This window comes from Equus asinus, chromosome 10, assembly GCF_041296235.1.
Source record: "Equus asinus isolate D_3611 breed Donkey chromosome 10, EquAss-T2T_v2, whole genome shotgun sequence".
NCBI classification, from domain to species: Eukaryota; Metazoa; Chordata; class Mammalia; order Perissodactyla; family Equidae; genus Equus; species Equus asinus.
In genome coordinates this window covers 43,676,519-43,798,414 of record NC_091799.1, presented here as the reverse complement: position 1 = coordinate 43,798,414, position 121,896 = coordinate 43,676,519, and the positions used below count along the sequence as shown (strand labels likewise).

Sequence of the window (121,896 nt, the reverse complement as noted above, 5' to 3'; positions counted from 1 at the left end):
GTAAAACCACAGGAAGTGCTCACTGGGTTTGAAGGGAGACCTGAGAAGCGTGGGTGGGTCTCAATTCTACTTTAACCGTCGTGTTACCTGGGTGGGCCGTTTTGCTCACTGGAGCCTGTCCCTCCCTTCATGTAAGAGGTGACCGCATTGCGGTGCTCCTGTGGATGTCATGCATGATGAGACTGACGCACGGAAGGTACGTTAGAGAGCACCTTCTTTCACACTGCAAGGCACACGCATGCCCTGGGGACCGTGTGAAGATGCAGACTCTGCTCAGGAATGGCGGGGCGTGCCTGCATCTCTTACAAGCGTCCAGGGGATGCTGAAGCTGCTGGTCCGTGGGTCACACCTTGAGTGCCAAGGCTGTAGCTAGGACAGCACCATTCAGTGCTTTTGATGATCAGCCATGCAGAGCGCCATGCCCACAGGCCTCCAGTTACGAACTCCGTCAGAAGCTCAAGAAGCTTGGAGAGCCCACTGGGAAGGTCAGCAGGAGCTCAAGTGGAGGGTTTTTCCAGGTAGGGAATTTCTGTCGGGAGAAGGGCTCCTCAGGCCCCCAGCCCCAGGCTCTGTGCATCCTGGGACCCTCAGGGGGCTCTGGTGAAAGCTTTACCTGAACTTGGGGCTGTCAATAGAGGATGTCAAAATGTTGACATGCGTTATGCTTGCACATCAAAATATACTCATTGCTAATGACTTGTGCAATTCTTTAAAAATAAAAATAAACTTTTTAAGTAAAAAAAAGTCAGTGTGACCCAGGAGTGCTAAGCAATCTGTGTTCAAGCGTGAGACAGAAAGTGGACCAAGTAGAGCTATTCCACTGGGCTGACAAACACAGAAGCACCTTCAGCTTTTTTGTCCAACTCTTTGCTCTGTATTCTTCCTGTATGATCGCAGGTTGTAAACGGAATTACGCACATTAAGTTCCCTGCTATGCAATAAATAAATAATTTCCATTCATTCTTGCAACTCATGCATCCCTGGTCCTTGTCACAGGTCCATGTCCCAGCTCCTCTGACTGCTCCCAACTCAGGGGTCATTGACGCAGCTGCATTGAGTGGTGGCCCCAGCAGAGCCCCTCTGTGACTGGGGATGAAGAGCTCATGTGGCCCCGACCCCCAACGACCGAGGAGAGAAAAGGAGCCACTGAAAGCGGCTGATGCCCCGTGAGCACATACCCTGTGCCAAGCAGTGTGCTGAGCACGTGACTTGCATTACGTCAGTTAATGCTCACACTCCCTGTCAGCCAGGATTTTATCACCCTGGTGGACAAACTCCGGAAGGCAGGGGCGTTGCTCTGCGCCCTGTGCGTCCCAGTGCCTACGAGGGTGCTCCAGTAGCATCTGCTGAGCAAGCCTGCCAGCATTCCTTCCCACACGAGGGAACACAGGTTCGCTTACGTGAGGAAGCCTGTCACCACCCACAGGCGAGCCTCCTGGTGGCCGGATGGACATTCCCGCAGAGCATTGTGTCCGACTCAGGCTCTCGAGCACTGTGCCTGCTGAGGAGTCAGCATAGTCCCTTTGCCCTGAGGCCACCTCACCGACGAAACCAAACTGCAGAAGCTGCAGCGACACTGGGGTACAGCCTCCAGTTCTAGATCCTTCCTTAGCTGAAGTTCCTCTGCACGTGCACAGCTTCAGGTTTATGACGCCCTGCTCACAGGCCGGGTTCCCGGAGCAGGCTGAGGGGAGACCAGCCTGTAGCACGTGGTTCGGGCCCTGGTCCTGGGATGGACACCTGTGGCAGGGCGGAGGGAGGCTGGGCCGTCTGGCAGAGGCGCAGGGGCTGGGAGTGGAGGTGGGGTGAGTGGGAGTCGATGGCGCAAGGGCCCCTTGGAGGCATCAACAGCTGAAGAAGTCCGAGAGCGGGTGTCTACGCCAACACAGAAGTGCTTCTCAAAACACGCATCTGCCGCTCAAGGGGAGCGTTATTCGATTGCAACGAAGGTGGAGACAATTATTACACTAAAGAGCCTTGAGCGAGGAAGGTGACCAGGGAAGCGCAGGAGGCCGGGCACCTGAGGTTACCCGGTGCCTTGACAAAGTTCCCAGCTTCCGAAGGGGCTTCCCCTCCCCAGAGCCAGGATGAGGGTGGCCAACCTCCCTCATGAAGCATTTTCTGTGTGGGCTCAGGAGCCCCCGGCTTGAGACACGCCATTCTTCCAGACCCCTCTCAGGAAGGGAACAGAAAGGTGTGTGGGAAGGAAGGGAGGACCCTAGGATGGTCACCGATCTTTCACACTGAAGGACAAGGTCAAGAAGATGAACAGACCGACAGAAGTAGGGTGGAAGACCAGTCTTCTTTTCCTTTTTTTAAAATTATGGTAAAATACATGACATAAAACTTATATTTTAACCATTTTAACTCGCACCATTCAGTGGCATTAAGTACCTCCAGTGCTGTAGAACCATTACCATCACCTAGTTCTAGAACTTTTCATCAACCCAAAAGGTAATCTCCTACCCATTAGGCAGTGGCTCCTCATTTCCCCGATCCCTGACTCTGTCTCTATGTATTTGCCTACTCTGGATATTTCACATAAGTGGAATCATATAATACGTGGTCTTTCGTGTCTGGCTTCTTTTGCATAATGTCTCCATGGCTCATTCATGTGGTCACATGGACAGGTACTTCACTCCTTTTTATGGCTGACTAATATTCCATTGTGTGAATGTATCACATTTTGTTTATCCACAGTCCACCGGTGGCCGTCTGGATTGTTTCCACCTTTCAGCTATTGCGAACAGTGCTGCTGTGAAGATTCACATACGAGTTTTTGTTTGAACACCTATTTTCAATTCTTTTGGGTATATACCTAGGAGGGGAATTGCTGAGCTTGATGATAATAATTCTATGTTTAACTTATTGAGGAAGTACTCCTCGTTTTTGTAGGTTTTCGTAGACTCACAGGGCTGGAAACGACCTCAAAAATGACCGGGAATGGTTTTTCTTGGACTTTTGGATTTCATACATCAGTAAAACTACAACTGCCATCCCCACCGCTCCTTCCCCAAAAGGAGGGACTTGCGTCAGGATCAAGGCCAACCCTGGGAAATGAATACATTAGTGTCAGGCAAACTCACTGCCTTGAACTTGTTTTTCTCACATCGCCTCCATCACTGGGTCATTTGGGAACCAAGTGCCTGGTCCGATCCTCATCGTAAGTCTGAATCCCCCTCCCGCTGCCCTGGCACAGGCTGCCAGCCTCTGGGGGCCCACCCGCGGATGCTCCCCCTCCCAGGTAGCCGTGGATCCTGGAATGCTCTCTCCCAGAGAGCTGGCCCTACTCCTATGGCCTCCCCAGTATCTTCACTCCACCTTCTGGAGCCCCACAGACCTTGGCTTCACCCCACCTGCCTCCACTGGGACCCACGCCACTTTCCGCTTCCCCAACGCTCTATGGGGCTGAGCCGGCCAAGGGGAGATACTGATGCTGGGAGAGGGGGAGACAGGCAGCCTTCTGACTTGCAAGAATTCTTAGAGGAAACAAAGAGAACCTCCAAGCTATTTATAGTGTGTTGTAAGCACCTCCTCCCCAAAATTGTGAACAAGCTGAACAGACTAAATAACAAGGTTTTATTTGTTTTCTTGTTGGCTGGGCTTCCACCAATTGCACGTTTCTCTCTGTGCTGACACGCAACAGGACAGCAGGCGAGAAGGGGCACTCCTCGTGAGGCTGAGGCGAGACCTGCTTTCAAACCGACTGTCCCGGGTCAACTGGGGGACCCTGGCAAGATCAGTTACCATCCATGTGCCACGGTCACCGCATTGGCAGGAAGGGAACTGTAAGGCTGACTCTCAGGGTTATGATGAAGGAGACGAGGCAACTCACAGGAGCGGCCGGCACCCCCGGCGCTCGGTCTGTAACGATCACCAGAAGAAAACTGAGCAGTGTTTTATGCCAACAAGCAAAATCCAAGCGAGAAGAAAATTCACCATTATTTAATATATGTTTGGCAAACAAAAATCCTCCAAAGAATCAAGTGCCTGCTTGGAAATAACCATCAAATAATAATAAAAAGAAGAATCTGATGGTGAGGAACAGGGAAATCCGCTCTTGCAGGGCTGCAACGGTGGCACCTGGTCTCCCACCGAAGGATAGAGGGCCCCTGCAAAGGATGGGGGCACGGCGGCACTCTGCCCCAGCAGCCTGGAGGGTGGACAAGGTCTCCCTAAAGAGGACAATGGCCATGCCCGGGTCTGTGAGCCCTAGTGAGGCGGCTCCAATAGAAGCTGGAGGCCTGGGCGGACCTGACACGGACAGGTGCTGGCTCACCCCTGGGGCGGGGCCCTGGAGAGGGCACCCTGGGTGGCAGGAGGATGTGGTCTCTGCCTCAGGAGGGAGACTGAAGACAAGCGAACCGGGCTTTCTGCTCTCTCCCACCACCGGCGATGCTGTTGATTTCCCGCTGTCGTCCCCCAGCTGTGGCGAATCACTGTCTGTCTACAGGGACTGGTTTCTCAGCCAAGGGGCGGGACTTTCAGGCCGGGTCTGACCCCCTCCTAGGCTGCATGTTATGGAGGAGCAGGGGCCCCTCAGGCCAGCGGGCAGCCTGGCAAGTCCCCCAGAAATATCCAGGGAGCACTCCCCCAGGGGAGGTGACTCTGTGCATCTCCCTGAGGGAGGAGATTCACATGCCTGGCCGACCCTGCAGAAGAATTTGGTACCGACTCTATCAGGCAAAGCGCCGGGTCTCCCTCCACGCTGAACAGGGACTGGCTAATAAGACGTGGTTATCTCGCTGGGAACGACACGGACAGAGGGCGTGGACAGGGCTGCCACCTTCAGTCTGGGCTGCAGATCTTCCCAGGAAGGCTCCCAGGCCTCTACGAGGCGCTGACTTGGTGGCAGAGGTCAGCAGAGATGTCCAGCGTCTGGCCCAGGCTGGTCCCGCAGGCAGTGTCTTCGGGCAGCTTCAAGGCAAGAGCAGACTGGAGGGGTTCCTGCCTCCTGGATCAGCTCCTGTGGTTCGGCTGCAAGGCCTTTCTCTTCTCTCTGCCCACCTTGCTGGGATCCCGTCCCAGTGACAAGCACCCAGAGGCCACACGCAGCTGGAGGGTGGGGATCCCCACCCACCCTTGCTTCCTCAGGGCTCCCACGCCAACAGGGCCGTCGAAGCTGCTGCTCCCTCTGGCTGGAGGCTGTTCTGGCCTGGCTCCCCTAGCCGCAGCTACACTGGGGCAAGTGGGAGGCGGGAACAGATGGGGAGCCCAGGGGACAATGACAGAGAGAGGATTTCAAACGGGCAACTGGAGGTTCCTCACATCTCCCCAGCTCCACACCGTGTGAAAGGGGATTTCTCACCTCCACTGATCCTCAGCTCCTTGGTTAGTGCTATTCCCTTGCAACCAAAAAGGAAACTGAGGCTCAAGGAGAGGAAGAAATGGGCCCCCGTTGCCCGTTAAGAAGTGGCTGAGCCAAAGCCCAGCGCTGGGGCTGACTCCAGACTCAGTGCTCTTTCCAGGGAGCAGACTCTTTCCACACATTCAAAGGCAAGGAATAAAAATTGAAAAAGCAGGTGTCTGACCCCCGCTGGTGATATTCAGTTGACAAATGTTACATGTCCCCTGCCTTCACCCAGGCTGCCCCACCTGGGGTGCCCTTTCTCATCACCCCTGCGAGCTGTGCCAACCCCCTTTCAGACCCGGTTCAAGCTCTGGTCTCTCCTACGGGCCTGTCCAGGCCAAACCAGAGCCGACGTGGGCGACGTCCTCGGAGCCATGCCCCCAGCACGCCCTCACTACAAGCCTCCCCACAGCGCCAGTGTGTTTATCCACATGCTTGTCTCCTCTGAGATGCTGTGGGTTCCCTGAGGCTGACATGGCGCTTCTTCCTCTCGACCCATGGCCCAGGCGGGGCAGGCACAGGGCAGATGCTCAGCCACCGCTCAGAGAAACGGAAGAAGGAAAAGCAAACACTCTCCCTGTAAACAGGCCGGCCTGGCGCTGGAGCCCTGAGGCAGGAGCCTCCCCTGGCCGTGCGGGCCGGGTCCAACACCAGCACACGCCAGGCAGGCAACGCCCACGACCCTGCAGGAGACCCCAGGATGGAGAGACCTCTGAGGGACCCCCTTACCTCCATGTCCCACCATCCAGCAGGCCACCTCTGCAGAGAGCCACTGGGGAGACCCCTGCCCCAGCTGAAGCCCTTGGGCGCCCCTCACCCCACTCCCAGGGGCCATGAGGCCTCATGGCTGCCGCTGTCCCAGTCAAAGCAGGGTTCTCCTGACAGTGTCCCGGGATGCCCCGTCTGGCGAGAGTGCCGTGCAGCAGCGTTCTACGATGAGACGTGTGGGAAGGCTCCAGCCACACAGCCCCTCTGAAGTGGCCGCACACTGGCACACTAAAGGCTCTGAGATGTCCTGCTGCAGACAGTCACGTACCTGGCCTTAACCCAGTGTCTGCCAAACCCGTTAGACCACAGAGCCTCACCCCACTTTCACACACACCCCCCCTTTATTTTTCCATTTGAAAACCTACTAACATCCTGCGGAAGTGGGGTTCCAAAGAACACACCTTGGGAAACACTGGTGAAGGTCACTGGGCAAGGGACACACTGTGGAGGGGAACTGCCTCCTGGTGGCAGGCTGCAGCCACACGTGGGGTGAGAAGGGTCACCAGGAATGGGGTGATCATGGCCCAGAAAGGGAGCCAGGGCTCTCGCCAGCCAGCACATGAACTGCCCGGGAGAAAAAGCCTAGAACGATCTGAGTCCAGTGAAAAGACGAGAGGCACCGTCCTGAGCCTGCTTTCCCATCTGCAAGATGGACCAAGGAGCCCTGCTCCACTGCGGCCTCAGACCAGATCGCAGGGGGGCCTGCGTTTATGGGGAGCTGAGCCCCAGCACAGCCCCTGTGGATCGTGGGTGCTCCCTCAGACCTACCCGAGTGGATGAACACAGGGTTTATGAAAAGAACAGGACGACAGCCCACAGCAGGCACAAAACCTCAAGCACAGAACTCGGGGGCTGTGTATTTCAGGGCAAACAACTCTAGGCCGATCAATAACCCTGGAGACATGGGTACGTTAAAACAGCGAGAATGCCTGGGGCTCCGGGCTCCAGGAGCCCACGGGAGTCAGAGGAAAAGGGACGGGCTCTGGAGGCCCCAGATGCGTCCTGGGCCAGCTCCACTCCTCTCGGGCTGTGCAACTGGCACACGGCTTCACTCCTCCACGTCCGTCCCCCGACCCGCAGGGTGAGGCTAAGCTGTGCCAGCCTCCAGGGTGGGGGGCAGGACGGCTGACACTGAGGTCAAGCTGCCGCACACAGCAGGTGCCCAACGACCCTCCCGAGAGAAGCCCAGGACACGAGGAACGCTTATCAAGACGTCTATCAGTGACGGCTAAAATAAAACCTCTGCTCTCCAGTCATGAGGAGAGACCTTCTACAGGTGGGACGGCGGGGATGAAGAGAGAATAGCACCCCTTGGATGGACAGGTGGAGGGAGACCACGACGGGGCTCTGGGCAACGCGGCTGCCCCGCCTCACAGCCGGCGGCCGGGGCTGGGTGTGAACTCTGAGCTGAGTCCAGAGCGCACGCTCTTTCCACTGCACACCTGCCCCTCGAGGCTGGCTGTCCACTCAGGCTTCTCTTGCCTGCAGACGTCTCAAGGGCGGGAACCAGCTCTGGCTCGTCTCTGAACCCCAGCACACGGCGGAAATGCAGCAAATGTGGGCCGGATGAACCGCTTGCTTGAAAACATTGCAGAAAGCCTCTGGATTTTAAAAGTCAGAGCTCATCCAATATAATATGACACAGTAGAAAACTACACAGGCCGATTCCCTTCTGAGGAACACAGCATTAACGGGGCCTAGGAGAAACTCCAAATCCTCTGCTTCTTTGCCTTGAAAATGTGAGCACTGAAGTCCTTCCACAACGTAATAGATTAGGTCTTCTGCTCTCCCTTAAAGAGCAGAAAGCCCTACAGTGATATGGGGGGGGGCAGCGTGGGGTTATCAGAGCATCATCCAGCCTGAACCCCCATCTGGCAGATGACGAAACTGACGGCCAGAAAGATCACACAGTGGGCCTCATCTTTTTTCCTATATAAAAGGCTGCCTTTGCAATAAAGAAAAACGCACTTGACATACACATCCTGACACCTGCCGTATGTTGTGCACGGCAGGGGCAGTGACATGTTAGAGCAGAGTGATACACAGAGCAGTGAGGGCCTCCGGCGGCTGGAAGGGTCAGCTCTGTGTAGCGAGTCCAGAAAGGCTTCATCTGACAGGTGACTTGCACCGTGACGGACAAGGTAGCAGTTTGAAGGGAAGATGTGACAGGGAAGGCCAGTCTTCCACCGAAATATGTGCTACCCCATGGAAGTTTAGAGTGGCTGCTGGGAAGCCTACCTGAACAGAGACTACACTTCCCAGACTCCTTTGCATCCAGGTGAGGCCATGTGACTACCAGTGGCCAATGGACTGTGTGCACGCGGAGAAAATGAAATGTGAGCAGTTAAGAGCAGGCAGTTAAGGAGTGGCTGGGCCTTCTCCGCCATCCCTTTCCCCTCCTGCCAGCCAGAAGCAAAGCCTGAGGACTCCGGGACGGCAGGGCCACAAGATGAAAGGAGCTGGGTCCCCGGATCCCTGTTGAAACCACCCACCAAGCGGGAGCAGCCTGACTGGGCCTCAGGTGAGACTGTCTTGCTTGTTGGAGTTTGTCACAGCAACAAGCACCACCGACTCCAGCAGGGGAGGGAGGGCCGGGCGTCCCAGGCAGAGGGAACAACGTGACAAGGCACGGTGGTGTGACAGAGCAAGGTGTGTCTCAGGCACCTGGGAGAGCTGGCGGTGGCTGGAGCACGGGTTGTGCACGGCAGCACTGGGGTCCAGAGACCACAGGAAGGAGGATCAAGCACAGGGATTGTTTCCAGGGGCCCTGGTGTTGCTGGCGCTGCTCTCAAAGGAAGAATGGAAGTTGTGGATAGTTTCCTGCAAAATCTGTCTCTCGCGTCCCTGTGGAGGAAAGTGAAAACAGACCCAGAAAGTCTTGTTAAATCGTTTAACCATTAATGCAATTGACACAGTGTTGGTAATGCTCAACTCATACTTGAAAAACCCAAAGGTGTCTGGGGGAAAATAAATTACTTAATTGAAAGAGTACCGAGTTTAATAAAAGCACACTGAGTCAGAATCTCCCCCAGCACCCACATCGCAGCATCTCAGGGCTGGGGAGGCCCCCAAGATGCAGAGGGACGAGAACAGACACAGGGCCCAGGGAACGGGACTGACTTGTCCTGGGTTGCATGGCCTGGAGGGAGGTCCCCATCCCTGCCTTGCTCTGTTTCGTTCCAGCTCTTGGATTTCCAGGGAATTCAGTGGGAGCTGAACTTTCCGCTACAGAGCGTGAGTCTGAAGAGTTTTTACTCCCCCTTGCCCCAAAGATGGCAGGTTCCTCTTTTCAGTGATTCACTTCTCACTCCATCCCAGCAACGTCCCCCCAGCAGCCCCTACACACAAGTTTTGAGATGGGAAAAGAGGAAGAATGTGGATACTTCTTTAGGCTCAGAGAACATTTCACTGAATACCTGGCCGAGAGTCAGCAAAGTAGGTTAAGAACAGAGATTGGAGTCAAACGGCCCGGGTTCAAAACCCATCTCTCCCATTTACTAGCTGGGTGACCGTGAGCAAGATACTTCACCTCTCTGGATCTCGGTTTCCTCATCTGTGAAGTGGCGATAATAACAGTAGCTCAGATGGTTGCTGCTGACATCAGACCCCGTGTGGACAGCGGGAGGCCGGCAGGCCCTGCCCTCAGTGGGGAGCCGTGTGTATTAAACATATAGTTTAAAAACCAACAAGTAAATGTGGTCAAAACGTTAAGCAAATTAAGATGAATAATCTCTGGCAGATTGTTCTCTGCTACAACTGAAAAGAAAAAAAAGACTCCACTGAATGAGCCTAGACTTCAAGATTTTTCTTATTCCATGGACTCCCCACATCCCTGAGGGGCCCTTTCCAGACCCCCAAGCAGACACCTAACGCTTTTGAGGCCTCCTAGACACCTGACAGGGCAGGAGTCGTCTCCCTTCACATCAATCCTTCCAGGTCATTTTAAATAAGCTGGAAAAATGCCATCAGGATTCCATCAACACAAACCTAAAGGCTGCAGGGCAGAGCACACAGCATTGGCTGTGGGGTCAGAGGACCCCGCGGCCCTACGCTACCACTCGCTCTACCCAGGCACGACCCCCTGCTGCCGAGTTTCCCCATCTGTAAAATGGGGATAATGTCCCCTGCCGGGCCTGGGACGAGGCTCAGCCTGAGATAATGAACGGGGTGACACTGTGCCCACTGCAGAGGGCTGCAACACAAACAGAAGGGACGACAGCCGTGTCTTTATTAAACAGCACCTTGGTCTTAACTGCCTGAGCAATGAGGTCAGGGCGAGACAGGGCTCCAGCACCCTCTCCTCCTCACCCTCAGAGGGAGCCAGGGGTGATGAAATCCATGACGGCCCCCTCCATCCACCACGCACTGACGATCACGATGGCAACTGCCCTTCAAAGATCCCGAATTTCAAAGGACCTGCCTGATCGCTCACAAAACGAAAAAGCAAATGGCCATTAAATACAGAAAAAAAGTGTTCCGTCTATCTAGTAGTTAAAGGAATGCAAATTAAAATAAGGCATTTTTGGCCTACCAAATTAATAAAAATTAAAAACCACACTGACAGTGCTCAGTGCTGGCCAGAGTGGAGTGACACTGGAACCCACACACCCACAGCTGGTGGGGACGGCCACCGACTCTTTTTGGAAAGTAATTCAGGAAGAAGTACCATATATCCTGATTTAGCATCTTTGACTCCATAATTCCACTTTTAGACATCTATTCTGAGGATATGATTAGAAAGCCCTATACACAAAGCTACCCACAACAGCACTATCTATAGAAAGTATAGATAGCTACAAATCCAATAAGAAGGGATTAAAAAAAATAATTTTGGTACATCCATGCAAATTTATTAAAAAGTTCTTAATGACATGGGTAACTGCATATATTTAATGTTAAACAAAGACAGCAGGATGTAAAATTATAGATGCAAATTTATGTCAGCCACATAAAACAACCTTTGGCACAAAACACGGCAGAGTGATCTTCCCAAATGTGAACAGCGTTGGCCTCTGGCGGTTGGGTCGTGATTTCTTTAAAAATCCTTTTCACCTTTTTGGTACTGCGCCAATTTAGTAAAACAAATATGCACTGCTTTGATAATCACAAAAAGTGGGAATGAAAGAAGCAATGGCTTTGGACCAACTGCAGGTGAAACTCAGATCATCATTTCTGGTTAAGCTTCTCCAGTACATAACCTGTTTGAAACTAGCCAACGGACAAGCAGACCTGAGTACGGATCACAGCTCGAATACTGGGGTTGCAGGGCTGGCAGGCTGCAGGTCCACAGTGCTTTGCTGATTTTTTTCTGGCTGAGCCAGGTGTTCGGTTAATATTCATCTAAAAAGGAAATTTTAGGCTAAAATGTTCAAACTTTCTTCGATTGTGTAAGAAATACATTTTACATCACAACCCTGTTACATGTAAACACATAACGACTGAAACAAATTTTACCTTCCTACCTGCAAGGAATGTTCATATTTTCTACTCTACTCTTTTTTTTGTTAAATGCTGCTCATGACCCACTGAATTGATTCCAGAACCCTCCAGCTAGACCACAGCTAGAAAGACACTGGGGGGAGGAGCGCCAGCCCCGCTCTCACGCATCCTGGTCCGGGTTCTCAAACACGCACGGAGCATTGGAGCAGTGCCGGCCGTGGGTCCTCTCCTGGCCCAGGCCGGGTTGAGAAAGAAGCAGGAGGAACGCCATAAGAGGAAGCTGGGGCCCTGCAGCAATCAAGAAAGAGGCAGAAGGCTCTGAAGTCGGGTCAGGCAGGTCCAGTTCAGAACAGCTGAGGCCCCGGGTATCCCAAGGCCATCGTAAGGGCTCGTGGATGCCACGCTCAGTCTGAGGACTCCTATGTTTTTTTTTGAGGGGGATTAGCCCTGAGCTAACTACTGCCAGTCCTCCTCTTTTTGCTGAGGAAGACTGGCCCTGAGCTACCATCCGTGCCCATCTTCTTCTACTTTATATGTGGGACGCCTACCACAGCATAGCTTGCCAAGCGGTGCCATGTCCGCATACAGGATCCGAACTGGCGAACCCCAGGCTGCCGAAGCGGAACGTTTGCACTTAACCGCTGTGCCACTGGGCCAGCCCCCTGAGGACGACCCTGCTCTTCCCAAGAACCAGCATGCAGTTGCAATGGTGACATCGGGGAGTTAAGACAAACTTGCTTTTGTAACAGTAAACTTCTCCCAGTCACCTCTTGGCTCTAAGACGCTCTGACACCCAGTCCTCGCTTGTCTGGCACTGTGCAGAGTAACAGGGCCTCTCTCCAGCGATGAGCTCAGGGGGTTCCTTCCCCCTGCACCTACTTCCACGTGGAATCGGCTGACTTTGCAGAGTGGATACTGCCCATGGGAAGGACACGGCCGGGATCAAGCGGTCCCCTCGCTCTGGCATGTCAGAAGCCCCTGGGTCTTCTGGCTGGGAGCTGGTCAGCTGGGGCCCCCGAGGAAGGCCACAGTTATGGACTGAACGTTTGTGTCTCCCCAAAGCTCGTATGTTGAAACCCTACCCCACAACATGACGGTGCGGGGAGGTGAACAGCCTCAGGTGAGGTCATGAGGGCAGGGCTCCCACGACGGGGTCAGTGCCCCTATAAGAGGAGAGAGGAGAGAGCTCGCCTCTCTGTGCTCTGCCGCGTGAGGGTGCAGCGAGAAGCTGGCCGTCCGCCACTCGGAAGAGGACCCGCACCAGAACCGAGCACGCCGGCACCTGCCCTCGGACGCCCAGCCTCCAGACTGTGAGGAATGAACGTCCGCTGTTTCCAGGCCACCCAGTCTTCGGTGCTTCGTATGCGGCCTGAACCAGGACCCCCACCAACAGCCGTCGCTCCAGCTGACCTCAGTGGGGCCCTGTCTAGCAGAGGATGCAAAGTGTTCCAGAAACAGGGAGGAGGGGGTCAACGAATTTGAGAGAAAACTAAAGGAAGTTCCAGTCTGCACAGACTTTAACAAAAATGTCCTCCTTCAGAGTGGGCTCGAGATGTCACATCGTCCACTCTGATGACGACAGTTAAGTCTCCTAAGATTTGCAAGCCAGCCCCACTCTAAGTCAGGAGCTCTCACAACACACACACCTCTCCTTCATGTCTGCTTATGGGCTACGCTGAGGCAGGACAGCAGAGTGGTCAGGACACAGACTGTGGGTTCCACCCTGGGCTCCACACTTACTGGCTGTCTGATCTTAGGCAAATTCCTCAATGTCTCTGTGCCTGTTTCTCACCTACAAACTGGAGCTGACTCAGCGGCCTCTGTGACGGTTTGATGAATGACTAGATGTGACATGCTCAGGGCAGTGCTGGCACAGGGGGATTCTCAGTGCTCCCACCCACACAGCGCCTGGGGCCCAGCACAGAGGCAAGTGCTGTTTCTCATGAATAAATCAGTGCTCCACACTCTGGTGCTTGCCGCAGGTGATCCCACCCCACCCCTGAGCCCCCTTGGGCTTCAGTTTCCTGGGTGAGCCCTTCCTCCCAAGCCGAGACCTCCAGCAGCCTCCATGCCGGCCGCACCCACCTCCCTGCCTCACGGCAAAGGGTGGAGCAGAAACGGGCTGGCCTGGGGTCAGGGGTCGCTGCCCAGTTCTGGGCTCAGCTTCTCTCTCTCCACAGGGAGGCAGCCCAGGGCCCTGGAAGGGGCGCCATGATTAGGAACAGGCCATCGACAGAGGGCAAGGAACAAACAACAAATGTAAAGACTTGAGGGAGATGCCCAGCCCTGCCAACACCTGAAGGATGCTAACTAAGCCACTGAAGGGCCAGCTCGCAGCCTCCAGACAGGGAAATAACGATGCCAGCAACAAACCACCACCCTGTCCCGGCAGGCTGGGAGGGGCCGGGTGCAGCCAGGGGCCCCCAACTCTGCTCCCGCTCCAGCTGCACAGGGCAGCACGGGGACCAGGCCCCGGATTAACAGGAAATGTACATGAAGGGGTCTGTGAAGGATAAAGCGCCACATGAATACTTGTCTGCCTCTGGCGCAACAGGTCTGTGCGGCATTTCTGTGCCTACTCGGCCGCGTATGGAAAGAACCATCAACCCGGCCACACTCTCTGACGGGACCCCGTATGGTGGGACACAGCAACTACAGAGAAGGAGGCCGAGCTGTCCGTGTCGGCACCATTTACAACAGCAAAACCCCAGAGCCAGCGCCGTGGTCCACGAAGCGGGGGCTGTCAGGCAAGGCATGGAAAGCAACAGGCAGGCAGGGGGTCTACGCTGCTGTGGAACGAGGCACAGAAAAGCCCGCCCACATTAGGGAGGAAAGCAGAAGGCAAAGGAGGGTGAGCAGCCCAGTGGCAACTACCAACCACTGTCTGCAGAGGGAGGGGCGACCGGCTCCTCGTGTTTGGTCTGCTTGTTTGCTTCTGCAAACGTGTGCCTTTGTGGGAGTGGGGGGCACTGCTAACCTTTAGCCTTAAAGCTGATGAAACAGAAATTTAACACTCGACAGAAATGCAGATGCCAACAACAACAGTGACTGACGGACGTGTGTGTGCCAGGCGCTCTGCGAAGCATTTTAGTCTGCAACAACCCCATCACCCACACTCTGCAGACGAGGAAAGAGAGGCTCAGAGAGGTATGTGACTTGCTCGGGGTTACGCAGCAAGTAAGTGGAGGAGCTGGGATTCAAACCCAGGTCAGCCTGACGCCAGGGCTCGTCTTAACCAAAGGCCCTGCTTCCACCGTGCTCCAGAGGGCAATACCCAGCCCTGTGGGTTAAAGTTACTGGAAGGAATATTTTAGCCGAATCTAAGGAGAAACAGCCTTATACAAAGAGAGGTCTGGAAAATGAACAAGCCACAGTGGGAGGTAGTGAGCGCCTGGTTATGAGAAGTGTGCAAGTGGGGCCAGACTCTGCCAGATATGCTGGAGGTGAACTTGCAGCATGAAGGTCCTTGGGAACACTGAGGGCCTAAGATCCTATTGAAGCTCTCAGTCGTTTGAAACAGGGGGAAAAAAAAGGAGAACAATACCTTGCCCGCATTCAGTTCAGAAATGGCTGCCAGAATCTGCTGCCTGGATCCATCTGTCTTAATACCCAGCTCCTTCAGGTCGCCATCGGTGAGCGTCAGGAACGCCTCCATGTCCACCTGGGAAGAGAGGGGACTTGCCACCATCTGCTCGACGCCACACCTCTCTCTTCCCAACCACAATAAAAACATCATGCTTATGAGCTATTAGCGCTTATTAGTAAGGAATTAATTATGATTTACTACTTTCAATCCCTGACTTTAGGCTGAAAGTTTAGTCGAAAATATCATTAAGAACTAACTCTCCGCAGCCCTAGCCCTGGGATTTTCAGGACACGTGCATTTCAGAAGGACCCTGACAGTGAAACAAGGGACAGTCTCCAAGACAGGGATCCGGGAGGCTGGGGTCCTGCTGTTACAAAGTCAATGCCAATGCGGCTGCACTTTCAACATCAGCTCCTGCCCAGAACATGTGGGTATACAGCGGTACTCACCATGCTTCCCCCCAGAGGACAAGAGAGATGCAGACTGTGGGAAGATAGAGTGAGAAAATAAACAAGCAGAAGCAGCAAGGAAAGAAGGGCCACAGAGAACCGAGGCAGAAAGGGGCTGAGAACAAGGGTGTCACAAAGCCCCGCAATCCTGGAACTCTTCGGGGAAAATCCTAATGTTTCTGCATTCCTGCCTGTGCAGGATGAAACTTCCCCCATCTTTCCTTCTCTCTTGTAATAGTCACTTTACTTTCCTGGATTAAAAAAACATCTTGAGCCAGGTTTGAGTGAGCGGGGAAGGAAGGCTCTGCTCCCTAACCCAACGCCAGGCTCCCTCTGTGGGGCAGGCATCTCTGACAACAAGCTGCTGGCATCCCTCTGGGATGCTGAGGGCTGAACGAACTGGGGATGTGCTTCTTGATGGAAACCACCGGCCCCGCCGGACACTCCCCTGTCCCCAGTATCCCAGACCCTCAGCGCAGACCCACACCCGGCTCCCTAGAGGGCACAGAACACATAACAAAGCAGGCAGCCATCAGCAAACAGGAAAGATTTTTCGATGACGAGAAAACTCACTGCTGAAGTTTAAAAGGCTGAGGAGGCAGGCAGGGCTGACCGGGCAGGGCAGAAAAGCGAACCGAGGGGAAGCCACTGCACCCCCGTCTGGCTCCTGAACCCACAGCCCACTCCTCAATGGCATCTCAAGCTTTTTGGGGACAACAAGTGCTTCTCGTGATTGCTGCTGTAATTACGACAGCCGTCCTGGACCAGACTGGGTACCAGAACGTCCTACACGAGCGATCACACCTGGTGCTCGGGGACCACAGAGGAGTTTTATCTGGCCCAAACGGTAAATGTTTTAACAGCTTATTGAGATATGTCACCTACCACAAAATTCACCCATTTAAAGTGTGAAATTCAATGATTTTTAGTACTTTCAGAGTTGTGCAACTGTCACCACACTCGATTTTAGAATATTTTCATTGCCCTAAAAAGCAAACTCACACCCATTGGCGATCAATCCCATTCTCTCCTCCTCGCCTGCCTGGCAGCCACTCGTCTCCTCCTGTCTCTGGGTCTGCCTCTCCTGGACACTGCACGTCAAGGCATCATACCACATGTGGCCTTTGTGACCGGCTTCTTTCACCTGGCATAATGTTCTCGAGGTCCATCCCTGTCGTAGTGCGGATCGGTGCTTCACCCCTTTTCATGGCCACATTATATCCCGTCGTACAGAGAGAACATGTTTCATTTACCCATCATCAGCTGATGGACATGTGTGTTGCTTCTACTATGAATAACGCTGCTATGAACATCTGCCTACAGCTTTTGTCTGGACACGTTCTTGTTTCTCTGGGTTGACACCCAGGAGCGGGACTGCTGGGTCCCATGGTGACTCTATGTTTAAAATTTTGAGAAACTGCCTAACTGCAGAACACTAATTTTTTAAACGTGGTTGTGAGTGCTCTTAAGAAAACAGGAACTCTCTCAGACGAACACACTCTATATCCAGACACAACGCAGACTCATTAGGGTTTGCTTTTGACCCGATCTAAACCTAAAAAGGCTGCCAGTCAACGTCCTTCAACTAAAGCGAGCGCAGGACAGACAACAAACCTCACTAGAGAGAGCAGTGCTCAAGCTCACACAGTGCGCGGCCACAAACAAGCCAGCAAGGCCCCAGGATTTCACTGGTGCAAACCGACCCAGATGTGCCGAACACGGGTTCTCTTTGCTCAGCCGCCTCAGTGAGAAAGAGCCATCCAGGCTTCAGAGGGAAAACCGACATATTTAGGCAATTTTTTTTACAGTAAGATTTAAGTTGACAGCCAGAAAGAACATCCTTACCTCTTGCTCCTCAAAAATGGGCTGGTATTTCTCAAGTGATAATTTCTTAAGGATTCCAGTCAGTTCATCTTCAGGAGGGAAAGATGGGAAGAAACACATATTAGAGTTTGGTAAAACGTATCAAGAGTGGTCTTCAGACATTCATCAAGTAGTGGTAATCTTATTTCCAATGAAATTCTACGAAGAACCCCAACACGGCAGCAGCTCGACGCTGTGCTCCCGAGATGAAGCTGGAGGTGGACCCCGCGCCCCCTGTGGGGCAGGCCCTCAGCACCTCCCAAAACCCCAGATCAGGCTGTGAAGACAGACACGGGAGGTTCATGCCAGGCTGACTCCGCAGCAGCTGCGACCCCCCACTTCTCAGGGTTCTGGATGCTGGGACCCAAGCTCCGCCTTCTGCGCAAGAAGAGTTCTTAATTACGATTCCTGAGTGCTGACAGCCGCTCCCACAGTCAAGGCTAATGAGGACGCTAGAACTGACGAGAACAGGCAGGCGGCTTCAGCCCAGAGCTGGGGTTTGGCTCAGGCGTGCAGAGGCTGTAGGCTTCCCGAAGGAAGGACGCGTCCGAGTGGAAGAGCAGAGCCAGAGGAGCACAGGGCAGGGAAAACAGAAGATTTGGGGCTTCACGGTAACAGAGCAGGGAGGATAAAGAAAAGAGACAAGAGCAGCATCTGGGGGCTTGAAGAGATACTCATTCACACATTCAACAGGGATCTGCCAGACTAGGCACAGGGCACTCAAGAGGGACCAAAACAGACAACAGCAGGCTGACAGGCCCAAGGCAGTGAGGAAGAACAGAGTGGGGGCAGATGACAGGAAATGCGAAAATGCTGTTTTACAGAAAGCAGTCAAGGAAGGCCTCTCCTATAAGGTGACATTCGAAGAGCAAATGAAGGAGTGAGCTGTGCAGATATCAAGGCAAAGAGCACCAGGTGGCATCCATACCGAGGAAACAGCAAGTGCAAAGGTCCTGGGGCAGTGAGTACAGTTCACAGAAGAGTCAACTGAAACTTAGGAGGCCTGAGTATTTTCTTTTGCTGAGGAAGATTAACCCTGAGCTAACATCTGTGCCAATCTTCCTCCACTTTATATGTGGGATGCCGCCACAGCATGGCTGAAGAGTGGTGTAGGTCCATGCCTGGGATCCGAACCTATGAACCCAGTCCACTGAAGCGGAGCACACCACTCAGTTCCTTTTTCTTATTCATTCATTCAACAGTGGCTACCAATGTGCCTACTGCATGCTGGGAATGCAAGACGGAAAGCTCTGGCCGTGAAGGAGCTCAGCAGATGGGAAGATATAAAGAAGGCGACCGCTGATGCACAGTGCTCACCATCAGGCACCCTGCACATGATGATCCCTTTGCTCTTCACAACCCCATGAGACAGGCCCCATCACTGTCCCCATTTACAGATGAGGAAGCGAGGCACAGAAAGGCTGGGCACCATATCTCGGGTGAGGTCACACCGCCAGTCCACGCGGAGCAGGGATTCAAACCCAGCAGCCGAGCCGCCAGGCCTGCGCTGTGTACCCTGTTCTGCCACTTCCCCCACTGGTGATTAGCGCTGCAGGGAAGGGCGTCAACAGGGGCTCTGGGGACACAGAGGGCAGTTGACCAGCCCAAGGGACTGGAGGAGCCTCCAGAGAAGAGCTGCTGCTGAGCTGGGACGTCTGAGATGCACCCTGCGCCAGCGCAAACGTAATCCGTGGTAGCTTCAGGACACCAGACCTCTGCTCCCGCTGTTCCCACCACGGGTCTCTGCACTGCGGTGTGCTGGTAAATGTCTAACAACCGGCTCTCGGGGGGAAGTGCAGGCATGTGTATGGGTACATAGCTTCCTGCAGATTTTACTGACATAAAGGATGTGTGGCACACAATCTACAGGTAATAACAAATTATATACTACTTTTTATTATAAATTCCACATGCCAATACTTTCATTGCATTTCAGGCATCTTGCCCCATGCTTTCACTGATCTCTGCCCTACTCTTGTTCCCACAGTCAGTGAGCAGAGTTCCACCACGACTGCTGGCTGATCGTTCCGTTTATGTGAACACGTAGGATGAGATGAAACAACGAAGACGCACGCTGGCACTTCACGGGAGCCACTGCAGAGCGAGATCATGGTTTTCAAACCCCGAAAGAACACCCTCTCAATTTTTTGTGCTATTCACAATATAGAAGAGATGATACTTTTAAGTTCCATCTGCATAATTAACATCGTCTCCATCACTTTATAGATTACGTCTAGACAATCTATAAGACAAGAGATCAAGCCCTGACTGGTGGTGATTGCTGATTTCCACGTAAGTATCCTCATCAGGGCTGACTTCAAGCTACCAATGTGACCTTCCTGAAGGTGGAGCTGGGGAGAGATGCGCAGTAGTAACGTCATTGTATAGTATCCCACGGTATCGATCAGAGTGTAAACAACCTCAAGAGCACAGATACTAGTAAAATGCACGCAAAAATGAGTCAATAATACATTTTGTTTTAAATACCATAAACTTTTATACTTAATATAATTATGATAAGTTCACGTAATTTGAAGTGTTTTTTTTTCTTTTTTCATACATATTTTTTGTCATTGTTGTATTCTGGCTTTTAATAGCTGTGTTTAATCACCAGCTCCTACGTTTCCTGTGAATTTAACAATTGCCCCTGGCCCACCACAGCCCCATCTCTGCTCAGCCCTTGTGGCCCAGCCTGAACGCCTGCTCCTCCACGGAGGCTGCCACAGCACTCCGCGCATTGCTGCGAACACGGGTCTGATCCCATCTTGCATCACAATCATTTAACATTACAATGTTGGATGTGTCTGACCCCCCGGCCTGAGTGAGGCACCCTAACGCCCAGCACAGGTCGTGGCTCCCAGCACCTGCCCGAGAAGCCTTCATGGGCAGACGTGAGGCTGAGAAGGTGACTGTCACAGGCCTCATCACTTCCAGTGGAGAAGTCCAGAGAGGGACGGGGGCAGGATGATGGGCAGGGCATGGGGTCCCTGACTGGGGCCACACGTCTCCCACAATAGCATCATAAAGAACAGCCACTGGGGTGGATCGTAGGCCCTGTCCTGTGAAAATCTAGTCCCACGGGACAGAGGCTCGTGGCCCCAGGCCCCAGGCCCCCAGAGGGGAAAACTAGGCTTTCCAAGCCAGAGAAATTAACCTAAAATCACTGTTGGGTCCTCCTGTTATCCCAACTGGGGCCCTGAAAATCTTTTTCGGTAACGAGTGAGAGGGAAGCAGAGTGGGCGTAGCCCGTGCGTGCAGATATCCACTCTCTCAACTCTTCTTTGGGAAAAGGTGGGGTACAAAGCCCTGACTGAGCCTCCAGGGTCTGGATTCCTGAAAGCCCCGAGCCGGGAGAATCGTGAGTGGGGAGCTGAGGACCCACAGGGAGGCTGGGAGGACCGGGCTGCCGGCGACCCTCTAAAGCTTCATAAAGGATTGCACTACACATCCCAGAATAAATAAAGAGGACGCCAATGGTAGCCCAACCCGGAGTTTCCGGGGCACCTGGGCAGAGCCTGCTCGGCGCCTTCCTCTCGGCAGCTGCGGCGAGATGCCCGCGAGATGCCTGCACACGCGTCCGTGAGGCCCGCACACCCAAGGAGATGTCCTTCCCTCTCTGATCCACACTCCTTAACCCGCACCTGCCTGGGCCCAGCTCGCCCCACAGCTCCGCTCCCCGCTGCGCCCCTGCCCCAGTGCCACCAGAGGGCAGTTTTAAAGGACGGTATTCTTCTCTGCATCTCCCTTTATCTTTTGAATCTTAAGGTCTTTGTCTGGGGCCTCACTGCAAGGCCTCCACTCCTGCCTGCCATCCACTCCATCATCCTCTCCTCCTCATGCCCAGGGGAAGGACTTTCAACTCATGCACGCAGGTTCCAGTGCTCTCCTGGCTGCAGTGGGCATCCACTGCTTTTGCTTGCCCAGCATCCAGCCCCTCCTCCTTCTGGAAACAGGACTTTAATCTTCCTTTCAGGGGCCTCTTCTCTCCTGCTCTCAGTCCACACAGCGTCAGCAGGGCAGACTGCGACCCCAGCTCCAAAGGCAGACACACAACCTGGGGCCTGGCTAATAAGCACATCCTACCCCCGTGGACACAGAAACAGCCAAGGATGGGCAAATGATTCAAGTCGTTATAAATACGGCCAAGGTGGGCCAATGACCTTTACCCCTGGGATTTTGCTGGACCTACTAAAAAGTATCACTCTTTCTGCTGCAGTGGCTCAGTTAGCATGAAGAAGAAGTAAGCCTGAAGCTGCTGGGAGACGTCCTTGTTACCACTTGGAGAGAGCCTACCTGAGGTATAAAAAGCACCTGGATCCAGACATGCCTGAAGCACACATAGATACTTCCATTATATGCGCCAACTAATTACCAGTTTCTTAATTTTTGTTTTTGCTTAAACCAGTTTGAGAGGAGATTCTATCACTTGCATCAGAAAGAATTCCGATTTCTACAAGGTTCAGGGTCCCCATCGTGAAGAGGAGGGGCTGGGGTCTCAGGAGTGCGGGGGACTCACCCTCGTCTGTGATGGTGCCGCTGCTGGAGCCCCCGCTGCTCTTGGACTGCCGGTGGGACGAGGAGGAGGACACCGAGGACTCGGCCGCGTGCCCTTTGGGTGACGGGGAGGGCGTGAGGGTGGGCGAGGTGCTTTTGGAGGTAGTCGAAGTTCCAGACGGAGGCCTTTTGCTCGTCTCCAGTTTCTGCACGAAAGAGTAAGACAAATTCATAAGCCATCACCTGGAGGGTGGAAATGATTAAAAGGGACACCCCCAACAAGGAACACGGGTGATATCCGCTCAACAGAATCTAGCCGGGACTGCGGAATCTACTTAGACAAACACACGGAGCAGAAAGAGCGTTACCAGAACAGTTACAGGCACACCCTCCCCTGGAGCAGAGGGCCGGCGTGGGATGGAGAACGCGGCCCCTGAAGCCAGGAACCCCGAGGACCAGCCCTGCACCCACTGCCCGGGGTCCGTGGCGAGGCCCCCACGTCTCAGTGAGCCCGGCTCTGAACTGGCAGTGGGGCTCATGCACATACCGAGCCCCTTTCTGCTCTTATGTCCCTTCATCGAAACCAGTCACTTCAGCCTTTCACCAAAGGACACGTTATTTTTCCCACTTTGTGTGTGTGTGTGTCACTCAGCTTTAAAAAAAAAAAGTTTATTTGGAAATAATTTTAGACTTACAAAAGAGTCACAAAGATAGAGCAGAGCGCTCCTGCATCTCCCTCAGCCAGCTTCCCTGATGTTAACATCTTACGAAACCAGAGTGCGACTATCGAAGCGAAGAAATTAAACCTGGGACAACACTATTAGCCAAACTACAGACTCCACTCAGGGGCCATGGCGGTCCCACTAATGCCCTCTTCTGATCCGGGACCGGCCCAGGAGCCCATGTCACACTGACTTGTCACATCCCCTCGGTCTCCTCTGGTCTCTGACAGTTCCTCAGTCTTGCCTTGTCTTTCATGACCTTGACACTTCTGCAGAGTCCTGCAGCCTGTATTTGCAGCCTGTCCCTCAGTTTGGGTTTCTCTAATGTCTTCTCATCATTAGATTTCTGGATGGATTTTGGGCTGAGGACCACAGAGGCGATGTGCCATTCCCAGTGCATCTTGCGGGAGGCTCAGAGCATCACATCTTACCATCACTTCGTTCAGGTGCTGTCTGTCAGGTCTCTCCATGGTGAAGTTACTGTTTTTCCCCTTATAATTAATAAATATTTGAAAGAGATATTTTGAGCTAACTATCTTGTTTTTCCTTAAAGTCCTGCCCACTGACGGAGGATTCTTTGGTGGATCTCGTCTGGAGCAGTTACCACTGTGACGTTCTAATGGGGAGTTGCTATTTCCCTAATTCCCCCCACATTTATTCTCCGGAATTCTTCTGTAAGGAAGAGGGCTTCCTTCCCTCCCTTTGTTCAGCGCTTTACTCACCTCAGTGGGGGCTCGTGGATGTTTATCTTATTCTTTGGGCTATAATCCAATGCTGCTGTTATTTATTTTACAGCTGCTCAAAGGGTCGCAGCTTTGGCCATTGAGACTGGTTCCTGTGTCCTTTGACATGCCCGTCTTTTTTCTCTCTTTCTTTTTAAAAGCATTTCCTGATTTTCTGACACCACAGAATGTGTCAGGCTCACCTTGTGATTTCACTGACCGAGCATGGGAATAAACCACTTCCCCAAGGCCCTGGTCCCTTTACTTGGAGAATGGTACTTAGAAACCAAAATCTGGGGACTAGATTGCTCATTGCTACTGGGATGTCACTGCTTCCTGACCCTCTAGTGGACAGAGCAAGGAAAGAGAAGACGTATCCTGACCCATGTGGACACACACGGCCACAGTTACTTTTCTATCTATCAATCCGTATGTGTACATTTACAAATTCACAGATTTATACTGACACCTCCGACTTCAATCAACATCCAGAGGATTGTTCTAGCAGTTCCCTTTTGATTCAATCTCTGACAGTAAAAAACTAAGTTCATCACAATTACTTATTTGTTAAACCCTAGAATATACGTAAAGTGTATATACACACAAAAAGTATATATATCTGTAAGGTGGTTTCAGAATTTAACACACATCGCTGCAAGAAAAAGACTTCTCAATCAGAGGACAGTGCTTGTGTCTGGTTCCTTCAGCCTTCAGACTTCCCATATCCACGTGACATCCAGCTCCCCGACCACCTACGGCATGGTTACGTCATCCATTCGTAAGAGAGTTAGATCTGGGGTCATGTCTGCATCATCTTTGGTTCCTGCTTGGTTCTGTTTTTGAATTTGCATACAGTAGAAATAACTCTGTTGTGCACCATTCTGTGGGTTTCGACAAATGCATAGTTGTGTACTCACTGACAGAGTACCACACAAAACAGCTCCATCATCGCCCAAATTCTCTTATGCTGTCCCTGTCTAGTCAATCCCTGCCCCCATCCCAACCCATGGAAATAACTGATCTATTTTCCATCCCTGCAGTTTTGTCTTTTCCAGAACGTCATAAAAAATGGAATCACATAATATGTAGACTTTTGGGTCTGGCTCAGCAGAATGCCTTTAAGGTCCATTCAAGTTACTGCATGAATCAACAGTGTGCTCCTTTCCACTGCTGAGTAGTATCCCACTGCGTGGACGTACCACAGTTACTTTATCCACGTGTTAATGAGATCTTTCTGGTTTTGGGTGATTATGGGAAAAAAAACTGCTATAGACATTCACAAACAGATTTTTGTATGAATAGAAGTTTTTAAAAATTCACTTGAGTAAACACCCAGGAGTGAGAGAGCCAGCTCATATGGTACGCATGTGTTTAATTTTACAAGAAACTGCCAAACTTTTCTGAGGCGGCTGTACCATTTTGCACTCCCACCAGCACTGAACGAGACTTCCAGTAGCTCCACATTCTCACCAGCACTTGTACCCTTTAAAAAAATTTTTAAGTTTTAGCCAGTCTAATTGGTGTATAGAGCTATCTCACCATGGTTTTAACGTGCGTTTCCCTAATAATTAACAATGTTACACGTCTTTTCCTATGTTGATTTGCCATTTGTGTATCTTTGATGAAGTCTATTCAGATATTTTGCCCATTTTTAAATTTGTTGGTTGTTTTCTTATTGTTGAGTTTTAAGAGTTCTTTATTCAGTAGTTTAAACATGATGTGGCTAGATGTGCTCTTTTTGCTATTTATCCTATTTAGTGCCTTCTGAACTTCCTGGATTTGTGGTTTAGTATCTATCATTAGCTTGGGGAAATTCTCAGTCATTATTTTTAAATATTCCTTCTGCCTGCCATTCTGTCTGTCTCTCTCTGTCCCTTCAGGGATCCTGATCACCTGTACGCGAGAGCATCTGCGATCAGCCCACGACTTTTGGGCGCTCTGTGTCTTGTGTTCCTGTTTTCGTTTTAACTCCCTCCCCCCGTTGTGTTCAGTCAGGGTAATTTCTTGGGCCCTATCTTCAAGTTCACCAATTCTTTCCTTGGCTGTGTCAAGTCTCCTGAGGAGCCCATGGAAGGCATTCCTCCTCTAGGTTCCTGCGTTTTCCTTTCCAGCGTTTCCATTCGACTCTTCCTTACACCTTCCATCTCTCTGCTGAAGCAGTCAGTCATGCGACCTTGCATGTTGTTCCAATTTTCCAGTAAAGCCTTTAACACAGTAACTGTAGTTCTTTTAAATTCCCCGTCAGATCATTCCAACACCTGTGTCATATCTAAGTGGGATTCTGATAACTGCTTTGTTTCTTGTTTCTTGGGAGTGTAGTTTTTCTTTCTTTTTTGTATGTACTTTTTACTAAAAATTGATTATCTTGAGTATAATAAGGGAGACTAAGGTAAATAGTTTTTATGCCTGAAAATAGGTACACCTTTCCTTCTGCTGAGCCTTTAATGCTCCTTCTAGCTAACTATTTCCCAGAGTGGAAATAGAAGGCCCCCTCTCAGGTTTTGAAAGATTTTGTCAATAAGCTGCCTATATTATTAATATTCTTCCCTCTGCTTTTTCTACAAAGACATTCCCAGATAGAGCTTCCGATTGAGCAGGAGATAATTAGTATAATCCTACAAGACAGATCTATCTCAGCCAAAAGCAAAGAAACACGGTGTGTGGCTGCATTATTGGGGAGGGGGCAGGCAAATATCTGAAGGACTCCCTGCGCCCCCAGTGTGGCCACCTGCACTGACAGCGTCACCCCCACCCCACCCTGGGCCACAGCTCTTGCCCTGTAACTCTCTGTTCTCCTGCAGTGGCCACGCTGACCTGCTTCAACAACTTCACTGGTTTTCAACTCACGCCTTTGGCCACTGCCATGAGAACATGCCCAAGCTTGCTGTATCCTGGTCACCCCAGCTGACGGCCAGCCACGTAAGTGGTCCCCCCAGACCACAAGAACTGCCTAGCTAAGTACAGACTAAGCTGCCAACCTACAGATTTGCAAGCTAAAGAAATGCTTTCTGTTTTAACCCACGGGGCTTTAGGGTAGAACGGAAAGCTGACATCCACGGCGGGCCTCTGGGCTCCTGGGGATCTGGGAAATGCTGGCGCCCGCCCTCCTCCCTGACTGGGCCTCCTCAGACACCCGCATGTGGGCAGCCCAGCCTGGCAAATGCCCCACCACTACAGGGCTGCTGTTCCAAGCAAAGTACAAGAACCAGATTCAAGAGGCTTGTATTCTGAATACTCATTTCTAACTCTTCCTAAGGGAGTCTTTGAAAAGCACTTCGTGTCTCCATCTGGCTGTGGCGTCTCTGACAGAAAGGCTGCCCTGCGTCCTGTGACTGGGGGCAGTGGTTTCCAGGAGGCCTGGGCTGGGCTGGCGGCAACACTCTCTGGGGGTCAGGCGGACTCCCCATTTTCTGTCCTGGGAGACCCATTCAGTTACACTGGGTGGAGCCCAGAAACCTGAATATTTAAACAGCTCCCCCAGGTTACAGCAGATGATTATGTGAAGAGTGTCAGGTGATCGTTGAACTGGGTCGTTTCCCCAGCTGATTGTTTCCCGAATGCATCTTTTAAGAAAGTCAATTTCTTTTCATCAGAATTTACTTGTCTATAGTCTAGCTATGATAGACGCATCCAAGTAAGGTAAGGGGTAATATAATTTATAACTTAGATGCCTATTTCCAACACTGGTTAAAGGAAGTTAATAATAGCTAACACACCTAATAAGATCAAAATAGAAATAGAAAATACATGACAACAGAGAAGAGCACAATGCATCAAAGCTCCAGACTAGCTGACTTACTTTAATGAGTAGCTCTGAGTTTCCCAGTAGCCAAAGCAAAAAGAGAAACATAATAATTATATCATTCTTACCATCTGATGTATCAGTGTCAATAGAGACAGCTTTTCTAGAGCTGAATTCTAAAAGGAACTTAATTATACAGATCCTACTACACAAGTAATTTTAAACAAAATGCATAATATGCTAATGTATAAAGTGAGAGAAACTTTTTCTGGAGCTATATTGTAAAAGGAACCAGTTACACAGGTCCAACTGCATAAGAGACTTTGAATGACAGAGGTGGGAAGCCAACAGTAGTTGGCTGGAAATAAAGACCCTTCCTCACACACCCACGGAAACAACCACCCCTGGAGGCTCCTCTGGGCAAAGGGCAAAGGGCGGGGGCCTGCAGGAGATCTGACTTTTCTCAGGGAAAAAGCTTAACTCACCTAGGAAGCCTGATGAAGATGGGGTCATGCCCGGAGGCAGGGTCCTCAGAGGAGGAAAAGGGCTCCACTGCTCCACTGGGGCACCAGGAACCCAGAGCCTAGGGGCTCCCTCCATTCACCAGCCCAGACGCAAGGGCCAATTCTGTTCCCGCAGAGGCGCTGTGGGGTTCCCGCCGCTGCGACTCCCAGAGGCTGACAGCGGCTCGGACCACCCCGGGGCTGCGCAGAGTAGGACCCCCAGAGCAGGGGCCCACCCACCCTGCGCCCCGGTATGCAGCCCTGGCAGGAACACGCACCTTGCCCCCGGGGCTACTGCCTGCAGGGGAGAGCGGGAGCTCGGGCGGGTTGGGGCCCGGCGCCGGCCCCACGGGACTTGACCGATGGCTGGCCTTCTGCTCCGACAGTCCAGCTGCCTTCTTCCTCTGGGCAGCGATTTGGGACAGGACACTGTCTACGCTGCCACCTGAGGGAACAGGAAGAGGCATGAGGCCAGGGGTCCGGAGCAGAGCGACGTGGGCATGGGGGACTTCGTGCCGACTTGGCTGAGCTGGACAGTGGTTTCCCAGACCCCCTCCCTGTGTGGCTCAGCATCAGGGGTGACCACGAGGGGACGATGCATGCGAACCGTGAGGCGGCCGGGACCAGCGGGTGTCACACTCCCAAGGCATCAGGGTAGAAGGCGGTGGAGGATGCGAGTGGCAGGGTCTTCCCCACCCACGGCCAGCCCTCCGCCCCCAGCAGGCACAGACCCACGCTGGCTGGCTGTCTTCCCACAGCAGCCCCTCTGCCGTGCGGCCCACCGCCTCCCCCTGCACCTCCCCGGCTTCACCCACAGCCTGTCACTAACTTCCTCCCTCCATATGCTCAGGGGCTGCTTCCCCACGGACCCCAATGCATCCCTCCCTGCGACTCCCCCAGTCTCCTGCAACCCTGCATTCTTATGAGAGAAAGGGGGGAAGCGGTAAGGTGCGGGGCTGGGGCGGGGCTGGAGGGGACCACAGACCACCGACACTCACGGAGTGTGTACCAGGCACGGCTGCCAACATTTTACACGGATAAACTGAGCCTTTCTAGAGGGCAAATTATCAAAAGCCTCAAAAACTGGCAAATTCCAGAGAACTAACGTTAAGCAAATCACTGACGAGGTGCCAAGCACAGAGGTGGGACGGCGTTACTTTAGGGGGCTGTCCACAAGGGCAAACTCGAGAACATGCCCAGTGCTCAGCAAGACGGAACCGGCAAATGAAGCCGTGACACCTCACAGGAACGGACTGCTGCTTGGTTATTAAGAGACGCTGCAGATAACTGTCGGACATGACAGGCGTTCACAGCACGATGGTGGCTCAGAGAGGAGAAAGGCCACAGCGTCTGCACGTCGGCGATGTGTGTGGCCGAGGCGGGCTCGGAAGTCAGACTGCTCGCCTTCAGGTCCCGGCTCTGCCCCTTCACAGCCCTGTGACCTTGGCCAGTCACCTCACTTTCCCAAGCCCCGGCTCCCCATCTAAAATGGAGAGGACACCCTTGCAGGCTGCTGGGGGACTGAGGGAGGGCACCCACTGAACGGGCCTGGCCTGTGCCTGACACACACCATGTGCTCAACAAGTTATTAGCCTACCTTCAGGAAATACCTAGTCCTCATGCACAAAATACTTAGCAAAGATATGTACCAAAGTGTTAACGACGAGCCCTATACCTTTTTTCAGTCTTTGCTTTTATCTGGTGTTAAAGCTTTCCCCACAAGAAGCATACAGTCCTTATGTAATGGCATAAGGCAGAGGTGTCCTTCCTGAAAAGCTAGTTTTGGTTAATCCTGGATGCCTTCGGGGAGGACTAGAAAGGATGCTGTAAGTCCAAAATAACTGTGGGGCACTCCAGTTGGAGTCCTAATTGTCACCAACTTGCTGTGTGTCCCTGGGCAAATCTCTTGCCCACTCTGAGCTTCAGTTTCCTCATCTGTTCAGTGAAGGGGCAGGATGGGAAGCTGTCTAATGTTTAACCTTCAAGGATTTCAGACACCGTGAAAACACCATGCATTTCTCCTAATCTTTTATAAAATTTCCCAAAAATAAAGCATTATAGATTTTATTTTCTCCCTCTCCAATCCCCCTTTCACCAAGAAAATGCATAAAAGACACTGTGAATTGTGAATCCACTGAAAAATCCCTTAGCCACATGAAGGAGAAAGACAGCGTGTGCCATTGTTTCTGGAACTGTCTGCAGAGCGAGCCCAGGGGGCAGTGCACACCCTGGGCCCCTAGAGATTTTCCCACCTCCCCCAAGTGCCTGCCCAGGTACCCACCGGAGCGGCTGTGCAGCTCCCCGCCGTGCCTGCTCACGCCCCCGACCCCACTGGAGCCGCCTGAGGAATGAGGCGAGTGGTTGAAGTTTCCAGAGTTGGTGGGAGAGGCGGGGCTTCTGGAGAGAGACGGAAATTTAACTGCTCTGACGGGAGCCTGCAAGAACAAGGCGGGCATCTGGGTTAGGGTTTGCTGTTCCTTCCTCTGGACACACAGAATCCCCGTGGGGAGGGACCTGGAGTGCGGCTTCCCCACCCCCAGCCGAGGCTTGCATCCACCCACACGTCCCTGCTGCCAGTGCCCAGCCTGCTAGGGGCCTCCTAAAAGCTGGGAGTTCACTTCCACCTGCAGACAGCCCGACCGTCAGCACAGGCTGAGCCCCGTGACACGGACCCCAGGGGCCACCCTGCCTTCAGCATCACCCAGCTCCTCCCATGCTGCAGACCAAGCACAGCCCCGCCCGGCCCGCTCCGAGCTCTCCAGGGCCGGGCCCTCGGTCTCCCACTGGTGATTACTCTCAAGACAGCCTGGGAGGCAGCAGCCAGCACAGGGGCCCAGCCCCACTTTATAGAGATGGACGCCCCGCGCTTCTCCAGTCACTTGGCACACGGGGGCAGGGCCGGGTCCTGAACCCCCGTCTTCACTCTGCCCATGTACTGTACCCATGGGACAGAGACAGTCGACACAGACGGAGACAGTCTCCCACAGTGAGGGATCACTTCAGTCATTACACAGACACGCAAGGGCCCCAAAATCAGAGACCACTGTGGTCGAAAGGACAGAAGTCATGCTCCTTCTGGGTGCAAGACAACACCAGTAGTACACACAGTTGCCTCCTAGTGTTTGCTCTTGGTCATGGACCTGAGGAATAATATAATGTGGAGCTTGCTTAGAAACCAAGAACCTGCTTTCTGGGCCCACCCCACCCTGCCGGGTGACCTGCAGCAAACACTCCCCCTCTCTGGGTCCCAGTTCCCTCACCTACTGCATGGAAGGTGGATTAGATGGGGTCTCCAAACTGTGTTCCGTGGAGCTCCAGGGCTCCAGAGAGAGAACGGAGAAGAGGAGTCCCCACTTTCCTTTCCTTTGTCTGTTTACTTACTAAGTTCCTCTAGGATTTCCTCAGACAAAAGGATATCACATTTAAAAGTAAATAAAAACTTCAACCCCTCTGGATTAGTGGGTGAGGCCCCCTCTGACTGCGACACCCCACGGTTTCAGTGAGCGGAGAGTGATGCGTCAGCCCGTGCCAGCCTGGCGACTTACACTGTCTGTGCTCCCGCCGCCCACGCCCACTGCGTGGCCCCTGCTGGCTCTCTGGGGCAGCATGGTCTTCATGGGGTCTGCTTTCCCGGTGTGACACGTCCGGGACCGGTCGGAGCTCCACAGCTCAAAACTGGAAGGGGGTAAGAAAGGGGGGATGACAGCCTTCAGCTTGTCGCTCGGCGGTCTGGTGAAGGGCGCTCCGTTTCGAAGCTGGAAAAGACGGGCCGTGGGTTAGACGAGCCCAGGAGGGCGCCTGGCTCGGAAGAAGACTCCAGGTTCCCTGCCTCTTGGACAACGGCACCCCACCGGGTCCCTGCCCGAGCCAGAAACCTGCGTGGAGCCCTCAGCGCGCCCCCAGGGCCGGGCCGTGCCCACGTCTGCTCTGCTCCCACTGCCAGCTGCTCCTGGCTCTCTCTGCAGCAGCACGATGAGAACGCGACGCGGCTGGAGAGAGGGCGGAGCCAGGTGGGGCCAGCATGCTGTGAGGGTGAGCATGGGAGCTGGCTGTGCAGGGGACGGCACCTGTCCCTGCAGTCAGAGGGGGCGTCGTGGAGGAGGGAGCCTGAAGGCCACTGCAAGCTGGCCCAGTGAGAACGAGGGAATGGGCAATGCAGACCAAGGGGACAGGATGGGGAAAGGCCTGGGGACCAGAGGAGCGGGACGAGTGTGCAGGACTGCAAGGAGACAGAGCTGAGGGCCTCTGGGGGGAGGGGTGCAGGGGACGGGGGGACTGGGGGGCCCAGGGGGCCCAGGCGAGCACCCTGTGAACCCGGCCAACGCTCCCTTCCCCATGCCATCACACCCTTCCTGCTCCAGCCACACCTCCCACCGCTGACATTTCTAACTGTAATTGAAATCTAAATTTTGAAAATGTGATCTGGGGTCAGTACAGAATCCACACGATGAGGACTGGAGGTTGTCAAGGAAAAGCATTCACACAGTCCACACTCACTTTAATTAAGAAAAGACAGTGAGCCCGCTGCCAGATGGCGCTCTGCGGGGAAGGGCTTCCCACGGCTAAACCCGCCTCGGGAGCCAGGCGGGCATCTCGCAAGGATGCCGCAAACGCCCACCGGCAGGCAGACTGGCTATCCTCCACCTGCCGAGGGGCGGGCGGGCGCGTTGGCGCCCCTGACAGGGCACGCGGAGGAGCGACAGGGGAGCCAAGACGGAGGGGGGCACCCAGGGCTCGCAGCGGCCTGATCTGAGCTCTCCTGAGCCCTGAACCGGCGCTGCCCTGCTGGACCTGGGCAACCTCACCCAGCCCACGGGAGGGGGCAGGGAAGGGGACCGACCCGCAATGCAGACACCACAGGGACGCCCCTCCCGGGAGAGACTGGGAACTGCTGTAAACTCTCTCTCATCAACCCAGGAATCCCGTTTCTAGGTACTTATCCCCAGGCATAAGGACATTCACCAGAGCTGTTAAAACAACAACTAGAAACCCCAAAGTCCAAACGGTCAGCGCCCCTGGCCGGTCAGACACATCTCATGACAGCATGGGGCATCACGCGGCCACGAGACGTGGTGTGGCTGCAAAGCGTTTAGGACACGGAACAGGTGGTCATGCCACACGCTCAGCACCCACGGGAAGACGGCGCCTCCCTCGCGGGCCGTCGGGAGGTCAAATGAGCGGATGCGGGCAAAGCGCTGGGAAGAGCGGCTGGTGCTTCCTGAGTGCTGCATGAGGGGCTGGCTGTTCCTACACGTAAATGGCATCATAGTCACGGACGCTGGAAGGCAGGGGGCTCCAAAGAACACGCGGCAAAGGCCAACCGTGACCGCCAGCGTGATGGGCGGTGACTCTACGTTGCTTCTTTACACTTTACTGCCTCTTCCGAAATTTCAACCACAGCACTTCTGTCTTCACACTGAAAGTCACTGTTGCTGCTTAACGACGTGATCAAACGTTGGGCGGGACAAGCACCCGCAGTCGCAGTCGGGGTACAGAGACGCCGGCCAGTCCCACCTGGGCCCGGCAGGGCGGGGGCAGAGAGGGCGGAGCCGGCTCGGCACACTCGGCTCCACGTGTCCTGTGGCACCTGAGGCCCCTCCAGAAGCGCCTCTGCCCCTTCTCCTCTCCAATGCTGCCCTCTCCTGGCCAGCCTCCAGATCAGGGTCTTAGAGCTAAACGGACTGGAGTCCAGCCCCAACCAGGAGGCTCAGTTCAGAGAAGAGCAGAGGAAGCCCAGAGACGTGAGGTAAGATGTCCAAAGTCACACAGCAGATAACCGAGAGCTCATTCTGGGCTGGGCAATACGCTAACAACTTCCTTGGGAAGTTCTTATTTAAAATCGTTCCTGGGGATGATTTTATTAACGAACCACAGCTGTGAGGGAGAGCGTCCCCGACGTCAGAGATTGCTAGCTGTTCCCAGTATCCACCTTCCACATCTTCCTTGGCAGACACCCCTGATGTTTAGATGGGCACGAAACCACCTTGAACAAAGACTTCATTTCCCAGCCTCCTTTGCAGCGTGACAGGCTCACGTGACTAAACTCTGGCTGATTTGATGCAAGCAGGAGTGCCGTGTGAATTCTCAGAAAACTTCTTTAAAGACATGTGGCACATGCCCACAGCCACCTTTTCTCCCCTCATTTTTCCTGCTGGCTAGAATGAGGCAGTAATGGCCAGAGCTCTAGCAGCCATCTTGTACCAAGAGGTGACCTTGGTAATAAAAGCCATGCATTGGAGACCAACAGGTAGAAGGGACCTTGGTCCCTAGTTCCATGAAACGACATACCAATCCCGAACTCTACTTGAGAGAAATAAGCCACTGTCTTATTTATGCCACTGTTATTTGGGAACTTCTGGTACCCATAGATGAACCTAATCCTGATACACCTATAGTTTATAGATGAGGAAACTGAGGCCTCTCAGGCTGGAAAGAGAACCCTCCCCCGTGAGTCCTCTCCCCCGGCTCTCCATAACCCAAACGAAGGGTCCAGTGTCACCCATCAAGTCCTGCTCCTCCAACGCCCCGTCGTCAGTGCTGACTCCCTGCCAGCACTGAGCACCTGCGCAGCCTCCCCCGTGGGTTAGGGCGGGATCGTCCCGCTCCTCGGTGCCGGAGCTGTACCCTGTTACAGCGTCGACATCACCCCACCTGTGAGCACCACAGAGAGAGACGAACGTCCACCCTCCTCGTAAACCCATCGCCTACCGACCGGCGGGGACTGAGGCGCTTTCCAAAGGGCCCTCACTCACCATGGTTGTCAGCAGCACATCCTCCTTCTCTCCTCTCGTGCTCCCGGGACCTGAGGGACAAATGAAGTTTCCTGAAACGACCCCCACCATGAGCTCCTGGCAGGGGGATGAGAGATGAGGCGGCCTCCATCCTGGAGAACCAACTCCCCCGGGTGATTAAATATTTAACAATAACTGGTAGTCAATATCTGAAGAGAAGGAAAGCATCTAAAAGGAATCTCAGAGCGCGTGCTCAGCTTTCCCATAAACCACTGTCATGCCGGGTCAGACCGCAGTGACCCGGCTCGACAGTCTGTCTCGGACAGCGGTGCTGAGGTGCCAGTCTGGGTGCACGCAGTCTGCCTGTCAGAAGGACCTGATCTAATTAATCCCAGTCAGTGTGGCGACCTCCTTCAGCGCCCTGGCAAAATCATCCAACTGTTGAATACCTCCAACGGTGGGGAGCTCACCACCCTTTCTCCCAGGTAACTCATTCTATTTCGAACACTGTCAGAGCCAGAGACCAGCCACCCTTGACAGCAAAGGCAAGAGGGAGGAGGTCCCTCAGCAGGGCCAATGGGACAGGAACCTGGGGCCTTAGACACTAGCTTCCCTGTTCATCATGCTGACAGAATTTGTGTCCCTGTCAGACCAGCCACCCTGCTCAAGTGTCACATTCCAACATCACTTTGCCTCTGTCATCAGCCCAGGAGGGAGGACAGAGGGCAGAGGACTTGCGTTTGACCATTCTGGAAATTCTACCACACATGCAGCTTTTTCTTACCATTGTCTTTCATTGTGGGGGCCACATCGGGGAGCCCAGAGCGGCTTGTCTTGTCCTGGGGGGCCGCCCTCATTGTGGAGTCCAGCGCTGGCTCCGGCTCGTCACAGAAGGGCAACGGCTGGTTGCTGGACAGCCCACGAGGCAGGGTCTGCATGAGTTTGAGCTTCCGGAATCGATTGGACATCCGGTTCCACCAGGACTGCAAGAGAATGCAGAGCAGAGGTCACGCCCTGGGAACACCTAGCCCCAGATAGTGACTGCACTTCACACGTGCTTCCCCACCCCCTTCTGGGCCCATAGCAGGCATTACCAATCGACCATAGCACATCTTCCCAAAAAGCCACGGTTCTCTCTAGGTCCTTCCCAACCGGCCCTTAGGGGCCATTTCCAACAGGCTGGAGGTGGCAGAGAGCCCTGTTTGCCACTTCTCGTCTAATCAACAGCCTCACTGTACACACTGCGAAACCGAGACCGAGATAGGGTGCCAACTCACTCCAGGTCCTACAGTGAGTCAGGGACAGACAGGTGGACACAGAAGCAATGCCAAACACCTTAACATCCGTCACTGCATGACCTCTTTCCCCCTGTGCCAGTGATGTGAGGGGTGTCAGGGTGTCCACGCCAGGGCCTGGGCCCTCTGCTCCTGTAGCTGACGCCTCCTTGCCTGGGGCGAGGACAGGGGCCACCCAGGGTGTCCTCATAACCCCAGTCAGCTCGGAGGGAGGCTGGGAGGGTCCGGCCCATGGAGACGGCAGGGCAGAGAGGGTGAAGGGACCTATGCAAACATGGCGAGGAAGACCCGGGGGCTCAAGGGGGATACAAACACGAAAGGAACGCCAAGCCCACAGGTGGGAGAAGGTGCTGGAACCCCACACTGGATGGGGGAAAAATAAGTTTGATTTCAACCAAGTAGAGCAGGATGGGAGGGTGAAAAATTAAAATACTTGGCTTGAGTTAGAAATGAGCACCTGGAGCTGGGTTTGGGGGTTTGGGGAAGAGGCCGACGGGGGCCTGTGGGCCACACAGAGATCCCAGAATGGCACCATCAGCAGACATTCCACATACTAAAGCAGAGGCTGCAGACGGCCTGAGGAGAGGTATTTGATTTGGCCAGCTCAGTACTACATCATGCAGAACTTTACAAAATTCCCTACATTTATAAATTGAGTTTCCACATCAAAATCTGGATTTCCAGTTTCTTCTGGAAAAAAATGGGAAGATCTGGGCAACGCAGACCCGTATTCTGGCAAAGCAGCCACTGCTGCCACCAAGTGGTTACGATCACCCCGGTTTTCCCTGGTCCTCACCACTCCCTACTGCCCACCTCCAGCCTACCTCTCACCCCTGCTGGGCCCCCTACCCCAGCCGAAACCAGCCCTGGGTTAACAGGCCATGGTGGGCATCCCTGCCCCACTGATCCAGCTCTCCGACGCCCTTCAAGACAGGAAAAGGCAAACCTTGAGCCCGCCTTTGTCATCGGGTAGCACAGGGACAGTCCAGGGCTGCCGCACCCTCAAGTGGGGTGGGGGTGGTGGGTGGCCCGGCCGGCCTTTGTCTTTATTCACCTGCATGCAGACAGACGCCAGCAGTCGAACAAGTTCCGTGTCTACGGGTACAAAAGGCAGCGTTTTACCCACAAATATGTCTGTCGAGCCAAGGGGCGGGGGCCCAAGATGACCCCCATCAGCCTTAGAATGTGGCCTGCAGCCCCACGTCCATGTTCCTCCAGGGTCAGGCGCCTGCCTCTCCACCTGATCTTTGGAAGGTGGCAAACAGGCCAGCACGGCTTGAGCCGCTTCACCGGAGAGAAAAGCCAGAGGGCCTCGCCCCAAAGGAAGGCAGGGGCTGGTGTGCTTAAAAAGCACAGGCTCTGCGGCCAGACAGCAGAGGTTCAAACACTGCCTCCGCCCCTCCAGGGCTGCGCAACTGCGGGTGAATTAAGCAACTTCTCTGTGCCTCTGTAAAATGGGGGGGACATTAGCACACACTACATAAAGGTCTCGGGAGGATCAAGAAAATTCCTGGCATTCGATAAGTGCTTAAGAAAGGTTAAGTATTATTAATTATTATCAAACTATTTTTAAAAGGCTATAAAAAAAGATTGAGAAGAAACTACTACAACCTATTAAGAGCGCTTTTCTCTAAACAACTGTTTCTTTTTTTCTCTCCCAGCGTTCCATAATAAGCATGTTTCTTCAAAAATTTCTGGCAAAATCTTCATTTAAAAGCCCACTAGGAAAAAAAAAATCCACTGTGGGTAGATGGTTCTACTGGGAAAAGGAAGGGAGGACATGGGCGGGGAGTGAGAGAGAAGAGACATATGGAAAGAGACAAGTGTGTCAGAGAAAAGCGTGTGCGACGCAGCCCGGGGCCGTGGGGGACTCTGATTCTGGACACCATGACCTCTTGACACGCGAGCACAGCCCCCATAGGCAGAGTGAGAGCACTGGACCTGGGCGGAGGCCCCCACTCTCCAGCTGGGGCCAGTCGTGTCCCTGGTCTCGGTCACCCCGCCCCCGGCATGAGAGGATGTAAAGCTGCTTCCCCCGGCACACACTGCAAGGATGGGGTGGAACCAAGCGTGTGTCTGTGGCATCTGTGACGTGTGGGCCTGCAGTGGGGAGGGGTGGCGAGGGTGACACTGCCGGCAACAAAGGGCGCCCGGCCTGCCACCCGCCCTAGCTACAGGCGGCAGCAGCAGTAACCCTACTTGGATCGCGGAGGTGGGGGTTCTCTCCCCAGGCAGCAGGCTGGTATGCGGCTCAGGGCTCAAAGCTTGGGGCTCAGGAGGGCCTCCCAGCTTCTCCCTCTCTGGGCTGAAACTCTGGGGTAGTAGGAGAGACGAGAGACAGAGAGGCTCTGCCCCTTGAGTTGGCTATTTGGAAGCCCCAGGTCCCAGATGAGGGCCTGTCACAGTCGGGGCAGGTCTGAGGGGGGCAGCAGGTGCCAGCTGGGGACCAAGAGAGGTAGGCCAGTAACAGCGACAGTCCCGGCACGGTGCCCTCGAGCCAGTGACCTCCACCCACACAATGAAGCCGAGGGGCATGCTCCACCTCTGATTCTGCTCGTCGGATGGCCCCTGCAGTTTCCTTTGGAGCCACCCGGAGTTCCTGGCTGCAAAGCGCAGCCACCGTTCTAGGATTTGCATGGACTGCCAAGGCAGACCCACGCCCTGCTGCCCTTCCCCCTGGGAGGCCCAGCAGGCTGGCACTGGGAGAGGCCGCAGGGACTACCTGGTCTCAGCTCAGCCCCCTAGGAAGGGAGCGACTTGCCTAAGGCCACACGGCGAGCTCGTGGGGCTTGAGAGCGGCCTCCCCCAGGAATGAGGAAGTGCTTAAGACGCAGGTGAGCATCTCAATCCCAGCCAGAGAAAGGCTGGAGGGCTTAAAACTCTTTTCCTGAAACAACCCACCAGGATCACTCAGCAGCATCACTAGGTCAAAGGCCGTGTACCCGTTTTTTGCACGAAGAGTGACATCAGCTCCCTGGTTTAGCAGGTATTTGACAATTTCCTTATTCCTGGGGAAGAAAGAAAAAGCCAGAGTTAAACCCACTGGAAGTGAAGGCGTGGCTTTGCTTCTGGGCAACAAGCCTGTGACTACATGCAGCGCCTGTCTCCAAGCGTGGGACTGCAGACCTCTCAGCTCCTCGTTCCCCACCCCTTGGGCAGGCCAGCTGCTCATGATGGAAATCAAAGCCTCGTGGAACCTTCTAGAACAGATGAAAACCAAAGGCTCTGCCCAAAAACTACTGTCCGCCACGACCACACACAGACCCCACTCCCCCGCACCCAAATCAGGACCCCTGCATGTCAAACAGGAAGCCTTGAGAGGGCCAAGCTGGCTGACGCAGAAGTCTGAGGCCCGTCAGACAAGAACACAAAGTGCTCGCGGTGACGCAGGCAGGTGCTAGGATCAGCTGAAACAGGGCAGGGGAGGAGCCCCCAGCCCGGAACCAGACCACTCAGCAGCCCCAAGACTGCGCACAGACCCTGCCTCACAGCCAGCTGACCCAGGAGGCCTCCAGGAGGATGACGGGGTGACAAGGGGTTCAGACGCACCAGTCAACACCGACGCCTATTCAAGAGGAGAGGCTCGGGCCAGTCAGCCCCGGACGTCTCCAGGGAGCCAACGGGATGAATGGCCAACGTGCATTCCCAATAGGGGCACCTTAGGGCGGCCACTCAACATCAGCGTGAAAACTCCAAGTGAACCAATCACTCTGTTCGATTGAAATCAACCTACAGAAACTTATCTCTCTGCTTGAATCGTTCCTGGTGCATGGTTTTCACGGCCACTGGTGACACTCTGAGATGAGGTCGGGGACATCTGGGCATAGGAGGGTGGGAATGCAGGACGGAACAAGCCTGCGCTGCTTTAGTCTTTTCTGTGTGCCTCAATGTCTCCACGACCCTGGGGATTATCTGCAGCATCTCAGGACCAGACAGCCCCATCAAGGACCCCAGCTCGGCCTGAGCACCCTATCAGCCTGACCGCTGAGGGGCGCAGCTGGCACTGACCCGTGGTAGGTGGCCTGCATGAGGGCCGTCCAGCCGTGCGCGCTGTCCTGCTTGTCGACATCGGCACGCCTCTCCACCAGCAGCTGCACCAGAGGCAGCTGTCCCATGACGGCGGCCAGCATCAGGGGTGTTGCCCCGTCCCCGTTGACCAGGTTCACGTGTGTGGGGTCTTCGTCGGCAATCTCTTTGACCAGCTGGAAGTTTCCTGCAAACAGAAGCAGGGGTCCTGATGATCCACAAGCCTGCCACTCAGCTAATTCCAGTAGGTTTGTTTAACCAACACTAGCTGAGCCGGCCTCTACACTGGGCTACCAGGCATCACAGGGGCGACAAAGCTGAGTTAGGGGTAGCCCCCATGTCAAATCCCTCAGTCTTTGAGGGACAGAGAGGAACATAAAGATGGCTTTACTAAAAGAGAGAAGTGTTGGTATCTTAGGAAACGAGATAAAGGAGACAGGGGAAGGGCAAGGCACCTGCAGAAGGAGGGATCAGGGAGGGCTTCCTGGAGGCAGGGTCTATACCAGGAGAGGAAATTTTAAGCTAAATAGCCCTTCATCACAAAGAGCCTGGAGTGGGTAGGTGGGCAGCCAGGCATTCAGAGGTGGGGAAAAGGCAGGATAAGCCATGGGGTCTGGCGGGAAATGGGGAGGGAGCGTGGGAGGGTGGTCTGGAATCTGTGTAAAACACCAGCCCCCAAGCTCTGAACCTCCCAAGTCAGAAAACAACAACGTGCCCGTTCCTTCCTCCAGCGCTCTGGGTGGCCTCGAAGGGGACTACGAATACTGGGCAGGGAGAAGGTGGCACTGAATTCTTAGCTATCCAGAAAGATTTTTCAAAGCGCTTACCCATTTTCAATGCATGGAAAATATCAGGTCGCCTTTTCTCCTCATCTGGGTAAACAAAGATGTCCAAAGTTAAGCACAGAAAGGTTGACTATGACAGAAAAGTCACAAGGGTGCAACAACACAGCACAGCTTAAAAAACGGCCTACTTTTCAAAAGCAACCGAGCCCGAGACCTACGTGATGCACGAATCTGCAGCCCTCTGGAAGGCTCACGATCAGAGTCCAGAAACGCCTCACAGACAGATCTGGGGAGGCCACTCGGCCAAGGAAACAGGCGCCAGCAGACCACTTCCTGGTCCCAGGCTCACAAAGTAAGCATTTTTAGCCATTCCAAACTTTGGGATGTCCTTTCTTAGACGTGATAAAAAAGCATAGTCTTGGAAAAACCTGAGTTCCTATGACGATTTAAGAAAGAATCAATGATTCTTTTCTCCTAAAAACTAAACTAAATGGGCAAGCATGAGATAAATGCAGAGCAGAGACACTGCGCAGCCGAGCCCAGAGGGAGGTCACGGCATGGGTGCCACAAGAGCCCCATTTTTTTTCCTTTCCTTCCCAGTAAGAAGCAATCTGAGCAGGACCCTGAGTCACCCCTGCCCCAGACCCACAGACCCACTCCCTGCAGGCGGCTGCCCACCTCACGTCTTCATGCTGTCCCTGTAGCCTAGCCCCCTGGCTGGTGCAGGACTCCCACCCATCCCCAAAGCCAGGCCTCGCTGCACCCCTCCATGCTAGCCCCTCCCTCACCTGCCCACCCATCACCCTCCTCCAAGCTTAGGCTAGTGGGGACCCCACTCCTGTTGGAAAGTAGGCATCCTCGTGACCAGTCCCCTGGCTAGCGGTCGAACGCGGGAAGTCTGCAGCCTTTGACTAACTCCGGGATGGAGCAGCTGCGAGAGGCAACCTGTGGCTCTGGGCTGAATCTCTGGTCCAGATTGGGCCCTCGGGGGGCTGGGAGGAAACTGCCATGTGGCACAAGGAGCATTGAGTCTGGAGCCGGCACACAGGATGCGTGCACCTGTCTAGAGCGATCTGTCTCCTCACCGCTGGAATGGGGATAACGTGCTAATGCGGGGACCACGTGGAGGTTGCAGGGATCAGGAACATGGATGAAAATATGCTTCAGAATGGTCAGGCCCTATCCAGAGAGCAACTGTTACCGTTCCTCATGACCAGCACTCACCCCAGCAAGCGTAACTTTAAAGGGCCAACTGACATGGAACCAAATGTCTGATTTTGCCTGTGAAATACCATTAAGAAACGACCCTGCATCTTAGCTTTAATAAATATGCCATGTTCCTTTAACTGTTTAAAAGTTTACTTTGCTGTGGGCCGAGGCCTTCTCATGCCAAGACCCTTTGACAGCAGAGAGTGTCACCAGGCCTTCGTGCTGGTTGCTAAGCAACCATCTGGTACAAATGAATCCCTGAGTGTCCAGTGTGACCCCAGGAGGCTGGGGCAGCTGTCCCCTGACGCCAGGTGGCCCTGGGCTGGTCCCTTCCTCACTTTGGGCTCCAATTTTTGCATCACTATCAGAGCAGCTCTGGGGACCTGGCTCCAGCCCAAGAACACCCACGGTGGGGGTGGGGAGGGTATCACAATGACAGTTCCAGCCCCAGGGTCCCCTGTCCTGCAGCTAACGTGAGGGAAAGATCTGGGGGGCTCCAAGGCCCCGGTGGGGAGGATTTTCCGGCATCTCACGGAAAGAGCTGGGGGCTAGTATTACTTACTTAATAACCTGTCATTATTTATACCATGTCCTCTGCCCTCGCTGCTGTCCCACCTGAAGGTTCTTCCCTGAGGACCCGCATGGTGCACTCCCTCAGCTCCTCAGGGAGGCCACCAGCTGGCCCGTTTCACATGGCAGCTGCATGGCCCACCTCGGCCACTCCCAAACCCTCTACCTAGCCCTTGTCTGTCTTCTCTCCCAGCACGTGGCACCCACCGGGCTATGTAACTTAGCTTATTTGCTGGGCTCCTCCCAGTTGGCTGCAAGGTCCTCCAGGGCAAGGACCGGGGCTTGTTCCTGGTCGATTCCCAGGTGCCAAGAAGGGTGCCTGGTACAGAGCAGACACCCCACAAATATTTGCAGAATGACTGAATGAACGAATGGTCAATAAAAACAAGTAACAGCTTCTGTGTACCGAGCGCTGTCTGCACGCCAGGCGCCGGGACACACGCCTTACAGGCATCCTTTGACTGTCACTCACAGAACCTCACAAGGCAAGTGCACTGACTACGACTGAAGGAGGACACTGAGATCCTGAAAGGACAACGAACGTGCCCAAGGCCGCCCAGCCACAAAGTGGGAGCACAGAGCCTCAAACCTGGGTCCGGCCGACGGGGAGCCTACACCCGCAACCACACCCCGATCCCACCAAAGAAGACAACAGTAACAATAACGTGGCAACAGTGGCCGCCGCCATCTGTCTCGTGCTCCCTGGGCCAGGGTGGCCTCACTTAATCCTCACAGCAGCCCTGGGAGGGGGTGTTCCTGCCGTCCCCAACTAGGGACGGCGAAACGAAGCTTGGTGAATTCAGGCAGTTGGTCCAAGGCCCCTCGGGGGGCACAGGCAGAGCCAGGGTTGATCCAAGCAGACGGTGACCTTGGGCACATTCCCATGTGTCTGAGACTCTGCTGGAAACAGGAAATCACCTCCCCAGGATGCCAGCAAGATCCCTACTGAGGCCTGTGGGGAGCTAAGCGCCAAGACCACAAGCTGAGGGCAAGCTGAGGGACGGAAGGACAAGCCCCAGAAGAGGCACGGCCTGGAGCTCACAGCGGGCTCACGTTCTGGACCGTCCACTCGCAGCACCGGGACCTCGAGCAAGTTACTCTCCCTGCCAGCCTGACCTCCCCTGCCCACGCCACAGTGAACAGAGAGCCAGCAGGGTGAGACTCTGCGTGGAGGGTGTGCTGCGCACGGCAGGGACGTGAGGGGGCTGTCCCCGTCCCAACCTCAGCTACAGAAACAAACGTACCAACATCACGTTTAAAGGAGGCCCACAGCCTGTGTCGGGGAAAAAACCCTATTTGAGGAGACCGGAGCCTTCATTTCTAACTGCACCACCACATTCGGGGCCAGGGGCCTCATGCACCCGAGGCCACCTTGCTTTCTGCTCACGATCACCGGGTAGTCGTCATCATAACCCCATTTTACAGACGAGGCAAAGGAAGGCTCAGAAGAGCTCCGTGCTTGCGCAGCTCTCAAAGGCCTTGCCAGCGCTCGAACCGGGCGGCACCACGTCCCCGGGCTCTGCCCGCGGGATGCCTCACCTGCTGGGTGTCACTCACTCAGCTTCTCCCAGGTGTGCGACCTGTGCCCAGCTTCTGTCCCTCTCTGGGCCTCAGTGTCCCAATCTGCACAAGCTAAGAGGTCTCCTGGCTTCAGATAGGTTTTCCTGAACTTTGCTCCTTTTTCCTCTCTGTGTAGGTGTCCTCTTTATTTTTGCCATCTCTCTGTCATTACAGGGTCTTTAAACATGCTTACTTCAGAGTTGTTCTGATTGGCTGATGTATTTCTAAGAAGCTCTTCCCAAATTTGCAGCTTCTTTTGATGGGTGGGATGACTGCATCCTCTCTGGATGCTGCCGAACTTCTCCACACTTTCAGGTCTCTTTCGCCCTCTGTCTGAAGGCCTTTCTTCCTGATTTGTACCTTTCCGCCCCAGCAGCTCATGACAGCAGCCTGTCATGACGGCCACGGCTGCCTCAGTCACGTCACTGGAGTCAGACCCGTCAGAGAAAGAGGGACCCGAGGCCGTGGATGACACGCATTGCACGGGCCTACCGCACAGGATGGACTAGGGGCTTTGAAAGGCAGCAAGTCCTGTGGCAGGTTTGCTAAGGATTGTCCAGACAGCCCTTTGAATGCCAGAAAGATGGCAAAAAGGAAAAAGAAACAGGACACACGAATAGGAGTTGAAAAAAGAGAAACTCAAAAGTGGGCTGCATGTATTGTGAAACAATCTTTGGGGACTGACCGCGGGTGGTCAGGCACACCGTCCTGGAGCAGGGGTTGGCAGACTACGGTCCTGCCTGTTCCTGTAATTACGGTTTTTATGGCTTTACTGCAACATAGCCATGCCCACTCATTTACATATCACCTACGGCTGCTTTCACTCTAGCAGAACTGACTGAGTGGTTACACCAGAGCCGGTAAGGCCCACAAAGTCTAAAATATTTATTATCTGGATCTTTACGGAAAAAGCTTGCTGACCCCTGTTCTGGAAGGAGCGCAGGACCACCTGCGTCAGGCTGCCCCGGCTAGGGAGGGGCCTCGCTATGTGGCTTCCCAGGCTCTGCCTGGAGCTACCAGATCTCTCCCTGGAGGGTGGGCCAGGAGCCCTGCACGTAACGGCATTGCCCACCGACTCCTACGCTCGGCACATCTAGGTCCCACCGTTCTGCAGGCTGGACTCTGACTTCTGCGTGCCCTTCTGGTCGGGCGATCCTCGGCTTCAGCCATTTAAACAGTGTGGGTCCTCTGTGAGTTAGCCACGGTGGGGGCTAGGGGAGGAGGGGCAGCCTGACCTGTCTTGGGCCTGACAGTGGTCAGTGGGTCCAGGTAATCTGCAAGGTCCCTGTGCTTGCGGTCCAGTGCGACCTCAAAGGCAGTCTTCTCCAGCACGCTGAGGTGGTCAGGGTTGGCCCCCTTCTCCACCAGCTGCTGGGCCATGCCGAGCCTCCCAGTGAGCGCTGCCAACATCAGCGGGCTCCAGCCCACGGTCCGGGCCGCGTGGCTGGGGTCTGCACCCCACTCCATCAGCAGACGCACCACGGCCTCATGCCCGTGCTGGATGGCAGCCATCAGGGCCGTGATGTCCAGCCGCTCGTCCCTGCTGTCCCCAGCCCCTGGCTGCTCGCTTGAGGGGTTGTGATGGTCCACGAAGGCACCGGCTTCCAGGAGCAACTTCACCACGCCCAGGTGGCCGCCCCGAGAGGCCACCGTGAGCACGCTGGCCCCCAGCCGGTTCTGGGCATTGACATCAGCCCCGTGATCCAAAAGGAGGTGTGCCACGCTCACGTGCCCAAACCTGCCAGGAAGATGGAGAATTAGTGACACTACACACGGAGCACTGATAAGAAGACAGTGTACGCAATCCTCGTTTGTCATTAATTATTAAAGTCCTAGAAGCTGCTTAGAGTAAAAGGCCTTCTGCTGCTGCCAGGCACTGTGTTGGCCCTGCATATACACCACCACAAAGGTGAGCACTGTCCTGTCTGGGTTCGAATCCCGCTCTGCCATCCACTAACTGCATGACCTTGAGAGAGAACTTCAGCTTCTTTGTGCCTTCATTTCCTCCTCTGTAAAATGGGCTTATAATTGTATCTACTTCAAGGGAATGCTGAGGATTAAATGAGTCAACACACATAAATATATAATAAAGATGCAATACACATAAAGCATCTAGAACAGCGCTTGATGGAAGGAAGCACCACATACATTAGCTTTATCATCGTAATCATTTTACATTATGCAACGTGCAAGGTCACCCAGTCGGAAGGGCCGGCGTCAGGGTCAGAACCCAGGCCTGTCTGAATCCTGCCGCCCTTGCTTCCTCCCCTACACCGCCCGCCTCCTGCGTCTCAGAGGCTCACTCTATTCTGCTTTACAGCCTGGTAATCTCTCTACCTCTGCTCTGACCTCCCCATGGGCAGGGCCCTGTCTGACTCACACCCACCCTTCCCCTCCCCAAATGTACACACGAAGAAAGTCCTTAGGGAGGAGACAGCAGCAGACCCCTTGCCAAGAGGTGTGGTGGGGCTGTGGTCAGCAGAGATGGGCCTGGGCACCTCGAGTTGGCGGCCTGCTGCCACCTGCTGGCAGGAATGTCCGAAGCCGGACCTGAGCACTGGGCCTGGGCCAGACCCCCCTCAGTGAGGCTGGGAGGACGGCCCTGCAGGGACACTGGGGAGAGAGACCTGCGCCCACCAAGTCTCTGACACCAGGAAGAGGAAAAGAGACGCCTCTTCCTGGCAGAATCTCCTCCTCCTTTTGCCGCCAGAGGGCAGAAATGTCCTGTTTTGCAGCATTTTTTGGGCTCAGAGCTGGAAAGGGCCTTGGACTAACAAGGAAAGAATGACAAGAGGGGCTGGCCGCGCGGCGCCAGGTCTCACGAGACCATAAGCCTCTGTGGGCAGCTTTCTGACCCTCTTGCGTGCTCCTCTCCTCCTGGAGCTGGGTTCTGTACCTCATCGGAAGCCCAGGGCCTCCTCGATCCCTGAGGAGGCACGGCCAAGGCTGAACTCCGGGCTGAACTGATGAATACCTTCTGGGACGTGACCCTTAACAGCCCCGGGTCAGCTCAGCCTACGCAGCGCAGCCGGCAGAGGGAGAGCCCGGTGAACTGGCTCCCCCAGCTGCAGGGGGACTGGGCCTGTCCCCACTCTTCTCCGGAGCAGAGAGAGCACAGGTCAAGCTGAAATAAACACACACGCAGAAAGCTGCCACCCCGCCCAGTCGCCCTGTCCAGAGCTGCTCCTTCCTGCCCATCCTCCACGAGGATAGTCCCAAAAGCGAAAATGGTATTGCCAAACCCTAAAGCTGATGGCCACGCCCCAGCATCCCACTGCCTGAGGGAGGCCTGCTGACTTTGTCGATCTCACTTCCTCCCACTCCGCACCCTCCGGCACAGCCACCTGCCTGCACTCATCAGCTGTACTCCTCCACATCTGTGCCTCCCGCCTCTCTGACCAAGGACTCTCCTGCCCTCACCTACTCAGCACGCCCTTTCTGCTGCTTCGGGATTCAGCTCGGATCTCACCTCCTTTGAGCAGCTTCCCGACCACCCCCTCACTAGTTCAGGCACCCCTCATGGGAGCACCCGCAATTCCCTGTGCTCACCCCTACTGGCACACCTGAGCCCTCCTGTAATCGTGTCTCCCCGTCAGACTGGGCACTCTCCAAGGACAGGGCTGGGGGCTGACCCACAGTGGAGCTCCGTCAACCTTGCCACATGAGTGAGTGAACCAATGACTGGCATAACCACACAGGGGATGGTCCAGAGACGGGCCGTGGAAACGGCTGAAGAACTGGCGCAACATGCCACAACCCGAAGAACCCACAACTAAAATATACAACTATGTACCGGGGAGGGGGGACTCGGGGAGAAAAAGCAGAAAAAAAAAAAAGACTGGCAACAGTTGTTAGCTCAGGTGCCAATCTCAGGGAAAAAAAAAAAAAGAACTGGTGTATCCCCCACTGGAGCAGAGAATTTTAAAAGATTACAGCCTCTACTTGTCAAGCATGAGGTAAAATCTAGTATAATTCCTAAGAGCAGATTACAAGGTACTGCCACATTTTTATCTCATTTGATCTTAATAAACTCTGAGATAAACTGATGATGCCCATTTCACAGATGAGCAAACTGAAGATTAAATAGAAGAGGACAATCCAGACTCTCTCGATGTGAATGTGACGGGGGCAAACCCGAGCCTAGACCCCAAAACCCCGAACCCCAGCTCTTGCAGTCGAACAGATTCTTGCAGAGGAAGGACTGCATTTGAGCAGAAATGCTGACAACTGGAATGCCTTCTGAACTCACGGGTGGCCGGAGGTCACTCAATTAGGTTGAAATATAAAGGGGCTCCAGGAAGGCTGAGAGCACGGTACAGACGCTCCGCTTCTAGCAGGTACTTGCTGAGGACCGGGAAGGTGCGGCTGTCTCAGCAGCTGCTACTATTACCAGTTAATTTCAGCAATTAACACTTGTGTTTAAAGACCTGGCCCACACTCCCACCACTCAAAGCTCTGCCACACTGGCCGGGGAAATGTAGGGCAGGAGAAGGAAAGCAGAGAGGTCACAGGTGAGGTCAGAGATAAGCACACACCACGCAACCTGTCCCTTGAGCATTGGGCAGACTCGGTGAGTAGCTTCCTTGTAGCCAACACCAAGAGGAAAACGGTCAGTGACAGGATTCACAGCTGAGAGCAGAGGCTGGGAGCACAGGCTCTGGAGCCACCTGCCTGGGTGTGACTTTGACTCTGTCACTTACTAGCTGTGTGGCCTGGGGCAAGTTACTTAACTTCTCTGAGCCTCAATTCCTCATCTGTAAAATGGGGATGACAATACTACCTACTTCCTAAGGTTTTGTGCGGACAGATTGAGTTAACTCATTTTTTAAAAAATAAGTGACTGATACAGGTTATCACTTTAAGAATAGGAAAAAACACAAATATAACCATTTTCTGATACTAAAACATCCACCAGAGACCAAACTGCAGTGAAGGCACAGGGTCTCTGATGGCCTGGCCTGAGCTGGTGACAAGCTTTGGAATACAGAGAGCTGGGATGATAAATACATGCCCCTTCCACCAAAAGCAGTGGCTGCCGGGAGCATGGTTCTGAGGCGACTCCAGGCTCAGGGAGGAAGAGCAGGAGACTGGACCGTGATGGCACACGGCCACGCATTGTCCCTGACCCGAGAGACAGACAGACCATAGCCTTCAGCAAGTGCCCCATACGTATTATTCCTCGCCACTGAGCTTCTGACACGAATCAGGCAGCAGAAAGCACAAGCGTGGCCCAACACGGACAGAGGCGACACCTGAGGACAGACGGTCAGCGTCACAGACTGAAGGACAACACATTGCAAAGTCCCCAGGCCCTGCCGAGGCTCAGGCAGAGTCAACCCTAATCCTCTCATAGGATCGTCACATCCTGCCACTTTCTCCCAGGAGTGAGAGAGCATGCCACAGCTAACGCTCCCACAAAGCACCTGTAAGGTAAACAGAGGACTAAAGAGGAACTAAAGGGCCTCTTGATTTCAAAGTGACAAAGTCAGGACACGGGGACCACAACTTCCAGCTCTTTTTACAATACCAAGTTGTAGAGAAGAAGAAAGTCCTCTAAAAATGTTAAATTACTAGTTTTCCGTTTTCCTCTTGGCGCTAGTGCAAGGAAGCTACTCGCCAAACACGCCCCATGCTAAGGGGACAGGCTGCGTGGCGTGTACCTTGGCTCTGACTCCACCTTGGCCTCTTTCCTTTCCTTCTCCTGCCCTTCATTTCTCCGCTGCAGTCACAAACCTCGCTCCACAAGGACCCCAGGCTCACCAAGAGCCCCTCTGTACTACTACGTGGGAGTTCAGAGATGAGGCGAACATTAGTGGCTCGCTCCCCACCAGGTCTTCTGAGTCCTAATCCCCAGAAAGGGAACCCGGGAATCTGATTTGAAAAGCATCCCGGGGATTCTGATGTGCGGTCAGGCTTGGGTGCCACTGAGGAAAGCAACCAGCTACAACGTGAGGCCTTGCTGGTGCTGAGAGACCCGAGAACAGGGGGATATCATGGCAGGCTTCCCGGAAGAAGCTAAGCTGGCAGGAAGGGGGGGGGCTCACTGAGAGTGGAAAGGAAAGAAGGGGCTCCCTGGGTGTGGCTGCGGTGGTCATGCTGAGGGCTCTGCAGGCAGGCTCCCCCAGTCTGCTGGCTGGCTGCATGCTCACGAGCAGATCTGGGAGTCTCAGATTCTCATCTTTAAAGTGGAGGTGACATTCTTGGCACATAGTAAATGCTCAATATCTGTTATCTTAAAAGAAAAGAAAACCCACAGGGAGATACAGAGAAGGCCTGGATGAAATCACCTCAGCCTGAGCTTAAGAAGTCAGGGGGAAAGAGAGGATGTGGGGAGGGGTCTCAACATGAGAGCCTCCAATGCTGAGGGCTCTGGCGGGGGTGCCATTAGCCATCACGGGAGAAGCACAACCAAACATTCATTTCAGAAGATCTGGAAGCTCTCTAGAGGATCAAGTAGAGAGGCCCACACGGAGGAAGGGAGAGCACTGGGAGGCAACTACAAAGGTGCGGCCGGGACCAAGGCAGAGGGGACGGAGAGAGGGCATGGATTCTAGAGGGCACGGATTCCAGAGAGGGCATGGATTCTAGAGGGCACGGATTCCAGAGAGGGCACGCATTCTAGAGGGCACAGATTCCAGAGAGGGCACGCATTCTAGACGGCACGGATTCTAGACGGCACGGATTCCATAGAGGGCACAGATTCTAGAGAGGGCACGGATTCTAGAGGGCACAGATTCCAGAGAGGGCACGGATTCTAGAGAGAGTACGGATTCTAGAGGGCAGGGATTCTAGAGAGGGCATGGATTCTAGAGGGCACGGATTCTAGAGAAGGCACGGATTCTAGAGGGCACGGATTCCAGAGAGGGCACGGATTCTAGAGGGCACGGTTTCCAGAGAGGGCACGGATTCTAGAGGGCACAGATTCCAGAGAGGGCACGGATTCTAGAGGGCACAGATTACAGAGAGGGCACGGATTCTAGAGAGAGCACAGAGTCTAGAGAGAGCACTGATTCTAGAGGGCATGGATTCTAGAGAGAGCATGGATTGTAGAGAGGGCACAGATTCTAGAGGGCATGGATTCCAGAGAGGGCACGGATTCTAGAGGGCACAGATTCTAGAGGGCACGGATTCCAGAGAGAGCACGGATTGTAGAGAGGGCACGGATTCTAGAGAGGGCACAGATTCCAGAGAGGGCATGGATTCTAGAGAGAGCACGGATTCTAGAGGGCACGGATTCTAGAGAGGGCACGGATTGTAGAGAGAGCACGGATCCTAGAGGGCACAGATTGCAGAGAGGGCACGGATTCTAGAGAGGGCACGGATTGTAGGGAGGGCACGGATTCTAAAGAGGGCACGGATTCTAGAGAGGGTATGGCACAGACAGACGGGCAGACCTGCCCACAGCACGTACAGGCACCAGGGCGGGGGGTTTACCTGGAGGTTTAAAGCCTGGAAGAATGGATGAGGCCACTAAGAGAGACAGGGAACCTCAGAAGAAAGGTCGATAGCCCAAAAGGCTTTACAGTCCCCCCTAGACTGCTCTGGGCAAGAAATCAAGGGTCTTGACACAAAGGGTCCCAACACACTGGTAGGTACATGGAACACTGCCCTGCCCATGAGAAGGCGCAGGCGTTCCCAAGTGTGTTTATGGACTGATGGAAATGAACGCCCAAGGGCTGGGGAACAGTTAAGCAAACCACAGCACCGGCCCACGGATGGACTACCACACAACAGCTGAAAATGATACATTTGAAAATAACACAGAATAAAATTTTTCCAGCAATACAAATTAAGCTAGAATAACCATGCAACACTTGGAAAAGAACTCAGAGAAATAAAATATTATCGGGTCACAATGAGAAGATTATGGATAAGAATGCTGTGTTTTCAATGCCTTTTGGAAAAACAAATAGCTCATACATATGGAAAGATGCTTTACAATTTAACAAACGCCATCACAGCTGCACTGAGAGATGATCTGTCACCCATCAGACACAACAATCCCAAAATTTGATAAACACACTCTGTTGGTGAGGCCGCAGCAAAACAGGCACTCACGCACTGCTGCTGGGAGGGGAAACTGCAGGGACTGCTGTGCTCAGCAGAATGACGGGTCCCCAAAGATGCCCACATCCTCACCCACAGAACCGGTAAACGCGTTAGGTTTCATGCAGGGGAACTGAAGGTTGCAGACGGAATTGAGGTGGCTACTCAGCTGACCTTGAGATGGGGAGAGTGGCCGAGATTATCCGGGTGGACCCAAGATAATCATAAGGGTCCTTTCAATGTAGGAGAGGGGGCAGCAGAGTCAGTCAGAAGATGTGACAACAGAAACATGGGTCAGAGTGATGTGGCTGTTGCTGGATTCGTGGTCAGTTGTTACAGCAGCCAACACAACTGTATGGAGAGCAATTTGGCAATACCCATCAAAACCACAAATGGCCTGCATTCCTTCCTTGGGGAATTTCTGCATGAAACTGAGGCGTGGACCTAAGATGGCCAACAGGGGTGAGAGGCTTCAAGGTATACCAGAGCTTCTTTATTATCATTTCATGTCCCGTTCATCCTGCTTCCTGGGCACATCTCAAACTCATCTCTTGCTCTCCTGCCACTGTCTCTGCCCTGGTCCAGCCCTTTACCTCTTCCTGGACTGCCGCAATCCCCTCCTAACCAGCCTTTCCGACTCAAGCCCAGCCCTCCTATCCAACCTCACACTTCACTGAAAGTGATCCTTCCAAAACATAAATCTGATTCTGTCGCTTGCTCTGCCTAGACCCTTCCATTACTCCCCAGTGCCCTTGGGATTGCTCACTTTTCTCAGCCCTGCCTCCAGGCATCTACCTCCTTCTCTCCAGGGCAGGCTCATCTCCCACTACTCCCAGCCCCTCCCAGTCCTACCAAAGCCTTATGTCCACTTTTGCTTCCAAACCTTTGCATGGGCCTCCTATCACCCGTTCCCACCTCCCACGTCTCCTGTCCTGGTTAATTTTTAGGCATCTTCGGGTCTGCATTTGAATATATATACATCATCCTTACCAGAAACCTTCCTCCACCTCCCCAAACTGGGTCTGTTGCTCCCAGAGCTCCCCGAACTTTCCTAGTCAAGCCTGTTGCCTTGTCCGGCCTGCACGCTGGCATGTGAGCCGCTCCCCCAGGGACTTTACCACGGCCCCGCAGAATCCCCAGTGCCAAGCTAGGGTGGGCAGGGAGGTTCTTAGGAAACCCTGGGTGCAAGAAGGAAGGAACGAACACGTCTAAGATTCTGAGTCTAAGATTGTATTCACAGTCTCCAGATTCTGTTTGGAAAGGCCAACGGTCCCAAGATGCCGACTCGACGTTATATAAAAAGCGCTGCCACTTCTCCTGGCACCCCAAGCTGCTCCAAGTTTACCAGCGCAACTCTCTCGAACGAGTCCTCGACTCCTCCCCTCCCGGGGCGCCCGCGGGGGCGCCGGGCAGGTCCGGCCGCCCGAGCCCCGCCCGCCCCGGGCCACCGCCCCCGCCGGGCCCCCGCCCCGCGCCGCGCGCTCACCTGGCCGCCTGCATGAGCGCGCTCCAGCCGTAGTGGTTGCGGCTGTTGACGGAGGCGCCGCGCCGCAGCAGGAAGCGCACCAGCGGCTCGTGGCCCCCGGCCGCGGCGAACTGCAGCGCCGTGTTGCCCGCCTCGTCCGAGCAGTCCACGGGCACCGGCGCCCCGGCCGCCGCCGCCGCCCCGGGCCCGGCCGCCTCGGCCCCCGCCGGCTCCGCGCCCGCCTCAGGCTCCGCGCCGCGCTCCGCCGGGTCCGCCGCCCCCGGCTCCAGCAGCCGCCGCGCCGTCTCCGTGTCGCCCTGGTCGCAGGCGCGCAGCAGCAGCTGCAAGGCCGGGGTCAGCCCGCCCTCGCCCATCGCGGCCGCCGGCCCGCGCCCGTCTGCCCGCCGGCTCCGCCCCCGGATGCCGCGCGCCCCCTTCCGCCCGCCCGCGCGCCTACTGTGTGCCGGGCGCGCGCGGGGACGGGGCCGCGCGCCTACTGTGTGCCGGGCGCGCGCGGGGACGGGGCGGCGCGCCCACTGAGCGCCGGGCGCGCGCGCGGGGACGGGGCCGCGCCTCCATCGCCGGCGTCGGGGGCCAGCGGGTTCCGGGAAGCGGCGGGCAGCGTCCGCCGCCCGGGCCCGCGGGGCCGCCTTTGCCCTCGCCGCGGCTCCCGAGACTTCCTGCCCGCGCGGAGGCGGAGCGGCGGCCCAGCCCTGCCCACACCGCGAGCTCCGGACCCTGGGCCGGCCTCTGAATCCGCCGCCGCTGACCCAGCGCCTGGCTCTTAACGGGCACTTCCGAAAGAGTTGTTGACTGAATTAAGGTTCGGATGGGCCCACTCCGACTCCCCAGAATGTCCTGCGGGCCCTTAGTGCCCGTCCTTCTGTGGGACGGGCGTTCGGGCTGCCATCGCCTCCTGTACCTTCTCTCTCTTCATTGGTCGTTGAAGCAGCACCGTCTGGGACATTTTACAAATGCGAATTTTCTGATCCCGCTCCAGACCTACTGCATGCACGGAGCCCAGCCACCTGGATGGAACAAGCCCTCCAGGTGATTCTGATGCACGCTAAGGTTGGAGTCCCGCTGTTCATCCTCAGAGAGTCCTGTCTGCTCCAGGGAGGGCCCAGATGATCATCCCCACTTTACGGAGGAGGCACTGAGGCTTAAAGAGGTCTGTCTTGCTAAGAAGCGCCATCAAGATGATCCCGTGGGCGAGCTGTGACTAGGACCCAGGTCTTCTGCCACCTAGTCCAGTTCTCTTTCTGTTCTCAACAAATGTGTTTTGAGTGCCTGCTATGTGCCAGGCATTGTTCTAGGTACTGGAGAAGCTGCCAGGAAGGAAGCAGAACCCCTGCCTTCCTGGACCTGACGGTTGGGAAGAGACAGGCTGTCAGTCCACAATCAGGCGGGTAACTTGCTGGTCAGGTGGCGCTGAGTGCTGCTGGAACAATAAAGACAACACAACATAAATCCGTGTAAATAAGATGGAGGATGCAATGGGATTTTATAATAGGCTGGGTGGAGAAGGCGTCGCTGAGAACGTGACATTTGCAGAGACCTGAAGGGATTGAGAAATGGAGCCATGCTGACATTTGGGGAGAGTGCACTCCAGGCCGGGAAAAGAAAGGTTTTAACAGGAGCAGCCCTGCCGGCGCTTTACTCATGCGCCGTGGTGATATGTTACATTCTGATTTGGGGTAACTGGTTTGCATAGACTGTGAGCGGTGGCCCCAAAGTCTAGCAAAAGGCCACGGGGGTGCTCAGTACATAACTGTGAAGTGACCGAGTCTCATATATGGAGAATGAAAATACAGAGCAAACTTGATGAGGGCGTGCGGAAGGAATAAGAGTCACAACTTTGGCAGATCAGAGAAGGTGGTAGGTGATGGATGCCCTTAGGATTTGGGCCAGCAGGGCTGGAAGAAAAGGTCCAGGCAAAGTGTAAAGATGAAGAAAGGGGCCGGCCCGGTGGCATAGTGGTTAAGTTCCCATGCTCCACTTTGGCAGCCCTGGGGTTTGCTGGTTCGGATCCTGGGGCGGACCTGTACCTGACACCGCTCATCAAGCCTTGTTGAGGCGGCGTCCCACATAGAAGAACTAGAATGACCTACAACTAGGATATACAACTATGTACTGGAGCTTTGGGGAGAAAAAAAACAACAAAAAAAAGGAAGATTGGCAACAGATGTTAGCTCAGGGCCAGCCTTCCTCACCAAAAGTAAATAAATAAAGAGGAGGAAAAGTCTTGAAAGTACAGAGGTCTCAGATTGGAAAACCCTTATGAAGACAGTGGGGTTTACTCTGTGAGTAATGGGGAGGCATGGGAAGTGTTTGAGCAGGAGAGTTATAGGCCCGGTGTCGGAGGTGGCACACTGTCACTCATTTCCAGAGTTGGCCCCATTCACTGCAGTAGAGATGAGGATGACTTCCTTTTCAAGGGCTAATGAAGACTTCTGTTTCCGTGAAAATCCTGAGCGATTGCATCCTTGTCTTATTCTCTTTATTCATGTGTCTTTTCTTGTATTTTTACTAACTAGTTGTTGCATTATGAAAGTAATATACCTGGAGCCGCCCCGTGGCTGAGTGGTTAAGTTCGTGTGCTCCGCTGCGGCGGCCCAGGGTTTCGCCGGTTCAGATCCTGAGCGCCGACATGGCACCGCTCGTCAGGCCACGTTGAGGCGGCGTCCCACATGCCACAACTAGAAGGACCTGCAACTAGGATATACAGCTGTGTACCAGGGAGGATTTAGGGGAGAAAAAGCAGGAAAAAAAAAAAAAAAGATTGGCAACAGTTGTTAGCTCAGGTGCCAATCTTTAAAAAAAAAAAGTAATATATGTGGTGAAAAAATAAATTCCAACAGCACAAAAGAGCAGAAAACAAAAGCCCCTCCCCCCACTCTCCCAGTCCCACTCCCCATAGGTAACCAATATTCACACTTATTCTATCTCTGCAAACATGTGTCATGCGTATACAAACATGCACACGTACATCTAGGCATCGACCAAGCTCTCTGCTTGCAAGCACAGAAATTAACCCTCTGGATAATTGGAGCAGAAAGGGGACTCAATACAAGCTTCTTTCACAGCTCACAGGCCTCACGAGGACCAGGGAGCCAGGCTCGGAGACCCCACAACCGGGAACAACGTCCTAAATCATGCCACACTGCACCCTGTACCGGGATGGAGTCTGCATGGGCCGGTTTCCATGTCAGTAGCTTCAGGGTCAGAGCCTGAGATGGGAGCGTCTGAATGGCCTGGCCTGGGTCGTGCGTTTTGCCTGGCAGAAAAGGAGGCTGGGAAAGTGCATTTCCGGCACTTTCAGCCTATACACTGGGAGGTGGGCTGCATACAGGTGCCCGAGAAGGTAGGAGACTCGCCATTTAGGAAGGCGGCTCAGATGCTGGGAGCCGAAAAGGATAACAAATGTCTGCTACAGATATTCCCCCTCGAGTGGACATCTGCCGCTTCCACTGCCCTGCCTCTGCTAGTCTGGGAAGAGACACCCTCTTTCTTTTGGGGAGCCTCCCTCCTCCCCTCTGAGTCCACGTGGTTCAGTGGTTAGTGTATTTCCAAGCCCATCCTGATTGCTTTAGCCCGGGATTTTTTACTAAAGCAAGTGGGAGCGAGGTCCTCTCTGCTGAGGTTGTCAGCTGTCAGGATGTCATCACCCGAACTGGTGCTCGCTCTGCCTCCACTGGAAGACAGCCTGCCTGAGTGAAGTGACCGCGCAGGAAAGCAGAGACAAGTGAGAGAAAGAGATGGAGTCAGAAAATCCTCCCCCTATTCTTTCTGGGCAGGTTTGTTTTAAGCAGGGTTGTCATCACCTGCAATCCAAGCCTCAACAAATGCATATTTTGCTTTTTAAATGAATGCATGCTATTCTGAATCGTGCTTGTTTTTTTCTTTCATTTGCTGAATGGCTTGGGCATCTTTCCATGTAGGTGAATATAGATCTACGGCATCCTTTTTAATGGTTGCTTGTAACATCATTAAGCAGATGCACCATAATTTATTTAATCATTTTTTAATGATGCACAATTAGCTTGTTTTCAGTTTTCTGCTATTATAGAAAATCCTGCGTTAAACAGCGCTTGTAGCAATCAGAGTCCCAGCAGGAGACAGATGGCACACTTGCCTGAAGAAACAAGAGCGTTCACTAAAGGACTTGTTACAGAAGTGTGGGCGGGGCTTACTGAGAGCCGCCAGGGTTGGTGCAGTACCCCAAGGCTGGTAATGATAGGGAGCCATTACCACCCCAAGCCTGAAGGGAGATAGGGAGAAAGTTGCTGGAATTCTATGTGAGAGAAAATTGGAGCAGTCTACCTGATAGGAGTTATGGCCTTTGGTAGAGGGACACAGCCAACCACAGCAACCCAGCAGGGAGCAATCGCCAGAGGAATGAAAACTTCTGACTTTCACCGTCCTGCTGCCCTCTGATCTCCTGCCAGCCTTCCTCATTGGCTAAACCCAGCTGTTAGCCAGATGCTCAGAGCATGCTGATGTGGTCCTCACAGTCAGCCTCCCAGGGTTCAGAGCAGGGAGGAGAGAGACTCAGTGGCACAAATGAAGATTCCAGCACCTTGCTGCTTAAACCGTGGTCCTTGGACCAGCAGCATCGGTAGTGCCTGGGAGCTTCTTAGAAATACAGCATCTTGGGTCCACCCCAGACCTACTGAACCAGACTCTGCATTTCAACATGATCCCCGATGATTGATGTGCACAAAGTTTTTGGAGCAAGGATCCAGCACATCTTTGAACATAAATCTCTTATGCAGGTGTATCTATAGTCTTATTATTTATGAACTCTCTGCCAGTATTTTTTAGTTGATCCCTGTGTTCGTTAGGTCCTCTTAGAATCACATACCAAGAAGGTTTTTTTCTGGAGAAACGCTTGTGTAGGATAAAGGGGGAAAGAGGAGGAAAAGGGAAGGAGAGCCTTCAGAGCCTGCTGCAGGTGTGACAGCCGGGAAAGGAGAGCGGGAAGGAGGAGGCTTGCGTAGGAAGAGCTTCAGACGGCCCTGCAGTTCTGGGAGTATCTCAGCCAGGCCGATGGGGAGTCCCCAGGCAAAGGTGGCCTGCTAAGGCCTCCTGCGTCAGACAGAAATGACTGGGCTCCAGTTCCCCCAATGTGCTCAGTCACTGACAGGGAGAAACGAGGGGAAGCGTAACCTCACTCGGCAAGGATGTCACAGAGGACCTGAAGCCATTGCAGCCGGAGGCTCTCAGTCAACTGTGCTCCCCTAGCGGGTTCTCTTGAAGGCCATCTGAGCGGGGCACCTCCATCACCAACACATTCAACCAGCATTTATTGAGTGCCTACTGTGTGCCAGGCACTGTGTGTGTTGGATGATGGGGACACAGCCGCTGGGTCCCAGGGCATCCCACATGATTGCAGACCGCAGCAGGGTCTTTTGTCGTCAACTCAGAGGAAAGTTTCACAGTTCGAGTGGCCCTGACAGTTTCCTGGGAGAGCTTGGCCACAAGTTGGGGAGAAAGACAGGGTGCAATCTGGTTAGTTGTAGGAAAAGAGAGGAAACAGATTGGAACACAGTGCAGGGAGACAGGGAGATCAGACGCTGGTGCAGTGGCTTAGAAAGGAGGTGAGAGGGCTTGGAAGCGAAATAACCTCTACAGAGTATTTCTTTACTTTCAAACGTCTAACTTCTTTTCCTAATATGACAATGTTTGTTGTAAAGAATCCAATGTTGTGGCAATTTGGAATGCCAGCTCTTTGAGATCGATGGCCCTGGGTGTTTACCACCACGTCCCCAGCGTCCAGCACGTCACCTGCCAAGGGGTAGGTGATCAGTACATATTTGTTGAAAAACATGATGAACTGGATGGCAATGAAAGAGCTACAGAATCTCATTCATTAGAAATAAATGTAATACAGATAATGGTTTGGTGAATCTGCCTTTAGAGTCTCTTCCTTTGCATATGTTAACATATTTTACCAAAAGAGGGTCATCCTATCCAGGCAGCTCAACAACCTCCTTTTCTTGACTTAATGTGCACATTAAGCACATTTGTGTTTTAAAGCCCTAGAATTAGCGCCGTTCTTGTTAATGACACTGTGGTATATTCGTGTATGGATGTGCGACACTTTATAATCTATTAATGGATATTTGGGTTGTTTCCAACTTTCTGCTCTTATGCTCTTGTGCTCTTTTTGCTCTTATACTGCAATAAGCTTCCTGTGTGTTCATCTCTTAAGTACTTGTGAATCTATTTCTGTTGGACAAATTCCTAGATGTGACATTGCAAAATCAAAAGGATGTTAATATTAACATTTCTAATAAATGTGGCCTAATTGCTTTCCAAAAGGTTAGACCAGTTTGCACTGCTACCAACAGCGTATGAGACGGCCTGTTTATTCACATTCTTGCCAACACTGGATTTCATAACCTTTTTCATCTTTGCCAATCTGATAGGTGAAAAAACATTTCAGAGTCAGTTTAATTTGCGTGCCCTGTAAATAGAGAATATTTTGATATGTTTATAGACCATTTATATCTCTTTTGGGGAGGAACAATCCATTCAAGTCTTTTGTCCATTTTTGTTTCTATTTGTTCTTTTTATTTCCCTATTGATTCACATACTGGGTAAATGTCATCTGCAAATTTCTCTTTCTGATTTGTCTTTTGTCTTTTGAGTTTATATTATCTTGGAACTTACAGAATTTTGAAAATTTTTGTGTAGTCAAATTTATAAATATTTTCCATAATGGTCTGTGGCTTTTTCATCCAATATTTTCATCATTGAAAATTTTTTTCTTTTACTTTGACACCTTTCAATCATTTGGAATTTATTTCAGTATAAGGTGTGAGGTTGGGATTTGACTTTATTTTTTCCAAATGGTTATCAAGTTGCCCCAATCATTGACTGAATCTGCCATCTTTTCCTCACCAATGTTTGAAATGCCTCATCTACCATATATCATATTAAGCTCTAAAAGGGATGTAGTGACTCTTATAAAGGGAGGTAATACGAATATCAGAAGTGCCTTCTAGAGAAATCTGTCTGTTGGTCGAGCAGCTGATAGATGATGAGATGAGATGGTGTGGTCAAAGAACAAATAAGCCCCCCAAACTAACAACAAATCCAAGAAAGGACAAGGCCTTCAGTTTGGGAAGAGCTATGAAAAGCATTAAGGTCCCCCCTGGATTTGCCCTCTGTGGATGCCAGCTCGTCATCATTAATGACATTTATATAGTGCTTACTTGGGCAGGGACCATTTTTTGCTCTTTACTCTGTTAAGAAACTGTTGTATTCCTAATAGCCCCCGGGTGGTACCAGGGCTGCTCGTCTAAGGACCACACTTTGAGCAGCAAAGTGCTGGACATCTTCCATTTATTTTGCAAAAACTCTTTCTACCCTGCTTTGTGCCCAGGGAAGCTTTCTATGTGGGTTGTATCAGTCAGTCCTCCCAAAAACCCTACTCAGGAGGTATTATTATTATTGCCACCATTTCATAGATGAGAAAATTGAGTTGAGAGAGGTTAAATAACTTGCCTAAGGCCACACAGCAACCTGTCATGGAGCTGGGGTTTGAGCTCAGGCAAGTGGCTCCAAGGTTGTGCCCCTACCCACTAAGCTGAGCTGCCTTTCGGTCTCACAGCAGCCTGCCAGTGAGTTGTGCAGTGGGAAATCCTGGCCCAGGAGTCAGGGGACCTGGACTCAAATACTTGCTCTGCCACTTGCATGTTGTGTGACCTTGGGTAAGTCACTTCACCTCTCTGAGCCTAAATTCCCTCATCTGTCTACCTTGCAAGGTTGTCATGAGGGTGAAAGGAGATGGTATGTGAAAAATAAAATCTAGACATTTATGACACATTCAGTTTCTCAAAGAGTGACAGCTTTTGTCCATTGCCTGGGACTTGAACCCATGTCTTGAAACACCTAATTCCATCACTCTGTTCTCTGCCACTGAGCCTCTTTTGGGAAGCATTCTGATTTGGTAAGCCGATCCAAGACACTGAGTTGTAATCCTTGTCTGGTTTCTGATCTGACTACAGATCTTAAATGTTTTGGGTGTCTGGACAGAGGCCAAAAGGCACAGTTCCAGGCCTTTCCTTTCATGCCTGTCTTTCATACCAACCAGCGGACTCTGTCCTGTGGGTAGAGTCACCTCCCACTAGTTTGGTATCAGCAGCAAGTTGTCCTGAGTGGGAACTGCTTTGCATCCTTAACCCCAAACCCCTCCCCTCCTGGAGCCTGAGGGAGATGCTCATGGAAGGCCGCTGTCCTCCAGGCAGGCTGGTAACCAGAGGCTGTGATTCCAAGAGGACGGGAGTTGGATCCTAACTCTGCCTGAGCCATCAGCTCCTTCGAGCCCCTCTCCCTGCCCTGTGACTCAGGCTCCCCATCTGTAAAATGGGAGAATCGGGCCAGATTAGTGCTTCTGAGCTTTTGTGGCTGTGGTCCCCTTGAGAATAGAGAGTGTTTGATAAAAAGCTTTGAACTAGCTTCCCAGGATGTAAAACAGCAACGGCAACAACAAAAACCCAGCTCACACCTCCGCCCTTCTCCAGAGATACCAAACCATGCCTTCCCCTGCCCTGGGCACCAGCAGAGGGAGTTCCAGATCAACCTAAAATACGGTTTCAAATGTCTGCTATTACTGCACATGCAGGTATCCATGTAAACTTACGTCCTCAGGGAAGCCTTCCTATACCCCTGAAGCAGACCAGCTTCCACTATATAAGCCCTTTCAGTGCCCTCTAATTCTTCTTCAAAACACTTAGTGCAACTCTAATAAGTTATCCTCAATATCTGTCAATTCCATTACACTCTAAGCACCATGATGTCAAAAATATCTGTCTTGATGACAAAAAAATATCTCTCCTTGACCAAACTCTAGCCAGGCTCCTCTGAGCCCTCTTCTCGACTAGGCCTCAACCTTGGCCGATAAAAACCACAGACTCTCAACCCACATGATTTCGCCCACCCACCTCCCCTGGCATCAAAAGACTTCAACCAACACTAACGTAGTTTTCCCAGCTCAAGGCTGCATCCCTGGGATGACCGCAGCCCCTTACACACCTGACAGAGAAAGCTCCAGACTGCCAAGAGAATTCACTGTCTGTTCTAGCCAAGGCCCAGCCCTAGGCCCCTGACCACCCTTAGAGCATTTACTAAAAAGGGCTTCCAACTGTGAATGCCTTGTCTGGCCCTTTGAGATGTGTATGGATCTCCTACCACTCAGGAGTGTTTTATCTCAAGGACCTGAAAGCTATTTCTCTAAAATGTAACCATCAGGAAGGATAGGGCCTCTGTGCATTTATGCTGACGAGCCCTTTGTAGTTTTTCACTTCCCCGACTCTACAGAGCCCCTACTTGCCCCGCCCCCCCCATTCTCCCTTTAAAACTCCAAGTCACTTCTGTGCAAATCAAAATTGGGTCCATTTACACCTGACCCTCTGCCCTATTGCAGTAGTTTATTACTAATTAAGATGTGTCCTGACCACTTTAACTGGTGACCGGTTTGTTTATCCTTGACATGTGCCCATTATAGTGTGCCTTGTGCCTAGTCCCTAGCACGGCGCCTGGCACAGAGTAGATGCTCAATAAATATTTCCTGGATGAGAAAATGTTGATTGAAGTCTCCATTTGTCCCAGTTACCTCTTGCTGGGTAACAAACCATCCGCAAACTGTATGGTGTAAAACAACAACCGTCTTACTTTGCTCATGGGTTCTATGGGTCAGGAGTTTGAAGAGGGCACCTCTCTTCTCTGCCCCACGGTGTCGGGACCACAGTGGAGATGATCTGAATGGCTGGGGTGACTTGAATGGCTAGGGAGGAGATGGTCCTCTCTCACCCATCTGATGCCTGGGCTGGCTGAAGGTCGGGGGCAGCTGGCACTGTTGACTTGGTGTCTCCCTGTGGCCTCTCCAGCATGATGGTACCAGTATGACTGGATTTCTTCCCTGGCTGCTCAGGGCTCCAAGAACAGTGATCCCGTGACAAGGTGGAAGCTTCGTGGCCTTTTATATCTAGGCTGAGCAGCTGCAGAGCTTCATTTCTACCATATTCTACTGGTCGAAGCAGTTACAAGTCTGCCTGATTCAAGGAGAGGGAGTATCGAATAATTTGCAGCCTTCTTTTAAAACTACCACGCTACCAGAGCCAGATTTGGGGGGAATTCTCTTGCAGTTAATCCTCCATATCAGTGAAGACTAGATTTGACTGCATAAGACAGAAAACCCATAGAAACAGTGGCTTAAACGAGATGGAAGTTTATTTCTCTCTCACGTGAACACCTGGAAGGAGGCCATCAAGACTGGTTCAGTGTCCACAGTGTAAGGGACCTGGGAGCCTTCCGCCATGTTGTTTCACTATTCTCAGTGCATGACTTCCTCATGACCCAAGGGGGTTGCTTGAGCTCCAGTCTTCACATCCAGAATCCTGTCAGCAGGAAGAAGGAAGGATGAGGAGGTTTCCTTTAAAGACATTACTCAGAAGCCCCATCTGACACCACCACTTCTAGCCCATTGGCTGCACACGTAGTCACATTGTCATGCTTAGCTGCCAGGGAGGCTGGGAAATCTAATCTTTATTCTGGAAGGCCATGTGCCCAGAGAAACAAACAAAAAATCAAGAGTTTTACTGTTAAGGAAGAAGGGAAGAATGGAAATTGGCAGACATCCAGCAGTTTCTGCCACCCCTTCTTGGTCCACTCTATTTCCTGTTCTTCCACTGACCAGCTGTGGGCCTGGATGAAGCACTTCCTTCAGCCTCGTTCCCCGTTCCCCTGGTAATTAGGGACGAGAAGGCTGCCATCCAGTAAGGAAGCTCAAAGTATTCAAGCGATGGACATGTCAGTGCTGTGGTTCTGGGGGGAGAACCAGAGCCCCACCCAGCCAGCCTCCTTTCCACATTCCTGGGTGGTCCCCTGGGGTCTGTGGGAACAGATGTTAGAACTCCCAGATTAGATGACCATTGAGCCCTTTCAACAAGAGCTCTGAAGAATTCATATTTGTGACATTTGGGGAGTAACTTCTCCCTGCTCTTGACCGGGTTGCCCAACGGGCCCCTCCCCTGTGAGTCCAAACAGGTGCCTGTGGAAGTGAGTGTGAGGCCCAAAGCCGGGCGTCCACTGAGCATGTACTGTGTGTCTGACATTGTACCAAGCTCTGGGATCATAAAGTGACCACAGTTCATATGCTAAGTCTCTTAATTCCTTTTGTTACAAGGCCAGGGTGTGAAATAAGCACAATCCAGCATACCAAGTGCTGTAACAAAGTGGGAGGATGTTATGGATGGAATTGTGTCCCCCAGAAAGGTATGTTGGAGTCCTAATCCTCGGTACCTGTGAATGTGACCTTATTTGGAATGGGGTCCTTACAAACATAATCGAGTTAGGCCCCAATCCAATGTGACTGCTGTCCTTAGAAGAGCAGAAGAGGCACAGGGACAGACACACGCCAGAAGGACGCCAGCTGGCGATGGAGGTGGAGCCTGGAGGCACACATCCACAACCAAGGATTGCCAGCAACACCAGAACCAAGAGCAAGTTAGGAACAGTCTCCCAGAGCCTTCCGAGAGAGCACCCCCGGCGCCAGGACTGGCTGACATCGGACTGCCAGCCTCTGGGATACGAAGGAGTAAATTCCTGTTGTTCTCAGCCCCCCAGCTTGTGGGACTTTGTTCTGGCAGCCCCAGGAAACTAAGAGAGAGAGGCTGATACGTCAACTTGTCTAGGCTTTAACCCCCAGTTATTCAGTCAAACACTAACATAGGTGTTGCCATGGAAGGATTCCGTAGAAATGATTAACGTCTACGATCAGTCGCCTTTAAGTAACGGAGATTACCCAGGTGGGCCTGGTCAGTCAGATGAAAGGCCTTAAAGAGCAGATCTGAGGTTGCCCTAAAAAATAAGAAACTTTTGCCTGTGGACTGCAGCTTCAGGTTGTTCCAGGGAGTTTCAGCCTGCCCTTCCTGATGGCCTGCCCTCCAGATTTTGGACGCACTTACCCAGCCCCCACAATTGCCTAAGCCAGTTCCTTGCAGTAAATCTTGTAATATAGCTCCCACTGGTTGTGTTTGTCTGGTGGAACCCTGACTAATACACAAAGGATGAGGCGATCTTGAAATACATTTGCCTAAAAGGCTGTGGAGCTGCTGAAGGCTTCACAGTGGAGGCGGCTTTTGGCAGGGTCTTGAAGGATGGGTAGGGGTTTGCTAGGTGGGGAAGGGCATTTCAAGCAGAAGTACCAGCAGGCACAAAGGCTGGAAAGGTGAAGCCTGCCCTCTCCTCCCGCAGCAGTGAGACAGGCCCTGTGGAGTTTGGAGGAGTCACATTCTGAGGACCTCTCCTGTCATGCTGAGGACTTCAGCACTTGTCCTGGAGGCCATGGGTTGTCCTTTTCTCACTCTTCTTATTCTTTTTATTTGCTTTTTCAATTGAGATATAACTTTCATAAGCCCAGCGCACAGGTTTTGGAGGAGAACTTGATGAATTTTTCCACATGTCTATAGCCATGTAATCGCCACCAAAAGCAAGGTAGAGAATTAATGCTGGGACTAGGGGCATGAGGCCTGCGAGGCGAGCTGTGCAAGCCGGTCAGATTCTACCTCTATTGGAAATTTTGATATTTGGTTCATCATAGATTTTTGCATTCATTTTGATTTTTTTAAAAATATCGTTTATTGCAACCTCAAACGACACCTGACAGAACTAGAAAAAGAAGAACAAACAAAGCCTAGAGTCAGTAGGAGGGAAATAATAAAAATAAGAGCAGAAATAAACAATATTGAAACAAAAAAGACAATAGAAAGGATCAATGAAACAAAGAGTTGGTTCTTCGAAAGAATTAACAAAATTGACAAACCTTCAGCCAGACTCACCAAGAAAAGAAGAGAGAAATCGCAAATAAATAAAATTAGGAATGAGAGAGGAGAAATCACAACAGATACCAATGAAATACAAGAGATCATAAGAGAATACTATGAAAAACTATATGCCAACAAATTGAACAACCTGGAAGAAATGGACAAATTCCTAGACTCCTACAATCTCCCCAAACTGAATCAGGAAGAAATGGAGAATCTGAATAGGCCAATCACAAGTAAGGAAATAGAAACGGTAATCAAAAACCTCCCCAAAAATAAGAGTCCAGGACCAGACGGCTTCTCTGGAGAATTCTACCAAACATTCAAAGAAGACTTAATACCTATTCTCCTCAAACTGTTCCAGAAAATTGAGAAAGATGGAGAACTCCCTAACACATTCTATGAAGCCAACATCACCCTGATCCCCAAACCTGACAAGGACAACACAAAGAAGGAGAACTACAGGCCGATATCACTGATGAACATAGATGCAAAAATCCTCAACAAAATTTTGGCAAACCGAATACAGCAATACATCAAAAAGATTATACACCATGATCAAGTGGGATTTATTCCAGGGACACAGGGATGGTTCAACATCCGCAAGTCAATCAACGTGATACACTACATCAACAAAATGAAAAACAAAAACCACGTGATCATCTCAATAGATGCAGAGAAAGCATTCGACAAGATCCAACACCCATTTATGATAAAAACCCTCAATAAAATGGGTATAGAAGGAAAGTACCTCAACATAATAAAGGCCATATATGACAGACCCACAGCCAACATCATACTCAATGGACAAAAACTGAAAGCCATCCCTCTGAGGACAGGAGCAAGACAAGGGTGCCCACTTTCACCACTCCTATTCAACATAGTACTGGAGGTGCTGGCCAGAGCAATTCGGCAGGAAAAAGAAATAAAAGGAATCCAAATAGGTAACGAAGAAGTAAAACTCTCACCGTTTGCAGACAACATGATCTTATATATAGAAAACCCCAAAGAATCCATAGAAAAACTATTAGAAATAATCAACAACTACAGCAAAGTAGCAGGGTATAAAATTAACGTGCATAAATCAGTAGCATTTCTATACACTAACAATGAACTAACAGAAAAAGAACTCAAGAACTCAATCCCATTCACAATCGCAACGAAAAGAATAAAATACCTTGGGATAAACTTAACCAAGGAAGTGAAGGATCTATACAATGAAAACTACAAGACTTTCTTGAAAGAAATTGACAATGACATAAAGAGATGGAAAGACATTCCATGCACATGGATTGGAAGAATAAACATAGTTAAAATGTCCATACTACCTAAAGCAATCTACAGATTCAATGCTATCCCAATCAGAATCCCAAGAACATTCTTCACAGAAATTGAACAAACGATCCTAAAATTCATATGGGGCAACAAAAGACCGCGAATTGCTAAAGCAATCCTGAGCAAGAAAAACAAAGCCGGCGGAATCACAATCCCCGATTTCAAAACATACTACAAAGCTACAGTGATCAAAACAGCATGGTACTGGTACAAAGACAGGTCCACAGATCAATGGAACAGAATTGAAAGCCCAGAGATAAAACCACACATCTATGGACAGCTAATCTTCGACAAAGGAGCAGAGGGCCTACAATGGAGAAAAGAAAGTCTCTTCAACAAATGGTGCTGGGAAAACTGGACAGCCACATGCAAAAGATTGAAAATTGACCATTCTTTTTCACCACACACCAAAATAAACTCAAAATGGATCAAAGACCTAAAGATTAGGCCTGAGACAATAAGTCTTTTGGAAGAGAATATAGGCAGTACACTCTTTGACATCAGTTTCAAAAGAATCTTTTCGGACACTATAACTCCCCAGTTGAGGGAAACAATAGAAAGAATAAACAAATGGGACTTCATCAGGCTAAAGAGCTTCTTCAAGGCAAGGGAAAACAGGATTGAAACAAAAAAACAGCTCACTAATTGGGAAAAAATATTTACAAGCCACTTATCCGACAAAGGGTTAATCTCCATAATATACAAAGAACTCACACTGCTTAACAACAAAAAAACAAACAACCCGATCAAAAAATGGGCAGAGGACATGAACAGACATTTCTCAAAAGAAGATATGAATATGGCCAATAGACACATGAAAGGATGTTCATCATCGCTAATCATCAGGGAAATGCAAATCAAAACTACACTAAGATATCACCTTACACCCGTTAGATTGGCAAAAACATCCAAAACCAAGAGTGACAAATGTTGGAGAGGTTGTGGAGAAAAAGGAACCCTCATACACTGTTGGTGGGAATGCAAACTGGTACAGCCACTATGGAAAACAGTATGGAGATTTCTCAAAAAGTTAAAAATAGAAATACCCTATGACCCAGCCATCCCATTACTGGGTATCTATCCTAAGAACCTGAAATCAGAAATCTCAAGAGTCCGTTGCACCCCTATGTTCATCGCAGCATTATTTACAATAGCCAAGACGTGGAACCAACCTACATGCCCAGAAACTGATGATTGGATAAAGGAGATGTGGTATATATACACAATGGAATACTACTCAGCCATAAAAAAAGACAAAATTGGCCCATTCACAGCAACGTGGATGGACCTTGAGGGTATTATGTTAAGCGAAATAAGCCAGTCAGAGAAAGACGATCTCTATATGACTCCACTCATAGGTGGAAGTTAGTATATTGATAAGGAGATCTGATCGGTGGTTACCAGGGAAAAGGGGGGGTGGGGGGAGGGCACAGAGGGGGAAGTGGTGTACCCACAACATGACTAACAAAAATGTACAACTGAAATCTCACAAGGTTATAATCTATCATAACATTAATAAAAAAAAAATATCGTTTATTTTGATTACTGAGTTTTTTTTGGCCCACCCTTAAATTTTGAATCTCGGAGAGAGCCTCATGCCTCACTCTGGTCTTGACCCTGTTAAACATTTCCAGCGCCCCAGTGGTTCCCTCATTCCCTCAAGCCACGGCCTGGGGTGTGTGCGACGGTATCATGCGTGTGTTCTTTTCAGGGGCTAGTTCGTCCCTTTGATCAATTTCCTGGAGGAATCTGTGAAGTGAGGGATAAGCAACAGATATTGACTAACAGGGAGCCAAGGAGGGTTTATTATTCAAGGGATCCGAGCAATATGTCTCAGGGGGGCCCGCAGGCCTCAGAGAGACAGCCTGGCGTCGATTAACCCCCTTGCGCCCCAGTCTCCTTATCTGTGAAGTGGAGTTGACAATCCTAGGACGGCTCCTCCTGGACTGTGTAAGGGTCAGATGAGATAATGCAGGGTGCACTCAGCCAGCGTTTACTGAGCCCTTACGATGTGCCAGGAGCCGAGCTAAGGCTTTTACAGCCGTGACCTGTTTAAGAATGCACACAGCCCGCAGAGAAGGTGCCAGTGGCAGCGACCCCACGTGGGGCCCGGTAACGATCAGCCGCCCTCGGGGCGTGAGAGCCTCGCTCCTGCAGGCGCTCTGGCCGGCCGGGCGGGCGGGGGGCGGTGCGCAGGGGGCGGGCCGGGGGCTGGGCGGGGCGGCGCGCGGTTCCGGGATCCGGGTCCCGGGCTGCGCCGCCGCCTCCTGGCGCGCGAGCGCTGGCCACAGCGGCGGGCGCATGTGGGGTCGCGCAGCGCGGCGGCGGTGCCCGCGGGGGCTGCGGCGCGGCCGGGAGGCGCTGCTGGCGTTGCTCGCGCTGCTCGCGCTGGCCGGGCTGGGCTCGGTGCTGCGGGCGCGGCGCGGGGCCGGGGCCGGGGCCGAGCCGGGCACCCCGCGCACCCCGCGCTCCGGGCGGCGCGAGCCGGTCCTGCCGCGGCCGCCGGTGTCCGAGGCGGCTCTGGGCGCGCGGGGCGAGGCGGTGCGGCTGCAGCTGCAGGACAGTGAGCTGCGGCTGCAGGAGGAGAGCGTGCGGCTGCACCAGATCAACATCTACCTCAGCGACCGCATCTCGCTGCACCGCCGCCTGCCCGAGCGCTGGAACCCGCTGTGAGTCCGCGGCTGGCGGGAGGAGCACTGCCCGCCGAGTCCCCGGGCCTCGGTTTCTGCATCTGTGAAGTGGCGGGACGCAACTGGGGTTTCGAAATACCTGGGGATCGCGCGTCGTATTGAGTCTTTCTCGGAAGTGGGCAGTGGAAGTGTTCATAGGGGGAAGGCGCAAGAAAGTTTTAGAAAACGAAAATAGAAAACTTTCAGCAATTGACGAGTCTGTCACTACGTGGTCTCTTGGCTCCCTCCCCCTAGAGAAGGTCTGTCATTCGGCCTTGAAAAGTGTGGGGGTGGGGGCTAAGCAGACAGGTTTAAGTTAAGACCCTCTTTGAGTGCCCCTCCTGCGGCCGCAGCACCCCCGGTCCAGCTCCGCCGCTGCCCCGCTGCCTTGGGGAAGCGAAGGGCTCCGAGGCTTGGAGCCAGGCTCCATTCACCTGCCTGTGTGCGCCAGGGCGGCGAAGGAAGCGGAGGGGAGGGCGCGCCGCAGGTAAAGTGAAGGGCGGCTGGAAGGCCAAGTCAGAGGCCACAAGCCTCCTTCCCTGTCACTGGGAGTTGGATTCCTAAGCTTTAGGAGGAGGAAGCCAGGAAGGAGCAGCTGGTGGGAAGCACTCCTTCTGGCTGTGGTCCAGCTCAACTCACTCGCGTGGATGGTGCGGCCGAGCCTGGGTGGTCAGACGCCTGACTCCTGTTGGAGCAGCTGGCTGGGCGGTTGCCCCGCTGCTTGGGTGAGAGGGGAACAAGGTGGTAGCAAGAGGACACCCTCCTGGCCTCTCCCTCCTTTCCTCCCTTGCTGGGGATCTTCCAGGTCCCCGTTTGAGCCCCCTCCTTTAAGACTGAGGAAAAGAGGGCTCAGAGAGGGGGTCCAGGGAGGAGGCAGGGGGCAGCCTGCCGTGTGCCCTAGGCACCTGCCACCCCACCCACTGTGTGTCATTCCTGCTTTACAGGTGTGGAAATAGGCTCAGAGAGGACAGGTGGCTCGCCAAGGCCCCAAGGCAGGAAGTGGCCTTGGGGGACTGTGACGCTGCTGGCCCCCTTGGCACTGTGCTGATTTTAGGGACCTGCTCAGTGGATCCTTGGCCAGAGAGAGCCTTGGTGCCTGCAAGAGAGGCCTCCTCTGCCCCGTCGGCAGTCTGGATGGACTTGCGCTTTGCTGTCCTCTCTGTCTTCCAGATCTGCCCTTGCCTAGCCTTGTGCTTCTGCCTGAGGCATTTTCACTGCTCATCTTTTTGAGTAGAAATTTGTCTGTTGGGGTTGGTGCTCCCTGAGGCAAGGGCTGGGGAAGCTCTCAGGTTAGACCCAGGGTACAAACCCAGACCAGGGGAGAGAAAACCTGGCTCTTTTGCTCCTGAGCTCTGTGATCTTGGGCAAGCTATCTAGCCTCTCTGAGTCTCAGTTTCCCTAACTGCAAAATAGGGAATGAGCAGAAATAACAGAACCTAGGAGTTAATAAAACACCTAATACCTGGGAACGTACTGTGTACTCAGATCTTATTAGTTTTTCCTCCCTTCTCTGTTGCCAACAATGTACCCAGGAGGTGGCTTTTCAGAGTCATCTGGGGATGGGTCATAAAGTTTTTCTTTTCCGGGTTCCAGCTTCCTTTATTGTCCCAGGTTGTGAAATCTCTTTGAAACACTGTGGATGACCTGTGGGGCTTATGGTGTCCCGTCTCCATGGTGACGCAGCTGCCCTGTGTCCTATCAGGATTTGCGTATAGATCCTGCTGTTGCATTGACCCTGGGAAATTAATCCAAACCCAGCGTAATAAGGAGTGTGAATGCCTCCTGCCTTTCATTCCTGCAGCAATGCCTGTTGGGTTATTCTTGCCCGCTGGAGAGAAAGGTGAGCTTGATCTGTGTCAGTCTCAGCAGGGCCAGGCCTTGAGCCATCACTTCAGGGTGGCCAGTCGGTCAGGGCCTTTCATGGAGGCTCACTCTTATTATGGTTCATACAGGGATGAGGACCTAATCAGGGTCTCGAGGTTTAGCCTGAGAAACCAGAATGGTAATTATGAGTTCACAGTCGGCATGGGAGGACCCTAACTAATAAGCAGAGGGTGGTTAAGGTCCTTGAATGTCGCAGGAGGCAAGGCCCCAAGGGAGCATCCAGACTACCCAGAGAGGAAAAGCTGTGCCCCCAAGGAGCAGAGGTCATCTAGAGCTCCCGTCTTTTATTCCTTCGCAATATTCCTTTTATTCCTCCTCCCCTTTGCGGTGGAGACAGTTATTTATCTGTTTATTTTACTTATAAAAGCAATACATGTTCACTCTAGAAATTTTAGCATATACAGAGAAGCGAAAAAGAGAAAAACAAAAATCGCCCATAAACTTACCACCCCTGGGAGAATCGCTGTTAACATTTTGCTGTGCTTGTTAACATTTCTAGACTTTTCCAGGTATAGAAGTAGATTTTGAAAAATATCCATATGGGTACGTGGGCGAGAACATATTCAGACATGAGTACGTATGTGCTTAGGCCCACACAGGTTTTTAACCCGTCTTTACAGTCCCGTGGATAAACCTGTTACCATAGGCAGGGAGTTGGGCGCTGCCGAAGGACTGTTAGGCTTGGCTCTTCCTGGGGTCTGCAAGCCTGGCTACTGAGTCTGCCCTTCTGTGAATCTAATAATTCACAGGCCAATGGATTGGAGCACGACTTGATTTCTTTTAGTTACAGCACTGAATCCAGGAGGAGGAGGAGGAGGATGACAAGGAATCCTTGCATGGCACTATAGTAAGTATAGGGTTTGCGAAACTCACAAATGTCATCTCGCTGGAGCCTGGCAAGAAGAGGGGAACTTTCACTCTGAGATGGCCGCAGGCCGTAGTGGGGATCCAGAGAGCTGGGTTTGTGGCCATGGGGAACTTTGAAAACTATCGATGCCGAGGACCTTCCCCAGAACAATTAAATAGCATTTCTGTGGGTAGGGCCCAGGCTGAGGCCGGTGTGCCACTGGGGTTGAAAGCTGCTGGCTTAGAGCCTGTGGCTTTCTCACTCAGAAGATTAAGGGTGTGTGCTTTTGAGGGTGTGGAAGAATACCAGAATTAGACAAAGTAGAAGTTAATAACAGCTCCAGTGCAGTTGAAACTAATGGTGACATCACAGTTAGTTGGAAGATGTGTCACAAGTAAATGGTTGCTGATAATGTTGTACCAGTATTTGCAAAAAGTTTTAGTTTTCATAGGTCAGAGAAGCTTTGAGATAATCACTATAATGTCATTCTCATTTGCATTCTGACAAAGTCAGTGGCAGAGAAAGGTGGAGTGACGATGCCCTCGGGCTGTGCGTTTCCACCGGCACATGTATGGGGATGCCATGCATGTGAACTTACGCTCTTCTGTGCTGTAGCGGGGCAGTTGTGAACCACTGGTCAGCAAAGTGTGTAAATAATACAGGTGTTTGCATTTCTTGAACACTTGCTCCAGTTTACCCTTACTAGTGCTATAATTGCAGATATGGATCTGAGTTCAGGAATAAGAACTTGGGTGCTGCCGTGGCAGAGTCGCAAAATACTTCTACATAGGAAATTCAGCAAAAGAAAGTGTTTGTGTCCTGCTGCAGCTGGCAGGAGGGAGTTGGTTGGGGTTTCTCTTTTTGCAGAGAGGTGGCCTGCTCGTCTCTTCTCTGAACAGCATTATCTTTGGAAAAACGTTGCACATGGTGTGGAGATTACACTGATTTTTTTTCTTCCCCAACTAGGTTGTAAACTGTAGGATATTTTATTAATTCTTGTTAGACCCATCTTGCAGTTGTCCGAGTGGCACCCTTTCTTTGAATCAGTTCTCTAAAGTCTACAGAACAGGTTCGGTTTGGGTTAGTATTTTCCTGGTACTAACTTCATTCTTTTCTTTTCCCTCATTCTGTGTGTTTATGTTTTAGGCGTGTCTCTAAATAGCGTGTTGCTCAATTTTGTGTTGTCATTAAAAAAAATCAAGACGGACAGTCTTTGACTTTCACTAGATAATCTTGTCCATTTATATTTGTTGTGCTTCCTGAAACTTTAGGATTTGATTGTGCCCTCTTATTTTATGCTTTCTATTGGTTATGCTTTTTCTGTGTATTTTTTTCGTGCTGCCTTTTGAGTTGATGAGGTGTCTCCCTTCTCATTCCATTTTTCTGTCTCTGCTAATTTGGCAGTCACAGTCTTTTTTTCTAATCTTTAGTGGTAAATTTGAAAGTACACATCTAACTCTGCAGGGCTAAAGTAACTGTGGACCTTAGAATGCTTTAACCTTGACTGCCTTCCTGCCCAATTTATATGCCATTTTACTCCAGTGTTTGAATTTGGTCTCGCTCTTTAAACCAACACATTAGACACTTTAAAAATGCCGAGTTTGTTTGTTTGCATTTCTCCTCCAGTTTACCATTTTCTCTGCCCATCATTCTTTCCTGAATGGTGGTCTTTGGATGTCCGAGACCTTTCTGGGTTTCTTTTCCTTCTTCCTGAAACGCATCATGTATTAATGACTGTAGAAAAGGTTATTGTTGTAAACACTCAGTTTTATTTCTCTGACAGTGTTTTTATTTCGCTCTTGTTCTTTGAAGACAGTTTGGTTGGCTATATAATTCGAGGTTGATAGTTTGGTGTTTGAAGGCAGCGTTCGTTGTCCCCCGGCTGGCACCGTTGCTGTGAGATGTGTTTGCTGTGCTGGATTTGGCTGTCATTCTTGTTTCTTTGTCACTCGTTTGAGGTCCTCTCATTTAAGTGTATTAAGCACACTTATTTTATGTTCTGTGTCTGACAACTCTAACATCTAGGTTTGTATTTTCTTGTTGCTCCTGAACTCTGAGGAATTCTTTTAACTTTTTCTGTAAGCTGAGCCGTGCATTTAAAAGATTTTTCTTTTAAGTATTTTATCGAGAAGGTTTTGGGTGTCCTATACCCAAAAACGTCCCTAGACATTTTTGTCTTCCATATGGCCAGAAGTGGAAGTCCTGTATTCACTTAAAAAAATAAAATGCTTGTTTTCTCCATTAGTCAGAAGTCTTTGGGCTGTGATAGAAGACGCAATGTAAACTGATTTAGATATACTAGAGAATATATTGACATCTGTCACAGAAGAGTCAGGATTAGAACTGGGTTCAGGTTTCCTGGACTCTGGGTTCAGGGACTCAACTGGTGTCCTCAGGAAAGTGTTGATCAGTCTGGCCTGGGGGATGGGACCTTCCCGGCGGGGCATGTGTACGTGTGTTTGCACATGTGCATATATGTGTGTGGGGGGGTGAGTGTGTTTAGCCCTGCAGGAAGCACACAGACTGAGAATTGAGGCAATCGGTTCTTGAAAGAGAAATCAAAGTGCCCTCAGGTGAAGAGAGGAGATAAGGATCGTGAGGCAGGTGAAGCAGACCGATGCACGTGATGGCCTCCCTGGCCTGTTCTGCAAAGGAGGTGAGTCTTCATTCTTTTACAGACATTTATGTGATAACCTAGATATAAAGGTACAAGAAGCTCAGGAGGCGTTTACTGCACCCAGTCATTCCCGTACGTCTAATACGTAGACCTGCCTGGTGCTCGTGGAGGTGATGGTGGCCCCACCTGCTGTAGGTTAAGTCATGTGTGTAACCTGCTTGGCACACTGCCTGCCCATCAGTAGTGAGCGCTCAGCAAAGGTCCCTGCTGTGACCAGGTGCAGTGCGGGCGTGCCGAAATACAGACAAGCACAAGCAGTCCCCGGCCTCACGAAGCACCTGGGTTATGCCAGAAGCTTAAGGAAAGGATGGCTTACTGTGGCGCAGCAGTGAAGGTAGCTGGGAGCCCCCTGTTGTCCCCCAGGCAAAGGTGGACTGCTGAAGCGGTGCCCTGCGGTCCTTGTCTGCTTGAGGGATGCACAGCCTTTTCTCAGTCAGGAGAAGGGTCAAGTATTTTTCCTGGAAGCAAACTGAGAGACATTCCAGAAGGATGCACTGAACTTCATGAAGGAGGATGCCTTTAAGGGAAGTTTAAAAGAAAGAGAGAGAAACTACGCTAGGCGGAGAAAAAAAGGAGAGGGTAGACTATTAAATTATTGCTCAATGAAGGCTTTTGCTACAGGGAGCAAAGAAGTTTGACCCAGCTTTTAAAAAATAATCTTTCTTTGTGATTATAAAAATGATGCATGTTCATCGTAGAACAATTTTAGAATGCAGAAAAATATGAAGAGCTAAATAACAATCAGTGCTCTCTCCTTGCTCAGAAACGGCCGTTGTTAACATTTTTGGCATATTTCTTTCTATTCTTTATTGTTTATGTGTGAGCGTGTGCGCACACTCGTTTCTGGAATTGGCATAATACTGTCCGTAGATTTGTCACGTACTGTCACTTCTGCTGCTTTTTGATTTAACATTAGAGTGTGACCATTCTCCATCATCATTAAAGAGCCTCTGAAAATGTGGTTTCGGATGGCCGTGTAGCATTTCCTTGTGCGGCTGTGCTGCACTTCAGCTGTTTCTTCTTGGACATTGAGATTGTTTGCAGGGTTTTTTTTGCTGTGATAAATAGTGTTACAAAGAAAAATTTTTATAGCAAGCCTCCTTCAGGGTATCTGGTTATTTTCTTAGGTGAGAAATTCTGAGATACATAGATGTGAGATCAAAGAGAGGAGGAAGTTTTTGACACTCTGAGTATGTATTGCCAAACCGGTACGCGGTGTTCTTGTGATTTAAGGCGACACACATGGCTCACCTAGATGTTCTAGAATGTGGCCTCGGGCTTTTGGTTCTCACAGAGCAGTGAAAACACAAATAAAACACCGAGGAGGGACTGACTGACGATCCTGATGCTACTCGGGCGGGCAGAACTTTCCCCAACCTGCTGCTTATTCTCATCTTGAGAAGAAATAAATTTTAATCCAAAACAGTAGGGGTGTCATTTCAGACGAAAAGACAGTTCTCTAAATTGACTAAACTTCATTTTTGAAAACCTCACTTCACTGTCCTTATTTCCACTCATTTCTCTTTGGACCTGTGCACGTTCAAAACTAAACTTGAGCTTTACCTTCTTTTAAAGATAAAATCTTTATCTTTAGCCTTCACAAAAACACTTTTTTTCATGTCGTATAAGCAATGAATTCTTTCTGATGCCTCCGTTGGACTACAATAGCTTTTCTATGCACACCGTCTAGTGCTCAGAGGCTTGTATTTTCACACGTGTGTATGTGTTTTCCACTCGCTATAACCTGTGTTTAGAGGAGGCAGCTGCTTTGGTGGAAGTGGGAAAGAATGAGGTCGGAGGGGCCTTCGTTGGGGCCACAGAGATCGAGACGCACGTTTACAGGTCAGGATCAGCGTGGTGTGTGAGGGCACCCTTTGCATCATCAACAGTTTTTTCTTCTTTTTGTATTAAACTTTTAATTTTGAAAAATTCAAACCTAGGGAATATTTGCAAGAAAGCGTAACCAGCTCCTATATATCCATCACCTAGATCAACTCATTATTTTGCCCCACGTACTTAATATTTCTCTTTCTGTGTGCACGCTATAGTATAATACACATTTGACAGTAAGTTACAGATAGTAATCCTTTATCCTGTGTCACTTCAGCGTCTCTTTTCTGAGAATAAGGGCGTTCTCTCATGTACCATGATGTAGTTAGCAAATTCACGAGACTTGTGCAGTGTTGGATTTTCCCACTGCCCCGGCTTTTAGAGCCCTTTTTCCTTCCTCAGCGGGCGTCTGATGGAGAATCAATCTGACTGCCATTGTCCTGCCTCTTCCGTCTCCCTCAGTCTGAGAGGCCCCTCAGCCTTTCGCTGTCTCAGGACGTCGATGTTTTCGAGAGCGCAGCCCTAGTGGATTATAGACCATCTCGCGGTTTGGGCCTGTCTGAGAGTTTCCTTGTGATTTATTTCAGCACATCTATGACTACAAAACTTAGTGACCTAAAACCACAGTCCGCGTTTGTGACCTCCCATGATGGCTGTGGGTGAGGAGTTCGGGAGTGGCTCGCTGGGTGGTTCTGGCTTGGGATCTCTCCTGAGATCTCAGTCAAAGTGCGCTCAGGGCTTTCCTCATCTCACGGCTTGGGGCTGGAGGATCTGCTCTCAAGATGGCTGTCCCCTGCTGGGAAGTTTGTGCGGCTGGCTGGCGAGGCCTCAGTCCCTCCTGACGTAGACTGTGGGATACCCGTGTGTTCTCGCCACGTGGCGTCTGGTTTTCCCAGAATGGATAGTCCACGGGAGGGAACAAAGAGGAACCCTCTCTGTCTCATGACCTGGTCTTGGAAGTCACATACTGTCACGTACCTTTCGCTGTCTCAGGACGTTGATGTTTTCGAGAGTGCAGGCCTAGTGGATTATAGACCGTCTCGCGGTTTGGGCCTGTCTAAGAGTTTCTTCTGTTGCTTTCTGACCTGTGTGTGGTTTAAAAATATACCTGCAAGTTCTTTGATCTCCTTCCCTTCCAAAGATGGAGCCCAATTCTCCTCCCTTGAGTGTGGGCTGGAGCACGGTGGTGAGTGTGGAGCACAGTGCTAAGTGACTCCTTCCGCGAATTGGAAGCCCATGGTGTCCAAGGATTCAGGTACCGTTGGCTGCGGCGGGTGGGTGCCCTGTGGCTTCAGGACGCCAGAGCTGCCATGCTTCCAGCCTCAGCTGACTTTTGCTCCAGTGCTCAGAGCTGGGCCTTCAGACACAGCGGGGATGAGAATGTAACAGTGGCTGAGGAGAGCCAGCCCCTGTCTGAGAGTCTCAGATAAGCCTGTTCCTGTGGACAAGCCACCCCGGTGACCGCAGAGGCTGGGCCACTGCCAGAGAGCCTCAGAGCTCGCTGCAGAACCTGACCTGGCATTTGGGAAGAAGGCCCTGGAGCTCACTGGAAGACCCTGAGAGGGAGGAGGGGAGAAATCACCCACGTCATGGTGGAGGGAGGAGCTGGGGAGGTGTGATGTTACCCCAGGCCTCTGAGCCTTGTCTTTCAGATGAGAACAGTAAATAGTAACATGGGAGGTGGTTTTGAGAGTTAAAGGACTACATTTAATCGATTCTAAGGCATGTGTTTTGTTTTACACTTTAAACATTTCTGAAATTAGGATGTGTCGTAAAATGAGTCCATCCTATAGTTATGATTGGCAGTTGTCTTTCTTATTGATTCATGAAAGAATGGTGTGTCTTCTAACCATTGGCTTCTTAACTTTCATGAAATATTGTAGACTGGAGAGATGGTGGCAGTAAGGAATTGCTAATTTTTTAAGGTGTTACAGTGACACTGTGTTTATTATAAAAAAGAATCCTTATCTCTTAGAGAAACATATAAAAATATTTATGGATGCAGCAATATGCTGGATTTTGCTTAAAAATGATCTGGGGTTGGATGGTAACTAGACTTTGGAAGTGATCACTTTGTCGTGTATACAGTTGAAACTTATATACACCTGAAACTTATATAATGTTATATGCCAATTTTCTGTCAATAATATATAAATAAAATAAAGACTTTTATATAAAAGGAAAAAAAATCTGCGATGAGGGGAGTGGGCGAGCACCTAGATGAATCAGGATTGACTGTGCATTGAGAATTTTGAAGTCAGGCAAAAGGTACATAGGAGTTTCTTATGGTATTCTCCCTACTTTTCGTATGTTTGAAACTTTTCATAATAAAATAAAAGGAAAAAAAACACAAAGAAATAAGTTGCGTACACAAAGGGCTCTTCCTTGGCTTTTTGTGGGACTGGGTGCCTCATTATTCAGGTCTCATCCTAAATATCACCTCCTCCGAGAGGCCCTCCCTGATTACCTGTGGTTGTTCCCCTTCCTACTGCCCTCACTAGTTGCTATTTCATGCCCTCCTTTTCTCCATGGTACCCTCACTTTCTGAAATTATTGCTGTGTTTACTTACTTGATCGTTGTCCCCTGAATGTAAGCTCTGTGGGAGCAGAGGCTTTGCCTGTCTGGCACATGGTAGGTGATCAGGAAACGTTTGGTGACTGACTGATGCAGGGCCCGCTGGTACGGTGCCGGGCGCGTGGCAGACAGTCAGCAGACGTTAGTCCCCCTCCTCCTGCCTGTCTCTCACTCTTTGAGCTGCCCTCGGCTGTCCGTAAGGCCACCTGGCAGCCCGGCAGCCCTCCAGCATTTGTCCCCTTGTCGCGTTGCCAGCCTGGCATTCAAGCCCTGGTCCTTCTGTGTTACTCTTGGGTTTCTGTTCCTCACCTACCCTGCTGTCAGCCGTTTCCTGCTGATGTCACGTTTCCTGCTGATGACGTCCAGGCACTGCCCAGTCCCTGGGATGACACTGGGAGTTTGTCACCCATCACTCTGAGGAGAGGATTTTCTGTCAGCCAGGGAACCCTCCCTGCAAAGTAACAGAAAACCCCCATAAACAAAGGGGGAGCCTGTTGGTTCCTGTCACTGCCAGTCAAGGCCCAAAGACAGGTGGGCTCAGCCCCGCCCCACGAGGCTGCCACAGAATGGAGCGGGTGGCGTGGTACTGGGAGGCAGCCGGCGTCCCCTGCAGAAGACCTGTTCGTACTCCTTCCCGGAACATTCGTGTGTCCTAGCCATGGTCCTAGTCCAGCGTTCAGCCCACCGCCTTTGTGGAGTGTAGGTGCTGCTGGGGTGAAGCGTCGGGAAGATGCTGGGGGAGGGCAGGCGAGACTCGAGTGGCGCGTGAGGAGCGAGTGCTGTGAGGGGCTCGGGCTGCAGTGGAGGCGTGGGCGCAGTGCCACAGCAGCGTGGGGGGCGAGCAGCTGCCCCGGACGGGGGTCCCAGGGCCTTCCCGGGGGGGGGGACGGGCTTGAGTTGTTCTTGAAAGAGAGTCTGCCAAGTAGAGTGGGGAGAAAAGGGCCTTCTGGGAAAGGGCAAGGACACGTCTTTCCTTCTGGGCAAGGGCAAGTCTGAGCAAAGGGCTGGCGGGGGAGAGGCGGGAGTGCACAGGTGGGAGAGCCCTTGGGAGGGAGAAGGCCAGTCTCTCTCTCGTTCTGCTCAGTTTGTCTGTTGCTCAAATCTGAAAATTGCTTTAAAGCTTAAAAAAAGTTTCCCACCATTCAGGCTTCTTGGGTGTCGTGGTCAGAACCTTTCTTAGAATCTGCTGGGGCTCCTGGTGGAGCACCGGGGCTCTGGAAGATCGAGGCAGATTATTTCCCATTCCCCAGGGGAGGCCTCGAGACTGTGACCCGTGTCCCCGTCGTCACTCCATCACCAGCACCAACCTTCGCCTGGTACGCACGGTCAACCGCGGGGTCGCAATTCCTGAACTTGTGTTGTATTTGCAGGTGCAAAAAGAAGACATACGATTATGAACGTTTGCCCACGACGTCTGTCGTCATAGCGTTTTATAATGAAGCCTGGTCAACCCTCCTTCGGACAGTTTACAGCGTCCTCGAGACGTCCCCAGACATCCTGCTAGAAGAAGTTATCCTTGTAGATGACTACAGCGATAGAGGTAAGGCCCCTGGGCACTCTTGGAGGAGCTGACTTCCGTGGCAGCCCCTGGGACGTGAGACTGAGACATGAGGGATGCAGAATAGGCCCGGTAAGGACAGGCCTCCTGTGCCCCTGAGCCCGGCCCCTGCCCTCGGGGAGCTCAGAGCCTGGACAGGGACACGGGTGTGATGACAGAGGGCTCTACCCACGGTGCTACGGGAGACAGAAGAGAGGGACCCGCTCTGCCGGGGTGCTCAGGGGTGGTGGTTGACCTGAGTCTTGGAGGCTGGTTCGTTTGCAGGCAGCAGAGGTGGAGGGAGGGCCTTTCAAGTGCAGGGCACAGAGTGCAGAAAGGCCTGGGGGGCAGTGCTGTGTGGGGTGTGTAGGACGTGCAAGAGGTTCAGGAAGGATGGAGGGCCAGCTGCTTCCGGGATACAGGAGAGGGGAGGAGAGGCAGGGGACATGGAGGCTGAGGGCTGGGACCCTGTCCCAAGGGCAGGGAGAGGCAGGGCAGGGTTTTAAGCAGGAGAGCAGTTTTGCCCTTTGGAGGGGGGCGTCCCTTGGCTAGAATGTGGAGAATGGTGTGCCGGGGAGCTGGGTGGGGAGGCCAGGGGACTTTTGAGGTGGCCCAGGTGAGAGATGGAGGCTTGGAGTTAGGTGGGGCTGAGGGGAGGGGAGGACGGGTGGGAGGAGCGATGTTCCAGGGGCGGGTCCACGGGACACACTGGCTGAGGCTGGGTAGGACTCGCGGGTTTCTGGCTTGGGTCTGGGGTGGATAGTGGTGCCCATTCCCCGAGCTGGAAAAGCCGCCCAGGGCAGGAGGGACAGGTCTGGGAGAGGAAGGGGGGCATTCTCCTTTCACATGTTGACTTGAGATGAGATCACAGAGGGGCAGCCCAGGGGCCAGCCCCGTGGCACAGTGGTTGAGTTTCGCACGCTCCGCTTTGGCTGTCCGGGTTCGCGGGTTCAGATCCTGGGTGGGGACCTATAGCACTCATCAGCTATGCTGTGGCAGCGACCCACATATAAAGTGGAGGAAGTTGGCACAGATGTTAGCTCAGGGCTAATCTTCCTTGGCAAAAAGGAAAAAATGGACAGCCCAGATGGGAGAAGAACTGCAGCCAGGAAGTGGTGTTCCACTGAGAGGGTGGTCAGCATTCCTAGAGGCTGACAGTGACCTGGGATCCAGCAATTCACGCGCCCCCCCCCCCCCCCCCCCCAGGCCTGGCCCTTCATGAGTCAGTGAACATTTCTCGAGTTTCTGCTGTGTGTTCCAGGCACTGTTTAGGCACTGAGGGTTCCCTGTGAAACACTGCAGGACAAGCCGTCTCATAAAACTCGTGTTCCAGTGAGGTGGGTGGAGACGGTCAGCAAACAAGCAAAGAATGTGACGTGACGTCACGTAATACAACACAAGGCAATATAACAGAGCGCAGCATCGTATAATACAGCAAAGGTGGAAAGTGCTATGAAAGGAAATTGGGAGCAGGAGGACGTGTGGACCTTGGGGACAGGGCCTGCTCTAGCTGGTGGGGGTCGGGAAGGCCTCTGAGGAAGTGGCCTTCAAGCTGAAAGCTAGAACGTGGAGGAGGCAGTAGGTGCAGAAGCTGGAAGGAGCGGCGGCTCCCAGGGCAGACCGCGGCGGTGGGAAGGTGAGCTGGAGATGCGGGCCGGAGGGCGGAGGGGCCGGATCAGGCCGCCAGGAGCCACCATGAGGATTTAAGCTTAACTGTGGCCACCCAGAGCCCTCTGGGGGCTGTCAGGGCAGCAGAACATCTGCTGGGTGTTGGGAGCTCTCTGCGCCGTGTGTGGTGTGTGGCTGGTGGCGGGGAGGCAGGGCAAGCATGGAAGCGGGGTGCAGGGGCACAGGGGCCTTGGCTGGCTGAGGGTGGCGGCGTGGATGGGGTAGAAGTGAGTCAGTAAACCTTGGACAGCTAGCTGAAGCGAGGGTGGCTCCGCTTAACTGAGGGCAAAGGTCAAGGCCGTCCATCACAATGGGTATTGCTGCGGGCTCAGTGGCTAGAGCCTATTTCAACCCAAATTACCATCCCTGGGCCACCCAGGAGGGGAGCAGCTGCTGCTTAGCGGGCGTCTGCTGCTTCAGGCTCCCAGCCTGATCTGTCTGACTTCAAATCCTGGTGCTCTTGTCCTAATTGGTGGGTATGTTTGGCTGTTCTCACAGATCAGAATAACAGTGATTCCCTCAGGATAGAAATGGCCTTCTCTCACGTCACAGATGTGGTGGGCTGGTCTCGGGCAGGCACGGCGCCAGCTCCTCGGCCTGTCTACACCGCCTCCAGGGTGTCATGCCCCAGGCTGCTGCTTCGCCTCCTGCTCACTCCTGTCAGCAGAGGAGTGTCCAGGGTCTGGGGAGCCACCCTTGGAAGTTGCCTTCACGTCCCATTGAGCAGAACAGGGTCATCTGGCCACACCTACCTGCAAGGGGGCTGGGAAATGTAGTCCGTGTCGTAGGTGGCCATGTGCTCAGCTGAAAATCCCCGGAGAGTGAGTTTGAGGGGACAGTTAACATTCTCCATGACAGCAGGCGAGCCAGGCTGGGGTTTGAGGCCAAGTGTAGCCAGCTAGGCCCTGAGTTCTGGGGTCAGGGCACCTGGGTCTGAGGTGAGCTTTACGGTGAACCCTTCATGGCACCCTGGGTGGATCACTCGTCTCCTCTGAGCCTCCGTGTCTCCCCTGTGAGCGGGTTTGTCCACCGTCTCAGAGTTGTGAGGAATAAATGAGATCTCATACAGGACGGAGCCTCACATGGCCGCAGCGCGTCGTAGACTCTCATCTCCGTTCCCTTTTGTCCTCCCCTCCCAGGGCGCTGTAAGTCTGTGTAGACACTGGACCCCTGTCACACTGCGGGCTCGAATCCCAGCTCCAACACCTGGAAGCTACGCAGCCTTGGGCAGAGCTTGGCCGGTTTCGACCTTGGCTTCAGCCCTGGTCAGATGGGATAGTGATGGTTCCCACCTCATAGGGTCGTTGGGAGGATTAAGTGAGATCGAGGCCACGAAAGCTCGGCAGTGCCTCGTGTTTGTCGAATGACAACTTCCATCTTTATGAAATATCTAAACTGTAAAGTGCGGGAACATTTCAGAAATGTATTTATTCAGAAGCAAGTATCAGATCAGTTCTTTTCTCCTTGTGGGGTTCAGCGGCTCCTCGGCAGGCAGGAATACAGTAGGACCCCTTCCAGCCCAGCTCAGTTCTCGAGAATGAGATGCGTGGTGGGGCCAGGCCTCCCTGCATCGTGGTGACTGGTAAAGCCGGCGGGTCCCCATCCCCCTGTGGTAGAGGTGAGTCCTGCGCTGCCCCCTCCTCCCACCCTCTCTGCCGTGTCCCTGAGCTCGTGAAGGGGTCAGCCCCTCCCAGGGGGCGGGAAGAGTCCAGGCAGACGGAAAATTAACACCCAGCAGATCCGGACAAGTGCAGGGGGGCTCCGTGCTCCCTGGGCGCTGCCGCTGATGAGCTTTGCTTGGGAAGTCGCCTCCTTTAGTCCTGCCATCAGCTTATTTGCAATTATATTTAGGATTGGAAAAAAATCAACCGAGTTTTTTTTGTGTGTGTGTTGAGGATATTTAGGGAAACATTTTCACAAACTGAAGCAACCTAGAACATTTTACAAAATTTCCCCTTTCACTGAAGATGGAGGAATTCGAGACAAAGCCCACATTGATGTGGGGACTCTCTCGTTTTTATTTTGCCTGAGGGGTTCCCACCCCCCTCCACCTGACCCCTGGAGGCCTCCAGTCCCGGAGCCTATGTGTGGAGTCAGGAGTCCTGGGCCAGCCCTAGCTGTGGGCATGGCCTTTCAACTCTTAAGGCCTCATTTCCTCTTCTGCAAAATGGGATAAGCGCGTCCTCCTGGTGGGTTTTGGATTTGTTTAACGAGGATAAGAAGTTGCACAAGCGAGCTCTGGGAGGCAGCGGTAAACCTGCAGACTCAGCCCGAGTGCCTGGTTCACGTCATGGCCCTCAGCTCCCTTGCTCTGGGACCTTGACCTTGCCAGGTGACTTCGCCTCTCTGGCCTCAGTGTTCTCATCTGTAACGTGGACACATTGGTGGTACCTGCCTCACAGGATTGTTAGGACTCACGTGAGTTGAGTATAAATCACTTGGACAGTAGTGAGCACAGTCCCTCTACTGTTAGCTACTGTTATTATTACTACTCTCACTATGTAACTGAAAGGTGCTCCCGAGAGAAGTTACATGAACATAATTATAAATAAAATTTATATTAACATAATTCCATATGAATGGAACATTTATAATCAAGTTTTACATAATTAACATAAATTAAAGAAATTTATATTAACACAATTTTTCCTAAAAAGTGTGATTGAACGGTTCTTGTGCTTTTTATTTTTAAATGTTCGCAAGTCAAGGCATAAAGTATGTTTTTGGTAACAGCTTTATTGAGATATATAAAGATGAGGGGCCGGTCCTGTGGCCGAGTGGTTAAGTTTGCGTGCTCCCCTTCAGCGGGCCAGGGTTTCGCTGGTTCAGATCCCGGGCGCGGACCTGTTGCTTCTCATCAGGCCATGCTGAGGCGGCGTCCCACATGGCAGAGCTAGAAGGGCCTATGACTAGGATATACAGCTGTGTACTGGCAGGCTTTGGGGAGAAGAAAAAAGAAAAAGAAGATTGGCAACAGATGTTAGCTCAGATGCCAGTCTTTAAAAAAGAAAGATGAATAGATCTTCACTGAACTTTTGTATATATGCACATGCATACAGTTCACTGTGCGTGCGTTTGGATGGGGAGCATTTGGTGGTTCTGGACGGCCTCCGCCCCGGCCTCCCCCAGCCTTCGAGCAGCATCCAGCCTTGGTTCTGGGTGAGGTGAGGACATCCCGGGTGCAGAGCAAAGGAGGCTCGTGTCTGTTTGGTCTTCTCTTCGGGACAGGGAGACCCTGGAAGGGATATGTGGCAGTGACCTGGTCCCCCTTGCCTCCCCAGAGCACCTGAAGGAGCGCCTGGCCAGTGAGCTGTCCCGGCTGCCCAAGGTGCGCCTGATCCGCGCCAACAAGAGGGAGGGCCTGGTGCGCGCCCGGCTGCTGGGGGCTTCCGCGGCGAAGGGCGACGTGCTGACCTTCCTGGACTGCCACTGCGAGTGCCACGAGGGGTGGCTGGAGCCGCTGCTGCAGAGGTGAGGGAGCCGAGGGTGTGGGCAGCGTCCCGACATTGCACAGAAGCAGAAGGAAACTGCTCACCCTGGTGTGAGAGGCCCGCACCTGGGCTCAGCTGCTCCTCCGGCAAGTGCCCTGTCTCCCGCATGGTGACAGTCCCTGCCTCACTGTGGAGGCCGTTAGATGATTCAGGGCACGGACAGTGCGGAGAACATGCCAGCACCTAGGAGGCTCGAGATGAGTGCTTTTGTTATTACTTAGCACACGTTATAGAAAACTTAGAAAGGATGATCAACCAAGGAAGAAAGTGTCAGTCATATGGAATGCCACTCCTAGAGAGTATATGTTTGGTGTATTTCTTTCAAGCAGGGCTGACTCATCCATTCCACCAGCACCTACAACGCCTCGTGCCCATGAAACTTGAAGGGACTCATAAAATGTTATGTTAATTTCTCTTACAATCAGAAGGAAGAAAATGAACTTCATAATAGTAACTATTTAACAATGACTCTGGCCTGGATTGTGTTTGTCTTTGTGCCAGTATAATCAGAAGATATAGTTTCTAATATATATATTTTTTTGTGGAGTCATGAGAAGTCATAATGCAGCCCTCTCTTCGAGGCCACATCCCCTGCTGTCCCACAGCCTCTCACACCAACCCTCCCAACCTGCCCCAACCACCGACTTCCGTCCTCTTCCCCTCCCTCTCTCTGCTGTTCTCCTGGTTCGGTGTCAAGCCGGCAAGCGCTGGGCTGGCCAGCCTGGAGCTTCTCCGGGTGGCAGGGGAAGGGCTTGTGGGGGGAGCGGGTCTCTGTTTGGCTGGGAGATCAGGGTTTCTGCAGCTGGCAGACCACTTCCCCACACCCTCTCGCACTTTGGTTGCTGGGGTCTATCTGGAAGAGCTGGGGACGTACTCACCTCCCTTCCTGGGTGAGGCCAAGCTGTCCCAGGTCCTTGTCCCCTCTCAGTGCCATCGCTGCTTCTTTCTCCTCCTCAGCTCTGATGAGCTTCTCACCAGCAAGTACTCAGAGTTCTGCAGGCTTGTGATGGGGTCTGAGATTATTTAGAACGTGCTCACAGCCCAGTGCTCCCTCTGGAACCTGGACCAGTGGGTTTGCCCTTCATTCCTTCCCCCACTGGGCATGCACATGGCCACCTCTAGGCTAATGCCACCTAGAATTCCACTCCAGCCCACCCTTTGGGGAGAGCAAGGTAGCCCCCACCCCATAGACAAGTCTTTGCTCCATAGACAAGTCCTTGCTCCATGCCTGTAGACAGACGGATTCTCTGCCCTGGTTGCCCCCAAACATCTGGGGAACTTTTAAACATACTGACCCCTGGTCCCACAGCAGATCATTTGGATCTGAATCTCTGGGGGTGGGGCCTGGGCTCCTGGAAGTTTCAAAAGCTCCCAAGGGACTTAGGTGTGCCCCAGAGTTGGGACACCCTGGAGTCCAGACTGTCCCTTAGGTGGTCCCAACCAGGAGCAGTAACCCCTCTCCCCCAGGGCCTTGTGGAAATGGAAGATGCTCTTGATTGCCATGTCACACAGGTCGCACTCCTGGCGTTCTGTGAGCCGGGCCCCAGGGGTACCACAACTCCTGCCGCCAGCCGTTCGGCCCTGCACAGCAAAGAGTGGGGCTGCCCCAGATGCCAGCAGCCCCCCCATGGGGCACGCTGATTCTGAACCCTGTACTCCTGTGTGAGCTCCTCCCCGTTTTCCCTTCCTTGTAAAAATTAGGCTACCCGCGGTTGCAGCCAGCTTGATTGCAAGTCACAAGTTCCTGGGGTCTCTGCCAGCGGCCGTGCAGCATCTGGAAGCTGCCAGCAGGTGTGCTGTTGGCCCTCTCCACCCTTTTAGTAATGCCCTCAATTCATTGAAAGAATGGGGTGTGGGGGATACCCCGTCTGCAGCTTCCTCAGTTTAGTGACCTCGCAGGTTCAGTCTGTCCTGAGCGGTGCAGTCTCCCCTGGGATTGACCTTTGATCTCAGCGTAGTGTTCATAGTGCCCCTCTCTTTCTTGTGTTGTTCTAAGGACAGTTGGAGCTCAAGTGTGGTTGACCTCTGTTTCTTCACACCATTATTCTGTGTGACTGTAAGGATTTTTTGGTCTAAAATCACAGATAAAAGCCCCCAAAATGTAACCCAGAGAAATCCATTGTTCATATGTGGTCCAGTTCATCCTTCTTTCCTGGCGTGCTGTCACATGCTCTGGAAGCGTGCTGAAGGACGATTGGCCTGCGGTCCTGTTTGTGGAGAAAGGAGCTGAAGCACACGCACAGGCTGGTGCCTATAGCAGGAAGCAGGAGTGTTGGCACCGTGTGTGGTATTCACCAGAGTAAAGACTCAAAGGAAAGAGTAGCAGTAGTTGCAGGTTCTCTGCAGCCGCCTTACAAACATTCCCTCGGGGAGTCCTCAACTTGATCCTGTGAGTAAATGGTATTGTTCCAGTGTTACCCATGAGGCAGCAGGCTCTGAGAGGTTAGGTCACTCAGCTGATGTCACACAGCGAACAAGGGCTGGATTAGAGTTTCTATTCTAACTCCAAAGCTGACCCTTTGGTGCACGTGCATCTCTGTTCATAGGGACATCATTATTTCTTGACTTGAAGATGTTTCATCGTGATTAAATGAAGAAACTTCTTGTAATCTTGAGAAATTGAAAATCTGCTTTCTGTTTTAAAAGTTACCTTTGATTTTTACATGTCTTGGCTTCCATAGAGGGATTCAGGTTTAGCCAGAATATCTAAGGATAGAATCAGAATATTAAAGCTGTGAGACTTCTCATAAAGACCAGAATCCTTCCTCCGCTCTCCCGCCTGCCCCTGAGCATCCCCCATCATGGTCACCTGCCAGGGCCTGACATGGCTGCAGACACCTAGAGTGAGAGATGCAGGCCTTTCTCACACGGGCGTCCGTCCTTCCGAGTGGAAGGGTGAGGGGAGTTCATCCCCAAATTTCCTAACTGTCCTCTTGCTGCCCGTCCACATGGAGAGACGAGTGTCCTGGTGTTTGCAGGATTCACGAGGAGGAGTCAGCGGTGGTGTGCCCTGTCATCGATGTCATCGACTGGAACACCTTCGAGTACCTGGGGAACTCTGGGGAGCCCCAGATCGGGGGTTTCGACTGGAGGCTGGTATTCACGTGGCACGTGGTTCCTGAGAGGGAGAGGCTGCGGATGCGGTCCCCCACCGACGTTATCAGGTCAGGGGTGTGTCTCGTTGTGTCTGGTCAGCACGACAGGGAGGACCCTTGGGAGGGATGTCAGCTGTTGCCCCCCTCCCCCTTTCTTTTCCAGAGCGTTTCTTTATTTTTATTAAAAATCACTGCTACCCACATGGATTTTATGTTGGTGTATATATGTTTATTTACTTTAAAAATTGTGGTACAATATGCATAACATAAAATTTACCATTTTAACCATTGTTTTGTAGATTTTTTAATGAATTCATAATAGTTTACATCATTATGAAATTTCAGTTGTACAGTATTTCTTGTCCGTTACCACATAAGTGCTCCCCTTCACCCCCTGTGCCCAGCCCCCACCCCCTTCCCCTGATAACCACTGAACTGTTTTCTCTTTCCATGTGTTTGTTCATATTTCACATATGAGTGAAATCATATGGTGTTGTCTTTCTCAGTCTGGCTTATTTTGCTTAGCATAATTCCCTCCAGGTCCATCCATGTTGTTGCAAATGGGATGATTTTGTCTTTTTTATGGCTGAGTAGTATTTCATTGTATATATAGACCACATCTTCTTTATCCACTCATTGGTCGACTGACACTTGGATTGCTTCCACGTCTTGGCTATTGTGAATAGTGCTGCAATGAACATAGGGGTGCATAAGTCTCTTTGTATTGTTGATTTCAAGTTGTTTGGGTAGATACCCAGTAGTAGGATAGCTGGGTCATATGGTAGCTCTATTTTTAGTTTTTTGAGGAATCTCCATACTGTTTTCCATAGTGGCTGCACCAGTTTGCATTCCCACCGGCAGTGTATGAGGGTTCCCTTCTCTCCACACCCTCTCCAACATTTATTATTTTTTGTGTTGGTGATTATAGCCATGTTAATGGGTGTAAGATGGTATGTTAGTGTAGTTTTGATTTGCATTTCCCTGATGATTAGTGATGTTGATCATCTTTTCATGTGCCTATTGGCGGTCTGTATATCTTCTTCAGAAAAACATCTGTTCATATCCTCTGCCCTATCCTTTTCTGATCAGGTTGTTCTTTTGTAGTTCAGCTATGTGAGTTCTTTATATATTTTGGAGATTAACCCTTTGTCAGATATATGATTTGCGAATATTTTCTCCCAATTGGTGGATTGTCTTTTTGTTTTGATCCTAGTTTCTTTTGTACTTTTAACCCTTTTTAAGTGTACAATTCAGCGGCATCAAGCGTGGTCACAATATTATGCAACCATCACCTCTACATATTTCCAGAACTTTTCCATGATCCTTTGCAGAAACTCAAACCCGTTAAGCAATGACCCCCGCTTCCTCCCCTCCTCCAACTCCTGGCAGCTTCCATTCCACTTTCTGTCGCCATGAATTTCCCTGTTCTCGATACCTTGTGTAAGTGGAGTCACACAATATTTGTCCTTTTTTGTGTCTGGCTTCTTTCACTTAACATGTTTTCAAGGTTCCTCAAGAACCACATTCCTCTTTTGACTGAATAATATTCCATTGTATATACATTCCACATTTTATCTGTTCATCTGTTGATGGATGCTTGGGTTGTTTCCACCAGTTGGTTATTGTAGATAATGCTGCCGTGAATATTGGTGTTTATTATATATAATTATATATATATATTATATAATATATTGGTTTATATTATCTGTTCGAGTCCCTGTTTTCAGTTCTTTGGGGTGTGTACCCAGGAATGGGATTGCTGAGGCCTGTGGTAATTCCATGTTTAACATTTTGAGGACCCACGGTCAGGCCCCTGGAACGAGGGAGTAAGTGGACCTGGGGGTGGAGGAGCCGGCTTTGGCCAGTGGGTCTGAGTCGAGTGGTCCACAGGAGGTTCAGTAGCTCTCATTCATGAGGTGCTGAAGCAATAGTCTGGCTTCTTCCTCCCCTTCCACGTTCAGGAGCAAATGGGAGACAGGTGTGGGAGTCAGGCAGGTGGAGGTCAGACTTCCGCTTTATTGCTGCTGTGTTGAAATGGTGTCTTAGATCTGCGCCCACGTTTGGCAGTTGGGTTTCTGAATCCTTCCACCGAGTTCTGACCTGGTGATGACCCACTGCTGGCTGGAGTGGGATGACTGTGGAGACAGTGTTGAGAGATGGGGCTGGAGACATGAACAGGACCAAGTCATAGCCAGCCTGAAGGCCAACGAAAGGGTTCGGACTTTACCCCGAGAGGGGAGAAGCCACTGAAGGGGTTGAGCTGGAAGTGAGCTTTGCCTGTTGCATTCTTTAAAGAGTGTGCTGGGTGCCATATGGGGAGGGGCGTGGGGGGGCAGGGCTGGAGGCCAGGGCATCTTAGGAGTCCTTCCAGTCCTCCAGGTCAGAATGATGCTGCAGGGGATGGAGAGAATGTTGCGATGGGAGAATTGGGAGAAATTGAATGGGAATAGGGAAAGGAGGAATTGAGGATGACGTGCAGGCTTCTCTAGGAGCCCTGAGGGAGCATCCTGCCCAACCCCTCACTGCACATGTTTGGAAACTGAGGCACAGAGTAGGAAGGATTTTATCCAGGGTCACATATGCGGCTTGTGATGCTGACATGAGCTCCCATTGCTCCCGCTCCCCAAACACATGCTCAGGGATGTTGTGGGAAGCTATCCTCCCATCCCATAATATCCCTGAGCCTCAGATTCCTCACCCTTGAAATCGGTACCCGCATATCCACCCTGCCTGTTTCCCAGACTTTTAGGATGAGCACAAGGGAGAGCGCTTTGGGGTCTGGAACTTTCTGTTCCACGAGAAATCGTTCTTTTTCTCAGCCGACCTCGAGTTTGCAGTGCAGGGAAAGCCAGCCCGTTGTCGAGGCCCAGAAGTGCTGCTGCAGGATCTTAAGATTTTAAACCGTTGGGCTCTTAATATTATAGATTTCTCATTCCTGAGTTTATTTTTTTGCGTCTGCCTCTCCGTGGTGTGTTGACCTCCCAGCTTTCTGCTGGGCTGGGACGAAAGCCTTGGGCCGTTTCTGAAGCCAGCGCTGGCCTCCAGAGGAACCTGGGAGGGAGGAAGCAGGGCAGGCTGAAGGAGCAGCCAGAGCTGGCCTTGCAGGTCCCAGAGGGAGGGCAGAGGGCCCTTGGGGAGCTTCAAGATGCTAGAGCTGCCATGTGCCGCCTTCTGCTTACCGGCCTCTAGAGGGCGTCTGTGAGTCCTTGTGCTGTGACCGCCTGACCAGGGCCCCACCGTCTGGCGCTCTCTACCCTCTTGGGGAACGGGGTTTCTCTTCTCATAGCTCCTTGTTGTCTATGCTTCTGAAACTACAAGAGTTTCTCTCACCCTAGGGCCTTGCTCATGCTGGTGTCTTCTCCGAGACCCATTCCACTCCTTTTCTGGGCTGACTCCCCCTTGTTCTGCAGACCTCGCCTCCTCTGGGAAACTGAGCCCTGCCCCCTGCCCCACGCCCTGTGTGTTCCCCAGGGCCCTGTTTGACCTTGGGTAACACACTGATCACAGACAGAGTTCTGTGCTTGTGCGCTTCCCCAGGGCGGGGAGTGTCTTTGCCCCCAGGTCCAGCTGAACTCAGGGGTCGCCTGGAGGTGTCCGGCTGGACCCCAGGGCTTGTGGTGGGAAAGGAGTTCAACTGACTGCGATGCTTCCTGCTGCTTACCTTGCCGTATGGATGTCACTTCCTTCTGATGAGGATTTTTAGGCTGCTTAATTTTAAAATGGTTTATGATGAGGATTTTTAGGCTGGTTACTTTTAAAACTGCAGATGAGAAGCAGGCTCCGAGGACTGGAATTTTGCTTGCCCTTTTGAGAGACATTTGCGTTTGTGAAGGAAGCGGGGATGACCTTGTAGGGACCTGAAATTGGCCACCCCAGGATATGTCTCTTTGGCATCAGGATTGTTTGGGGCTGATTGCTTTCGATAAACTGGGACAGGGAAGGAGGCTCTGGGGAATGGAACTTGCCCTTGTTGGAACACATTTACGTTTGTAAGGTAAATCTCTATCTGTAAAAGGTGCCTCCCTCTCTGTACCAGAAAGAAGAAGAGAGATGACCTTATCCCTAGAAACTCTTAATGGGGAAGGCAAGAACTTAAGTTGGCTGCTGTCTGGCAATCTCATGTAACTGGTTTAGGGTGGTGGCTTCTGACCTTCACTTAATCCGATTTGATTCTTGTCTAAAAGTCATGGGATCACCCAATGACCAGATCCCACCTGCACTGATACCATTTTAACTTTTTTTTCATGTTCTTTCCTTTGTCTTGTAAAGAGATGAATCATATACCTATGCCTTAAATTTAGCCCTAACCCTCAACTCGAGGCAGCAGCAGGAGAGCTCTGCCTGCCCATGGGTCCTGTCCCCATGCCAGGGTGGGCAGCAGCAGAAACTCTGCCTGCCCATGGGTCCTTTCCCCATGCCAGCGGGGGCAAGAGAAGCGGCAGCAGAAGATCTAACTGCCCATGGGTCCTGTCCCCATGCTACACTATTCTCTAAATAAAAGAGCACTACTGCCAGATCTTAAGAGTCTAAGAAATCTTTCTTTCGACTCCTCGGCTCACCGACCCCGCATCACTTCTAGGTCCCCAACCATGGCTGGTGGGCTGTTTGCCGTGAGTAAGAAATATTTTGAATATCTGGGGTCCTATGACACAGGAATGGAAGTTTGGGGCGGAGAAAACCTCGAATTCTCCTTTAGGGTAAGTGTTCTGCTGTTCTCTCTGGACTCGTTCTTGACCTGTTCTCTCTCTCTCTCTCTGGGAATGATGGGATCGGCTGTGAGAGGCTGGTGGACTCTCCCTCCTTATTGGCAGTTTATTGTGTGACCCTGAAAGATAATAATGGCATGCACATTCTATAAACGTGAACTTTTAAAAATATACTTTTAATAGCTTTGGGTCAGGAAAGAGCCTTCAGGTGACCTAGTTCTTTCTCTCGCTGCAGCGGCCTCTCGCTGAGGCCCAGAGAGGGCAAACTGCCATATATAATAGTTGTTGGGGAAACTGATTAAAAAGGCAGCTTATAGTCACAGTCTCCAGAAAATCAGATTCAATAGATGTATGGTGGGGACCAGGAATCTGCTTTTTGTAACAAGCCCACCTATGGATTTGACTATACGTGACCCATGGATACCCCTTTGAGAATCCCCTAGCATTTCAGTGGATTTTCTGGTTGACTGAACCTTGCATTTTAAGTATCAAAACTTTATGTCGGTTTGTCCTTTTTAATAGAAAATTAAAAATTTTAATAATATTTTACATGGTTTCCTGCTTTGAAGGAATAAATAAACAAGCCTTAGGCCTTCCACCAAGGACTCCCACCCCCACATTATAAATACCAGATGGTATCCTGGGTCGTACATCCCGGGGACTGTGGGGTGTTCATGGCTGTTGGCGCCGCAATGAAATGGCCCCGGGTGACTCGCCAGCTGAGTTTCAGGGTGGGCTTCTAATGGTCTTTCTGCCTCTTCCCTAGGTGTCAGGCTGCTCTGCCTGCCTCTAGAAGCTCTTCCTTTCCCCCTTCCAAACCTCTCTTCCTACTTGCTGCTTTCCTATCTTCTGTGGCTAGGAGACCAGGTAACAGCCTGTGTTTTACCTACAGAGTAACTGGGTTCCCAGCGAGGTCATTACGGGCACTCCTGGGAGCAAGTGCATGAGCCTCAGTGCATGGACTTTGGGGTCTTGGTTCGATGGCTTATTTGTCTTTGGGGCTGCTTTCCTGCTCTTTGACTGCATTCTGTGCTCTGTGTGTGCGAGGGAGGCGGCCTCCTGCCCTGCACAGGGCCATGGCTTGGTGGCGCTCATCTTGACTGTGCCCCGACTCCTCGCTGCAGGCTGTGTAGATCAGCCACCCGTTCCCCGCTCACCCGCACTGGTCTCTCCCCGCTCTGTGTGCAGATTTGGCAATGTGGTGGCACCCTGGAGACGCACCCGTGCTCCCACGTTGGCCACGTCTTCCCCAAGCAAGCTCCCTACTCCCGCAGCAAGGCTCTGGCCAACAGTGTGCGCGCAGCTGAAGTGTGGATGGATGGATATAAAGAGCTCTACTACCATCGCAACCCCCACGCCCGCTTGGTGAGTTCCCTGGCCCACCCGCGCTCCATCCGGCCTCATCTCAACAAAAACAGCTCATTCGGCCTCCCCACCGTCGTAGATCTGCGTCCAAAAATAGAGAGTAAATTGGGCGCTCGTGATATAAGTATGGGGAGACTTCATTCCTTCAGTTATCACAATACTATACAGTGGATTTTTGTTATTTGCAGCAGTTCTGTGTAGTCGCTGCAAACACTGAATTAGGGAATGCTAAACCATTGCTCCCGGCAGAAATACAGGCCTAGGTTCCCGCGCGCCTCTGCGTGTCCCAGGACAGGGCGCCACTTATCCTGCGTTAGCCTAACTAAGAGGGTCGCTTGGCAAGACAAGAAGGTCGGCTCCAAGACCTGTCTTCCGCCAGCTGCCTGGTGAGAATCTCTTCTGAATCTGGAAGAATGAACTTTGGGAAAATGAACAGAAATCTGAAATTTTATTCAAAGGTTTTTCGTTAACCTTACATTTTGTTAAATATTTAACTTGTCAGGTTTTCATAGTTCAACGTCACAGTGCAGGGACAGTAATACCTCGGCGCTCAGGATCGCTCTGTGGCTGCACGTTTGCCGTGCTAAATAGATGCTTGCTTTACTTAGACAGTCGGGAGGTCTTAATCATTGGCTTTGTCCGTCAAACTAAACTTCCACAAATATTGGTTACTGCCGCCTTTTGCTCTTACCATCGTAGGTGTGTATTTAGACTTTAGTATGTTGAGCACATAAAGTTTTCATCCATGATGACATCCAGAATCCTTGCATGTGTTCGAAAGTGAGCGTCAGGTATCAGCAGTGAATCAGAATGTCAAGGCACACCGTCTGGCTGGTGTGTGATGAGGTGCTCATCAGTGGCGCGTGGGTCTGGGGTCCAGCGTGGCCCCAGGATTCGGCTGTCTGATGATGGAGTGAGTGAGCGCCGGTGGAGAGAGGGGCTTTGACAGGAAGAACCGGGACCTGCAGGGCCTCACCATTCCGTTGCTTTCTCAGGAGCCCTTTGGGGATGTGACGGAGAGGAAGCAGCTCCGTGAGAAGCTCCGGTGTAAGGACTTCCGGTGGTTCCTGGAGAACGTGTATCCGGAGCTGCACGTGCCTGAGGACAGGCCTGGCTGCTTCGGGATGGTGAGCGGCGCCCGCTGGGCGGGGGCTCCTGGCCTCCGGGTCTGATCCACAAAACCCGGGCAAGAAAGGCCCCTTAGTGGGGACCGCCGGCCTCCCCGCTTTGCATCCGCTGTCCCTCCTTCTCCTCAGGAGTGTCTGGGGCTCAGGTCCAGAATGTCAGCACCGGAAGACATCTCAAAGTTGGCGAGTCTGAGCCTCCCATTTTACAGACGAGGAAACCAAGGCTCACTCGGTGTTTCTGAGTCCTGTTTTTTACTAGCAGTTTATGACTTTGCTTCAGCTCTCAGTGGCCAGACCACTTAATAATTCCCAACTCAGGGATCTGCAGAGGCGGTGGTGGGGATAGGAGAGGCCCTGCTGTTATGTCACAAAACCGAAAAGCAGTGTTTCTGGCACGAGGCCAGCTAGAATGTCCGGCGCCCTCGGCCTCTGTCAGGGGCTGCACCATCTTAGGGAGGTCTCCTTTGCTGTGTCAGGTTGATCGGAAGTGCTGGTGTTCCATTCTACAAGTCTCTGATAAAGACAAAGCAGGATATTAATGCATTAAAGTCAATTTTTCATTATGAAAATGTTCGAACATACAGAAACACAGAGAGAATGGTACAATGAACCCTGTCCCCGAGATTCTGGAATTACCAGGATTTTATCCCTCTTGCTTCCCCTCTCCTCTGCTCCACCCTCCCATGTTTTTCTCTTTTCAAGCAAGCCCTGGGCATCATGTCGTTCCACTCCTGTTCGCTTCAGCACGCATCTCAATCAAGTATGCACATCATCCTTTACATCCAGAGACCTTATCACACCTAAGCAGGTGACAGGAACATCCAACCCTGATTCAGATTCCCCCAGCTTTTCAGATTTCTCTTGGGGTAGTTTAGTTGCTGGTTCCACTCGGGATCCGGACAAGGTCCACATGTTGCGTTTGGTGGCTGCATCTTCCCTCCTAAGTCTCTTTAATCTAAGGCAGTCCTCTGCCCATTTATGTTTCCCTTTGCCCTGTCTTTAACTTGTTGCAAAGACAGCATCAGTTGTCTGGCGAGTGCCTCACCCTTGGAGTTATCCTTGTTTCTCTGTGGTGTCTGTTAAACTGTGCCTCTCTCCCCCGTGTTTCTTTAAAATGGAAGTGAGGTCTGGAGGTTTCCCTGGGGTCGGGACCTACCTTTTTGCAAGAACGCTTCATGGGTGTGTGTTCACATGGCGTCGTGGCGGGAGCGCGTAACCTCTGGTCGTCCTGCTTCTAGTGATGAGATTGATCGTGGGCACCTGGACCCCCTGGACCGTCCATTCGCAGGTGCCCTTCAACCTTCCACCTAATGGTTTTCGGAGCCGCTGCTGATCATTGCCTAGGTCCTTTATTTCAAATGGTGTTGCCAAACAATGATTTTTCTAATTCTTTCATTTCTTCCACATTTATTAGCTGAGATTCTTCTGTAAAGAACAGTCTCTTGTTAACTAGGACAATTTGGTATCCATGAAATCTAGTGTTCGTTCGAGACAGGCATAGCAAATTCCCAAGTCCTTCTCTTTGTCTATTTTCAGGCTACGAGTTGGAACTTTCGTTTCCTCCACTTGTATCCAATGGGTTGGTTTTTTATTTATTGGCCCCTTTGCCTTTTGGCTTTTCTTTTCATAAGTATCATTGGAAATCAGTGGGTTTTTATATGGCCTCTGTGCTTCAGTCAATTTATTCTGTTTTGTTTTTTACTGTTCAAACTGTCCCGTCTTTGACTAGTGGGAGTCTGTCTCTTTTAGCTTCCGTGCTCTTGACCCTGTTGGAGGGGCTGTGATAGCCTCCTTGGTTCTGGCCGTGCTCGTCTCACACTTCCTGCCATCTTCCCTGATCCTTTTTGTGGGGAGCAGACTGAGAGTCCGCAGTCTGGATGCCAGTGGTGTCCTTTGTTTCTAGACCACGCTGTCCAAGAGGAGAAAATGCTAGCCACTTATGTAATTTTAAATTTTTTAGTAGCCATATTAAAAAAAGAAACAAGTGAAGTTAATAATGTATTTTATTTAACCCGATATATCCCAGATATTATCATTTCCACAGATAGTTGATATAAAAATTAATTTATTGAGATGTTTTACATTGTTTTTTTTCATACTGAGTCTTGAAAGCTGGTGTGTATTTTACCCTTATGGCACATCTCAATTTGGACTCGTCACATTTCAGGGGCCCCTTGGGACCACGTGGGACAGCGCAGCTCTACGCTCTTTCAGTAGACAGAGAAAGGAAATCCGTATTTTTGAGAAACAAAACATGAGCTCATTTTGCTATCTCAAATTCAAATGTAATCTTACAGAATTTTTTTCTTCTTTGATATTATACTTATATTTCTTTTTTCTTACACTGAAAATCTTGGTTTCTAAAAATATTAACATAATTACTTATTTTCTTTATCTTAAAATATATTTATAATAGTGCCAAAATAATAATGCAGTCTTACCACTGACAGTGTGCTGCCGAACGAGGTGTACGATTCTTTGCAGCCCCGTGTATCTGTCTATACTTCTCTGAGTAAGTGCCGTCAAACACGCTCATTTAAAATCATTCTTTTCTCCATGTCTGTCACCAGCTTGATATAGTTAGCTAATTCATCTCAGTTTTCATCTTTAGTGGTTTCTCTTTTCTTTTTAGTGTTTCTTCAGTTTCTTTGGGGGACCTTTCTGAACGTAGGGACCTCATCTGGGGTTAAGGTCCCTTGGTGGTCAAGAGCGGGACCCACTTGGCTGGATGACAGTTGAGTCCTTCTGAATCTAAGATGCTCCGATTATTCTAAACATCTCCTGTTCCCAGGCTCCTTCATAAAGCACAGGGACCTCAAGAACCTGAGGTCTGTGCTTTATGAGCTGGGGCAGTGTGGAGTCCTTCTTTCTATATGGAACCAGGCTGGTCATGGGTGGACAAGGGCCAGGGCGGACCGGGCTTCAGGAGGAGGTACGGAGGGTTCTTTGAACTCTCCAGAAGGGATCTGGAAAGTGCTAGAGTCTTTCCCTGGAGGATTCTGGAAGGGAGGACAGAGCAAGGAGCCTCCCATGGTTTTTTGTTCTTAGAATGATTAAAGGGCTTTCGATCCAAAAGGTACCTTAGAGATGACATTAGATTAGAGAATGTTGAGTAATAGAAAGAACACAGGACTTGGAGCCTCAGGTCCTGGCTTCAAGACACAGGTGTCTGCATCCTTGTTGTATGAACTTGGACAAGTCGTTGGCTCTGTGTTATGCCATTCCTGTAGTCTAGAATGGTGGACTTATGACCTGGGGAATGACAAGTCTCTTGATTGGGGTGTCCTTTCCAGATGCATAAGAGCAGAAGCTCCATGGTACATATGCAAAATGACAACCCAGCTGTGTTTGGACTAGTGCAGCAATAAGGCTGCACTAATGAGAAATGAAGAGGTATGAGCTTTCAGGCCATAAAGAGTTAATCTCTCTGCTCCTCAGGTTTATCATCTTAAAATGGGGGTTGTGCTTCCTGCCTACAGTATAGAATGGAAAAGCAGTTTTAAAACTAGAAATATAAGGGGCTCTTACAATTCAGTCCATTTCTTGAAGCGGGCACTCCTCTCCATTTAACCTCCCTCAGAGCCTTGGCTGGAATCTGTTGTTGTGTATAAATCTGGACCAAAATGCCACCTTTATGTTTTATTTAGCTCCAGAACAAAGGACTAAAAGATTACTGCTTTGACTATAACCCTCCCAACGAAAACCAGATCACGGGACACCAGGTCACTCTGTACCTCTGCCACGGGATGGGGCAGAACCAGGTGGGTGCTGCTTCTCTGCATCTCAATGTTCTCACTGGGGGACGGCGGACGAGGAGAGGCCCAGTGCTCAAGGGGACGTTGGCCTGGGACTCTAAAGAGGGGACTGTGGAGAAATCTGTGTTTTTTAAAAAAATTAGGGGCCGGCCTGGTGGTGCAGGGGTTAAGTGTGCACATTCCACTTCAGCAGCCCATGGTTTGCCGGTTCGGATCCCGGGTGCGGACATGGCACCCCTTGACAAGCCATGCTGTGGTAGGCGTCCCACATATAAAGTGGAGGAAGATGGGCACGGATGTTAGCTCAGGGCCAGTCTTCCTCAGCAAAAAGACGAGGATTGGCAGCAGTTAGCTCAGGGCTAAGCTTCCTCAAACAAAAAAAATTTAAATATTTGATTTTTTTGTTATGAAGGCAATGTGTGCTCATCACAGAACAGTTGGAAATACAAAAAGTAGATGCAGGTGGTGAATGACTAGACCCGGAACGGCTGTTCTAATTAAGTCTTGTTTACTTCCCATCTCCTTTTACGCACAGCCTTTGGATCGTGTGTTTTAAATAGTTATCATAATATCTGTGCTTTATAGTCCGTTCTTTCCATTTACTTCACCGTCCTTTTCTTGCGTTATTAGTTGTCCTTTGATAGTTTTGTCCTAGTGGCCTCGATATTCCTCTGTGTGGCTATGTGACTGTTCAGTTAACTCATTTCCCTGCCTCTCTGTTGTTGCGATTATAAATAACCCTGCCACTAGCATCTTTGGTCAGAAAAAAAGAAAGAAAAAAACAACAGGTGTGCGTTTCAACGACTTCCTTAGAATTAGCTCTTAAATGGAGTCGCGGGTTCTGATGCGCAGTGCCACCCTGCAATGCGGGTTGAAGGCAGTTGCGTCAGCTGGCGGCCCCGGGTGGATCTGTCTGCGTTAGGAGCTGTGTTTCAGGCTTCACAGAGGAGCAGCTTCTGGAGGCTGTGAGGACCAGCGCAGGACCCCGGCCCAGAGAAGCAGGTGGACCCGCTGGGGTGGGGCCAGTGGAGGCCGCAGGAGATGAGTGAAACAGGCGTCTGAACCTCCAAAGCCTTGTGGTCCTGAGAGGTGTCAGACCCCTAGAAATGAACGGGTAGGCATTCAAGTTTTCTTCCAACCAGGAGACACCTCAGTTCCATTTGAGTATTAAACCCCCTAATGGTCAACAGTAAACTTTCGTAATTCCAACCCCTAAAACCTTAAATTATTCAAGTGTTTCAATACTTTTTAGAACAGTGCTTCTCAAAGCTGGTCCCCGACTGCTACTGTCAGCATCACCTGAGAGCTTTGAAATGCAAATTCTCAGACCCCCCATCCTTCCTGAGCCCCAGTCTCTTGTTTAACCAGCTTTCTGTGAGATTCATTTGAGAAGTGCTACTCCATGTGTCTTAAGAACAGCCACCGGTGTCAGAATCTCCTGGAAGAGAGGTGACAGGTGGCTGAGTGTCTTTTTAAAAATGTAGAAAATGTAGCTTTCTAGGCCCCACCTCAGGTGGAAGGAATCCTTATTCTCTCTGTGGGAGTGCAGCCTGCAATGTTCCCTCTCTGGAAGTGTGGCCTGGAATGGGTGTGGCCTAGGCACACTAGAGTAAGAGAACCGTTGCTCTGGAAGAACCAGCCTTCCCACTGCAGTCTTGTTGTCTGCTTGTGCACAGTGCTTTACAGTTTCCAAGGCGCTGATGTGTCCAGTATATTCGGGGGGAGGAGGAGGAAAGGACTAAGAAAAGAAGAGGAAGTGGCTGGTCAAGGTCGCGGGGAGCCCCCAAGTCCTGGCACTGGGACTGGTCCATTTTCTTTCCCGCCATTCTGCACCAGCAGCTCGGGGTTAGACACAGCGGGCGCGGGGTGACTGGGCACCAGCCCCACACCATCACATCTAACAAGCATGACCAGCACGAGAAAGGGCCCCTGCGTTCGCACTTGCTAAGCACTGCACCAGAGGTGCCCCGAGTGCTGGGGGACAGATCAGACAGGCTGGGTCACTGGCTGAGGCGAGCATGAGGGATGGCAGATCCTCATCTCGCCACTGCCCGGCTTTGCACCTCAGAGGGTAACAGATGCCCGCGGGCTGTTCCCTTTTTAGTTTTTCGAGTACACGTCCCGGAATGAAATCCGCTATAACACCCGCCAGCCGGAGGGGTGCGTGGCTGTGGACGCGGGAGCGGATATCCTCACCATGCATCTCTGCAAGGAAGTGGCCCCGGAGAATCAGAAGTTCATCCTGCAGGACGTAAGTGCGCTGTCCCTGCCTGCCCAGCTGTCGTTTGCGGGCTGCAGGGGGCGGTGTGGTCCTGGCGCGTCCCAGGGGCACGGCCGCCTGCAGGAGACCAGGAGCCTCACGGTGCCCCCGGTGGGGCGGTCCAGTCGACTCCCTTTCAGTGTTCCCATCCCCCTGACCCCTTGAGCTGCTCAGGCTGTAATAGGAAGAGGAGCTGTCTCAGACGCATTCGGAGATGAAATGGTGTTTAAACCAGTGGAACAGCCAGCGTGGAAGGACATGAGGTTAGGCGCAGGTCCAAGTCGCTCCACTTGTCTCTGCCTCATTTTTTCCAACTCTAAAATGGGGACTGCAGCAGCCTTGTCCACCTCCCGTGAGGATTAGATGTGTGGCCAGAAATATTCTTTGGAAACTGTCAGGCATCAAGAGATTAGTTGTTACCTGTGGTATAATAAGCAAGAAAACCTCTCTCTGATGGAGGTGGCTCCCATCAGAAGAGTCGTCCTGGGTTGGCCCTGGGTGTGACTTCAGCCTGAGGGGCCCCACCACGTTTGCAGTACGCCCATGGCGGGACTCATAAATCAGTCATATCCTTTGACTCACTAAAAGGCACTTGAGGGAATAAATCCAGAGAGAGTAATGCAAAAGAAAAAATTAGTTCTCTTTTCTCTCCGTGGGAAGCTGTCATCCCCAGCCTGGCCCCAGGGATGGAAAGACTCGTCTATACTGCCTATAAGTGGGTTAAGTCTAAGTCTGACTAGAAGCTGGAGTACGTCTTCCTGTAGAAAATGTTACGATTAGCAATGAAATTTGCGGCTCCCTGGAAAAGCCAGGCCCCCAGTGCTGTGCAACAGGAGGGGCATCCTGTGTGAAGCCTGGAGCCTGTGGTCCTCTGAAGGGCCCTCCCCTTCCCTCGTTCTCCAGCTGGAAGCTGTTGTAAGCCCTCAAGGAATGGGAATGCAAGATGGAAACCGTAAAATTGGTTTGAAATGTCATTAAAATTTTTTTATCTTCAGTTTCAGTGACCATTTAAGGAAAAGTAAGAATCTTTAGAAGATGGGAGGAGGGGCACTTTAATTGTTACCTTTCACTTACTCTAAAGGCAACTCGAGAGCACTTTTAATGTTTTCAGAGTTGGTATTAGTGAGATTCTTCGGCATCTTAAGTCTTTTTCCGAGGTTTCTCTTTTGCTGGAACAGGTACGTTCTGCCTGCGTGCTGCTCAGCCACGATTAAGCTCCTGGGGCGCCCGGCTCACAGGCGAGAGAGGTGAAGCAAACTCCAGGGCTGGGGCAGACTTGCTGAGTTAACTCAGCGACAGTGGGGATCGTCTGCTGGGGTTCGGCCAATGGCGCGGTTCCTGGAACCCGCTTCCTCTCGGATGGCTTGCCCCCTCACCCAGCTGCTCTGGCTGAGCGGGGGCTAAAGCCAGGTTTCCTGACGCTCCGTGTTAATATATAAGAGAAAGACATCTCCAGGCATGGAATTAGTTGACCTAAGAGAAGTGAAAGAGATTAATAAAAGACCTTTGATCCTGATTTCCCTGAAGGAAAGGAACAGAGGTAGAGAGGAGACGCAGGGTAACAGATCCCCAGAGCAGCCAGCAGGGGGCACCATCAGCCCTGGCGGTGGAGTAGGGGATTCCACAGAGAAGCCCCGGGAGAGGCAAGCACGACGCGTGTCTGTACACGCCCGGCCCTCTGTGCACGGACAGACCTGAGTTGCCTTCGCACATGCAGACACTTACCCCTCAGTAAATATTCCTGAGATGAGCAAAATAACCCTGAGCTCTTAGGGACACATTTTAAGGAAAAAGGTACCTTCTGAGGATTGCTTGTAATTCTCGTGTACATCCTGTGTCTGCTGTCTTTTGTAGGATGGTTCTTTATTTCACGTACAGTCCAAGAAGTGTGTGCAGGCCGAAAGGAAGGCCTCGGGCGACACTTTTGTCCCCCTCTTGAGAGACTGCACTGACTCGGACCATCAGAGGTGGTTCTTCAAGGAACGCATGTCGTGAAGTGTCGCCGCCCCAAGGAAGCCATGAGGGAGATTGGGGCCTGGGGACCCAGCCGAGTACGGTGACAGTGCCTCCAGAACCTGGCTGCTCTTCTTTGATAAGGAAATTGTTCTGCAGTTTGTGAAAGTGATGTTGGATTTAATGAGACTGTGAATAAGCTTTGTACTGATTTTGAAACTTTAAAATTGTTCCCAAACACCCTGCTTTCAAAGGGCAATCATAAAATGTTAACTCTTGGTTTTCAAAGACTTAAAAACCTTTAAATATTTTTCTATCAAGGTGTATACTGTCGTGCCTTTTTATTCTCCCTAGCAAGAAGGTAAATATTTTATTTTGGTATTTGCAAGAATTCCCAGGTAGGAAGATGTGTGCACGTGTGGAAATCAGACTCATCTAAGGTCCTTTGCATAAACTGATCATACGTCAAACACTGGGTTAGAATCTTCTCGGTGTAGACAGATGGACGCTAGGAACATTGTACTGATTCCTTTGAGCCGTTGAGATACTCTCGGTTCATTTAGTTAGGAATGCTTTTTGCTTATGTGTTGCTGCCATAGTCAAAACTCCAGTTCGTGTTGATGTTAGCCAAAGAGGACTGACCGAAGCTGAAATCTCCAGAGAACAGCCTGACTTAGTGAGTTAAAACAACCTCCCCCACACGGGGCGTTTCCGCAACGCCCAGCTGTGGTGCGGCTCGCTGCCTGCAGCAATTACCAGAATGACTTTGAAACATGTTTGTATCATTTTTAATTTTTATCGCACATTAGTGTCAGGGAGAAATTTAACGTTCTGTAGGAAATCCAGCTTTCAAATTTGTTCATTAATAATATTTGGTCCTTTAAATCAATGTGACATGCTGTGCTGCGGCCGCTGGAGTCTCTCTCAAGTCACTCTGATTTGTGAGCGATCCCAGGTCCACTTCTGAGGTCTTGTCAACTTGGCGAAGTCGATAAGAACGATTTTTTAAAATGTGAGAACATTGCAGATCTTTGTTTTGCAATTATCAGATATGAGAGATGAAGACACACGTGCAATTAAAAAATATCAACTCAGGTTCTATTTGCACACATTCCCCTCTCTGAGGGATCCAGTTTACCAGTGACCCAGAAAACACTTGCCTGTGCCTGGCTTGGGCCAATCTGATGTATCTTAACCACTTTGAACTTCAGTTTCTTCATCTGTAAAATGGGAATAATGAAGCCAAGGTCACGGGGTCGTTGTTAGGATTAAATAACGTAGAGCAGGTGAGGGCTTAGCTTGGGCCCTGGCATATGTATGGGTTCATTAAATTGCTATTTTCATAAATGCACTTTATAAAATGTGAAACAATAAATATCAATGGGTGTTTATTCAAAAATAAATACTAAATAATTTAGCTCTTTTCTCCTTATGGGGTTCAGCGGCTCCTCGGCAGGCAGGAATACAGTAGGACCCCTTCCAGCCCGGCTCAGTTCTCGAGAATGAGACTCACAGTGGGGCCAGGCCTCCCCCCATCGTGGTGACTGGTAAAGCGGGCGGGTCCCCCTGTGGTGGAGGTGAGTCCTGCGCTGCCCCCTCCTCCCACCCTCTCTGCCGTGTCCCTGAGCTTGTGAAGGGGTCAGCCCCTCCCAGGGGGCGGGAAGAGTCCAGGCAGACGGAAAATTAATGCCCAGCAGATCCAGACGAGTGCAGGGGGGCTGCGTGCTCCCTGGGCGCTGCCGCTGATGAGCTTTGCTTGGGAAGTTGCCTCCCTTAGTCCTGCCATCAGCTTACATGTGGTAATTTTTAGGGTGGGAAGACTAATGAAAGTAAAAATAATATTTTTCAGGGCGTCAAGGGAAATATTTTTACAGACTGGGAGGCAATTTACAGTATTTTGAAGACTGTTTCCCTTCCTGATGGGTGAGGAGTCAGCCTGGGCGAGTCCCCTGCAACTCGGTGGAAGGCGTGAGTGGCCTCGCGTCCTGGCAGGTGGGGTCAGGCGTCCTGGGGCTACCCGACTGTGGCCCGGCTGCGGCAGGCCCTTCCACCTTCCGGGACTCATTTCCTCATCGGCATAAGGGGGATGAGACTGTCCTCTGTTGATCTCTTGCCTATACTTTTATAGAGTTGCCTTCGGGATTACAGTATGCTTCCTTAACAGAACATAGTCTTCTTCAGCTTAGCACTGAGTTAATTCCAGTAAAGTTTAGCAAATTGTCACCAGTATGGCTCCATTTCCCACCCCCTCCTCTGTGCTATTATGGACATAGATATTATATCTGTGTTATAAACTCAGCAATAGAATACTAGGATTATTGCTTCAAACAGAGAAGAAAAGGAAAAATATATATATATGTACATATACATAGATACCCATATGCATTCTCTTGCATTTATACACGTACGTACCATTTCCATGCTCTTCATTACCTCCAATGACTCTGAGTAACCCTCTGGGGTCATTTTCAGTATAAGGACTTTCTTTAGTATTTTATCTAGAATAGGTCTGTTAGCAAGGAATTCTCTCAGTTTTTGTTTATTTGGGAATGTTTGTATTCTGCCTTCAATTGTCTGGAGGGTAGTTTAGCTGGATACAGAATCCTATTTGACAGGTTTCTTTTCTATCGATGCTGTGAATTGGGGGTCGCGCCACCTTCATGTCACTGCTGTTTTGAAGAGAGGTCACCCGTTAACCACATTGTCCCCTGTGTGTGAGGAGTCCTTTTTCTCTTGCTGCTTTTAGGATTCTCTCTGTCTCTGTCTTTCAGACGTGTCTGAGTGTGGTCTGCATTTATCGTACTTGGGAGCTTTTTGGAATGTCATTTAATGTTTTTAAAATCAATTTGGGAAGGTTTCAGCCATTATTTCTTTAAATATTTTTTCTACCCCTTTCTCTGTTCTTCAAATTGGATAAGTGCTTTAAGTTCAGTGTTTTTTTCTGCCATCTCAAACCTGCTATTGAAATTATTTAGTCATTTTTATTTCAGTGACTTTACTTTTCAACTCTGAACATCCATTTGGTTCTCTTTTGTAGTGTGTCTCTCTCTTGAACTTCCCCATGTATTGACTCATTGTTAGCACGTTTTCCTTAGTTCTCTGAATATAACATCCTTGCATTCTTTGGATATATTTGTAATAGCTGCTTTGAAGCCTTTGTAACTTAGCAGCTTAAAACACTGAATATGCATCCTCCAGTTTCTGTAGGTCAGAAGCTCAGGCATGGCTTGGCTGAGTTCTCTGCTCGGGGTCTCCAAGGCTGCAATCAGGATGCCGCCACCGCTGTGGTCTCCTCTGAGATGCAGGGTCCTTGTCCAAGCTCACCAGTTGTTGGCTGAATTCAGTTCTTTGGGGCCGTAGAACCGAGGACCTCAGCTCTAAAAGGCCACTCACTCCCCAGCCATGTGGCCCTCTCCAAACATGACAGTGACGCTGCTTCTTGAAGGCCAGTAGGAGAGCATCCATTGTTGATTCTTTCTGTTTTAAGGGCTCACTTGATTAGGTCAGCTCCAAGCAGGATAATCTCCCTTCTGTTAGCTTGAAAGTCAACTGATGAGGGACCTTAATTATATCCGCAAAATTCCTGCACTGGATTGATAGCCCATCATACTCATAGGTCCCGGCCACACTGGTCGGGGAGGGGTTACTCAGGGCACGAACACCAGGAGATAGGAATCTTGGGGGCATCTTAGAATTCTGTCTACCACAGCCTGCCCTCAGGCCTCCAGCAATTCGCATCCCTTCCACGTGCAAAATACATTCCCTCCCTCCCAAGACATGCATGAGTTCAAAGTCCAAAATTTCATTGTCTAAATCTAAATCTCATCTGCTGAAAGTCCAGAATCTAAGTCAGGTCCAGGTGTAGGTGAGGTTCCTCTCCATCTGTGGACTTGTGAAACCAAAGAGACCTGTGATCTGCCCGACACTCCCAACAACACACAGTGGTGGGCTGACAGAGGATAACGGTCAAAGACTCCAGCTCAAAAAAAAGAGGAAAATGAAGAGCCTAAGGAATCATGGGTCCATAATGGCTTTGAAACCCAGCTGGGCAAATGTCTGGCTCTTCTTGATTTGGTTTCAGGACCTGGGGATAATCCTCAGGAACGCTTGGCTCTGTCTTCTGGGCACTTGGTCCCACCCTCCTGGCGTCCCTCCTTTTCTATGAAAGGCGACACGTTTCCAGCTGAGTAGTTTTATCAGCCTGCTTCCTGCGGGTAGAACTTTGGGTGTCCAACAGCCTGGTTTCGTTTTGTACTTTTTCTGTCCCTTTTAGTCCAGGCCAGCCATGTTTGCTGAAGTGATTTTCTCGAGAACTTTGTGGGTCTCGCATGGACTCACAGCTGTTCACTCCACTAGAGAGAGACCACATCCACAGGTCTTTTCAAACCCGTCCCTTTGCTTGGTTGGCCTCCTGTGAAGATGGCTGAGGGATAATGACCTGAAGCTTCCTAGATGCCCCTGGTTCCGTTGAGAAGATCTGTGAGGTGCACATACCCTTAGTCTCTTGAAAGGGCCCTTTGTGTCATGGAGTGTTCCGACCTTTTGATATTTCTGAGGTTTTAACGAAAGGTTGTACAGTCACACGCTCAGCCTTTTCTCTGTGCTCAGGTTCAGCTGCTGTTTCTGAGTTTAGCACCTTTTGCCATCTGGAGAGGCTAAGAATTTTCTAAATAATTCAGTCCTACTTAACTTTCATGTAACAGTTTTCCCTCTATTTGTCTCTCTCCTCTTGAATTCCACCATAAGCAGCAAGGAGAAACGAGGCAGCGTCTTCAGCACTCCTTGGAGATCTTCGCTGTATAATTGAGTTCATCCGGTATAAACTGTCACTGCAGGGGACGATTTTGCTAAGCTTTCTGCCACTGTAACAAGGATCTCCTTTCCTCAGTTTCCAATAATGTGTTCCTTGCTTCCTTCTAAGCCTTCGCCAGCAGCATCCTCCACATCCGTATTTCTGCTGACAGTCTGTTCAAGGAAATTTGGGCTTCTCTGTCATATTCGGCCTCATTCCTCCAACTTGCTCCCGCTGCCCAATCCTACAGCTGCTCCCACATTTCAGATGTTTGTTACAGCAGCATCTCTTCCAGGTAACACAGTCTGTGTTAGTTTTCTATTGCTGTGTAACAAATTGTGACAAACAGTGCTCCTTTCTTATCCCACAGTTCCTGTAGGCCATAAGTCTGGGCATGGCTTAGCTGGTATCTCTGCTCTGGGTTTCACAGGTGGAAGTCAAGGTGTTGGCCAAGGCTGCTGTCTCATCTGTGGCTTAGGGTCTTCCAACCCCGCTGTTTGTTGGCAGAATTCAGATCCTAGTGGTTGAGATATAGGATGAGATGCTCAACTCCTGGGGGTTACTTGGTGAGAGATTCTCCTGCTGGCTTTGAAGAAGTCAGCTGCTGTGGTGTAAAGGGGCCACGTGGCTGGGACCTGAGGGTGGGCTCTGGGAGCTCAGACTGGCCGAGTTCATGTTGAATTTCTGGAAACAAAGACTCACCAGTGTCACTATGACATCAACAACAATAGATGGTACAGGTGCCTTTGAAACTGAGGTTCAGAGATGTCCAGCCCTGTCATCAGATTCCTGCTTACCATCCGAGAAGGTACCTTCTGAAAACTCATAAAAATTCCCAGGAAACTGAACCTTCATTGCATGGAGAACTCCTTAAATGTCACTTGGGAGGGATTTGTCTTATTTATATGGCTCAATTCTGGATTCCTCTCTGGGTTGAGTGTGTGCGAAGTTTCCTGCCCTAACAAGCTTCCTTTCCTCCCCCTGTCACTGCTGTGCTTTGCACACTTTCCCGTGTTTGGAATCCCCTGGCATCTTGTTGAAAAGAAGATTCTGCTTCAGCAGGTCTGGGATGGGGCCTGAGACTCTGCCTGTGTCAGAAGCTCCCGATGGTGCCTGACACAGCCGGTCTGTGGGCCACATTTTGAGTAGCAAGATGTTCAAGTAAGAATCAGAGGGAGATGGGGCTGGCCCCGTGGCCGAGTGGTTAAGTTCGCGCGCTCCGCTGCAGGCGGTCCAGTGTTTCGTTGGTTCGAATCCTGGGCGCGGACATGACACTGCTCGTCAGACCACGCTGAGGCAGCGTCCCACATGCCACAACTAGAAGGACCCACAACGAAGAATATACAACTATGTACCAGGGGGCTTTGGGGAGAAAAAGGAAAAAAATAAAATCTTTAAAAAAAAAAGAATCAGAGGGAGAGAAGAAAGCTCCTGGGGGGCAGGTCACCAGCGTCTTAGTCTCACACACACACCAGATGGTGGTGTCAGCTCAGGAAATATGACAATGCTTTAGTTAAGCCCGAGTCTCTTGGTCTGAAAATTCCTTCAGATCGTGGGTCCACCAGATGCAACCTGGAAGGCACCCAGAGATCATCCTGTGCCCAGTGCAGCTGTCGGAGGGACTGAGGTCAGAGAGGGAAAGGGTCTGCCCAAGATCACACAGTGAGCTGGAGCGGCATTTTCTTTGTCAGTACTTATCATTCCGTTTAGTAGTCAGTGTTCTAAGTTTGGCCTGGGTGTGTTGCTTTTCTTAAAGTGTTAAATTGGTACACTTTCTTGTTGTATCTTCAAGAATTGACTTGGCTCTATTATATTAAATTATAAAATAAAATAGTTACCTACCCGGATGCAAAGTTCTAAAGACTTTGCCATATGGTTTCTTGTATCATGGCCAGTGTTTGTTTAACAAGTTGGGGTGGAAATCCTGGCCCCTTACGGTCTCCTGGTGTTTGAGGTTTAATGCACTATGCACCGAGTTTCTCAAACTTATAAGCAACTGGAGAGTTCTGTTTTCAAGGGTTTTGTTTTGTTTGATCCTAAAAGGGCAGCTGGGTGAGGACCACTGTCTCCTGTTTGCAGCTGCTCCTAATGCGGATCCTGATCGTGCCGTGAGGTGGGGCTGTCCTGAGCATCTCATATAAATAAGCTACTTTCAGTCTCAGGATACCCAGTGAGGTAGGTGTTAATTCTCCTCCCCCCACCTCCACTCCACCACCCCCTTAACAAGTGAGAATACTGAGGCTCAGAGAGGGTAGGGAACTTGGCTCAGGCCACACAGCTGATCAGTGGCAGCGCTGGAACTTGGACCCAGACAGTCTTACTCCACAGCTCAGCTGTAACTGCTCCATCCCTCTGCCTGCTGGAGGGGAGGGGAGGGGAGGCGACTCGCCCCAGTCTCGTAGCTCGTAGCTCGGCACACTGACCTCAACCCCTCCCCTCACTCTTAGTTCAGTTACACCACACTGCCGGTCATGGCGTGAGAGCTAACGCCAGTCTGTCCTGCTTGGAGAGCACAGGAGGTCACAGTGGAGTCGCCTCTCTGGGCAAGCGCATTTCCTCCAGAAGCGCCGAGTCAGGAAACAGAACCAGGGCCAGGGCTCCGAGGGCAGAGCCGCTTGGGGTCGGGCCTGCTCCTCCACATGCAGTTGTCCAGGTAGAGTTCCGTTTTGCCCACACCCACACCCTGCCCTCTTTCTCTTTAAAAAGGGGCAAGAATGGGAGGCAGGATTCCGGAGGCGTTCCCTCAGTTTCCCCTTTGAGATTCTTGCTGCGAAGCCAGGGAGGCCCACAGTCCACGGCCAAATCAGCTGCCATTGCTCCGTCCATTGCTCATCTGTCTGCAGAGAGCTTCAGACCGTGGGAAGGAGAGTCCTGTCCCATCTGCCGTGTCATGATTCCTCTTGAATCATCTCAAACCTTCTTTTAGAAAGCAAGGGTCAGTGGAACTGATTGCTCATCAGAACACTATTTCTGTATTGTAGAAAGAAGTTTCCAGATGGGTGTGTCTGTTGGACAGCTCTGGTTACGAACTCAAGAGTGATTGCGAAGCACCGCTGGGCTCTAGTTGCCAACTGTTATAAAAGGAAGCAAATTACTGGGTTATAGGATTTGAAGGGACTTCAGAAGTCATGTGTTCAACTCCTTCCTCATGAGGAGTCCCTTCTCACCCCCCAGCATGGTCAGCCGACCCCAGCCTGTCCGCTGCCAGTGGGGGCGCGCCTGCCTCTCCAGGACAGCCCGCTCTGGCCTTGGACGGCTCCATAGGAAGCTGGACTCTCACTGCAGCTTCCCTTCCTGCCCCGGACCCCCTCAGAGACCACCCAGGGTGTGTGCTCTCTGCCCCTCAGAGATTCGAGGACAGAGGGTGTGTGTCTGCGTCTTCTCTGCTCCAGGCTGGCGGGACCCCATTCACGCCCTCTGCCCTGGCTGTGGTTTTCAGTGGAGTTCGGGGAGGGTGAGGACAGGCGTTTGCTTGAAGCCTGCCCGTTCACCTCGTTCTCCATCCCTGCGGAGAGATATAGGCTGGCGTAGGTGCACCAGACCTCCGAGGGCAATGAGGCGACGGTGGTGGGCTGTGCGGTGGGGAGGGCTGTGTGTGTGTGTGTGTGTATGTGTGTGTGTGTGACAGCAAGAGCCAGGGAACTGGTGTCAGAGAACATTTCCCGCCGCAGGGAGTCAGTAGTCAGGGTCTAAAACTGAAAAGTCATGAGAAAGCACGGCTAATACGTAATGAAGTACAGAGGCAGATACTGGAAGAAATAGCTGGAAATGTTGAGTAGACGCTCTCTTGGGAGCCAGATCTGGGTGAGGGTGGGGTGAGGTTGGGTGGGGAGGGGTGGGACAGGCGGCTACTGATTTTATTATAAACCCTGAGTACTGTTAGGCTTTTTAAGCTAAGTGCATGTACTTAAGCTAAGTACATTTGGTAAAAATTATCTTGAAATAGCCTCCCCAAGGAAGTCTGAGTCCAAACTCTGGTCAGTAGGAGCACACTTAGGGCCTCGGGTTCGCCTCTATTTGGCAGAATCGATTTAAAGGAGGTCAGGATTTGTAGAAGGACAGACCTGGGTATAAGTTCTGTTTGGTCACTTGCCAACTATGTGGCTGTGGGCAAGTTACCTCCCCGCTCGGAGCCACAGTTCCTCGTGTGTGAGAGGCAGTGCTGGTACCTAACTCTGAGGCGGTGGTGAGGGATAAACGGGATGCGGTGGGGCACAGAGCACCCCGCAGAATCGGTGTTCAGAGACTGTTTACCAACCAAAGGTTCGGAGTGGCTCCGTCCCAAGAGATCCTGGGACGGGAGCAGCCATCAGAAGCGAGGAGTCTCTGGGTCGGGCGGAGCGGTGGCCGGTCACAGAAGTCCTGCATTCAGAGAAGTGCTGTTTGCTGCCCGGGTCAGAACAGACAGCAGAGAGGTGCCCGGAGCCTCCTCCGTCCTTCCCTCTCCGCCTGCGGGAGACGGACTTTTCAGCTCTCCCTCTGGGAGAACTTTGAACCCAAGAGCCGCAGGGGGCTTGGGGTCATCTTAGTCCAATCTTCTCACTGTAGGGTGGGAGCTGAGAGGGGCCGGGAAGGGCCCCCGGGTGGAGTCGTCCTCTGTGCCTGCAGGCGGGGACAGGAGTACAGGGTGTGGACAGAACCCCAGCCGGCGGCAGGCAGGGAAGGCTCAGGGAGCTTGTCCCGAAGTGGACTGGGCTCGGCTCCTGCCTTTTGGAACCAGAAGCTGAAGGGAAATAAAGCTGCCTTTTCTGGGTAACATTCTGGAGAGTTCTGGGAACTCATCTGCAGAACAAATTGATTTATGGGGATCCAGCTGTGAGGAACTGTTCAAAACAGGGATCCAGGGAGACACGCTCCAGATGTGGCTTCATTAAAGGCAGGGTGGGACAACGGGGCTCAAAAACTTCTGAGGGCCATCGGGCCACGGAGACTTCCAGAAAGTAGGGCTTAGGGCCTGTGGCTTCCAGATGCTGATTCTGAGCTGGAAAACAGCTTAGGACTCTTTCTGTCCAACCTCGGAAACTGCAGGCAGGGAACTCGAGGCCCAGAGACAGAAGGAGCTGACCTAGCATCACACAGCGAGGGGAGATGGGGCTGGACCAGAACCCTCACTCCTGCCTTTTAGATCTAACTTGAGCCTGTTTTCTTAGAAGTTGGGGGAAGTCTCGATCCTGCCCCACTCCGGCGCCGAGTTGCCCAGAGTCGGAGACCTGGCTGGCCCTGAGGCTGCGGGAAAACTCCCTTCCTACCTCCTGGGCCTCCGGGACCCCTGGCGACACCTGCCCTGCTGTTGGAGCAGCTGGTCCCTGCGCTCCGGGAACTGGGCTCAGCGGTGCTCTGCCAGGTGCCCGTTCTCTGTCCTCCGAGGGGGAGGGCGGGTGGCCGCTCTGCTCCCACGTCGTCTCTGTGGGAACGAGCTCAGCTTTTTGAGGCTGGGGACGAGGCTTACATTTGATGGGTCTTCCATTTCTGCTGCAGCATTCCTGACACATCGTCTTGTTTTTCCTCTTTAACATTTTATTTTTTCTAGATTATTAAGAAATACATGATCATCTGAAAATTTAGAAACGACACCAGAATACAAATCCCTTAAGTTCTCAGTACCCAGAGGCAGCACCATTCGGAAGCATTTCCTTCCAGTCTTTTTTCATTATCACAATTCCTTTTATTTGGCTGAAATTGGCTCAGTGTTAGCTTTTGCCAAGTGAATGTGGTTCTGTCCTTTGGGGAAAAGCAGAATTATTCTCTTTCCTCCACCCGTAATGGAGTTCCGATGCATGAAGACAGTGTGCATTCCAATTCTTCCTGCCTCTGCCAGGAAACCTCAACTCTGTTTTAAATGCCAAGGTTTTAAACAATTATGATTGTTGCCACTTACTAAGGGTGCACCACCTACCAGGCACTGTGCTAAGTGATTTTCATACATTTCCTTGCTTAATCTGCACAACAACCTTAGGAAGGAAGTATTTTCAAGCTCTAATTTATAGGGGAAAAAACTGAGGCTCAGAGAGAATGAGTCCCTTTTGGGCTGATGGGAACTGAGTTCAGTGAGATTATCACCTCCCTTAACCTAGCCTCTATCTTTATTAATGCAGCCAGAGGACACAGCTTCCCTGAGAGCCTTCCTAAAACTGTCTCTCGAATGTCATACTTGCAAAGCAAGCCTTTACACTTGTTCCTGACAAATTCATCGTATTCATTCTGGCCCACAAAGATTTTTTTCCCCCTTGTGATAATCTCCCTGAGGCAACAAGACTCATGTGAAATTCCTGGCAACATGATATTTTTAAAAACCCTCCTAGCACAGTGCCTGGCGCATAGGACCCACCCCGTACCTGGTTGCTGTTTTTAGTATGTAAGGTGGGCGACACTGTCATGTGGTCCCCTGGGTTTCCGTCTGTTCCCCACAGAACACAGCAGCGTGATATGCTGCAAGCAGCCTGGTGCTGAGGAGGCCTCCACCGTGGCTGGTCTCCGGGCGGCTTCCAGGAGCATCCTTCCTCTGCAGCTGTTGGCAGAAGAGAAGCTGACAAGATGCTGCCCCGCCCTTGCCGGCCTGCCTGCCCAAGGGCCCCCTCGTCCCTGCAGTTGCCGGTGTGGCAGGTCTGTCTGTCTGTCTGCGGAGACGACCTGGGCCCGGCGGCCTCCACACCCTGACACACAGCTGCCTTGCTGCTGATCATCACCCATGTGCTGGGAAGAGACATTCCTTTTAGCGGGGTGGAGCTGTCAAAGTGGATTTTAAAATATGGGTTACATTTTATTTTAATTTTTGGTTGTTTTCTAAATTTGGTCACCGTCACATCTTCTGGTTCTAAAACAAGAGAAAGGAAGCAACTGCCCTCTGGGAAGTTTCCAGAGAGGAGGGAAGGAAGCCCTTGAGTGCCTCTGCTGCTCTCCCTTGAAAGCCAGCTCTGTGGGAGGGGAACGGCACAGATGACCTGAAGATGTCCACATGGTCTCCCTGACCTGTGGGCTTTATGTAGGGTGTACTGTCACCAGCCCGTGACAACTCGCCAAGGCTACTGGCCCCAAACATGTGCTGGACAACGCAGACACGGTCCCCAGCCCGGCGAGTGGAACCCTCTCACCCAGACGCTGAGGACTTGTGGGCTCGGGGAGCGCGGTGGGGGAACCCAGAGCAGGACTCATCTCGGACAACTCTCTGCCGTCTGGAAAGGCACAACCGGCTGTGGAGAGGAATGAGAAGATAGTCCAAGGGGAGGGCCGCGTGGCGGAATGGTGGGCAGGGAGGCTGGGGAGGTGGGCCAGGTCCCGCCGGGGTCCCCCTCCTGAGGTGTTTAGACATCCCAGAGGCCAGGAGGAGGAAGAGGCTTTGCATCGGGACAAGGCCGCAGCTGGCCGAGGAGCGGTCTCCACCCATTGCATCCTCCTTCCTTGAGTGTCCATCCCCAGGGGGAGCTGCAGAGGGCTGGGATTCTATCACTCTGTGTGGTTTGGCTTTTGTCCCCAGCCCTGCTGAGCCTCCCTGCCAAGGTCAAGGACCTCTCGCTGGCTCCGTTCCTTGCAAAGTTCTGTGTTTGGCCGGGTCTGTCCGGTCTCCTGTTGGCATTCTCTCCTCCCCTGGCTCCTGGCCACCACGTTTCTCACTTCTCGATCGTTTCTGCGGGCTCCCCCTCCGACAGTCCCGAGCCACATTCGCCAGGATCCTAGGGTTCCTTCGTGTTCTCCTGGGCGACCCCCAACCCAGGGTGGCTGCAGTGCCGGCAGTCACCTGCGTGTATCGCTGGGAACTCTATTCAGCTCCAAGTATCAGAAACCTGAAACGGCGGCTTCATCAAATTAGAGGCTTTATTTTTCTTACATAAGAGAACGTCCAGAGTTAGGCATTCGGGGGCTGACATGGTGGCTCCGTGGTGCCATCGGGGACGGAGGCTCGGTCCGTCTTTCCACACAGCTGTGCTTAGCACGTTCCCGTCACCCTGCGGTAGGAAGACGGCTGCCCCCTCACCACGCATCGAATTTGTCTTCATTCAAGGCGAAGGAGAAGGGTCAAGGGCGGAAGAACTGCCAGCTGAGTCTGTTCCCTGTCAAAGAGCTTTTCCAGAAGACCTTTCCCGTCTCTGTATTAGTCAGTTATTGCCGCAGTAATGCTGCATAACAACCACCCGGAAACTCGGTGTCACAAGCTGACGGGGGCGGCTCAGCGGGCAGCCTGCAGCCTCGCCCAGCTGGTCTTGGCTCTAGGTCAGCTCTGAGTGTGCGAGCTCTGGGACCGGGCTGACCAAGCAGCGATTACCCAGGGCAGGCTCTTCTCATGGCCGGTCATCAGAGCAAGAATCGAGCCAACCCGGGCAAGTGAGTGTGAGAGCCCCGCTGATGCCTTCTGCGAACGCTGCACCGTGCGCTGCAGCCGAGCCAGCGTCCGTCCACGCGCCATGGGAGAGGAGGGGATGTGTATTTGTTGAGTAATAATACACGTTAACACAGTCTCACTGTCTAGTCCTGCGTCACGTTGACCCTTAGCTGGAGGATGCTGAAAGTGTGGTTTTTCTAGCTGGCACATTGCCACCCTAAACAAGCTCTAGGTTTCGATAGCAGGAAGGAGGGGAGAATGGATGTTGGACAGGCTCACTATGGCAGGACTTTTTTCAACAGTCGTGACCCAGGAGCCATCAGATTAAAAATAATGAAGTTAGAGGCCACGCTGGCTTGCAGTGACACTGGAGAACCACCAGGACGCAGGAACAGGCCGTGCCATCAGACTTATGTGGCCACCGAGTCCCCTTCTCCCGTTGCAGCATTTCACGAACCCCCCTCCCCACATTTGGTGTCCTCCCAGTGCTGTCACAGGTCCCACTGCATGATGGCACTGGGGGACATTACCAGGGGAGGTGGGAGGGGTCATCAGCAGCATCCCCATTTGGAGCTGTGGGTCCTTCTGTCTCCTAGTGAGATGTCGACCCGTGCGGTTCCCAGCACACGCTTGTCAGCCCCAAAGGGCCCTGGCCCTGTCACACGGTGGCCTGGAGCAGAGGCCTGGCAGGGATCTCTTTCCTTGAGGCATCAATGGCTCAGATCGCTATCAAATATATTCAGGTCCTGGTATCAGCTCAGACAGAGGAGGGTGCAGAGCAAAGTAAGCCAGGAAGAGAGAGGCGGTTCTGTGCGGTGGAGGCTGGGGCGTGCCCACGTCAGGATGGTGGAGCTGCTCCGATGCCTGGCCCCCAAGAGCCAAGGGAGGAAGACTCCGTAGGCTGTTCCTGAGGCGCGGGATCCAGAACGGCTCCCGAAGTCCCTGGCTTTATTTGTGCTTGTCAGCCTCTCTCTCACCAGTGACACATGGGCAGCAACTCCCAGGTCTTTGTCCAGCCTGGTCTCTCCCTACCCTGCTGCCCGCTGAATGTCTCCCTCCGGCTGTCCCGTCGGCCTTGCAAACACAGCACAGTCTGATCTTCACTCGTCTTTTCCTCCCCCGCCTGCTATCCTTCCTTCCATGTGTCCACAAAGCTGGGAAGATGTGCTTTGTCTCCTTGGCATCCGCTTCCCTTTACTCTGGCAAGAGCCGCAGGCTTTCTTTGGGATCCACCCTTCCCCTCTGAGTCTCTGTGGTCTATATGGCTCCTTGAAAGCTCGTGGATCAGGTCTAAGTCAATTAGCACAACCACAGTGATTGGTTCAGGGGTGGGCTTGTGACCTAAGCTGGTACAATTGGAGAGAATCTCAGGACTTTCATGGAAATTCTAGGACACAGCTCTTGCTTATTTATATTGGATTTACACTGGAAGGATGTAGCTGAGAGAGGTGCTGGCAGCCATCTTGTGACCCTGAGGCTGGTGGCCATCTTGTGACAATGCAGCCATCAAGACCAGATTCAGCAGAGTACCTGAGCCAAGAAATGGAGAGAGAATATACTGATGACGTGGTTTGAGCCCCTGACCCCAGATGTGCCTGGAGTGGGTGAGATCCATCCTCACACTGTCACAGGAACCAGTGCACTGCCCTTTCCCTTTTAGAGGTCAGTTTGCTCAGGTTTTCACCCAGTTGTAACCAAGGTGTTCTGCTACACCTGTCTCATTGAATGGCAGCCCCATTTATTCGGCCAATTAAGCTGGAAACCTGGGGCTCTCCTCTAGGCTCGCTCCCCACATCCAAGGAGTACCGAAAGGCTCTCAGTCCTACAGGGGACTGGCTGTTGCCCCAGGCCGAGCCCACGTCCTCTCCTGCCTGAGCCACAGAATAGCCCATAAAGTTGCCTCCTCTCCAGACTTGCCGTCTCCATCTCTCCTTCTTCCCGTTGGGCAGCATGCTCTCTCTAAAAGCGAATCTGACCATGGCACAGTGTTCAACCCATCTCCAAGCTCCGTTGGTTCACGTAAAGAATGCCTGGCCCCCCCACTGCTACCCATGGTCCAGGAAGAGTGGGGTGAAATCAAGGGGCTGGCAGAGCTTGTCTTTGGGGCTCTTTCCGCTTCTTGGTACTGAAAGCAGCCAAGAGGACAGGCCTCCCTCCGCCAGCATCGCAGAACCAGAGAGCCTGCGATGGTGGGAGCCTTGTGCAGCCCCCACGCCCTTCCCTCCCCTGGCACCCACCGCCGTGCTGTAACCAGATCTCTGGAGCCAGCCAAGCTCAGAGGGCAAGAGTGAGGCAGCAGATGCACTAGAAAGAGGACCGGCTGGGGGCTCAGGAGGCCTGAGGCTTCGGCTGAGCTGAGCTTCCGACTTGCTGTGGGACCGTCTCTGACTTGGTCAGGCAGCCTCAGGGGCACCTGTTCACTATAACCCACACTCAGAAGGGCCCCACACCTGGTTTAATGCTCTACTGTTACCGTCTCGAAATCATTAATTTCAAGAACAATGGGTCTCTGGATTTTCATTTTGCACTGAGCCCCACACAGTACAGGGCCAGTCTTGGTCTCAGTCGCCCCTCCTGCGTAAGAAGGTGCTGGACTAAGGATCAGGGGAGCTCGGAGGTCCCTCCTTCTGGGGCCTGCACATGGTTATTTCCCCTCAGAAGGTCACTACCGGCTGCCAGATGTTGCCACCCCCCATCTCTACCTCCAGCTGAAGCAGATGGGAAAGGAGCTAGACCTGCAACCTGTGCCCAGGACTCAGGGGGCACCAGACTTCCCCTCTTCACTCAGCCATCCAGCTTTACCACCTGTTGTCCCCTTGCTACTCAAAGTGTGGGCCATGGACAGCAGCCCAGGCATCTCCTGGGAACTCATTAGAAATGGACTCTGGGGGCCTCACCCCAGATCTAGCGAGCCGTGTGCATTTTAACCAGCTCCCTGGGCGATTCTCAGGGACGTGGAAGCTGAGACGCTCTGATGGAGGCTCATGAGGGCTCCCCAGCTCTTTGCCTTGGCCTCAGGACTGCAGCAACCGGGAGGGGTAGACTGAGGCACGGAGCTGCAGGAATCGTGGCAGAGTCTTTGCTTGGGCCGCCATACAAAGTACCACAAAGGGAGTGCCTTAAACAACAGACATTCTTTCTCCGGGTTCTGGAGGCGACAGTGTGAGCTCGAGGGGTCGGCAGGGCTGGTTGCCTCTGAGACCTCTCTCCTTGGCTGGCAGAGGGCTGCCTTCTCTCTCTTCCCATGTTCGTCCCTCTCTGCTTCTCTGGGTCCTCATCTCTTCGAACAGGGACGCCAGTCACTGGGTTAGGAGCCACCTCAGTGAAAGCACTTAACCTTAGCTGCCTCCTAAATACCCTCTCTCCAAATACAGCCACATTCTGAGGTCTCAGGGCTGAGGACCTCCACATGTGGACTTGAGCGGGACAAAACTGAGCCCATAAGATGGGTGTGCACAGGAGTGACAGAGAACACAGGGACAGGGCACAGAGGGAGCACAGGAGGGACAGGGAGCCACACACGCTGTCGAGATCTTTCTACCTGTCAATGCTGGGCTAGGAATGTTCAACATCATCTCACTGGGTCCCACAGACACCTCTCCTCTCACTCACACACGTGGAAACTGAGGCCGAGCAAGGAGAGGGGACATGCTCATGATCGCTCAGGGCATGGGTGACGGAGCCAGGACCAGGACTCAGGCGTCTGTTCTCCATTTTCTTCCCTCCTTCTGCCTCCCTGCCCTGCTCCTCGGGAACAACCACTTTACAAGTCACTTTACACTGAATCATATAAATGGGAGGGTTGCTCATTGTGGAAGACAGAAGACATTAAAGAAATCTGCCGGCTGGTGGAGT

At 51.8% G+C, this 121,896-nt stretch overlaps 2 protein-coding genes across 6 annotated transcripts; one reads left to right on the top strand and one right to left on the bottom strand.

The window, feature by feature from the left end:
• Positions 1–3,929: 3,929 nt before the first annotated feature.
• On the bottom strand, positions 3,930–56,110 carry ANKS6 (ankyrin repeat and sterile alpha motif domain containing 6). Of its 5 annotated transcripts, none has more exons than XR_011506325.1 (17): positions 53,347–56,107; positions 45,050–45,552; positions 40,518–40,562; positions 39,673–39,877; positions 38,566–38,672; positions 36,611–36,759; positions 35,154–35,352; positions 34,391–34,440; positions 31,184–31,393; positions 29,920–30,073; positions 27,917–28,083; positions 21,972–22,155; positions 17,438–17,505; positions 15,102–15,218; positions 10,427–11,845; positions 9,648–9,874; positions 3,930–8,962 (listed from the first exon to the last, which is right to left on the bottom strand). XR_011506325.1 is itself a non-coding variant. In XM_044779150.2 (15 exons), the coding sequence occupies exons 1-15, from the start codon at positions 53,697–53,699 to the stop codon at positions 8,858–8,860; spliced, it is 2,616 nt and encodes an 871-aa protein (XP_044635085.2). In that variant the 5' UTR covers positions 53,700–56,099; the 3' UTR covers positions 3,930–8,857. The 5 variants fall into 5 exon arrangements, 1 of the variants encoding a protein (XP_044635085.2); XR_011506326.1 differs by having other exon boundaries at positions 10,427–11,458; positions 53,347–56,104; XR_011506327.1 differs by lacking the exon at positions 40,518–40,562 and having other exon boundaries at positions 53,347–56,110.
• Positions 56,111–69,748: 13,638 nt separating this feature from the next.
• On the top strand, positions 69,749–106,347 carry GALNT12 (polypeptide N-acetylgalactosaminyltransferase 12). The gene is made up of 10 exons (XM_014859715.3): positions 69,749–70,162; positions 81,346–81,515; positions 86,462–86,651; positions 89,650–89,835; positions 94,346–94,463; positions 95,661–95,837; positions 96,833–96,964; positions 100,612–100,725; positions 102,824–102,970; positions 104,834–106,347. The coding sequence occupies exons 1-10, from the start codon at positions 69,795–69,797 to the stop codon at positions 104,972–104,974; spliced, it is 1,743 nt and encodes a 580-aa protein (XP_014715201.2). The 5' UTR covers positions 69,749–69,794; the 3' UTR covers positions 104,975–106,347.
• The last annotated feature ends 15,549 nt before the right edge of the window (positions 106,348–121,896 follow it).

What these genes read in the sequence shown, in the direction of transcription:
- ANKS6 (XM_044779150.2), bottom strand. Translation starts at nt 53,699, where the DNA reads ATGGGCGAGGGCGGGCTGACCCCGGCCTTGCAGCTGCTGCTGCGCGCC. An exon ending in GGAGCTGCACAGCCGCTCCG is followed by an intron (nt 28,084 to 29,919) that starts GTGGGTACCTGG and finishes CTGTTCCCTCAG; the next exon opens with GTGGCAGCGTAGACAGTGTC. An exon ending in CGGCACCATCACAGACGAGG is followed by an intron (nt 17,506 to 21,971) that starts GTGAGTCCCCCG and finishes TCCCTCCTGAAG; the next exon opens with ATGAACTGACTGGAATCCTT.
- GALNT12 (XM_014859715.3), top strand. Translation starts at nt 69,795, where the DNA reads ATGTGGGGTCGCGCAGCGCGGCGGCGGTGCCCGCGGGGGCTGCGGCGC. An exon ending in CCCGAGCGCTGGAACCCGCT is followed by an intron (nt 70,163 to 81,345) that starts GTGAGTCCGCGG and finishes TTGTATTTGCAG; the next exon opens with GTGCAAAAAGAAGACATACG. An exon ending in ACGGGATGGGGCAGAACCAG is followed by an intron (nt 100,726 to 102,823) that starts GTGGGTGCTGCT and finishes TTCCCTTTTTAG; the next exon opens with TTTTTCGAGTACACGTCCCG.